The sequence below is a fragment of the Cetorhinus maximus genome, chromosome 12, assembly GCF_964194155.1.
Source record: "Cetorhinus maximus chromosome 12, sCetMax3.hap1.1, whole genome shotgun sequence".
Lineage (NCBI taxonomy): Eukaryota > Metazoa > Chordata > Chondrichthyes > Lamniformes > Cetorhinidae > Cetorhinus > Cetorhinus maximus.
Genome location: NC_135890.1, coordinates 74,531,711 through 74,675,889, shown reverse-complemented (window position 1 = coordinate 74,675,889; position 144,179 = coordinate 74,531,711). Strand labels below are relative to the sequence as shown.

Genomic DNA, 144,179 nt, shown 5'->3' with positions numbered 1-144,179 from the left:
TTGCTAGTGCTGTTGGTGGGGGTTTAAACTAATTTGGCATGGGGATACGCAATGGAGGTATAGTAGGGGATGATGTACAGACAAGTATAGAAGAAAAACCAAGCCAGTCTGGAAGGCAGAGCATATATAGTCAAGTTCAGGCACAAGGCAGCATGGCAAGGCTGGATGGCATTTATTTTAATGCAAGGAATTTTGCGAGTAAGACAGACGAGTTGAGGGTGTTGATTAATACATGGGGATATGATATCATTGCTATCACCGAGACATGGTTGAGGGAGGACTGGGACCTCAATATTCTGGGGTATAGAATCTTCAGGTGAGACATAGGGGTGGTGTAAAAAAGATGGTGGTGGAGGTATATTAGGAGCAAGAGGATAACCAGGGAAAGAATAGGGTCCATTAGGGACCAAAGTGGCAATCTGTGTGAGGAGCCGGAAGATGTAGGTGAGGTTTTAAATGAGCACTTTGCATCTGTATTCACTATAGAGAAGGACAATGTAGGCATAGAAATCAGGAAGGGGAACTGTGATATACTTGAACAAATTAGCATTGAGAGGGAGGAGGTATTAGCAGTTTTAGTGGGCTTAAAAATGGATAAATCCCCAGGCCAAGATGAGATGTATCCCAGGCTGCTGTGGGAGGCAAGGGAGGAGATTACAGGGGCCCTGACATTAATTTTCAAATCCTCTCTGGCTGCAGGAGAGGTGCTAGAGGACTGGAGGACAGCTAATGTGGTACCGTTATTAAAGAAGGGTGGTAGGGATAAACCAGGGAACTATAGGCCAGTGAGTCTAACATCAGTGGTAGGGAAACTATTGGAAAAAATTCTGAGGGACAAAATTAAGCTCCACTTGGAGAGGCAAGGATTAATCAAGGATAGTCAGCATGACTTTGTCAGGGAGAGATCATGTCTAACAAATTTGAGTGAATTATTCGAGGAGGTGACTAGGAGTGTAGATGAGGGTAGTGCAGCTGATGTTGTCTACATGGACTTCAGTAAGGCTTTTGATAAGGTCTTGCATGGGAGAATGGTCAAGAAGGTAAGAATCCATGGGATCCAGGGCAATTTGTCAAATTGGCTTAGTGGCAGAAGGCAGACGGTGACAGTCAAATGTTGTTTTTGTGACTGGAAGCCTATGTCCAGTGGCGTGCCGCAGGGTTCTGGGTCCCTTGTTATTTGCCATGTACATTAATGATCTAGACATGAATGTAGGAGGTATGATCAGTAAGTTCACAGATGACATGAAAATTGGTGGTGTGGTAAATAGTGAGGAGGAAACCATAGACTACAGGACAATATAGATGGGCTGGTCAGATGGGCAGAACAGTGGCAAATGGAATTTAATCCTGAGAAGTGTGAGGTGATGCATTTTGGGAGGACTAACAAGGCAAGGGAGTATACAATGAATGGTAGGACTCTAGGAAGTATAGAGGGTCAGATTGGTGTGCATGTTTATAGATCCTTGATGGCCACAGGACAGGTAGATAAGGTGGTTAAGAAGGCATATGGGATACTTGCCTTTATTAGTTGAGGCATTGAATACAAGAGCAGGGAGGTTATGATGGAGCTGTATAAAGCATAAGTTAGGCCACATCTGGAGTACTGCGTGCAGTTCTGTTCGCCACACTGTAGGAAGGATGTGATTGTACTGGAGAGGGTACAGAGGAGATTCACCAGGATGTTGCCTGGGCTGGAGCGCTTCAGCAATGAAGAGAGACTAGATAGGCTGGGGTCGTTTTCCTTAGAGCAGAGAAGGCTGAGGGGAACCTGATATAGGTATACAAAATTATGAGGGGCATAGATCGGGTAGATAGGAAGAAATTTTTCCCCTTAGTGGAGAGGTCAATAACCAGGGAACATAGATTTAAGGTAATGGGCAGGAGGTTTAGAGGGTATTTGAGGAAAAATTTCATCCAGAAGGTGGGAGATATCTGGAACTCACTGCCTGAAAGGTTGGTAGAGGCGGAATCCCTCACAACATTTAAGAAGTATTTAGATGAACACTTGAAATGTCATAGCATACAAAGCTACAGGCCAAGTGCTGGAAAATGGGATTAGAGTTGATAGGATGGGCCTAAGGGCCTCTTTCTCTACTGTAAAACTCTATGACTATATCTGCACTGCCCCTCCCCAATTCTGCTAGCTCTTCCCGATTTTACTTTCCTCTCTGGTGCACTGTCACAAAAAATTCCCTTTTCAATTTACATTTCTGCCCCAGTTCTGACCCCTTCTCCATCTATGCTGCCTCCCCAATCCTGTTTCCCTCAATCCGAACTCCCACTTCCTGATTCTGTAGAGTACAATTCCACTCCAGGCTACAGATGGGAGTTGCATTACAAGCTGCAGAGGGACAGCCTGCAATAACTTTCTCTAAGTATTCTGTAGATTCCTGAGATCTAATTGTTGAATTCCAATCTGGAATCATTCATTTGAAAGAATCAACGCTGCCTGAATAAAATATTGTGAAGTGGGTCTGGGTTCTGATTAAATCTATCGACTGGATACTTGAACATTTGGCATTTTGCATTGTGACAAAATAACAGCAAAATTCCCTACATTACAACAGTGACTACAAAAGTACATAATTGGCTTTGAAGTGCTTTGGGACATCCTGAGGTCATGAAATCCAACATAAAAGATCTGAATCATCTGTAGTTTTAATGTTGACATTGCACGGGGAATAATAAACTGTAATCAATTTTTCCCTCCTCATTAAGTCAAGCTGCGAATCCACACCTACCAGTCCTTGGCAAGCGGTTCTCAGGGAATTCAAATTATGGACAGCACAGTAAGGTAACAGCAGTGATTTCGGGGGCCTCACAACCGGGCCAGATCCTGTCATCAGCCTACGTCCGTGCACATGCCTCTTGCAACAGGAGCCTGTGGACAGCAATTAAAAGCAGGAGTACCAGCACCTCCAGCAGGAGTACCAGCACCTCCAGCAATGCTCCAACCAACTCCAGCTAACTCAGCACAGTTCATACCTGAGGAGACCTGATTTGTATATCCGGATTATCCACTATCCGGGTAGCCTGTGATCTTGTCCCTGTGATCCTTCATCAATCTTTCTGTAATACCAGAGAACAATAGATATTTACAGAAGTAGGCCCTCGACATTCCATGATCCAACAACTCTTATTGTTCATTATAAATTAATGGTTTCCCCTCCCCGCATCACTGAATTCCCAACTAGTCTTTGCCTTTTCACTTTAGCACAACTCTTCCTAACCTCCATTAAACCTCCTTTTAGCCTTCAATGCTCCAGTGGAAATTATTCCACCATGGCATGTACTTGAGTGTAGCATTAAGAGAGTACTGCACTTCAGAGGTGCCGTTTAATAGATGGCACATTAAAATGAGGCCCGTCTACCCCTTCAAGTTGATGCAAAAGATCCCACCATACTATTCAAAGAAGAGCAGGGGCGTTCTCCCGGTGCCCTTGCCAAAGTTAGTCCTCAAATTAACATCACTGAAAGCATTGCGGTTCGTGGGCCTTTGATAGATACAAATTAGCTGCCGCGTTGCCTACCTCACAACTACGCTTCAAAAGCTCGGAAGGGTCATACAGCCTCGAAACGCTAACTGTTTCTCCTTGCACAGATGTTGTCAGGCCTGCTGAGGTTTTCTGTTTTTACTTCAAAAGTACTTATCGGCAGTGAAAGGCGTCCTGAGGTTGTGCGAGGTGCTATATTAATGAAAGTCTTTCTAGTTTCTTTTAACTTACTTATAATTTTCCATCCTTTAAATTGGCCTGATGACCCTGAGTTCTACATGCTACATGACCCCAATGTTTTGTAAGACGCAACAGACTTCATGTTGAACAAAAAGAATAGCTTACAGAGTACAGATCGATACTGACAGTGCTTTCTGCGTTTTTCTGTAGTCACTATGGTACTGATTAGAGGGAACACGGTGAAATAATAACAAGGTCCTTCGTGGAACTGACTTTTTCTCTTGCACCCTTTAAGGAAATGCCTTTCTTTGCATCTCACCACCGCCCCCACCCCCTCCGAACTGTCTGATGAGACAAGGAACATCTTTGAAACATTAACAACATTGTAGCGAGGGGAGCCAGCCCTTTCAAAATCGTCAGGCAGTGACTTAGTGAGGGGATCGTCAGACCTGAGTTTTGTCAGCTTGGGTTTGTTATTGATTTGGAAGGCTGTCTCCGGAACAGATGAACTATTCCAGAATGACCCTGGAAACATTTTGTTTGTTTTCCTTTCAGTTTGAAAGATTGTGACAGTTGTAAATGAGCGACTTTTCTGGAGATAATGATGCATTGTTTACATTAACTCCTGACAGTTGTTTGATAAAACGGAAACCCCGCAAGTGCTGGGAATACAAATACGCTGCAGGTGCGTTAACATTTGAAGAGAAATGTGACAGATAGATTCGGGCTTCGCTCTTTGTTAGTTCAGGTGAAAATCTCTACCCAAAACATCAAGTTATCTTTTCCCATGACAAGCTTTGACAAACTCCTTGCAATTTTTTAATATTGTACTAACAATTTTAACATTTTCTTCAGCATGTATTTATTTAGTTTATTTTCTTCTGTTGCAAATATTGGACGACATTCTCCGATGCAGATATGGAGCCTCACACTGGAAATTACAAACAAAAACAGAAAATGCTGGAAAAACTCAGCAGGTCTAACAGCACCTGTGGAGAGAGAAACAGTTAACGTTTCGAGTCGGTATGACTTCTTCAGAGCTGAAGAAGAGCTCTGAAGAAGGGTCATGCGGGCTTGAAACGTTAACTCTGTTTCTCTCTCCACAGATGCTGTTCGACCTGCTGAGTTTTTCCAGCATTCTCTGCTTTTGTTTCAGATTTCCAGCATCTGCAGTATTTTGCTTTTATCTTACTGGGAATTACAAGTTCATCTTTCTAAAGCACACAATCACGGGTACTGTGTTGAAACAATTTTCTTTACCCAGTTTCCTCCCGTCCTACAGACATTGGTGCACCCAGGGATCCGTGTTTGCAAGCAACAGGTATCCACTTCCTCGATGTATCTGTTCTGCATTGATGAGTGTAAGCAAAAGACTTAACTACAGTGGAAAGGAATATGTTGTGTAAACTGTCTCTTTACGTCGTGTCACCACCACAATCAAGAGCAAGAGGCCTGGATGTCTTCCCTGTTGAGCCTCATAACATTCAAGACACGTGTAGCACACAAAGGAATGCCAGTTCTCTTTTGAAGAGAAGCAAGGGAGTGCTACCTGGTGTCCGAGTCAATGTTTATTCCTCAAAACCTTATCTAGTCATTATCATATTGCTATTCGTGTGTTCTTGCTGCTGTATCTCCAATATTAGAACATTAATTCCACTTCAAAAATATTCTATTGGCTGTAAAGCGCTTTGGGATACCCTTGAAAGGTGCTACATAAATGCAGGTCTTCCTTTACTGCTGCTCCAGCTGATCAATTAAATCAGCACTGACTGGATATCAAATCCAACACATTCCCAGCAGTCGTAGTTCAGTGATACAAGTGTATATTCTCAATCGGCTGCTTCATTTGTGTTTATGTGTTCCTGCTTTTCAGGCCTGCAGCATAGTGTGGTTGTTGCCAGGCTGGCCCTGGTAAGTATGGAGCAGGCTGGAGTTTGGGAACACTCTTGGGATTCACAGTCTTCATTAGCATAATTTGGCAACCTTCCACTGATAAAAGCTGGGATGGATGAAATGTTGTGTCAAGATGCTTCACTTACACTTGATGTCAACTCATTTCCTATTCAAAAAAGAAGAGATAGGCCAGAAAATTCTAGGTCAACTAGTGTCACTTTTGTTGTGGGTAAATTTCCAGAGTCCATTATACGGGATGAAATTAGTGAACAATTAGAAAGGCATAGGCTAATCAGAGAGAGTCAGCATGGATTTGTAAAGAGCAAACCAAGCTTGATTAATTTAATTGAACCTTTTGAGGAAATTATAGAGTGTGTAGATAAAGGGAATGTGGTGGAATGTGAAGTAATACACACTAGGGAAAAGGAACAATGATAGGGGCATGCTATCAGAAAGATCTAGGGGTGCAGAGACAGATTTTTTAAAGCTGCGAGTTCAGATAGAAAAGACCATCAACATCTAAATGGAATTCTGTTTGTTATTAAAGCAAGGCAGTCACATTGAACTTGTACAAGACATTTTTATAGTCACATCGAGAGCATTGCATACAGTTCTGGGCATGTCATTATAAGAAGTTATATTTGAGTTATAAATAGCATTGAGCAGAAATTCATTGGTAAAATGCCAGGAATAAGAGGTTCTAACTATGAAGAAAGGCTAAAGAATTTGGGGTTCTAAATACTAAACAGAGAAAGTTAATGGAGATTCACTGAAAGTTTTATAAAAGATTTTGAGAGGTTAAGTAATGATGATGGATTGTACCTACAGGTTGATGAATCAATAAGAAGGAAATCTCAGGAGTAATACTGGAAGAATAATGGGGAAATCCAGAGGATTTTTTTCCCCAAGTTATTTATTAGACCATGGGATGCTTTATCACAAATGGCTGTTGAGGCAGCGTCCACAATATTAACAAAAATATTTGGGCCAATATTTGAAAAGGATGACATTCGCTTGGCTAATTTTATCACTACCAGTGCACCATGGCTGTAGTAAGTACTATCTACAGGGTGCATTGCAGCAACTTGCTGAGACTTCTTTGACAGTGCCTCCCAAACCTACATACTCCACCAGCTTTAGGGACAAGGGCAGCACCACCTGGTATGTTCACATACAAATCACACATCATCCTGATTTGAATATGTCACCCTTTATCGTCAGCAAGTTAAAAATCCTGGAAAAATGCCTACAGCACTCCAGGAGCACTTTCACCATATGAAGAGCAGCGATTCAAGATGAAGGCCCTCTCTTGAAGACCACCCCTTCAAGGGCAGTTAGGGTCTTATGCATGATGCCCACATTGTGAAAGTGATTTTTTTTTTAAATGTGAGAAAGGCAAGGGAATGGATTAGAGTCCCTAGTACAAACAGAAATACAAGATGTTTGACCAAGAATTTGCAGGTGGCTGATTGGCTGGTGAGTATTTCCTATTTTTCCTATTTATCTTAATTAGAGAATTTCAATTGGGGTAAGTAGAATATTTATTAAATTAATAAGAATATAATCATAGGCAGGACTAGAGACATTAATTAAAATTTAATTAGTAAAATAATTATTTAATTAAACATTATAAAGATGGCAGGGCAGGTGATGTATCGGGGCTGCAGAATGTGCAAGGTCATGGACACTAGTGTGATTCAAGGCAAACACGTCTGCAGTAAGTCTGCAACTTGAGGAGGTTCGGCTCAAATTCATTGAGCTGGAGGCCAAGCTGCAGACACTGTGACACACCAGGGAGGGGGAAAGTAATCTGGACATTTTATTCCAGGAGGTGGTCACATCCCTTAGGCTAGATAGAACTTTAGAGTTGATCAATGGCCAGGGACAGGAGGGTGTGACTGCAACTCAGCCAGGTATGGGGAACCAGCATGTAGTGTCGAAGGAGCCTCAGCCCCTGACTTTGTCCAATAGGTACGGGGTTTTTGCCACCTGTGTGGATGAGGAGAAGAACTGTAAGCTGGATGAGCACACTGACCATGGCACCATGGTGAAGGGTGCTATTCAATTAGGGGGAGCAAAGAGGAATGTGGTAGTGATAGAAGAAAGTATAGTCAGGAGGATAGATGCTGTTCTCTGCAGTTGTGACCAGGAACTCCGAAGGTTGTTTTGCCAGCCTTATGCCAGGGTTAAGGACATTTCCTCATGGCTGGAGAGGAACCTGGTATGGGGAGGATCTAGTTGCCACGGTCCATGTGAGAACCAACTCTATAAGTAGAACCAGAAATGATGTTCTGCAGAGAGAATTTGAGGAGTTAGGGGCCAAATTAAACTCAGAACATCAATGGTAGTCATCTCTGGATTATTAGCTGAGCTACGTGCCAATTGACATAGGGTCAAGCAGATTAGAGAAGTAAACACATGACCCAGAGTGGTGTGGGAAGAAGGGGTTTCAATTCATGGGGCAATGGCATCAGTACTCAGGGAAGATTGAGCTATTCCATTGGGATGGGCTTCATTTAAACTGGACTGGCTTCAGTGCCCTGGCCAATCGTATAACTAGGACCAGGATTTTATGTCCCCTTCTACTTGGCGGGTATTACGGTCCCGCCAAACTGAATAGAGATTTAAATGGCTCGCCGTGTCTGTTGGGGGAAGACATGCCACAGGGAGGCCATAAAATCCTGGCCTTGGGCTGTGGACAGAGTTTTAAACAAACAAAGGGAGGTGGGGGAGGGTTCAGGTGAAGAGTGATTTAGAAATCCAAAGAGAAAGGTGGGTAAAGGCAAGCAGAATGGGACAGGAAAGGACAGAGAGGTTAACAAAAATTGTACATCAGCAAATAAGGTCATTGCAGGAAATAGAAGTAAAAAAATGAAATTAAATGTTCTTTATCTGAATGCACAAAACATCTACAATAAGATGGATGAACCAATAGCACAAATAGAGGCAAATGATTTAGATCGAATCGCCATTACAGAAATATGGCTACAAGGTAATCAAGGTTGGGAAATAAATATTCCAGGGTACACAATATTTTGGAAAGACAGACAGAATGGCAAAGGAGGAGCAGTAGCCCTGGTAGTAAAGGATGACATCAGGTCATTAGTGAGAAAGGATCTGGCCTCAGAAGACCATGAATTAGAATAGTATGGGTGGAAATTAGGAATAGCAAGAATCAGAAAACACTAGTGGGAGTAGTTTATAGGCCCTTTAACAGTAGTTATACTGTTGGACAGAGCATTAAACAAGAAATTATTGGAGTTTGTAATAAAGGAAATGTAATAATTTTGGGGGACTTCAATCTTCTTATAGACTGGACCAATCAAATTCACAGGAGTGGCCTAGAAGATGAGTTTACAGAATGTTTTCATGACAGTTTTTGGAGCAATACGTTGTGGAACTGACTAGGGATGAAGTATTTTAGATCTAGTATTGTGTAATGAAGCAGGGTTAATTAGTAATGTCATAGTGAATGATCCACTGGGAAATATTGATCATAATACCATTGAATTCCATGGGCAGAAATTTTACCTCGGTGGGCAGGCGCATGCCCGACCTGCTCAAGCGTAAAATAATGCACATTGACGTCGGGTGAGCGTCCCGATGTCAACGTGCATTGGTGCACGTTTTTACCTCGGTGGGTGTGCGCGGGAATCCACAGCGCGCCTGACGGCAATTAAAAGGCCTGTTAAGGCCATTAACAAGGTAATTGAAACAAATTTTTCACTGTCCATCCAACCTTATGGTTGGCCGGCAGGCGAAAAGGCCAAGCAGACTTTGCACTTTTTTGGAAACCTCATCCACGGGTGAGATGAGGTTTCCAACATCAAATAAAATGTTTAAAATTTCATTTATAACATGCCCCTACTCATGTGACAGAGTCATGTTTTATAACATTTTTAAAATCTTTTTTTTTTTTGAAAACTCTTCACCTCCCTGAGGCAGCTCTGTGCCCCAGGGAGATTTTCAAGCACACACTTGTGCGCAAGCGCGAAGTTCGCGCTCATCCTCCTCCTCTCCCCCACCCCCCCACACAGGCAGCACTGAACGCTGCCACTCACGTTTCACGCTGGGCGAACCTTAATTGGCCCGCCAGCATGAAATCGCGGTCCGGCCCCGATCGCAGGTGACGGTTGACTTCCCAACTGGCCCCGCCTGTCCTCACCAAGCCTGCCCAACAAAGGCAAAATTCTGCCCCATGTTAAGTTTGAAAGTTACATACTCAAATCACAAACAAGATTAATAAACTTAAACAAAACCAATTACATAGGTATGAGGAGGGAACTGGCTAAGATTAATTAGGTAAATAGACTAAAAAGTATGGTCATAAATGAGCAATGGGAGACATTTAAAGAAAGAATTCCAAATGTTGAACAAAAATAAATTCCATTGAAAAGCAAAAACTCTGCAAGAAAGACCCATCCATGGTTCACTCGGGAAGTTAAATAATGGTATTAGATTGAAAGAAGCGACTTACAATCTCGCAAAAATAGTAGCAAGTCGGAGGATTGGGAGTGTTTAGAAACCAGCAAAAGGCCACCAAGAAGTGGATGAAAAGGGAAAAAATAGAATATGACAGTAAGCTAGCCAGAAATATAAAAACAGATTGTAATAGCTTTTATAAATATATAAGAAGGAAAAGGGTAACTAAAGTAAAGTTTGGCCTCTTAGAAGCAGAGGGTGGAGAAATTTTTATGGCGAATAAGGAAATAGTGGAGGCATTGAACAAATGTCTGGCTTCACTGGAGACACAAGTTTCATACCAAAATTGACAGTAACCTAGGGGCTAAAAAGAGTGAGGAAATTAAGGAAATTAATATCAGTAGAGAAAAAGTATTGGAGAAACTTCAGGGACTAAAATCCAACAAATTCCCGGGACTTGATAGCCTACACCCTAGGGTTCTAAAAAAGATAGCTACAGAGATAGTGGATGTGCTGACTATGATTTTTGAAAATTCCTTATATTTGGAAATGACCCCATCAGATTGGAAGTTGGCAAATGTTACACTGCTTTTCAAGAAAGGCGGTGGGAGGTGGGGGTGGGGTGGGGAGTAGACAATGAATTACAGGCCAGTTAGCCTAACATGAGTTGTTGGAAAAGTGCTGGAATCTATTATTAAGGAAGTTTTATCTAAGTGCATTATTATGCTTAGGACAAGTCAACTTGGTTTTACGAAAGGGAAATCCTGTTTGACAAATTTATTAGAATTTTTTGAGCATGTAACTAGTAGGGTAAATAAAGGGGAACTAGTAGATGTGGTAAACCTGGATTTCCAAAAGACATTTGATAAGATGCAATGCAAAAGGTTAATAGCCAAGGTAAGGGCTCGTGGAGTTGGGGATAATGTTTTAGCATGGAAAACGGATTGCTTAACAGACAAGAAGCAGAGGGTAGACATAAACTGGGCTTTTCAAGTTGGCAAGCAGTGAATAGTGGAGAGCCACATGGCTCAGTGCTAGGGCTTTAGCTACTTTAAATCTATATTAATGACTTAGATGAACAAGAACATAAGAACTAGGAGCAGGAGTAGGCAATTCAGCCCCTCGAGCCTGCCCTGTCATTCAATACAATCATGGCTGATCTCATTTCGGCCTCAACTCCAATTTCCCACCCTCTCCCCATAACCTTTCAACCCATTACTAATTAAAAATCTGTTTATCTCCTCCTTAAATTTATTCAGCGTCCCGGCATCCATTGCACTCTGAGGTAGTGAATTCCACAGATTCACAACCCTTTGAGAAAAGTAATTCCTCTCAACTCTGATTTAAATCTAACACTCCTTACCCTAAAACTATGGCCTCTCATTCTAGAATGCCCCACAAGGGGAAACATCCGCTCCATGTCTACTTTGTCTATCCCCTTTAGCACCTTATATACCTCAATTAGATCTCCTCTCATCCTTCTAAACTCTAGCGAATATAGGCCTAAACTGCTCAATCTCTCCTCATAACACAAGCCCCGCATCTCTGGAATCAATCTAGTGAACCTCCTCTGAACCGCCTCCAATGCAACTACATCCTTCCTCAAGTAATGGGAACAAAACTGTGCACAGTACTCCAGGTGCAGTCTCGTCAATGCCTTGTACAGTTGCAACAACACTTCCCTATTTTTATACTCTATTCCTTTATCAATAAATGCCAAAATTCCATTTGCCTTCCTTAGTGCCTGCTGTACCTACATACTAGCTTTCAGCGATTCACCTAAATCCCTCTGCACTGAAGCATTCTGAAGTTTCTCTCCATTTAAATAATAAGTCACCTTTTTATTCTTCCAACCAAAGTGGATAACCTCACACTTATTCACGATAAACGCCAAATTTTGGACCATTCACCTAACCTGTCCATATCCATTTGTAAATTTCTTATTTCTTCATTGCAACTTACTTTCCCACCTATTTTGATGTCACCTGCAAATTTAGCTATATAACCTTCTATCCCTGAATCCAAGTCTTTAAAATAGATTGTAAATAGTTGGGGCCCAAGGACCGAACCCTGTGGCATCCCACTAGTTACAGCTTGCCATCCAGAAAAAGGCCCATTTATCCCGACTCTCTGCTTTCTTCTGGTTAGCCAATCCTCTATCCAAGCTAATATATTACCCCTAACTCCGTGTGATCTTATCTCGTGTATTAACCTTTTGTGCGGCACCTTATCGAAGGCCTTCTGGAAGTCCAGATATACAACATCTACAGGATCCCCATTATCGGCTTTGCTTGTCACATAGAATCACAGAATCACATAGTGCAGAAGAGGCCCTTCGGCTCATCGAGTCTGCACCGACACTTGAGAAACATCTGACCTACCTACCTAATCCCATTTACCAGCACTTGGTCCATAGCCTTGAATGTTATTACATGCCAAGTGCTCATCCAGGTACTTTTTAAAGGATGTGAGGCAACCCGCCTCCACCACCCTCCCAGGCAGCGCATTCCAAACCGTCACCACCCTCTGGGTAAAAAGGTTTTTCCTCGCATCCCCCTTAAACCTCCTACCCCTCACCTTGAACTTGTGTCCCCTTGTGACTGACCCTTCAACTAAGGGGAACAACTGCTCCCTATCCACCCTGTCCATGCCTCTCATAATTTTGTACACCTCGATCAGGTCGCCCCTCAATCTTCCCTGCTCCAATGAAAACAACCAAAGTCTATCCAACCTCTCTTCATAACTTAAATATTTCATCCCAGGCAACATCCTGGTGAATCTCCTCTGCGCCACCTCCAGTGCAATCACATCCTTTCTATAATGTGGCAACCAGAACTGCACACAGTACTCTAGCTGTGGCCTCACCAAGGTTCTATACAACTCCAATATGACCTCCCTACTTTTGTAATCTATGCCTCGACTGATAAAGGCAAATGTCCCATATACCTTTTTCACCACCCCATTAACGTGCCCCTCCGCCTTCAAAGACCTATGGACACACGCCAAGGTCCCTTTATTCCTCAGAACATCCTTGTGTCATGCCATTCATTGACTACTTCCTTGTCAAATTACTCCTTTCAAAGTGTATCACCTCACACTTTTCAGAGTTAAATTCCATCTGCCATTTATCTGCCCATTTGACCATCCCGTCTATACCTTCCTGTAGCCCAAGACACTCAACCTCACTGTTAACCACCTGGCCAATCTTTGTGTCATTCGCAAACTTACTAATCCTAACCCCCACATAGTCATCTATGTCATAATATAAATGACGAATAATAGGGGACCCAGCACAGATCCCTGTGGTACGCCACTGGACTCTGGCTTCCAGTCACTAAAACAGCCTTCTGTCATCACCCTTTGTCTCCTACAACTAAGCCAATTTTGAATCCACCTATTCAAATTACCCTGTATCCCATGTGCATTTGCCTTCTTTATAAGTCTTCCATGTGGGACCTTGTCAAAGGCTTTGCTGAAATCCATATAAACTACATCAACTGCATTACCCTCATCTACACACCTGGTCACCTCCTCAAAAAATTCAATCAAATTTGTTAGGCATGACCTCCCTCTGACAAAGCCATGCTGACTATCCCTGATCAAACCTTGCCTCTCCAAGTGGAGATAGATTCTCTCCTTCAGAATTTTCTCCAATAGTTTCCCGACCACTGATGTGAGACTCACTGGTCTGTGGTTCCCTGGCTTCTCTTTACAACCCTTCTTAAACTTCTTCAAAGAACTCTAGCAAATTAGTCAAACACGATTTACTCTTCATAAAACCATACTGACGCTGATAGATTGCATTTTGACTTTCCAAGTGCCTCATTACTACTTCCTTAATAATGGATTCCAACAATTTCCCAAGGACAGACGTTAAACTAACTGGTCTATAGTTTCCTACTTTCTGCCTCCCCCGTTTTTTGAATAAGGGCGTTATATATCAGCATTTTTCCAACCCACTGGAACCTTTCCAGAATCCAGGGGATTTTGGAATATTATAGCCAAAGCATCCACTATCTCCACTGCCACTTCTTTTAAGACCCTGGGATGTAGGCATTTAGGTCTGGGGGACTTGTCACCCTATAATCCCAATAGTTTGTTCAGTACTTTTTCTCTAGTGATGGTGATTGTTCTAAGTTCCTCCTTCTCTATACCCTCTGCACTACCTGTTACTATTGGGGTGGTACTAGTGTCCTCCACCGTGAAAACTGAGGCAAAATATTGATTAAGCGTCTCTGCCATTTCTGCGTTCCCTACTATTAACTCCCCAGTCTCATCCTCCAAGGGACCAACATTCACTTTAGCTATTCTCTTTCCTTTTAGATACTTGTAGAAGCTTTTGCTATCAGTTTTTACATTTTGCGCTAGTTTTCTTTCACAATTTACCTTTGCTCTTTTTATTATTTTTTTCGCAATCCTTTGTTGATCTTTAAAAGTTTCCCAATCTTCCAGCCTGCCACTGACCTTTGCAATTTGGTATGCCTTAGTTTTTGCCTTTATGTAACCTTTAACTTCCTTGCTTAGCCATGGATGCTTTTTCCCCCTCTTACCATCTTTCTTCCTCTTTGGAATATATTATACTTGGGAGGAATTGAATACCTCCTTAAATATCTGCCACCATTCATCAGCTGTCCTACCTTGTAGTCTTCCTGCCCAGTCCACTAGGGCCAAATCTGCCCTCATGCCTATGTAGTTACCTTTGTTTAACTCCAGAACACTAGTGTGGGACTCAATTTGATTAGTCCAGTCTATATGCATATTAAAATCACCCATGATTATTGCCGTGCCTTTCTTACATGCTCCCAGTATTTCTTGGTTTATACTGTGCCCTACTGCTGAACTACTGTTTGGGGGCCTATAGATTACTCCCACCAGGGACTTCTTTCCCTTGCTGTTTCCTAATTCTACCCAGACTGACTCTACATCTTGCTCTCCAGTGCCGATATCATTCCTCACTGTAGCACTGATCTCTTCCTTTACTAACAAAGCTACACCGCCTCCTTTTCCTTCCTGCCTATCCTTCCGAAACACTGAGTACCCTTGGATATTCAACTCCCAAACCTGTTCTCCCTGTAACCACCTCTCAGTAATTGTCATCAAATCATACCTATTTATCCCTATTTGAAGAAACAGAAAGTAATGTATCTAAGTTTGCTGATGATACAAAGCTAGGTGGAAAGGTAAGCTGTGGGGAGGACACGGAAAGGCTGCAAAGAAATATAGACAGGTTAAGTGATTGGGCAACAAGATGGCAGATGGAGTACAATGTAGGGCAGTGTGAAGTTATTAATTTTGGTCATAAGAATAGAAAAGCACGGGAATAAAGAAGTCCTGCTACTATGATGCTGGGTTTTAGAGAAAGCACATCTGGAGTACTGTGTGCAGTTTTAAGGAAGGACTTTTAAAAATTCACTTATGGGTTGTGGGCTTTGTTGGGTATGCTAGTATTTATGGCCCATCCCTTGTGGCCCTTGAAAAGGAGGTGGTGAGCTGCCTTCTTGAACTGCTGCAGTCCCTGTGGTGTAGGCACACCAACAGTGCCATTAGGGAGGGAGTTCCAGGATTTTGAAGGAACAGCGATATATTTCCAAGTCAGGATGGTAAGTGACTTGGGGGGGAACTTCCAGGTGTTCCCATCTATCTGCTGCCCTTGCCCTTCTAGATGGTAGTGGTCATGGGTTTGGAAAGCGCTGCCTAAGGAATGTTGATGAGTTTCTGCAGTGCATCTTGTAGATGGTACACACTGCTGCCACTGTTCATCAGTGGTGGAGGGAGTGAATGTTTATGGATGGGGTGCCAATCAAGCAGGTTGCTTTGTCCCGGATGGTGTCAAGCTTCTTGAGTGTTGCTGGAGCAGTACTCATAAAGGCAAGTGGAGAGTATTCCATCACACTCCTGACTTGTGCCTTGTAGATGGTGGACAGACTTTGGGGAGTCAGGAGGTGAGTTACTTGTCGCAGAATTCCTAGCCTCTGACCTGTTTTGTAGCCATGTATTAGTATTTATATGGCTATTCCAGTTCAGTTTTTGGTCAATGGTAACCCCCAAAATGTTGTACTTGGGAGATCCAGCAATGGTAATGGCATTGAATGTCAAAGGGCGATGGTTAGATTCTTTCTTGCTGGAGATAGTCATAACATGGCATTTGTGTGGCACGAATGTTACTTGCTACTTGTCAGCGCAAGCCTGGATATTGTCCAGGACCTGCTGCATTTGGACATTGGCTGCTTCAGCATCTGAGGATTCATGAATGGTGCTGAACATTGTGCAATCATCAGCGAACATCCCCACTTCTGACTTTATGATGGAAGGGAAGTCATTGATGAAGCAGCTGAAGATGGTTGGGCCTAGGACACAACCCTGATGAACTCCTGCAGTGATATCCTGGAACTAAGATGATTGACCTCCAACAATGACAATCATCTTCCTTTATGTTAGGTATGATTCCAACAAGCGGAGTGTTTTCTCCCTGATTCCCATTTACTCCAGGGGTCTTTGCAAGGGATCTTTGATCGGTCAAATGCTGCTTTGATGTCGAGGGCAGTGACTCTCATCTCACCTCTAGAGTTCAGCTCTTTTGTCCATGTTTGAACCAAGGCTGTAATGAGGTCAGGAGCTGAGTGATCCTGGCAAACTGAACATCAGTGAGTAGGTTATTGCTCTGCACGTGCTGCTTGATAGCACTGTTGATGACCCCTTTCATCACTTCACTGATGATGGAAAGTAGACTGATAGAGCAGTAATTAGCCGGGTTGGATTTGTCCTGCTTTTTGTGTACAGGACATACCTGGGCAATTTTCCACATTGCCAGGTAGATGCCAGTATTGTAGCCATATTGGAACAGATTGGCTGGGGCGTGGCATGTTCTGGAGCACAAGTCTTCAGTACTATTGCTGGAATATTGTCAGGCCCCATACCTTTGCAGTATCCAGTGCCTTCAGTCATTTCTTGATATCACGTGGAGTGAATTGAATTGGCTGAAGACTGGCAAGACTGGGGAAGTCTGGAGGAGGCCAAGACGGATCATGCACTTGGCGCTTTTGGCTGAAGATTGTTGCAAATGCTTTATCTTTTGTACTCATGTGCTAGGCTCCTCCATCATTGAGGATGGGGATATTTGTGGAGCCTCCTCTTCCAGTGAGTTGTTTAATTATCTACCACTATTCATGACTGGATGTGGCAGGACTGCAGAGCTTAGATCTGATCCGTTGGTTGTGGAATTGCTTAGCTCTATCGTTTGCTGTTTATGCTGTTTGGCACACAAGTAGCCCTGTGTTGTAGCTTACCATGTTGACACGGTGGGACGTGGTAATCAGCAGGAGGTTTCCTTGCCCATGTTTGACCTGATACCATGAGACTTCATGGAGGCCAGAGTCATTGTTGAGGACTCCCAGAGCAACTCCCTCCCCACTGTATCGCCATCTCTGCTGGATGGGACAGCACATACCCAGAGATGGTGGTGGTGGTCTGGGATATGATTCAGTAAGTATGACTAGTCTGTAAGACAGCTCTCCCAATTTTGACACAAGCTGTTGTCATTTCTGTTGCCTAGGTCAATGCCAGGCAGTCCATCCGGTTTCATTCCTTTTTCATGCTAGGCCATTTCAGGGGGCATTTAAGAGTCAACCACATTGCAATGGGTCTGGAGTCACATGTAGGCCAGATTTCCTTAAGGGCATGAGTGATGGGTGATGGGTTTTTAATGGCAATGAACTTCATGATCATAATTAGACTTTTAATTCCAGCATTTTATTGAATTCACAATCTGGCATGGTGGGAGTCAAACTCCGGTCCCACAGCATTACCCTGGGTCTCTGGATTACCAGTCCAGTGACAATACCACTACGCCACCACCTCACCTTGCATTGGAGGCTCTATAGCGAAGGTTCATTAAAATGGTCCCTAGGTTGAGCAGTTGTCTTATGATTAGAGGCTGAGTAAATTGGGCCAAATTTTCTGGAGTTTAGAAGAATGGGTGATGATCTCATTGAAATATACAGTATTCTGAAGGGGCTTAATAGGCTTGACACTGAGAGATTCCACTGGTCAGGGAATCTAAAACACGAAGGCACGGTTTCAGGATAAGAGGTCAATCACTTAGGACTGAGATGAGGAGAAATTACTTCCTTCAAAGGGTTGTGAATCTTTGGAATTCTCTACCCCAGAGGGCTGTGGATTCTCCATCACTGAATACATTTAAGGCTGAGATAGAGAGATGTTTGGTCTCTCAGGGAATCAAGGGAGGTGGGGAGCGGGCAGGAAAATGGAGTTGAAGCCCAAGATCAGCCATGGTGGTATTGAACGGCTGAGCAGGCTCGAGGGGCCACATGGTGTACTCCTGCTTCTATTACTTGTGTCCGTGTGCATAGGCACTGTTGTTTTTTTCCCTCTCTCATTGATTCGCTGCTCCCATTTTTCCTGTTCTCCTCATCAGCAGCTGGGGCACAAGTTGCGCAAATGTGGTTCCACATATACCTGTGTTATAAATTAAGGTAACCCGCAAAAATCTATCTGGACTCATTGGTGTAAGTTACTCCCTTAAGAGGACTGGTTACCTGCTTCTTCTGGACATTGACTGGCATTGTTCTATACCTACTATTACAGTGAAGAAAACCCGGGAGCTGAACAATGAAACTCCTTTGTCCTCAGGACCAATTCACCTGTCTTTCGTGCACGTACTCCTTCACTCTTTCTGAAAGATAATACCAGGCACCATGATATTTGGTTCAATTCATAAGCTGTTTTCTTCCATGGCAAGTGAAATGAGTATGATGAGAAACACTTGGTATACTAGGTGCAAGATCCGTTCACTTAGTATTACAAAATTTCAAATGACGCAGTAGTTGCTGAGTTAGCTAATTCAAAGTAATGGACAGTCCTTCACTCTGTTCCTCAGCCCAAGCCAGAGATACTCTTCCCCCTTAGAGCATTTCTGCTGCTTGACTGATCTTCATGTGTCCCAATTTTGAAACACCATTCTCTCCTACCCACAAAGCTCAAAAGGCTTTGTCAGCACCAGGAGTGGAGGTGTCTTCTTGGATGATCAGGCAATACCAACGACTTCTTTATTATTCAAAATCTGACAAAATAATTCTCTTGCCACATTTAACTCACTTCTCAGTTCCCTCTGCATCCACAACTCAGCATGGAAATGTCCAAGAGAGGCCAAGAGAGGATCTGCCTCAGGGAGATTGAAGCGCTTTTTTAAAAAATGAATAAAGACAGTAAAAATTTAATAAAACATGTCCCCTCATGTGACTGTGTCACATGAGATGGGACATGTTTTTAATTTCAAAATAAAGTTTTTATTTAATGTGTATTAGCTTTAGGTAACCTCATCCCGCTCATGGGTGAGGTTTCCTAAAAAATGTAAAGGCCACTTGGCCTTTTTGCCTGCCCGCCAACCGTTAGGTTGGACGGGCAGTATAAATTTCAAGATAATCAGGTTGTTAATGGCTTTAATAGGCCTTTCAATTATTGGCAGGCATGTAGCTGACTCCGGCATACACCCGCGTATTTGAAACATTGCAAGATTGCGTGATGACGTTGGGATGCACGCCCAACGTCATCACGTGCCTTTTCACGCTTGGGCATGTCGGGCGCGCACCTGCATGTCCAGCATAATATTCTGGCCCTAGATTTTGGAAGGGTTTGGGCAGTAGGTTTATCTGTTCATCACAGATGTCTTTCTAAAATCCTGTGAATACCGCTGCCATGCGATGTCTTTCACTGGAAAGTGTTGGTTCAGTGACTAGAAGTTAAAATCAGACTCAATTAAAGCTATCTAATAATGTTTTCATGGTTTTTCTCTCCATTTTTTGTTTCCATAAGTCTCGAAAGGTGCCTCAGTCATTATTTTCCGGTATCATGTCTTACTTCGTGAGGTTTTTGTGACTCTGGGTCTGACGGTGAGTTTTCCTGACTGTCCGGATGATTGTTCCTCAGAAATTATGTCTCACTCAGTGGCTGTTCTCAATTACATTTGAAACAAAAACACTTATTCCAATAATATTGCACTTATTTGTATCTTTATTCAACCAATGAGGAGCTCTCTTTGTAATACTTTCATGGTCTCATCTGAATCCACTTTAATGAAATCAGAATTTCCTATTCCATTAAATTGTACAATCATTCTATTATATCTCTTTTCCTGAAAAATTTCAGACAAGACAATGTACCGTGAACTTAAAAGGAACTAGAGGCTATCAATATAAGATAGTCACCAAGAAATGCAGTAGGGAATTCAGAAGAAACTTCTTCACCCAAATAATGTAAGAGTTACACTACCACAGAAAGAGTCATTGAAATGAATAGTGCAGGTGCATTTGAAGAAAAACTAGACAAGCATAGGAGGGAGAACCAGATAGATATTTATGATAGAAGACTTAAATGAGAGAAGATGGGAAGGGACTCAACTGGGGTATTAACACTAGCATGGACTGGTTCGGCTGAAAGGCCTGTTTCTGTGTCATGTATCCAATCTAGTCCTTTGATCCTGGGTTGAATTCTGCCATGGAGGCTTGAAAAATTATGACCAGAATTTTATGTTCATGTGCAGGCGTGCACCCGACACGCCTGAGTGTAATAGGACACACGATGACGTCGGGCGTGCGCCCCGACTTCACCGCCCACCCTCGCAATATTTCACTAGGTGGGCGTGTGATGAAGACAGAGGCGCGCCCGCTATTAATTAATGGGCCAGTTAAGGCCCTTAAGACACCAATTGTCTCGGAGTTTATGTAATCCTTGCGATTTTCAGGGCGTCGCATGGGCGCAACGTGTCGGGGGGTGGGTAGGCCATATTTTCAAAAACCTCATCCACGGGTGAGATAAGAGGGGCGAATGGGCTTGTTAATGCGAGTTGTTTGTACTTCAGCTTATAACTTGCTGCTCCTTGCTTGTGTGAACAGGACATCTTCATTTCGCTTCAGAGCTGCTTTGACAGAAATAAGAGGCTTCAGTTCAGGACTCCGGAGGAGTCATACCACTTGGGTCCTTCCAGGTATCATACAGCCTTTCCTCACCCTGGGAATGGGGATTGTGGTCTCCGCTGGAGGCACCTCCGCTGAAGAGGAAGAGAGGGCCAGAAGGGGGTGGAAGCCAGGTGTCCCTTTTCAGCCTTCAGGGGAATGGCCTGTAGGAGGAGAGGCACAGGCACAAGGGGCGCAGGGCCAACAGGAAGTCCAAGGCGGTAGGGGCTGCAGAAGATCCCACTATCCTGCTGCCAGGGTTTACAGGTGGTGATACAGCTCCGTGAATACGTCTGAGGTGCAATGCTGAAGGAGGCTCCGCATCTCAAAGGAGACAGTGACCTCCATCTGTCAGATGATCAGCCTTGAGATCAGTGGCGCTGAAGGTCACAGTGTCCCTGAGCTTCTATGCCTCCGGCTCTTTCCAGGGGTCGGTGGGTGATCTTTGTGGAGTCTCCCAGTCAGCTGCCCAAAGTTGTGTCAAGCTGGTGACAGACACTCTGTTCAGGTGTTGACTTTCATTTACTACTGCACGGACGAGGCCAGTCAGGCTGAGCGAGCAAGAGGCTTTGCAGCAATTGCTGGGTTCCCCCGCATCCAGGGTGCAATCGTCTGCACACATGTGGCCATCATGGCGTAGCAGGTCAACAGGAAGGGATTCCACTCCATGAACGTGCAGATAGGATGCAGATTCTGCAAGTTTGTGCAAGGTACCCAGGCAGCTCCCATGACGCTTACATCCTGAGACACTCCCAGGTGCCGAGGCTCTTCAGTGCTCCAGCCCGCCTGGATGGATGGCTGCTGGGTGACAAGGGCTATCCCCTGAAAAGGTGGCACATGATGCCTCTCCGCCGTCCAAGAACAGAAGCTAAGCAGCGGTACAATAGGAGCCATGCTTCCACAAGGGCGGTGGTAGAGAGAGCCATCGGTCTTCTCAAGATGTACATCTGATGCTTGGACCGTTTAGGGGGCGCACTCCTATACCCCCCAGATCGTGTATCACTGATAGTGGTTGCATGCTGCACTCTCAACAATCTGGCACTGGAAAGGGGGGATGCAGTGAAGGAAGAAGATGTTGACACAGCTGCTCTGGCAGCAGACGATGAGTCCAGCAGTGAGTCCGAGGACGAGCATGGTCAGGAGAACGCTGAGGGGATAGACACTGACCTGGGCAACCTCCAGGGAGGCAGGGACACCCGGGAGGCTTTGATCCAACGGTCCTACAGCTAGCCTACCAAATAAGAACCACCACTACATGCCAGGGCTGCAGGCTCCATACTCGATACCTGACAGGAACATTTGCTTGGCGAACAGCATGCACTATGTACCATTTCAATAAAGCTCAATGACAAACAAGTCACTCATAACATCATGGGTTACCCTTCACCTGCAGAAGTAATGAAGCACCCAGAGGCTTGTTGAACAGAAACACATTTACTGGTGTGGTGCCTGGTGGTATGGCATACATAATACAAATGAAATTGATAGGTGTTATCCATCATACCAATTAACATTTAATGTAAAAGTGGGGGGGAAAAATATCACCAGTGATAAGTCCATGTTACACTTAAGGTGCTTTAAGTTTTCACTTGCAGGCGCTACGTCTAGGTGTCCCCCCACCCCCCACCACCCCCTTGCTGGCACTAGCATTGGAGACAGCCTGTTCACTCTGCTGTCCTGTTGGCCTTGATGACCTTGGCAGGTGTCCTCTGGCCCGTGGAGCTTGTGTTGGCCCTGCCTGGGAGGGAGTGGCCAATGGCATGGCTGGCTTCTCCCCAGTCGCCGCAGCCTCATCAGATGCCACGGTCACTGGCAGAGCAGAGCTGCTGTCATCATCTGGAACGCCCTGAGAGGAGCCCCTAGAGACCACAGGTAGCTCGTGTGCCAACATGAGGCCGTTTTGGACCTCCCTGCTCACCATTGATGGATGGGCACCTAGCTGGGATACTGGGTGTCCAATCCATCTCCCGCACTAACAGTGACCACCTGAGGTCATTGCCGGTGTGAGGTCTTGCAGGTCTGAGCGTATCCCCAGGAACTCCTGATTCAGCTCCTGGAGGAGCCTCTTCATGGGAGTCACCACTCTTGAGGCCATGAGGGTCAACACATTGCTCACGTTCCTCAAGGACTCCTGCACAATGGAGACCATGGCACACATTCCCTCATGTATCACCTGATCCTCCCGCACACCCTGCTGGACTTCCAGCATCTGCTGCCTCAGGGACAACTCCAGAGGCCCATCATCAGCCACTGACTGAGCATGTTACTGGTCCCCAGCAGTCCTCCAACTGCCAGTGCCCTGGGCACTCTGTGCCTCCGCCTGTACCTCAAGCGAGTGTGAAGTGCCCTCACCGATGTGCACCGAGATACTAGTCACCAATGCAATGCCCACCTAGGTGCTGGTATCTGCTCTGGTGCCTGCTTGGCTGAGAGGGTGTGACTCAGGTGCGTTGTGATGGTTGCTGTCCTCTGGGGTCAGTGATGGGCCTTCAGGCTCCTCATCTCAATGAGCTGCTGGTAAGCCTGAAAGGAAGAACAAGGACATGTCATTAGTTGAAGTAATTACACTGTTACTGTACATGCCTGGCACCTGGTTCAGGGTGACCTTGTCTTTCCATTATCAATGGGGATTCCATGTTCTTGGCTCACATCAATATAGAGACTACACTGGAATGGTTGCAATTACAGACATTTTGACCTCAGTGCACTGCACTCTTACCTCCCTGAGGCACCCCAGCCTCACCGTGGCCGATTGACCTAGGCGCATGGTGCCTCTCCAGCTCCAGGGCCTCCTGCTCATATTGAGTTAGGATGAATAGTTGGGGCAGTCCGTCACAAGTCTGCAACCTCTCTGCATTGTTGTGGGATGTCTTCTCCTGAAATGACAGAGGAGCATTGATTAGTCCACCCTGTACCTGCATTGCCATTGCAGCCTGGCCAACCCCACCTGAGGAACACCTTGCAGGTCTCAGCCGATTTGTGACCCTGGAGCTGCAAGACACTCATTCCAAGCAGCCAGGGTTCACCCCCTTGCCCAGATGCTGCCTCATTGACATTTGCCACGCACACTCTAAGAATTCTGAGGTCCAAGGCAGGGTGGGTGGGCAGCTCCTAACCGCTGTGCTAAGTGACCCATGCCAACAATATACTGACCCTTCCCAATTGCAGGAGATCATTGAAGCGCTTGTGGCACTGCACCCATGTGCGTCTCACAATCATGGGAGCTCACCCTGGATGCCACCTCCTCCCAGGCATTTTTGGTGAGGTGGGGGGTCCTCCTCCTCCTGTCCCTGGGGACAAGGATCTCTCTCCATGCTGCCGCCTCTTCCAGGAGGGCAGTGAGACACTCATCAGAAAAACGCGGGGCTGACTGCCCCACCTACCTGCCCTCCTGCCTTCCGTGTTCATTCGTTACGATCTCCATCACGAGCTGCATGTGCTTCACTGGCAGCCTTCGAATGGCTGCCGTGGCTGCTTTTGAATCGGCCGCTGGGTCGCCATTGGACCCGGCGGACATCGAGCTCCCACCCCGGTCCACCCCTTCTTGCTGTTGCCGCTGTCATGTCTGACATTGGGCGGACCTTAATTGGCTCGCCCATGTAAAATTGCACTGCGGAGCCAATCACGGGCAACGGTCGGCTTCCCAACCACCCCCCACCCGCTTCCGCTGAGCCCACACGCCGAAAATAAAATTCTGGCCTATATAATAGGTGGATTTTCCCTTATTTCATTAGTTCATAGTTTTCATTACGAATTTGATCCTAACTTGCAAATAGTCAAAGACTGTTAAATAATTCTGGAAAAGACTCTAAATAGTTAGCATGTAATTTTTTGAACTACTTAAGGTAGCATTTAAGTAAGAGATTACTGGTCATTCTGCTGTATTCATTTTGTTTTTGCGCGATCAAAACACTTACCAATAAATTTAAACAATAATTTTAGCTGGAATGTTATACTCTGACGTTTTGCTATTTTCCATGCCATGCATTTCCAGTGCAAATTAAATTGATGCATTGGTAATTGTTAATCTTAAAGAATATTAGTTTTGTTCATGATATGCAATTTTTGATGATAGTGGATGCATAACCACATAAAGAAAGTAGAATATGTCATAAATAATGAGTTTGGGGAGAAAGCCCAAACAAAATAATCCATCTAACTTGCTAGTTTGATATCAACTTTGAATTCAAAATGTCTGAAGCAATTGCATGTCATTTTGTATACCAGTTATAAGGTTGTGATACAGATTCCTGAAACACTCCACTCTCCCCTCTTTGGGACTTCACCCCTCTTCTTTAACCTTTAACTTTAACCAGTCTCCCTCAGTATTCATGGGCAGAATTTTCTGCTTGATGTGCGGTCAGCACGTAAAATCATGCACGGTGATGTCAGGCGAGCGTCCCAACGTCACCACGCGCCATTGTGATATTTCGCTGGCCGCGCGCGCGTGATGAAGTTCAACGCACGCCGGGCATTAATTAACGGGCTAGTTAAGGCCCTTAAATCGGCAATCGACGCCAATTTTCAGGCACCCGTGCGATCTTCGGGTCGGCGCATGGGCGCAACGGGCAGGCGGGTAAGAGACTTTTTAATAAAACTCATCCACGGGTGGGATAAGAGGGCTCAGTGGGGTTGTCAATCTGCTTTGTGGAGTGTTTATTGCAGAAAGTTTTTTAAACTTTCCTGTATGATCTGTAGCAGTTCAGAACGAATTCCAGCAGCTTTCCACGTGCTTTTAACCTTCAGGTCAGCACTCTGCAGTCAGTAATCTTTATCAGGCCTGCAGCTTTCCGGAGGCCTCCGGTTAGGCTGGGTATGTGTTCTGACATGTCCACTGGAGGCAGTTCCTCTGAGGAGGAAGGGAGGGCTAGAATAAGGAGGTGGCCAGGGGTGCACAATCAGCCTTCAGGGGAGCCACCTTTAGGAGTACAGGTGCAGGCACAAGAGGTGCAGGCACAAGGGGCACAGGGCCAACAGGAAGTCCAAGGTGGAAGGGGCCGCAGAAGATGCCACTATCCTGCTGCCAGCGTATACAGGGGGCGAAGTAGCTACCTCAATATGTCTGAGGTGCAGTGCCGAAGGAGATAGTGTCAATGGAGATAGTCAACTACATCTGTCAGATGATTGGCCCTGAGATCTCTCCTAACTGTGTGGGTGGACACCCCTTGCCAGCGGCTCTGAAGCTCACAATTGCCCTCCACTTCTATGCCTCTGGCTCCTTCCAGGGCTCGGTGAGTGATCTTTGTGGTGTCTCCCAATCAGCTGTGCACACTTGTGTCAAGCAGGTTACAGACGCTCTGCTCAGGCATGCATTGACCTTCATCCACTTCCGCTGCGACCAGGCAAGTCAGGCACAGCGAGCCAGAGGCTTTGCAGCCGTTGCTGGCTTCCCCCACGTCCAGGGTGCAATAGACTGCACACATGTGTTGACATCAAGGCACCAGCAGGTGAGCCCGGTGCCTTCGTCAACAGGAAGGGATTCCACTCCATGAACGTGCAGATAGTGTATGATCACAGGATGCTGATTCTACAAGTCTGCAAGGTACCCAGGCAGCTCCCACAACGCCTACACCCTCAGACACTCCCAGGTGCCGGGGCTGTACAGTGCTCTGGCTCAGCTTGATGGATGGCTGGTGGGTGACAAGGGCTATCCCCTCAGAAGGTGGCTCATGACGCCTCTCCGCTATCCAAGAACAGAAGCTGAGCAGCAGATATAATAGGAGCCAGGCCTCCACAAGGGCTGTGGTGGAGAGAGCCATCACTCTTCTCAAGATGCGCTTCTGATGCCTGGACCACTCAGGGGGTGCACTCCAGTATCCCCCAGATCATGTCTCGGTGATAGTGGTTGCATGCTGCATTCTCCACAATCTTGCGCTGGAAAGGGGGGGACGCAGTGGACGATGAAGACATTGACGCAGTGGATGTGGCTGCACACGATGAGTCCAGCACTGGTTCTGAGGATGAGGAAGCACAGGGGAATGATGAGGGGCTGGATACTGACCCGGGACTACACCAAGGAGGCAGGGACACCCGGGACACTTTAATCCAACGAACCTTCAGCTAGCTCCACGCAAATGGATCACGAGGACCAGCCTTGCCTGGCATTTCCATACTTGGCACTTAAGTGCTAAATCTGCCACTTCATTAGCTGCAACTAAGGGCTTTGGACATAAACCTCAATGTCAACTCAAACACTTATGACATGTATGTAAAACATACAAATGCAGAACCATGCAGAGCCACCCTCAGCCATGGTAACACATCTGGTTTTAATTTTCACCATCATAAGGTCACACAAAATCAAACCAAAACGTTTTTCTGCCAGGTACACAGCTGGCATCTCCCCAGTCATCACAGCCTCACCCGATGAAGTGGTTCCTGGGAGAGGGGTGGGGCAGCTTTTGCCCTCACCCAGAGCGCTGTGAGAGGAGCCCGCAGATACGACAGGCAGCTGCTCCGCCGACGTGAGGTTGCCCCGGACCTCCCTGCTCACCATCGATGAAATGAGCTGGGAAGCTTGAAGTCTACCCCATCTCCCACATTGGCACTGACCAGCTGTGGCCACTGGCGCTGTGAGAGTGCAGGTCTGAACGTAACCCCATGAGAAGCTACTTGTTCTCCTGGAAGCCCCTCTCCACGAGAGTCACCACTCTCGCCATGGAGGAAGCATGACGCCCTGCCATGAGGCTCATTGCACCACTGATGCTCCGTGTGGACTCCTCCATCACGGAGGCCAAGTAAAGCATAGTCTCATGCAACACTCCCAGATGCTCCCGCACACCTGGCCGCATTTCCTGTAGCTGCTGTGACGCCGATGACTCCAGAGGCATATCATCACACCCCTAACTCAGCATATGCCTGGTCCCCTGCAGTCCTCTGACCGCTGGCACCATCTGCACTCTCTGTCTCTGCCAGCTCCTCCAGCAATTTTGAAGTGCCCTCTCCACTGTGCCCTGGGACACCAGCCGATGTTGCAATGCCCATCGATGTGCTAGTATCTGTGCTGGTGCCTGCCTCACAGAAATGGTGTGATGCAGGTGACAGTTGAGGGCCTTCAGGTGAGAGAGGGAATTGCTCCTGGTGGACAGGCTCTGATGATGCTGAAATTAACAACAAGGACAGTGGATCAGTTAGCGTGCACACAGCGACACACTTCATCCCTTTCCCCCAGCTCATTATGCACTCAGCCTTCCAGAGCCTATGGAAACGAATATTGGTGGGGTGGCAAATAGTCAGGAGGAGACCCTAACATTACAGGCAGATACAGACGGGCTGGTCAGATGGCCTAAGGAATGCCAAATGGAGTGTTATGTGGATAAATGTGAGGTGATACACTTGGACATGATAAACAAGGTATGGGAATACATGAGGAATGGTAGGAGCGTGGAAAGTGAGGAGGATCAGAGGGACCTTGCTGAGCATGTCGACAGGCCCGCTAAGGTAGTGGGACAGGTACATAAGGCGTTTAAGAAGGTAAATGCCATACTTGCCTTTATTAGACGAGGAATAGACTATAGGAACAGGGAGGTCATGTTGCAAGTGCAGGAAATGCTGCCGAGGCCACAGCTATAGTTCTGCATGCAGTTGTGATATGTGCTTCACGGGAGGGATGTGATTGGAGTGGAGAGAGTGCTGAGGTCATTGACCAACATTTTATGTGTTGGCGAGTGGGGCCCGCCCCTGCACACAGACCCGAAGATTCTGGCCAAGGAAAATATTAAGAATGGAATTTTCCATCCGAGTCGCAGGGCTGGAAAATGCCGTGAGCCATTCAAGGGCAGAATCTTTCACTGAACGGCGGGTGCACACCCAACCTGCTTGAGCATAAAATGGTGCGCGATGACATCAGGCAAGCATCCCGACATCATCGTGCCTCGTGCAATATTTCAGTGGATGGGCATGCGGGGGAATTGGCAGTGCACCCGCCAACAATCAAAAGGCCTATTAAGGCCATTAACAATGTAATTGATTTAAAATTTTCACTGACGCAAAGCTGAAAAGGCCAAGCAGCCTTTGCGTTTTTTGCGAAACCTCAACCACAGGCAGGATAAGATTTCGATCTGTCATTTAAAAAAAATGTTAAAGTTTCATCCTAATTTCTAACATGTCCCCAAGTCACATGAGGCAGCATTTTCCTGTCGCCGATGCGTAAAATGACGCAGGATGACATTGGGTGTGCGTCCCAACGTCACCGCGCATCATTTAGATTTTCAGTTCTGCAGGCACACAGCTGAGTCGGCTGTGTGCGTGCCGAACTGCCAAAAGCCTATTAAGGCCTATTAAAAACTAATTAAAACAATTAAATGAGCTGCCCGTCTAACCTTAAGGTTGGTGGGCAGGTGAAGAGCCCAGGTGACCTTCGCATTTTTCATGGAACCTCGCTCACGGACGGGATGAGGTTTCATGAAGTGTTTAAAAAAAATCAGTGACATTTTTTTCCAAAATTTCATTGACATGTCCCAGCTCATGTGACACTTTTGCATGAAAGAGCGCAGGGAACCACTCAGGGAATCCCCCTGCCCACCCACACAGGGAGGCTTAGCGCTTTTGGGTGAGTGTCACGCTGGGTGGGCCTTAATTGGCCTGCCCATGTAAATGGCGGCACTGACCCAATCGGGGGCACCAATCGGGTTCACACCTGCCCCCACCTGCCCCTGCTCAACCCCCACCCCCCTGACGGAGCTGGGGGGGAATTTCTGGCCATGAGCGGGGATATGTTTTATAACATTTTTAAAAAATTTTATTTTTAATGTTTTAAACTCTTCACCTCCCTGAGGCAACTCTGTGCCTCAGACCTATTCCAGCGCCAGCGAACTTGCGCACCCGCTCTCTCCGCCCGCTCCAACAACTGGCAGCGCTGCCACGCTAGTTTCAGGCTGGACTCGCCCTAATTGCCCTGCCAGCGTGAAATCGCGGTCCAGTCCGATCGCGGGCTGCGGGCGGCTTTCCGACCACTCCTGCCGAGCCCGCCCGACAAGGGAAAAATTCCTGGCCCAAATCTCCATTGCATTCGGCGGAACCGGAAGATCCCGCCGGCTGGAGGGGCGTAAAATTCAGCCTTTAGTTACAGTTGGCAACTCTATTCCACAGAAATTGAAGGTTCCGCCCATTGTTTTCCTCACATTGTGGGGGTCATTTCCCTCTTACTGCTTCAGCCTAAAGCTGGCATTGCAGATTGCACATCTGTTATAGAAATCGATGATTTTCCGTTTGATTAAAATGGAAAGAGCAACTCGCCAGTTTCGATAATAATAGCAACTTGCAATTACATAGCGCCTTTAAATAGTAAAACCCTCCATGTACTTCGCAGGAATGTAATCAGATTAAAATGACACCAATCCGAAAGAAGACACTTGGACATGTGGCCAAAGGCTTCGTCAAATAGATCGATAGAAAACAAGCTCTTGAATGAAGAGAGTTGGAAAATGATAAGGATGCAATTCCAGATTTTAGATCCAGAAGGTGTGACACAAAAGACCAAAGCTGGGGGAAGGTAGATATCTCCGCGGGTTGTAAAGCTGGGAGGTTGGGGGTTGGTTATAAGAGAAATGAGGGGCTAGGCTACGGAGGAATTTAAACGGAGCGAGAATTTTAGAATGCAGGTGTTGGTGAACCTGGCGCCATTGGAGGTCAGTGGGCACAAGGGCTAGTGTGAGTTAAGGGGCCGCAGGGCCAGTTTTAAACAGTAGCCTATGTTAAAATTTGCCATCACTCCACCATCAATACACTGCACTCAGTAGCCTCGTCAGCAAAGCACAAATCCCTCAGGACCTCTGCAGGATGTCATTACTCTCCAGTTCACTGAGGTGACTACAAATTTAATTAATAATGAACAAAACACTACACTCAAAAGGGGTTTCTGTCGGCAGAGCTTAAATGCGTCTCCCGTTCTGCTCGGCCTCATCCCGGGTTAGTACACTCGCTGCAGAAACGCAGCGAAGGGACTAAACCCGAGAGGCGAACTGAGGGTATTTTTTCTTCACTCCTAATACGCATCTCCAGTATGTTTCTGTTCTCATTATTCCGCTGGATTTGGATTTCCTTCACATGAATCACAAGCGGCCACTCTGAAGTTCCGGAATTTATTTGCGTTTCCAGCTTCTGTTCTTGGGCCTCGATCTCCGAGAACGGGGATTGTTCGTTTCCTTATTATTTTTTCCCCTCTTAAATGCACTTGGTCCCTTTCAAAGTGGGAACTGAGGGAGACGGAAAAAAAATGCGCCGATTCTCGGAAATCGGTCTTTGGGAAGGCACCCAACTCCCAATTTTAACCATTAGTAGCCGATGCCTCAAACATAAGCGCAAATAGCGCTGCTCATCTTCCATGTAAATTCATTCCCGTGATTTACTTTTTCCTGAGCGCTGAGCGCATTCTAATTGCGTTAAAATAGCCTAGACAGCAATTTATCCAATCCTCTTGGATGCGGTGCTGAAGACAGCTCACAGAGGTATTTGCACCTCAAATCTTGGGCTTCTGGTCAATGCTCATACAATTTTATAGTGAACGTTTCTAAATGTTCTCCTCGCAGTTCTCCTATAACAATACACCCACATCACGGCCACATTCGCCAGATCTATATTCTGAATTTGGTCAGTCTCAGCTCGAGATCAGTAAACATTCTCGCTGTTCACCCCTCTCTGTAAATGTGAATTCTCCCCATTGATCCCTCTGTATGTTGTACAATCTCACCATTAATCCGTTTCTGTAAATACAGCTTCTCATCAGTTGTAACTGTATTCTGTGTCCTGAAATATTCTCATCATCGATCCCCATCTGTGTTTAAACATTCCCATCATTTCATCCTCTCTATCATTGGGCACCTGTAATAAGTAAAAACAAAACAAAAAGCCGATGGGTTCTAAAAGTTTCAAATTGGACTAAATGTGTAAACTCTCAGCAGGTCAGGCATCAAGCATTCGCACCCTGTTTCCTCTAAGACGTTGCTTGCAACCCAACCCTTTGACCGCCCCCTCCGAATATCATCTTCTGTGCACTTGGGTCCCGTTGCACCCATGCGAAACGTCACGGGACGTTTCTCTGAACTTAAGTATGCCACTTAAATGCAACGGCTATGTCTTCTGCCCACAGATGCTGTGAACCCTGCTGCTCATTGTGTGTTGTTGCCTCGCTCTATTGTGTAATTCTTTCGCAGCCAAATTAAACAATTTCGCAAAAATAGAAAAGAACCGAGAGTGGGGTTTAACCCGGTACCCATTCAATCCTCCTCTGGATTTCTAATGCCACCAGATGTCCGCTATGAGTGTTTTAAATGGTTCTGGAACATTTTCCAGAATTTTTTAAGACTTCTCGCTGTGTCCTTGAAGTACTTTCATTCTTAGCATGTTTGCTAGAGCTGAGACTCGGAGATTGGTGGTGCTGAGGGCGGAATTCGGACCTATGCTGTTTTCCTGTTGCTTTAGAGCGGATGGAAGCAGCGCGCTGCTGCATTGATGCATCCTTTCTGCAGCCCTGAGCGGTTGCTCAAGTCGCAACTGTGCAGCCCCCATCCCCTTCACCGGTTGCGCATTCCCCTCCATGCAGCCTCTTTGTTAAATGTGGACTTTTTGTTTCTGTTCTTTTCCCATTGGATGGGACGCGTGCAATCGGCTTCGGCCCGGGTTGGCTCCGATTGGTCAGCTGGCCCGCCTCTGGTTTTTATTGTCCACTTGCCTCTTGCCTCCGTTTCTCAGTTTGAAGCCGAGGCGCTGAGAGATCGGAGCCATGCACATCATCATTCCCAAGCTGAGCAGAGGAGCTGCGGGCGGACGCTTTTACTGACCAGCCTCGCCTCTAACATAACCTTTTAATTCTGCGGGATGCCATCGGCAGGTTTGGAGATTGTGGGCCTGGGACTGTGTGTCCTGGGCTGGCTGGGGGTCATGCTGGCTTGCGGGCTGCCCATGTGGAAAGTGACGGCTTTCATCGAGAGCAACATCGTGGTGGCGCAGACGGTCTGGGAAGGGCTCTGGATGAACTGCGTGGTGCAGAGCACGGGTCAGATGCAGTGCAAAGTCTACAATTCGCTGTTGTCCCTGGGGCAGGATCAACAAGCTGCCCGAGCGCTGACTGTCATCGCCTCCATCCTGGGACTCATTGGGCTCCTGGTGACCATCCTGGGCGCCCAATGCACCAACTGCACGGAGGGAATGACCACCAAAGCCCGGATCGTCATCACCGGAGGAGCCATCTTCATCATAGCGGGCTTACTGGCCCTCATCCCGGTGTGCTGGATGGCCAACACCATCGTGCGCGACTTCTACGACCCGATCGTGCCTGTCTCCAAGAAGAGAGAGATGGGAGCGGCTCTCTATGTTGGCTGGACGGCCAGTGCCCTCCTCTTCATCGGGGGCTCCCTGCTCTGCTGCTCCTGCCCCCCGAAGCAAGACCAATCATCCTTCGCCGTCAAGTACACGGCCCCAAGGAGAGCATCGGCTAACGGGGATTACGACAAGCGGAATTACGTGTGAAAAAGGTCTCCACAGTCAATCTGGGGAGACCAGAATTGGACATAGGGACAGGGGAGCGAGTAAATCGCAGAACCTGAGCCCCCGCCAGTTTTCTTACTCCTGCTTATTTAAAGCAGTCTTTTTTTATTTAATGGATTTGTATTGTAAACGAAAACAGGAGTGTTCATTGTGTATCTACAGCAGTTCTCCATGTTTTGGGTTAACCTTTTGAGAATTGGAAGCGCGCCCCCAGAGTGACTTTACAGAGTTGGACGGTGAAGACCGATTGCTAAGAGACGTCTGAACAATCACTCGGACACTGTTCAGTTTGATTTGCAATGGACATTTCTGTGAGCATCTCTATTTCAGTGAACGGTGCGAGGGACCCTCCACCTCCCCTCGGTCCCAGATGCTTCCTCTGTAGCGGAATGAGGTGCTGGGTTTAGGCTGAACGTTTGATTTGAATTAATTAGAAAGTTTGATTGGGCAGATAGCGCGGCTCCACGATCAGCTTTTGTTGTCTGCGATAAGTAACCCAGCTCTTACTTACAGCTTTAGCCCAAATCTACTATCAGATTATTCAATTGATTTCACGTTATAGATTATTGCAGAATTTAATGCTGCGCAACTAGACCTTCGAGCCTGCCCTTCACAGTTTAACGAGACTAAGTTTAATTTGCTTAGTACAGTTAGATTTATGATTAAGTGTCGCATCTCGGCGGAGAGTGAGTTCACCATCTGCTTTATGTGGCTGTCTGTTGTCAGATTTGTCCTTTTGCTTTGTGACTTCAGTCCGTACTCCAATATTCAGTCTGGCACGGCAGCCCAACTGTTTCAAAAAGCATTGGTCTCTTTGACCTATTGTTTCTCCTTCATGTATCACAGCGAGCAGAAGAGTTGACTTTCTTTTCACATGGGGGAGTTCCCAGCTCGCTTTTCTCCCTCCTAGTTTGAACGACAATTCATTTAATCACATACCGACCTGTCCCTTGGAAAATACAGCGCCCGCAGTGAGCAGCTCTCTCCGGAGATCGAGAGGTCAATATTAACGTTATTAATGACAGAGACAGCATGGGAGATGGAGGCAGTATTTGAGATGTAGCGAGTATTAGTGCCTGAACAGTATTAATGTAGTATTATTCATTGAGCGCCGAGAGTTTTCAGAAAGCAGTGTTGCGTATGCAGAATATATTCTGGGTGCGAACAATTACAGAGATAGTGAGAATCACTGAGACGGACAGATCAAATCAGGGACCGTGTCTTGATGGTTGCGAGTCTATGTGGTGGAGACAGTATTATCGACAGCGTACATAGTGGGACTGTAATAACCATAGAGTGAGAACTGACGGAAGTAAATGTCGATTGAATGAGTATGAATGATATCGCGACTGTTAATGATCGAGGCAGTTATACTTTATATAATAATTTGCCAAAGGTTTCAGACAGGAATGAAGAGCTGCCGACTGGTTCCAATCATGATTGTGCCGCTCTTTGAACTGTGATATAAAGTGGCGAGAAAACATTTCAACTGTTTCTGTGAGTTGGCGGGTGAGAATTCTCCAATTAGACTGCACCTCGCCGGCATTTTGTCTCTTATCTCTGCCTGAATGTGAATGCAATAAATGTACAAATTAAACGGTCATGTGATTTTCTAAACTGTGGGTTGCGCGGGATTGCTGGTGGGAAGGCGAACGGTCGCCATGGTTACGGGAGATGCTGCTGGTAACCAGGAAACCTGCGACTATTCGCTGGGCCCCATATCTGGTGGCGCCACTGAGTGCTTCATAGCGCAGAGGCTTCACATCAAACAGCCCCGCCTAGGTCTTACCCTCAGAACTCAGGCTCCTCGCAGCACAAACCCGCGGCTCACAAAGCACTCAGTGAGCTGACTCGGAAATTTCTGTCTCATGCACTGTGCACTCTACCAAGTGTTGGGCAAAGAAACAATTCCAATTAATTTTAGCTTTGGGCATGGTGTATATTGGGACATAACGGAAATCGCCGCCAAATGTACGCAACGCTTAATTTTCGTCTTCATTGAAGTAAACATATCGAAAAAAATACAATAGGAGCTCAATTCCTTTTTGCACATTCTACACCACCACCCAAAATTAATTAGACTTTAAGTATTTAACATTAACAATGTAAGCTCCATATGACACAAGGGATCCCAACTTGACAGAAAATGTGCTATAGACCCGCCTGGGGAAGTGCAGCTACAATCCCGCAATGCCCTGTGCCTCGTAGGCAAACCCAGCCTCACACATTACACCATCCCCATAATGTACTAGAACATCAACCTAAAACTAACGCGAACAACTACCTCCAACAGGGCTTTATCATATCCTTATTTTGTATTCCACCCCACACCACCACCACTACTCACTTATCCCTGTTGTATTAGCAGGATGGCCAATTAATGGGACATTTGGAGCACTAAGTGGAACAAGAACGCATGGACCCAGACAGACCACTGTGTTCATTAAGTTATTCCTCTCTATCGACCGTGTTACGCCCTCTACCCGGTTAACTTAATCTCCTCATGGATACTGGAGGCCGGAAAGTCAAACATGAAAGAAGTAATTTGGGAAGTCGCTGACTGACCAGGAAAAATCATTGAGCAAAACTCCAGAATATTAATCCATAACTAATCCTGGCCAATGGGGTTGGATTATGCTGTGGCGCGTGTTTCTGGATTTTACCCCCAGGTTTGTTTTAATTTCCAGCCTTCATCAAGAAATGGAGTTGATGGAGGAAGCTTCAATCCTGGTGGAGTATTCACCAGACTGGAGAGAGCCAAACCTACTGTAGTGAATCTCCAGAGTAGTACCTTCGATTTATTTTATATGAAGTATTTGTGATTCTACATTTTTCGATATCTATATGGGATAAGGGGCTTTAAACAGACATTTGTCATTCGGGCTTTCCTTTCTAATTAAGTAACATAATTGCCTTTGATCCTGGTCTAATGAATTAATGTCATTTAGAAGGTAGGGTTCCAATTATTGAGCAGAACGTTGTGATTGTGGCTTTACAATTGAATTGTATCCGTTTAAATGAACCTGTTTGCACCTGTAAGCTGCCCGATGAGTTGCATCTCGGTGCTTAACTAAACCCATTGATAACAGCTTTACACTGCCTGGATACTTTTAGCAACCCTCTGCCTTCACCGTTTGCACTTTTGCTAATGGATGCTGATTGACTCTGTACAGGTTCGATGTGTTCTGTGCTACTGTGTATCATCTCACAATTATCTACATTAAAAAAAATCATTGCAATTGCTGAGCCTGCCTGCTGAATTTGTTGCGAAGCAGCCGAGCGCCATTAATTTCTCCGTCAACTGTTACCTGCCGAATGGCTTTGTGATGTGGACTGGGTGAGGCTTAACGCAATGTAGAGCAGATTGTCACATCTTCTGTTTAGTATGATTTGAAACCAACACCAGTCGTGAAAGGACTTCAGATATGGTTAGCCTATGATCTGCTTGTGGATTACTATTCTGGAGGAGGCTTTGTTATGCGTTTTGTTAATTATTTTGGCCTAGATTTCTGATTACTTTATATATTTGTTCAAGTTGCAAATTACTTCTACCCTTAGTTCACATTGCGGCATTAAAAAGCTGGAGAAATCCTGCTCCCTATGCTACATTAAATTGATCAAGTTTCTCGTTCTCATCTTCAAAGCCAACCAAAGCTGCATTTTAACTAACTAGCCTTCTCCAGCCCACATCCACACACCCATCATCTATTTAATATTACTGCTTGCTCCTTATTCCCTGAATTGTCAGTTTGGCTCAGTGATCGCAGAAGCGTGTCCTCAAAATACACCCCTTTATCTTGAACAGATAATTTCGTTCAATACTTCAATGCATTGATGACTTGGTGAGTGCAGTATGTCAGAGGTGATGAGAGATTAAACTAAAAACCCCTCTGCCTGCCCTGGATTTAAAAATCCCTGCACACCATTGGAAGAAAGGAACAGTTCTACCACTTTCCTGGACAGCATTTATCCCTCAACCAACCATCACCAAAAATAGATCAAGTGGTAATTCATTTCATTGCTGTTTGTAGGACCTCGCTGTGGAAAAATTGGCTGAAGCGTTTATTAATATAACAACAATGACAACACTTCAAAGTAATTGGTTACTCATGAGCAGTAGGTATGTGCCCAGTATGCTACTGCTAAGTGGTAAAATCCCCTCTAGCCATATCCCTGCATCCATGACCCATGGAAAAGTTGCAAATTGATTAAATTGGTCTATTTCAAAGGACTCATAAGGGTAACCAGTATGTCTTGATTATAATGAACTGTTTCCCCAAATGTGGCCAAGTAGCAATTATCAGAAATTGTAAATTAGCATTGAGAGAAAAGGCACTAAATAGAATGGAATGCAGAGATGGGGAAGATTCATTTCCTTTTCAGCTGTCAGAAGCTGCAGAAGTTTGTTTTCAGTGAGCTTCCACTTTTAAAAAGTATACATTTTTTAAAAATTGCATGAAAATACAAGATTTAGTTTGTGAAGACTGTCTTTTCTTTTGATTGTGGCCAATATTTTTACTGTGAATTATCTGAAGAAAGAAACAAAGAACAAAAAGAATGGTGTCATACTTTATTGATTTCTTGTTTACAAGCACATTGCTGTGATAGTTGGATTGTGGCTTGTTAATAAAATTCGATTTGAATTAAATTGGAAGTATTGAGGTTAACTATCCCACTAAATTGTGAAAATCCAAATTCCATTGTGGCCACAGTGAAGTTCCAGTTCTTGTAAATATTTAATTGAGTGTTGCTGGAAAAAGAGATATGCTGTCAAAGCTTTTCATCTGGACAGACAAGAATGCCACGTTTCAAAGGAAGCAACAATTTATACTGCATGAGAAAAAGGACACTGATTGGTTGGCAAATTGACTCTAATTGGTTGAGGGGTAGCCATAGAGAATGTACCGGGGTAGTATTATCCCCCAAGCTTTTGTTTAATTCAACAGAGGCACAATACCTGTACATGTTCCTTCTGTCTGCAGAGGACAGGTCCCTGTGAATGAATATATGTAGCTTATACCAAGCATAAGTGAGCCATATTGGTAATCTTCAATTGATTGCCAATGTAATTCTCGGCACACTGGGGATTGTTCAGCAAGTACTGTCCAATCATGGTATCACATCATGCAAAACTCAGAAAATAATGTCTAATGTTAGGTGCAAAAGACATCAGAATATGTTACATTTCTTAATTGAGTGGATATTTCCCCAGAGTGCACAGGGAAATCATGAATTGAGAATTTAACCCTTTCGGCTCAGGCAAAGTTTCCATGCCTTCTTTTTTAAAAAAAGAGTAGACCATGGTTTTCAGGATGCATTGAATGTTAATGGTGCAGGATTAGCAAACATAGCTTGAGTGGCTTTCTGTGCTAGCACATTTGAATCACCTGATGTCTGCAGGGAAAACATCCCCCTCAAAGAACATCACCAACAGCTAACAAAGCACTCCCAGTAACACAGGACCTCAAAAACCACACACATTCATCTGAAATCCAAAAGTTCCAAAAGGAACACATTCCACGCCCTACAAACTGATGACAACCCACCTCTTGATGGTGCACCTCCTGGTTGACTGCAAACATCACCAGCCACAACCTGGTAACTGACATGAATGGTGAAGTCCCAGGTTTCAACCTTCCATGGGAAATCTTAACAACCCTGGATGGGCCAGGGAAGATGTGGCCACTTGCTCCACAAATGAAACCTGAGGAACAAGCTCAAATTGTGACCATAGCCATCCAAGTCAGACCATCGCCTGTATACTCAACTTCTGCCCTAAGAGATCCATTCCTGGTGGCATCACAACCAGTCACACTGATTCAGCTGATGCCTTTGAATGGATTGTTAAACTCAACATCAAACTATAACTGCTTCCCCCTAGCCATACGAATAAAAAAACCCAAAATAATTCTTTGATATAAAAATAGCTTCACAGAATTCCGAAATGACCTTTGGAAAATTGTTAGTGCAGCAAGAACCCAGTAGTTGAACAAATGATCGGAAAACATTGGCAGACATCAAATGCCACAGCACGGTGATGATCTGGATTTAAGTCTTTGCCCTTAACCCATTCAGGAACATTTGTTATCTTTCAAGACAGAGTGCACAAGTGGGGAGACATATGAGAATTACCTCTAGCACAGGCAGCCACTAAAGCTATGTTTGCTAAGCCTGAGCATCAGTTGTTTCTAAAATTAGAATTGATAAGACAAATTGATATGAGTCGCTGTCTCAAACACGCACGATGGGAAAGCTTACAGTAAGGGTTCAGGAATATAAGCATTAAAAAAACGCCAGTCCATGTGGTTCCTACCGAATGCTGTGTATCAAAGAAAGTACTTTTTAGGAATTAAAATTAAACATTGACAAGTCCTGTTAGTCCAACAACACTGCTTTCTGGAATTGGGATGATTTTGAAAATATGATATGAGCTCAGGCACAATATAACTTATTTTGGAACAAAATGCAAAGTCCAAGAGGTTCCGTTATGTAAAACAAAGCGTGTTGATAACTTGGACTAAATAGGGGACCGTCAAAATATATTTAAAGTGTTAATCTTAACATTGTATAGGCAGTAAAGTTCTCCCATCGATCTGAAACGTCAACTTTGCTTCTCTCACCAAAGATGCTGCCAGATCTGTCAAGTATTTCCAGCATTTTCTGTTTTTAACTCCAGATTTCCGGCATTCGCCGGAAAGCTTTTCAGTCTCCAGTAAGATAAAGAACCACTTCATTCCAAACGTCATTGAAAGAGAGAACTGCCATGACAACCGTAGAGACTTGTCCCGTCTTGTGTTGAAGCAATCAAGTAAATGATTATCTTAGATAACTTGGAAACCCTAATATTGGGAAAAAAAGACACGGATAACGTAATGCTGACCTTAAAAATAACACATTTAAACTTGGAAAACACACATGGTGGGAGAAGGAATTTAATACCGGATACGACCAATGGTTCGCTTCCTACTGGAGCCTCTGATCATCAGTCAGGCTGTGGTTGTCCTGGCCTGTTGGTTTAAGTATATGAGATGCCTGACTATGCGAACCAACGTGTTTGAGGTGACAGCATTGATCAAGAATTGAGAGATAAGGAGGTATTCTTTACCCTCAAGGCGGGACTGTTAGACTATAATTCCCTTCATTATTATGACTTGCTAAATTGTAGTTTAAATTTTGTTTGCTTATAGTTTTATTTTCCTCTACAAGTAATGAAAAGATTATGTTGAAACTAGGCCTCTTAAAGTTAGAACCGATGTTATTTTCAACGCCAAACTGGTGAGTCCTTATCTTCAGGAACAGAATAGCAATCTGTCTGGAGATATAAGAGAGATAAGGGAGTCACAAGTACGTGTCTTGCATATGATTTGGTAGAATAAGTGAAAAACTGTGGAAATATCTGTTGAGATGTATTTTGACGGAGTTCTGTTTTCAGGGTATGATGTAGAGAAATTGAGCTTTCCTTGGTGTAAAGGTAATGATCAGGCGAAGAAGACGGTCGGATGACAACAAGGGACAAGCATTCAGAGCTACAATCCCTACCCAAATCAGACCAGGAATTTAACTTCCAGATCAGAACCAATGCTCATTTTTTTCGGACTTCACCTATTCCAGATTGTACTAATCCCATTCACCTCACCCAGGCCCATCTTTTGTTTCCTTCTTGTTCTGTTACCATCTCTTTTTGCCCTGCACCATCCTGTGTTTTCTCAATCTCTCCTGCTTTCCACCCTATCCTTTTAGTTCTTCCCCCTCCCCTGCCTTTCTCTCCCTTTGAATTTTGTTTAAAATCTGTTGTATAACTTTTTCCAGTTCTGATGAAAGGTCAAGGACCTGAAAGGTTAATCCTCTCCGCAGATACTGCCAAACCTGCTAAAGGATTTTCTGTCTTATTTCAGATGCGGCAGATGCGGGGTGGGTGGGGGGTGGTTGGTGTGGGGTAGTTGCTTCGAAAAGAGATGATTATCCCGGGGATGGAACATTGGCTCTGGTGAACTTGCTCCATCAGGTTCAGTCCAGATTTGCTGCGACAGAAATCTGCAATTTCTAAAAGCTTTTCAGTCTCCAGTAAGATAAAGAAACACTTCATTCCAAACGTCATTGAAAGAGAGAACTGCCATGACAACCGTAGAGACTTGTCCCGTCGCTTAGATACCGTTCGCGCTTTATAGTTTTGTCACAGATGCATTTCTTCAAGTGTCAGTTCCTACATTACCGGACCGGATTCTGGCCTTAAGTAAAGGGAAACCGTTTCTTGAGCCAGGATCGGGTTATTGATTTCCAATCATCTTGGTGAAGTATTCAAATGTTTTAAAAATCAAAAATAGCTAAAAAGAAGAGGGGAAGAAAACGGGGATCAATTAAAACAGCGAGAGAATGCCAGCAGCAGATCACAACCTTGTGGCTTTGGGGAGGCCCAGTGAAAGGTTAAAAGTGGCTTCATTAGAACAAAAACATCTCGGATTAGTTTGTGAGCTCCGCTTGCCAACTATTTAAAAGAGGGAGAGGGGGGACGGGATGGAGTTGGAGACACCGAGAGAAGGAAGAAAATAGGCAGAAAGAAGAGGTGGAGGACAATAGATTCCAAGAAAGAGACAAAAGCGTAAACAAGAGCAGAAAGGGACAAAGGCATAGAGGCAATGAGAAAGTGTGGGAGACAGAACAGAAGAAAGAGAGAGAGCGACAGAGACAGCGATGGCACACAAAGGAATTAGGAGAGAAAATACAGAAAGCACTATTCACTCAGATATGTCCTCCTAACATCCTCCCACATGGTCCCCGTTAACACATGGTCTTTAGTGCTGTTTCACAAGCCTATTCAAACAATATCTTGGAAGTCTTCGAGTGTTTCCTGTGTTTATCCAGTGAATGATAAATAGCCATTTCTACTCCCACCGTGTTAGTCATCTACAACAGAGACCTTTGTGAGAGGAAATAGGAGGATTGTTCAGGATGTTGGGGTAGCTTTATTGGAAGAGATCAACTAGTTAAACGCGTAAAGGCAGGATCGGCATTACAAACTCACTGAAGAAGAGCGGCGCTGCAGTATAAGTGACATTGTTAAATTACAAAATGGTACACAGAGTGATGTATGGATATCACATATTTTTCAGTGCTGGTCATTAACTTGATTACTTCATGTTCTCCTTCCATTATGTGTCTATCTTGTTGTATGCAACCTTACAGCAACCGCAGCCAAGGCTCAGTGGGGGAGGGGGATTATATTTTAACAATTCCCAATTAAAAATGGAATCCAGGGGCTTTTCGAGTCTGAAAGCCAGTGCTCCTTGTAAGGTGTGTTGTGTGTGTTTTAAATTGGGCACTCGGGATCCACATGCCCTCTGTAGCAAACTTAAGCGAAAATAGCATCAGAACCGCAAGAACAAAGCGATGAGATGGATTTAAGATCACACCTCCATTTGAATAAACCAGTAACGGAACCAGGAGACTGGTGTACAATTCCATCACTCCCCAAGTACATTTTCTTGTGGCGAATACATAAGCCAGCTCCCATAGGTTATCCCATACTTCCCATAAACTGGTGAGGATTGTGTGCAAAGTGATGTGGGATAATGTGCCCTAGACAAACAACAGGGTCATTTCTTAGTTCTGGAATTTACTTTATATGCTGATGAATATAACTTGAGTTTCGAACGGTCTAAAATACCAAACAGGATTTATTCACGCACAAAACCATTTACAGAAGAAAGCAGTGACAGTGAGTTATTGAAATTATTCCAAAAGGTAATAAGATATCAGCCTTGGCTCTTTAGTAGCACTTTCACCTCCGAGGCAGAAGATCCTGGGTTCATTGTGGAGATTTGAGCACACAATGCAGCTTGACACTTCAGTGCAGTACTGAGGGTGTGCTGCACGATCAGAGGTGCGGTCTCCGCTGAGAAACAAAGGTTCTGTTTGCCCTCTCAGCTGTACTTAACAGACCCAGTAGCGGAGCTCCCCGGTGTCCTAATCAATATTTACCCCTCAACTAAAACCACCTAAGATAGATGACATACTCATTTATCTCATTGCTGTCTACGGGACTTTGCTGTGCGCAAGTTAGTAGCAGCTTCCCTACATTACAACGATAATTGCTCTTCAGAACCACTTTGGTGGTTATGCAAATTCTTTCCTTAATATAGCAGCTTTAAACCAGTTCGTTGCAGAACAATGTTGAGGCTAATATATTTAAGCGAAGAAATGCAACACACAGGAGAATGTATCAACTACGGAGAACACACAACTTTCTGTTCTTTACCCGTATACCAAAGGAGCTTGAGGAATCACCATCGGGTGAAACTTTCAGGTTACACATTCCATTAGTTTCTGGAATCAAGGAATCTTAGAATGATCACAGCACAGAAGGAGGGAGATGATGGCATATTGGTAATATCACTGGACTAATAATCCCGAGGCCCAGGATAATGCTGTGGGGGAATGTGGGTTCAAATCCACCACAGCAACTGAGAATTTGAATTCTGTTAATAAATCTGGAATGTAAAGTCCCAGTAATGGTCCCTGTGAAACTATCATTGATTGAGGAAAAAAACACCTGGTTCACTAATATTGTTTAGGTCAAGAAATCTTACCTGGTCTGGCCTACATGTGATGCCAGAACCATTCTTAACTGCCCCCTGCAATGACCTAGTAAGCCACTCAGTTCAAGGGCAATTAGAGATGGGCAACAATTGCTGGCCTTGCCATTGATGCCCACACCCCATGAAAAAATAAAAGAAGAAGCCCTCTGGCTGATTATGCCCATGCCTGTTCACTTCATCTCACTCCTCTGCCTTTACCCCATAACTGCAATATTTTTCTCTTGAGATAATGATCCAATTCTCTTTTGAAGGCTTTGATTGCATCACCCTCTTTCACAATCTCAGACAGTGCATTCCAGATCCTAACCACTCATTGAATGAAGAAGGTTTTCCCCATGTGGCTGTTGTTTCTTTTGCCAATCACCTTAAATTGGTGTCCTCTGTTTCTGTATCCGTCCACCAATGGGAACAGTTTCTTCTTATCTACTCTGTTCAGGCCTCTTCATGATTTTGAAAATTTTGATTTAATCAGTTGACACACAGCCTCTTTGTCATATAAATCTACCTCAGGACACCCAGAGTTCTGTTGAAATCAATAAGACCATATACTTCTATATTTTGTAGAACACAAAATATCTGGTGAGAAGAGACATCATTTCCATTATCTAGGATAACATCATCCGGTTCATGGAAACTTAGGCCTCAGCAAAATCCTTCTGCCTCTGGTGACAATAGCAATTAGACTTTCTCCACTGAAGGTGACCAAGGCTAACTGTGCCCATTTCGAATGTTTTTCTAACATCCTGTGTAATGAGTGTTCAAAAGGGAATTTTTGTAGGGAGCGGTTTCGTTACATATATTTAAGATTAATGTGTTTTAAATACATTTAAACAAAATCAAAAGGCGGGATTCTGTCCAGCCTCAGCCTCCTACTGCACAACACTATTGTTGTTCTAATGAAATGAAAATCAGTGAGATGTATGCTAGATAGCTGATCTGCTAGCACCAGTTTTACAGCATAATTCAAATTCAGAATTGCCCCCATTATCTCCCATGCAACCAAAAAAATATGGATGGACTGTTGCATCCAGTCAGACCTGGAGCATAGACTAAGAGAAATTGAAGTCAACTACAGGTGGTAATGATGAACTTGCTCCTCATCCTGGTCAGAAACAACTGAAGATCATGTCAGGTCCAGGAGGGAGAAGTAATGTGAACAGCAGAACAGTTCTCCCACTTAGTGGTCCTATTGAATTTAGACAATTTTCAAAACTCCTTTTTCTCTGTCTGCATCTCAGATCACCCAACCAGTAATTAAGTGATACATAACTACTGCCTTCCTGGCACTCCAGCCTTTGAAAAATCAGGGTGTCTACCAACCAATCAGTTTTCAGTACCCACATAATTTATGCTTGAAGCTAGCGTGCGTTTTACACAAATCTTGATATAAATCTGGGATGAGGACCTTAAGTGCAAGAGGTGAGGGAACTTGGGACTGTTCTCCTTAGAGGAGATAAAGTTAAAGGGGGCATTTAATAGAAGTGTTTGAAATTCTAAAGGGTTTTGTTAGAGTCGAAAGGGAGAAACCGTTTTCACTGGTAGGAGAATCAGTAACCAAAGGACACAGATTTATATTAATTGCAGAAAAGAAAACTGGGGCCTGGGGGCTGGGGGCTGGGGCCTGGGTGCTGGGACCTGGGGGATGGGGGCTGGGGCATGGGTCTGGGGGCTGGGGCATGGGGCCTGGGGGCTGGGGCCTGGGGCCTGGGGCCTGGGGGCTGGAGGCTGGGGTCTGGGGGCTGGGGACTGGGGCATGGGGGCTGGGGCCTGGGGGCTGGGGGCTGGGAGCATGGGGGCTGGGGGCTGGGGACTGGGGCATGGGGCCTGGGGGCTGGGGCCTGGGGCCTGGGGGCTGGGGGCCTGGGGCCTGGGGGCTGGGGGCCGGGGGCCAGGGACTGGGGCATGGGGCCTGGGGACTGGGGGCTGGGGACTGGGGCATGGGTCCTGGGGGCTGGGGGCTGAAGCCTAAGGGCTGGGGGCTGGGGCCTGGGGGCTGGGGGCTGGGGCATGGGGCATAGGGTCTGGGGGCTGAAGGCTAGGTGGCGAATGAGAGTCTTTTTTTTAAAACAGCAAGGTGGTATGATCTGAAATGTACTTCCTGAAATGGAGTTGAAATAGACCGAATAACAATTTTCAAAAAGGATTGGGTAGGAACGTGAAAAAAATAGATTTACTAATGCGGAAAGAGAAGAGGCGTGGGGCTAACAAAACTGCTCTTTCAGAGGGCCAACACAAGAAGATTTAAGAGAATTGAGGTGTTGCTGGACTGGGAGCAGGCCCCACTGAGGACAATTTTTAAAAATGCTCAGAAAGGCCTTCCTAATTTTGAGACAGTCTGAACTAATGCAATTGGAAGGCACTCGCACATGACAGGCAGGAGTTTGGCCAAGTTTGTGGGTGAAGTTTCATTCAGATGGAAAGTTTGATTGAAGGATGAAAAAGACCAAGGCTTGTAGTTAGGTGCATAAGTCAAAATTCTACAAAATCTAAGCCATGTAATTTGTTTCAGCCAGGACCACTTGGCTCCAGACCACAATACAGCCCTGGTCCAAACATTGACAAAGAGCTGAATTCCAGAGATGAGGTTGGAGGGACTGCCCTTGACATCAGGGCAGCATTTGGCCCAGTGTGATATCAAAGAACCCTAATAAAATTGAAGTGAATGTGAATCAGGGGAAAACTTTCCAGTGGCTAGAGTCATAGGTAGCACAAAGGAAGGTTGTTGGAGGTCAATCATCTCAATTCCAGGACATTGCTGCAGGAGTTCCTCAGGGCTCACGACCATCTTCTCAAGGGCATTTAGAGATGGGCAATAAATGCTGGCCTTGTCAGCGTTTCTCACATCCCATGAACAAATTAAAAAATATGGACTCCAAGGGTTCAAGAAGGCAGCTTACTACCACCTTCTCAAGGGCAATTAGAGTGGGCAATAAATTCTGTCCTTTCCAGTGATGCTTATATCCCATAATTGAAGGGAAAAGTATAGGTGTGTCTGGGTGTAAATGTGGAGGAAACTCCATGCCATATGTCGCAAAGGGTCTCCTCAAAGAAGTCAGTCTTTAGGACCCTGTAATAACTTTTCTGATAGGAGGAATCTTTATTTTCCATGCCAGAGTAGTTCAATCCTCCCCTGGTGTGTTGAATTCAAGCCCATTGGAGAATTTCTTTGATTTCTTTCTTTTCTGCTGACCTGCTGCAAATATTTTAATAAACAAGAGGGGAATTCCAAGGATTCAGAGAGTAGAAAGTAAAGCTTAACAGGGGCCTGAAAGGAAACATGGGTTACTGGGCAGATAATAAATACAAGCAGAGAATCTGGTAAAAAGAACAAAATGGAACCAATGGGACAGAGGCAGAAAAATAGTAATCTCCCTCGGTCCAGCCTACAGCCACACAATAACTGTTACAAAGGCTCGAAGAACTGGCAACAGATATAATTATTGCCTCAGTAGTTCACCATTTCTTGATCTATGTGACAATGAAGGTACATGTTTTGCAAGTTTTCTGCTGTTTGAGATATCTTACCTCGAAAAATACATTTAAACTGATCGAAGTAGCATGTTTGCCAAGACTTCAGCTGCCTAAGAAGCTGGTCATACTGATAGTTTTCATGGGAATTTAAAATGACTTGTGTTCTTCAGACACTAGTATCCCAGCTGCTTTACCTCCCCCAGCTCTCCTGCCTCCCCACCCTGCCAAATGTGCTGAAGGCCACTGCTCACGAGGGAGCACTGTTCCTGGTACACTCTCAAGAAGACATTAGACAGTGAATAGAATGGTTTTTGGGGGCCAATCATCCCAGCCCAGGATATCACTGCTGGCAGTGTCCTAGGCCCAAACATTTCCAGCTACTTCATCAATGAACATCCCTTCTACATACAGTCAGAAGTGGGGATCTGTAAGATTACCATGAATTGATTCACTTAACTAGTATTTGTCTTATTGCCTACATTGACATGATAACCTATGCTATTTTAGAAATGCATTTGCTTGAGGGGCATGTAAACCACATGCCTAGGTAGTAGGTAATTTTTCAAGAGCTACTTATAATTGATGGTTGGTCTAGTTCTTCAAGCTGCAAAGTCAAGTTGCAGACTAGAAAACTGCAAGCTCAAAAGATTCATAAAATAGGATCCCCTTGTCAAGGTGTGTCACACAGATAAGGATGGTGTGAAAAGTGTATGCACAACAGACCAAGAGGAAAGAATGACTGGATCTTTCAGACCAAGTGGTAAAGACACAGGAGTGTATTATATTATATTATATTATAACACATAAGGGGAGTGGATTTCTAACATAAGGTGTGGGATATAAAGTAATGGAACAAGTATCATAGCCTGAGCAAATAAATCCAAATGCTGGCTGAACCCTAATGCTTGTCTTGCTTTTAAAACCAGGTCAGAAGGCAGGAGAGAAGTGAAGGAGAAGGGGCAACACATGCTACTCCGCCCAGTATCCTAATGGGTAACGATTTGCTTGGCATTGTAAATTGCTGCCTAATCACTGTAATATGTTGATCTCTGCTGTGTGACACTAAAAGAGAATTATTACAACTTTTTGTTGTCAGGCCTGAACACCTTGCACAAAATTAATCCAAAAAGTATTGGCAACCAAGATGGGATCTCACGTATAGTGATCTCTTTTTACTTCATACGGTGGAGTAGTAGGATTTGTGAGTTTGATCAATATGTGGATTAAGGAGTAGATCCTCATGGAATCACCCACCAGTGATAGAAGGCGTGTTGAGATGAAGCTGAAGGACATCAAAGAAGTGTTAGAGAGAAATTTGAGTACAGAGAATTTACAAGAGTTGTTGTCAGGTTGCCTAACAAAAGAGGATGGGAAATCCTATAAAGAAATGATGAAGTTCATTCAGGATCTAGAGGATGATGAGAAGCAGTGGGCAATTTAGAAAAGGAAATAGTACAATTGAAGAAATGTTAACTAAAGATCTATGAATTACAAGGAAAGAAGGAAAACAAGCAGGTTTAAATCAGCCATCACCATCAGAGATTCCCCACCCCACCACAGGAATAGTTGGTTACGAAGGTGAAGATGATATAAATTGGGCCAATCTAGACTGCAAGTCTATATTCTATAATGACCCTGACCCTAATCATCTGAGCACCCCACCAGTTTGTGTTCTTGTTTTTCTTTAAACAGTTGACTATGGTTTTCAGGTCCATAAGAATGCTTATGGTGCTGCAAGAGATCCAGCAGTTTTAGGAAAGTAAGAACTTATGGCAGACATCAAATATCTAGCTTTGTGACAATTTGAACTAAATGCTTTGCCTTTCAAAGACTTGCAATTCATTTGCTATCTTCCGAGAAAAAAATGCTCGAGGAAGGCGAAATATGGAAGTTACATCCAAACCAGCTGTGAGCTCTTTTGTCTCCAATGAAAAAAAAACTTATTTAAAACCACCAAGCCTGGATATTATTTGTTTCTGAGATTGGAATTGGTATATAAATTGATATAAGTTGCTGCTTCAAGCACTGTTTTTGCGATTAGAAGCCTGTGACGAGTGGTGTGCCACAGGGATTAGTGCTGGGACCCTTGCTGTTTGTAGTGAACATTAATGATTTAGATGTGAATATAGGAGGTATGATCAGCAAGTTTGCAGATGACACAAACATTGGTGGTGTTGTAAATAGCGAGGAGGAAAGCCTTAGATTACAGGATGATATAGATGGGCTGGCAAGATGGGCAAAGCAGTGGCAAATGGAATTTAATCCTGAGAAGTGTGAGGTGATGCATTTTGGGAGCACTAACATGGCAAGGAATGGTAGGACCCTAGGAAGTACAGAGGATCAGAGGGACCTTGGTGTACATATCCATAGATCCCTGAAGACAGTACACAGATAGATAAGATGATTAAGAAGGCATATGGGATATTTGCCTTTATTAGCCAAGGCTAGAATATAAGAGCATGGAGGTTATGTTGGAGCTGTATTACATGCTAGTTAGGCCACAGCTGGAGTACTGTGTGCAGTTCTGGTCACCACACTATAGGAAGGATGTGATTACACTGAGACAGTGCAGAGGAGATTCACCAGGATGTTGCCTGGACTGGAGTGTTTCAGCTATGAAGAGAGACAGGATAGGCTAGGGTTGTTTTCCTTAGAGCAGAGACGGCTGAGGGGGGACCTGATAGGGATATGCAAAATTATGAGGGGCATAGATAGGGTAGATAGGAAGAAACATTTCCTCATGTCAATAACAATGAGGCATAGATTTAAGGTAATGGGCAGGAGGTTTAGAGGGGATTTGAGGAAAGGTTTTTTCACCCAGATGGTGGTTGGAATCTGGAACACACTGCCTGAGGTGGTGGTAGGGGCAGGAACCCTCACAACATTTAAGAAGTATTTAGATCAGCACTTGAAATGCCATAGTATGCAGGGCTACGGACCAAGTGCTGGAAAAGAGTATTTTAAAAATTTTTTATTCATTCATGGGATGTAGGCTTTGCTGGCTAGGCCAGTATTTATTTCCCATCCCTAAGTGCCCTTGAGAAGGTAGTAGTGAGCTGCTTTCTTGAACCGCTGCAGTCCATGTGGTGTAGGTGCACCCACAGTGCTGTTAGGAAGGGAGTTCCAGGATTTTGACCCAGTGACAGTGAAGGAACTACGATATATTTCCAAGTCAGGATGGTGAGTGACTTGGAGGGGAACTTCTAGGTTGCGGTGTTCCCATCTATCTGCTCCCCTTGTCCCTCTAGATGGCAGTGGTTGTGGGTTTGGAAGGTGTTGTCGAAGGAACCTTGGTGAATTCCTGCAGTGCGTCTTGTAGATGGTACACACTGCTGCTACTGTGCGTCGGTAGTGAAGGGAGTGGATGTTTGTGGATGTGGTGCCAATCAAGCAGGCTGCTTTGTCCTGGATGGTGTCAAGCTTCTTGAGTGTTGTGGGAGCTGCATTCAGCCAGGCAAGTGGGGAGTATTCCATCACACTCCTGACTTGTGCATTGTAGATGGTGGACAGGCTTTGGGGAGTCAGGAGGTGAGTTACTTGTCGCACGATTCCTAGCCTCTGACCTGCTCTTGTAGCCACAGTATTTATATGGCTAGTCCAGTTCAGTTTCTGGTTAATGGTAACCCCCAGGATGTTGATAGTGGGGGATTCAGTGATGGTAATGCCATTGAACATCAAGGGGTGATGGTTGGATTCTCTCTTGTTGGGAATGATCATTGCCTGACACTTGTGTGGCGCGAATGTTACTTACCACTTGTCAGCCCAAGCCTGGATATTAGGTTAGATAGCCTTGATGGCCGGCACAGACATGATGGGCCAAAGGGCCTATTTCTGTGCTGTATAACTCTATGACACCTGAGAAGGGAACATTTACATTAAGATTAAAAGAATAATCAAATTTAATTGAAGGAAACTAATGAAAAGCACTCTTGGTGGTTCCTGGACAAAGTTCTGCAGGAGATAAAATTGAGCATTGATGAAACCTGTCAGTAAAACAATACTGTTATTTGGGATCATATTTAAATGATAAAATAAAGAATAAAAAAATAGCATGTGTTAAAATCTGCAACATGTGAGTTGTTGATCTATGTTTTAAAGATATAATGAGAATACTGTATTTGACAGTAAAGTTCCTCCTATTATGAATGTGATGGAATGGTAATTAATGAAATGTGTAAAATTGAATGAGAGGGAGTCACTGAGAATAGAAGATAGAGACAGCAGATATTGAATTCTTTCCATCTTTTAATCATCATCGTTTATATAGCATCTTTAATGTAAAGATCCCAAGGCACTTTAAAGAACAGAATGGATACTGAGCAGAAGGAGAAGAACTGGAGACGATTAATATATGGTTAATGAAATGGATTTTGAGGATTCAACAAGTTTCAAAAGAACAAGTAAGAAGAAAACAACAGCAATTTGCACATACATAGTATTTTCAATGGAGAAAACATGGCACTTTACAGATCACAGAGAGAAAACAGGTGAGTTAGAAAAGGTGACAAAAAGTTGGTTGAAAAGATGGTGTTTTAAGGGGTATTTAAAAGGTGGAGAAGCAGTGGGGTTAAGGACAACATTCCAGAGTGTAAGGCCAAGGTAGCTGAAGGGTTTGCTGCTAATGGTAGGGTAGAGGGAAGGTAGGCCATATAAAAGGGCAGAATCAGCAGACTGAAGAATGCAGGAGGGGACACAAAGCTCGAAGAGGCTGTAGAAATGCAGAAACGGTTATGAAAGCGTCTGAACTAGAGAAAAAACACAGACGGCCTGGCATCAACTTAGGCACCAGCTGTGACAAAGGTACATCCAGCCTACTAGATCCTACAAGTTCCTCCTCATTCACAGCCGGGGCTTGTGCTAAACTTAGAAGAGCTGCCTCACAGAGTCATCAAACCACAAATGATATAGTCATACTCACAGAATTATAACTTTCAACCAACAACTCAGACTCCTCCATCACCATCCCTGAGTGTATCCCATCTCACTGGCAGATCAGGCCTATCAGAGGTGGAGCTACAGTGGTATACGGTTGTGGGGGAGTGTTCCTTGAAGTCCTCAGCATTGACTCCAGACCCCATGCAGTCTCATAGCATCAGGTCAAACATGGGAAAGGAAACCCCTTGCTGATTACTGCCTATCACCCTCACTCAACTGATCATTCATATTGAAGAGGCACTTGCATTTATATAGTACCTTTGATGAGCACTGGATGTCCCAAAGTGCTTTACAGCCAATGAAGCACTTTTAAAGGGTAGCTACTGTTGTAATGTAGGAAACAAAGCAGCCAACTTGCACACAGCAAACTCCCACAAAGAGCAATGTGCTAATGACCAGATAATCCGTATTTGTGATGTTGGTTGAATGGTAAATATTGGCCAGGACACTAGGGATAACTCCATGCTCTTCTCTGAAATAGTGTCATATGATTGTTTACATCCACCTGAGAGAACAAATACGGCCTCGGTTTTATGTTTCATTAAAAAGATAGCACCACTGACAGTGCAGCACTCTCTCAGTACTGCACTGGAGTGCCAGCCTGGATTGTTGTATTGAAGCCCTGGAGTGGAATGTGAACCCACAACCTGCTGACTCAGGGACTAAAGCGCTTCCAACTGAGCTACAGGTGACACACAAACAGCACCTGGAAAAAGCATTGAGGGTAGCAAAGGCACAGAACATAACCTTGTCTCAGTGGAGGACTTCAATGTCCATCACCAAAAGTTGCTTAGTTAACTGGGTATGAGAACCAATGCGATGGGAGAAACCTACTTGATTTCACCCTCACCAATCTACCTGGTATGAGAGTCCTTGTAGAGATGAAGTCCCACTTTCACACTGAGAAATCCTATGTTGTGCAGTGTGGCACAATGCTAAATGGGATAGAATCAGAACAGACCTCACAGCTCAAAAAAACTGGGCATCCATGAGATGCTCATGATCATGAAAGTATTCCATCAACATCTAAAACCTCATGGCCTGGCATATCCCTCATCCTACTATTATTATCAAACCTGAGAAACAACCCTGGTTCAATGAAGAGTGAAGAACACAGCAATAGCTAGACAACATTCAGGTTTGGGCTGATAAGTAGCAAGTAACATTTCTGCCATGCAAGTGCCAAGCAATTATTACCTCCAACTAACCAGTTCCCCATGACATTCAGTGGCATTACCATTGCTGAATGGCTCCATAACTACCTCCATCCTCAATGATGGAGGAGCCCAGCACATTAGTGCAAAAGATAAGGCTGAAGCATTTGCAACAATCTTCAGCCAGAAGTACCAAGTGGATGATCCATTTCGGCCTCCTCCTGAGGTCCCCAGCTTCACAGATGCCAGTTTTCAGCCAATTTCATTCACTCCACATGATATCAAGAAACTGCTGAAGGCACTGAATACTGCAAAGGCTATGAGCCCTGACAACATTCCAGCAATAGTACTGAAGTCTTGTGCTCCAGAGCTAGCTGCACCCTTCGCCAAGCTGTTCCAGTGCAACTACAACACTAGCATCTACCCTGCAATGTGGAAAACTGCCCAAGTATGTCCTGCCCTTAAAAAGCAGGACAAATCCAACCCAGCCAGTAACCACCCCAATCAGTCTACTCTTGATCATCAGCAAAGTGATGGAAGGGGTCATCCACAGTGTTATCAAGCAGTGCTTACTCAGCAATAACCTGATCACTGACACTCAGTTTGGGTTCCACCCAGGGCCACTCAGCTCCTGGCCTCATTACAGCCTTAGTCCAAACATGCACAAAAGAGCTGAACTCAAGAGGTTAGTGAGATGAGAGTGACTGCTCTTGAATCAAGGCAACATTTGACCGAGTGTGACATCAAGGAGGTCTAACAAAACTGGAGTCAATAGGAATCAGGGGGGAAACCCTGCACTGATTGGAATCATACCTAGCACAAAGGAAAATGGTTGTGGTTGTTGGAAGCCAATGATCTCAGTTCGAGGAAATCACTGCAGGAGTTCCTCAGGGTAGTGTCCAAGGCCAAACCATCTTCAGCTGTTTCATCAATGATCTTCCCTCCATCATAAGGTCAGAAGTGGGGATGTTTGCTGATGATTGCACAATGTTCAACACCATAGGCGATCCCTCAGATCTGAAGTAGTCCATGCCCATATGCAGCAAGACCTGAACAACATTCAGGTTTGGGCTGATAAGTGGCAAGTAACATTCACACCACAGAAATGCTAGGTAATGACCATCTCCAACAACAGAAAATCCAACCATCTCGCCTTGACATTTAATGGCATTATCATCACTGAATCCCCCACTAACAACATCCTAGGACTTACCATTGACCACAAACTGAACTGAACCAGCCATATAAATACTGTGGCTACAAGGGAGGTCAGAGGCTGGGAATTCTGTGGAGAGTAACTCACCTCCTGAACCCCAAAGCCAGCCGGCCATCCACAAAGCACAAGTCAGGAGTGTGATGGAATAGTCTCCAATTGCCTGGATGAGTGCACCTCCAGCAACACTCAAGAAGTTTGATACTGTCCAGGACAAAGCAGTCAGCTTGATTGGCACCTCATCCACCATCTTCAACATCCACTCCCTTCAACCAACGCACAGAAGCAGCAGTGTGTACCATCTACAAGATGTACACTTAAGCAACTCACCAAGGCTCCTTCGACAGCACCTTCTAAGCCCACGAAAGATACCATCTTAAAGGATAAGGGTGGCAGACACATAGGAAAATTACCACCTGTAAGTTCCCCACCAAGGCACTCACCATCTTGACTTGGAAATATATTGCCGTTCCTTCATTGTCGCTGGGTCAAAAACCTGGAACTCCCTCTCTAACAGCACTGTGGGTGTACCTATACCACATGGACTGCAGTGGTTCAAGAAGGCAGCTCACCACCGCCTTCTCAAGGGCAATTAAGGATGGGCAATAAAAATGCTGGCCTAGCCAGTAATGTCCACACCCTGTGAAAGAGTGAAAAAAAGAATATCCCACTATCAACATCCTGGGTGTCACCATTGACCAGAAAGTTAACTGGACCAGCTACATGAATATAGTGGCTACAGGAGCAGAGTCTAGATATTCTGTGGTGATTAGCACACCTCATGACTCTCCAAAGCTTTTCCACCTTCTACAAGGCAGAAGTCAGGAGTGCAATGGGATACTCTCGACTTGCCTGGGTGAATAAACTTCCAACAACACTCAACACCATCCAGGACAAAGCAGCCTGCTTGAATGACACCTCATTCACCAACCTAAACATTCACTCTACCCACCATTAGTGCACAGAGTCAACAGGGTGTACCATCTACAAAATGCAGTACAGCAACTCCCCAAGATTTTGACAGCAGCTTCCAAATCCAGGACCTCTACCATCTAATGGGACAAAGTGGCAGCAGGTGCATGGGAACACGACCTATTGCAAGTTTCTCTCCAAGTCACACACCACCCTGACTTCATTGTCACTGGATGAAAATCCTGGAACCACATGACAAACAGCACTGTGGATGTATCTACACCACACGACTGTAGTGGTTCAAGAAGGTGGCTCACTATTAAGGTCTTAAGAGTAATTAGAGATGGACAATAAATTATGGCCTTGTTAGTGAAACTCACCTCCCTTGAACAAATAAAAAAAAATTGAAGGAGTGGAGGGAAAATCATTGAGCTTTGAAGATGAGGACAAGGGTTTTAAATTTAACACATGGGAAGTCGCTGTAATTCAGGAAGAATGGAGCTGTATTAAGTGGTGCATTTTTGCAGAAGAGATAGGGAGAGGTAACAAATACTAATGGCACCATTCTAAGGAGCATACAGGGACAGAGGATCTGGTGCTTTGAAGCTGATCTTTGAAAATGGCAGGACATTTTGAGAGTAGTTAGCAAAACTTGTGGTGTCTTAGGTTTCATAGGGGTATTGATTACAAAAGCAGGGAAGCTATGCTGAACCATTATAAAGCTTTGGTTGGGTTACAACTAGCGTATTGCATCCATTTCTGGTCACCACATTGTAGGCAAGATGTGAAGGCTCTTGAGACGGTGCAGCAGAAATTTAGCAGAATGATTCTGGGGGTGAGGGAATTTAGCTACAAGGTTAGGTTGATGAAGCTGGGTTGTTCTCCTTGGAGCAAAGGAGGTTCAGGGGAGATCTGATAAGAGGTGTACAAGGTTATGACATGTTTAAATAACGTAAACAAAGGTAAACCATTCTTGTTAGTTGATACAAACTAGGGGACATAGATTTAAAGTTTTGAGCAAGAGAAGGAGAGAAGTGAGGAAGAATTTTTTTACGCAGTGAGTGGTAATGATCTGGAACTTACTGCCTACAAGGCTAGTGGAAGTACTGGCTATCAATGATTTCAAAAGGCAAAAGGATAGGCACTTGAGGAAACTTGCAGGGCTATGGGGGTAGAGTGGGGAAATGGGATTGACAGGGTTGCTCAATAGAGCCAGCATAGACTGGGTTGAATGGCCTTCTTCTGCACCATTATGACTCTGATGGTTGAGCAGGACTTAGTGTGGGACAGGATATGGGTGGCTGAGTTTTGGGTAATCTGGAATTTATGGAGAGTTGTGGATGGGGGATCAAAGGAGAAATTCAACCAGAACGGATAGAAGTATGGATAAGGATTTCAGCAGTGATGGAGCTGTGGTAGAGGCAGCAGTGAAAGTAAGTGATCTTAGCAATTGATTGTTGAGATCAAGCTTGAGTTTTGAAAGATTGCTTGAGTGAGGCAAGACAGAAGCCAGTAAGAAGCTCCACAATTTGAGATCCTGAATAAGAATGTGTTTGAAAAAGAAGCTACTCAATGAGTTTAGATTTCAATATTAAGCAAACAGGAAAGAAAAAGGGCCAGAGCCAGCTGAACCCCATTGGTGGCTTTGAACCATGAAGAATTTTCAAGGACATAACATGTTTTGCTGAAATCTGTGGCTTCGGAGCTCCCAGTGAGAACTCATGTGCCCCAGTGTCTCTTAAACAAGTGATGGGAGACATGTCACATAACACTTAAGTGGGTAAGGAGACTGGAATTCAGGCAGAATTCTGCTTGTAGTAATTCTGCTTCAGCTTGTATCCTGTACATGTCGGTATCTGCTGAAATAAATTTTCAAACGATTCTAACTATTAACTTCACACATACACCCATATTTTTATTAATCCCGTTAACTTCAGAGGTAACATTATTCTAACATCAGGAAAGACCATAAGACCATAAGACATAGGAGCAGAAATTAGGCCATTCGGCCCATCGAGTCTGCTCCGCCATTCAATCATGGCTGATAAGTTTCTCAACCCCATTCTCCCGCCTTCTCCCCGTAACCTTTGATCCCCTTAGCAATCAAGAACCTATCTATCTCCGTCTTAAATACACTCAATGACCTGGCTTTCACAGCCTTTTGTGGCAATGAATTCCATAGATTCACCACTCTCTGGCTAAAGAAGTTTCTCCTCATCTCTGTTCTAAAAGGTCTTCCCTTTACTCTGAGGCTGTGTCCTCGGGTCCTAGTCTCTCCTACTAATGGAAACATCTTCCCCACATCCACTCTATCCAGGCCTTTCAGTATTCTGTAAGTTTCAATCAGATCCCCCCTCATCCTTCTAAACTCCATCGAGTATAGACCCAGAGTCCTCAAACGTTCCTCAATTGTTAAGCCATTCATTCCTGAGATCATTCTCGTGAACCTCCTCTGGACCCTCTCCAGGGCCAGAACATCCTTCCTGAGATACGGGGCCCAAAATTGCTCACAATATTCTAAATGTGGTCTGACCAGAGCCTTATAAAGCTTCAGCAGCACATCCCTGCTTTTATATTCTAGTCCTCTTGAAATAAATGCCAACATTGCATTTGCCTTCCTAACTACTGCGTCAACCTGCAAGTTAACCTTAAGAGAATCCTGGACTAGGACTCCCAAGTCCCTTTGCACTCCAGATTTCTGAATTCTCTCCCCATTTAGAAAATAGTCTTTGCCTCTATTCTTCCTACCAAAGTGCATGACCTCACACTTCCCCACGTTGTATTCCATCTGCCACTTCTTTGCCCATTCTCCTAACCTGTCCAAATCTTTCTGCAGCCTCCCCGCCTCCTCAATACTACCTGTCCTTCCACCTATCTTTGTATCATCTGCAAACTTAGCCAGGATGCCCTCAGTTCCTTCATCTAGATCATTAATGTATAAAGTGAAAAGTTGTGGTCCCAACACTGACCCCTGCGTAACTCCACTAGTCACCGGCCGCCATCCTGAGAAGGACCCCCTTATCCCCACTCTCTGCCTCCTGCCAGACAGCCAATCTTCTATCCATGCTAGTACCTTGCCTCTAACACCATGGGCTCTTATCTTACTGAGCAGCCTCCTGTGCGGCACCTTGTCAAAGGCCTTCTGGAAGTCCAAGTAGATAACATCCATTGGCTTTCCTTTGTCTAACCTATTCGTTACCTCCTCAAAGAATTCTAACAGATTTGTCAGGCATGGCCTCCCCTTGATGAAACCGTGCTGACTTTGCCCGATTTTACCGTGCACTTCCAAGTATTCTGAAATCTCATCCTTAATAATGGACTCTAAAATCTTACCAACGACCGAGGTCAGGCTAATCGGCCTGTAATTTCCCGCCTTTTGCCTCAGTCCCTTCTTAAACAGGGGGGTTACATTAGCGATTTTCCAGTCCTCTGGGACCCTCCCTGACTCCAGTGATTCCTGAAAGATCACCACCAACGCCTCCACTATCTCTTCAGCTATCTCCTTCAGAACTCTGGGGTTTAATCCATCTGGTCCAGGTGATTTATCCACCTTCAGACCATTCAGTTTTCCTAGCACCTTCTCCTTGGTAATGGCCACCATACTCACCTCTGCCCCCCGACTCTTTTGAACTTTGGGGATGTCTCTCGTGTTTTCCACTGTGAAGACTGACGCAAAGTACCTATTCAGTTCCTCCGCCATTTCTTTGTTCCCCACTACTACTTCTCCAGCGTCATTTTCCAGCGGCCCAATGTCCACTTTTGCCTCTCTCTTACCCTTTATATATCTAAAAAAACTCATGCAATCTTCTTTTATATTACTGGCTAGTTTACCCTCATGTTTAATCTTCTCCCTCCTTATTTCTTTTTTAGTTGTCCTCTGTTGGTCTTTGTAGGCTTCCCAATCCCCTGGTTTCCCACTGCTCTTCGCCGCATTGTATGCTTTCTCTTTAGCTTTTATGCTGTCCCTGACTTCCCTTGTCAGCCATGGTTGCCTCGTCCTCCCTTTAGTATGCTTCTTCTTCCTAGGGATGAATTTTTGCTGTGTCTCCCAAATTACTCCCAGAAACTCCTGCCATTGTTGTTTCACTGTCTTTCCTGCTAGGCTCATCTCCCAGTCAATTCTGGCCAGCTCCTCCCTCATGCCTCTGTAGTTGCCTTTATTCAACTGTAATACCACTACATCTGATTCCAGCTTTTTCCTCTCAAATTGCAGGGTAAATTCTATCATATTATGGTCACTTCCTCCTAAGGGTTCCTTCACCTTAAGCTCTCTTATCAAATCTGCCTCATTGCACATCACTAAATCTAGAATTGCCTGTTCCCTAGTGGGCTCCACCAGAAGCTGCTCCAAAAAGCCATCTCGTAGACATTCCACAAATTCCTTTTCTTGGGATCCACTACCAACCTGATTTTCCCAGTCTACCTGCATATTGAAATCCCCCATGATCACTGTAACCTTGCCTTTCTTACACACCTTTTCTATCTCCTGGTGTATCTTGTGCCCCACATCCTGACTACTGTTCGGAGGCCTGTACATAACTCCCATTATGGTTTTTTTTACCTTTGCGGTTCCTCAACTCTACCCATACACATTCTACATCATCTGATCCTACATAATTTCTTGATATCGATTTAATTTCATTTTTTACTAACAAGGCAACCCCACCCCCTCTGCCAACCTGCCTATCTTTTCGATAGGATGTATATCCTTGGATATTTAGCTCCAAGTCCTGATCCCCTTGCAGCCATGTCTCCGTGATGCCCACCACATCATACCTGCCAATTTCAATTTGCGCCACAAGCTCATTGACCTTATTTCGTATACTGCATGCATTCAGATACAACACCTTCAGTCCTGTATTTCCCGTCCCCTTTCTCATTGTTGTCCCTTTATCTGATGTGCTTGAAGTTAGATTCCTAGCCCTTTCCAAACGCTCTGTCCTATTTTGTGTTCTGGAGACTTTAATAGCCTCTCCTGGGCTCTCCTTTCTTTTCAGAAAGAGGAAGTATCTTCTCAATTCTCTTCCTGGCTCCTTTGTTAGCTAACATCATTGTTGACTCCTTCCCCTCAGGTTGTGTCACCCACCTTCAAATCTGCTGTTGACACCCCTCTCCACAAAATACCACCCCTTTATCCCGCTGTCACTGCAAACTACTGCCCGATTTTCAACCTCCCTTTCCATTCCAGTGTCCTTGAACATGTTGTCACTTCCCAAATCTCTGTCCATGTTTTTTTTGGAACTTCTTGCTTGATTCCCATCAGTCAGATTTCTGCCCTTGTCATAGTACCAAAACTGCTCTTACTGAAATCACAAATGGCATCCTAGTTGATTGTGACACAGGTAAACTATCGTCCTCAACCTATCTGCTGCCTTGAGATAGTTGACCACTTCAACATCTTTCCACCGTTGCCTAGCTTGGTGGGACCGCAATAGTCTGGTTTCACTTGTAAGAAAATCTATCCGTCATAGCCAGCAAATCACCTGCAATGGCATCTCTTCTCACTCCTGCAGCATTATCACTGGGGCAACATTATCCCCCCCCGTTGAGGGGGAAGTGAGGGAGCGGGCGCCGTCCGCCATTTTATGTGGGCAGGCCAATTAAGGCCCACCCAGCATGGCGTGTGCCAGGAAGTGCTATGCGCCATTTTACGTGGCCAGGTGGGTGGGGATTCCCTCAGCTGGGAGTGCGCTCTTTCGCGTATGCATACGAAAGAGCGCACAGATCTCCCTGAGGCAAAGTGCTGCCTCAGGGAGATCAGCACCGATTTAAAACTTTCAATAAAGATTAGAAAAAAATTTCACCGCCGTGTCCCCTCATGTGACACTGTCACATGAGCTGGGGCATGTCCATAACTTTTATTGTAAAATATTCTGCATTTTTAAAATCATTCATGAAACCTCATCTCACCCATGGATGAGGTTTCATGTTTTTTCACAAGCCCACCTGGGCTCCCGATCTGCCCGCCAACCTTAAAGTTGGACGGCCAGGTCCATTAATGAGTTCAATTGGTTTTTTAATGGCCTTAATAGGCCATTGACAGGTTGGTGGGCACGCATCCAAGTTGGATGTGCGCCCGCCGAACTGACAATCTAAATGACGTGGGGTGACGTCGGGACACAAGGCTGATATCACCCCGCATCACTTTATGTGTCGGCGAGCGGGCCTCGCCCCTGCTTACCAACGGGAAGATGCTGGCCCAGGTGTTTCCCCAAGGATGTGTCCTTTACTGACTCCTATTTCTCATCTACATGCTGTCTGTTAGGGTCATCATCCAAAACCACAGCCTCAGTTTCCACATGTATGCTGATACCTTACCGTTGCCTTTTCTCACCCCTCAGCTTTCTTAAATTTTCTGTCTGATTGACCGACATCCTTTTAAAATTAATTGTTCATGGATGTGAGCATTGCTGGCAAGGCCAGCATTTGCTGCCCATCCCTAATTGACTGTGAGAAGTTGGTAGTGAGCCGCTTTCTTGAACAGCTGCAGTCCATGTGGCATAGGTACAAGGGCAATGCCGTTAAGGAAGGAGGTCTATGGATTTTGACCCAGCAACAGTGAATATAATTCAATGTCAAACAATGCCTCAATTCTAAGTTTCTTTCATGACCTCTCTCCTCCCTATCTCTGTAATCTCCTAAAGAACATAAGAAAATAACAAATAGGAATAGGAGTAGGCTATTTGGCTCCTCGAGCCATTCAATACAATCATAACTGATCTTTGTGGTCTTAACTCCACTTTCCTGCCCGCCCCTCCAACCCTTGACTCCCTCATCAATCAAAAATCTGTCTAACTCAGCCTTGAATATATTCAATGACCCAGCCTCAAACACTCTCTGGGGAAGACATCCAAATATTCAGAGAAAAATTCCTCCTCATCTCCATCTTAAATCAGAGGCCCCTTGTTTTTAAACTGTGCCCCTTAGTTCTAGTGTAGTGCTGAATGTCCTTTTTTGTCGCATGTTCCTGGATCAATAGTAGCAAAACTATCCCAAAAAATGGCTTCGCCCCCTTCTTTGCTGAAGGTGTTGACTTTGGCTGGTCTATAATTCCATGAGTGTTGATTACTCTCCAGATGGTCATTCATGCAAAAGATCTGTTAGTGAGTCTTAGCAGGCTATTTAGTACAGGGACATCACAGCTAAACCTGATGCTGTCCTTGGTTGACACCCCAGTCGTCCAAGATGGCCACTGGATCACGGGCAGGAAATCTGCTTTTCCTTAACTGCAGGGTGCTGAGGCTAATTGTAGTGTCTCTAGTGCCACCCTAGCTAAGATCAGCTAACTCAACACAGATCAAAAATCTATCCAGTAAAGTTCAAACCTTGTTTATCTCCTACATGAAATAAGTTTACAAAACCATATTTTTATTAGCACATGAAAATGCCAAGGCCTGTAATTTGATATGGATTCAAATTGCATCAAGAGGTCAGACTGATCTCTCCAGGGTTGTCTGTGGAAAGAGTTAAATTTCTTCTATTGAACAGTACAGACCTTTTTTGGGCTGCAAGTCCACTGTGCACTGTCCAAATGCAACTCAAACATCTTTTCTCAACATTCATTTAACACTGAATGTAAATTGTAAAGCAGACTTCCATTAGCTTGTTATACTGCCAGTTATCAGGAAGTCAGGAAACAGCTGCACAACTTGATGTAGTTTGAAGTCATTAAATGTCCTCCCGCCTCTTTGAAGTTCTTAAGAAAATGTTGGCACATTTAAATTGCATCAAACAGGGAAGGCTTGATAATAAATAGGTGAAAAATTGGATGCTTTGGGATAAAAAGCTAAATATTTCATTACTTAAAACATAAAACCTGTAGTTTGCAGATAAGATTGTTTTTCTTTAGTTCATGGGATGGTAGCACCACTAGCAAGATCAGCATTTATTGCCCACCCCTAATCAAGCTTGAGAAGGTGGTGGTGAACCCCCTTCTTGAACTGCTACAACCCAGCACTGTAGGTACAGCCACAGTGCTGTTAGGGAGTTCCAGGATTTTGATCCAGTGACATTGAAGGAACTGCAATATAGTTCCAAGTCAGTGACCTGACCACGAGCTTTTTTGCTAATTATCTAAAATCTGTACTTTGAGATTAGTGACCCTCTTGTCTATGTATATGTGGTGATAAGACTTTCAGTATGGGGTAGGTTTACCCCTTTAATACTGTTATTATAAAGAGTGTATATAACTAAGTAAGTGTAACTAAAATAAGTTAATGTGGACTATGCAAGAGCCTTGGTGCTCTCAAATCAGCCTAAATTGGATATTACAATTTCAGTACTAGATGCTAGAAAACGACAACACAGTGCCTAAGCAAATAAGTGCGAAACAGTCCCACTGGCTTAAAACAGACCTATTGCTTAAAAAAAAATATGAAAGGCCAAGATCCATTGTACATTGCAAAGGCCACTTTGGAAAGAGTAGGACAGAGAATTAGATATCTGGGATTTTCTGCTTCTGCGCTCAGTAACCAACGCGCAATTACTTCATGTGCCAGAAATACGTAGGACTGCAAAAGCACAGAAGCGGAAAACCTGGGCGCAGAAATTAAGTAGTGATCAGGCAGTGCCAAAAATTTCTTTCAAAGGAAAAGCTTTTCCTCAATAAAGACAATTCAGCCAAGTCTTCTGGACAGGTGCGGTGTAGGGGGGTGTTGGTGCACAGGGAGAAATAATTGATGATGCCCTTTTTTTGTGCAGCCTCTTTTCTGTGGGAAGAAATTGTGTGGTTTGCTGTGATGGAGGAACAGGACAGGCCTTTCAGCTAGTCACCAGGTTCCTTAACGGTGCTTCAAAATTCTTGGTGATATTCACTACTGGTGATGCGAGATGAATTACAGCTTTGTCTTAATTTTTTAAATGAAAAATTGAGAGCTTTTATCAAATTGATGCAAGGCTGTACTGGTGTATTCAGGGAAATTGTTCCTACAGATCCAGCGCATGCTTGACAGGCCAAATGGTCTCCTTCTGCACTGTAACCATTCTATGATGCTAAATAATAATCTGTTGAACGTGTACGGATGGGTTGAGAGATAAGAGAAAACTTAAAAAAAAGCCACAAGTTGTTACAAGCTGCCACATTTGTTTGCAATTTTCACTTTTTAATGACTGTTGGTTTTGGCTAGTTTTAAAAAAGAAAAGTGCAGGAGCCTCAGTGACAGCCCCAACAGGTGATTCTGAGGGCTTCAGGATCTGAACATTTGAACCACACGGGAGTCCCAAGCCCTCACTTGCTGGTTGGAGACATGTCTCAGCAATTTTACTGGAAGCAGCCTCCTAATCCATTGTTTCATAACGGCTGTGTGCAGTGAGTGAGTTCAACTGCAATTTATTTTTTTATTTTGAGTGTTACATTTATTGAAATGAACCCTGTTGGGTTGCTGCAGGGCCGCACTGCCAAAATGCCTGTCGTCTTGCTTAATCTAATTGGGGCCTTAATTAAGCAAATCGGCTGCCCGCCTCTGTGGAGCGGGCCACAAGTGGAGTTGATCCACAAGCTGGCCTGCCTCCTGGAAATTTCCCTAACGGTGGGACAGCATCGCGGAGCTGTCTTGACAAGGCTCGCCCTATTTTGCTGCTCTCCTGCCACCTGTAGGCCAGTAAAATTCAGCACTCTACGTCTGTCAGGAGTAGGCACTTCCACAAAAGGAGAAACATACAAGGCAAAATCATGTGACAATTCAGCCATGTAAAATTGGTACTGATTTTATTTAACATTTATGGCAGTAAAATCAGGCAAATTGCAACCCTACAATATTATATAATTTACAATCCAATACTTGATATAGAAAAGTCAGTAAAACACATGACAGGGAGATAATTTATACATTTTACACAATACAAAACTAAATACAACAAAAGAACAATCTTGTTTCTTCTTCCAGAGTCAAAAATCACCAGGCATGCTCCTGAAGAATGAGAAGCAGCAAGTATTAGTTGAACCTGACCAAGTTTAGGGAGTTAAAATACAGCAAAAATTTACAATATGCTTGCTTGGGCAGGCAAGTAAGTATCAAGCCTTTCAAGTACGTAGTTTTAGAGTTAAAAAAGTGTGCTTCTTCAGAAGGAAGTACAATAAAATCAGCTTTAGGCACAACTCTGTGTGATCTTCCATTCTGACTCCAGGGCATTAATCAAACCCAGTGATAGGAATGGTTCCCAAAATAAATCCTACAAATGCTCATGGATAATCACGTAGCTGCAAATGATAAACAGGACTATAAAACCAATCAAACCAGTATGCGTTTAGGATAAAGAGCAAACACTGTAAGAAGATCTATGAAAGACTGTAATAAAAATGTCAAAAGTCATTTTAGAGTTATATTGTTTGCATGTACAGTTTAACTAGCTACTTATTCAGCATCTAATGTAGAAAGCATCTATGTTATAAGCATCTGTTCGTACTTTAAACATTTCCTTTTGAACCTACTTACAGTAACATTTTACTATATTGGCATAACCCTTTACTGTCTGCTTTTCCATTCCGCCAACCCCTCCACTGTTCCTGGGTAGTGAAGCTCACACGTGCATATGTTTTATTCTTTCATCACAGTTAACTGGTCTGTTAAAAATTACAGTTGATTTCAGCTGCCATTCATTTGGTGTCTTCATTGTATGGAGATGGCATAGTTAGCAGATTGATGTCAATGGGTCCGTAGCCAAGGGTCTGCCCCCAGCTTCACAAATCATTCCATTTCAAAAAGGTATTTCTAATGTCCTTGAACATAATGTGAACACTTCATTTATAAAATCAGCAGATTTGTAATCATACGAACATACGAATTAGGAGCAGGAGGAGGCCATTTGGCCCCTTTGAGCCTGCTCTGCCATTCAATAAAATCATGGCTGATCTGATTGTGGCCTCAACTCCACATTCCGCCTACCCCCGATAACCTTCGACTCCCTTGTTAGTCAAGAATCTATCTACCTCTGCCTTAAAAATATTGATTGACCCTGCCTCCACCACTCTCTGGGGAAGAGAGTTCCAAAGATTCACAGACCTCTGAGAGAAAAAAATTCTTCTCATCTCTGTCTTAAACGGGAGACCCCTTATTTTCAACCTGTGTCTTCTAGTTCTAGTCTCTCCCAGAGAGGGGAAATATTCTTTCAGGGGTCTTGACAGGGTCGATGTGGAGAGGATGTTTCCTCTTGTGGGAGAATCTAGTACTGGGGTCACTGTTTAAAAATAAGGGGTCGTCGATTTAGGACAGCGATGAGGAGGAGATGGGGAGAATTTTTTTCTCTCAGAGGGTCATGAGTCTTTGGAACACTCTTCCTCAAAAGGCGGCGGAAGCAGAGTCTTGGAATATTTTTAAGGCAGAGGTAGATAGGTCCTTGATAAGCAAGTGGGTGAAAAGTTATCGGGGGTAGACTGGAATGTGGAGTTGAGGTTACAAACAGATCAGCCATGATTTTATGAATGGCTGAGCAGACTCAAAGGATGGAGCGGCCTACTCCTGCTCATGATTCGTATGCATGTTCTTATGTGTCCTGTCAAGTCCCCTCAGGATCTTATATGTTTCAATAAGATCACTTCTCATTCTCCTAAGCTCCATTGGATACAGGCCCATCCTCTTCACCTTTCCTTGTAAGATAACACCCCATCCCAGGTATCAATCGAGTGAACTTTCTCTGAACTTCTTCTAAAGCATTTATAACATTTCTTAAAGGAGACCAAAACTGTACGCAGTACTCTAGATGCGATTTCACCAAATGTGCTGTAGCACAATATCCCTACTTTTATATTCCAGCCCCTTGCAATAAATAACAGCATTCTATTTGCCTTCCTAATCACTTGTTGTACCTGCAAACTAACTTTTGCTGATTCATGTACCAGGGCATCCAGATCCCTTTGTACCTCACAGTTCTGCAATCTCTCTCCATTTAAATAATATCCTGTTCTTCTATTCTTCCTGCCAAAGTGCTCAAGTTCACATTTTCCCACAATATAACCCACCTAGCAAATTTTTGCCCACTCACTTAACCTATCAATGTCCCTTTGCAGACTCCTGATGTCCTCTTCACAACTTACTTTCCTACCCATCTTTGTGTCATCAGCAAAGATTCATAAAACGGAATTAAACTTTCCAAGTATGTTTCTGAAGCGTCATTGCCATGTTAGACCAGAAACACTGGGTACTCCTGCTTCAGTAAGTGAAGCTGCACTCACCTTTATGATAGCAAAGAGATCAGTGCATCCAGAAATTTGCTACGATCCTCAGTTTTCAGTTCAATTACTGTAATGAAAAGACTATTGATTAATTGGAATGCTGTCAATGGGCATGCATACAGGGCTGGCAACATCTTAAACTATCTTAACACCTGCACCAATGTGACTGGCAATTAGTCTGAGTCAAACCACTACCAAACATGACTAATGGAGGTGATGGCAGAGATTGTGGGAAGGCTTGACCCTGGTTGCCTGGCTTAAATTTCAAACAGTCAGTCACCATCACTGGCGCATTCTCCATCATATTGCCTCTGCTAAAGTCCACTTGCCAACCAATCAGCACTCTCTTCACATACAGTATTGTTATGACTCAGCAGCTGGTAAAGCTGAGTTATTTAAAAATCCCAGAGGAAAGCTTTAAACACTGCACTAACCTATATTTTAAATGGTACGTTTGAGATGCAGCTCTAAATTCAGGAATCAGACCACCTGTTCTCGAGAGCTTTTTATATTAAACTAAATGAAACATTTTATTGAGTTACAACACATTAAACACTTACACATGGCTGCACATCACTACTATCATAACTTTTAACAAATTCCCAAACTAATCTCCATTAAGGCAACAGCAACCCATAGGGCAGAAATTTCCCCCCGTCGGGGTGGTTGTGTGGGGGGGGTGGATGCGAACCTGATTGGCAACCCCGATCGGGGCCGTGTTGCCATTTTATGTGGGCGGGCCAATTAAGGCTCGGAAACGCTGAGCACTCCCTGTGCAGGCGGGGGATTCCCTGAGTCAGGGCCTACGCTCTTTTGCGCATGCATGCGAAAGGACGCAGAAATCTCCCCAAGGCACAGAGCTGCCTCAGGGAGATTAGTTTAAGTTATGAAACACTGAAGAAACGTAAAAAAAGAATTTAAGGGCATGTCCCCTCATGTGAAACTGTCACATGAGCTGGGACATGTTCATTAATTTTTTTCAAAAAATTTTATTTAATTAATAAACCCTTCATGAAACTTCATCCTGCCCGTGGTTGAGGTTTCATGAAAAATGTGAAGGCCGCCTGGGCTCTTCGCCTGCCCGCAAACCTTAAGGTTGGACGGGCAGCATTCTTAACAACTTTAATTACTTTCTTAATGGCCTTATTAGGCCTTTGACAGTTCGGTGGGCACACAGCAGAGTCCGCTGCGCGTCCGCCGAACTGACAACCTAAATGATGCGCGGTGACGTTGGGACACACGCCTGACATCACCGCGTGTCATTTTACACGTCGGCGAGCGGGCCCCGCCCCCGCTCGCTGACCCGAAAATTCTTCCCATAGACTTTCAGCAGACACCAGGCAAAGCATTTTCACCTTACGAATTCACTTTGGTTCCTGTGGAGACAGTTGTAGGCTTACAGCTGCTTTGCCTCTGCCCTGCACACACAAAACTGCTGTCTGCTCTAGCCAACACAGCTCATTTAAAGTAAATTCTCATTGTATCACCAGCCCCTTTGAACTCCACCACTTCTTCAAAAAAATGCAAATGCACTCTACCTCTCTTACATCTCAAAACTAGTACACATCAAAGCACCCAGACTAGCTGGCTTTAATCCAATTAAGACACACCTACAGATTAAACCTCTATTTTAAAAGAAAAATATTTTTAATATATTATATACAATAATAGTATATACATTAATAGCTTCATGACAAATATAAATTGTTGTTTTCCCCTTATATTGGTATTCTTGCGAAGTGTCCTGATGAGTGCAAGATGAAAAGCTTAGACATGTCTCTTTTTTCAGCAACACTCAAGTTCTGTACTACCAAAGGTACTTCATGTGAGTTATCAAGATGCAAGTGCGTAAATGTGTACCGCTAGTGAAATGTTTATTCAGCAAGCACTGTCCTTAAGTTCACAAATATGATGTCCCACTGGATGGTAATGTTTATTACCTTTAAAGTACAAAATATCAGTCTTCATGTCAAACACTAAGATCATCAAAAATTCATCATGATATATTCTTTACTTACAACACACCATCAACTACCCAGAGTATTATTTATATATTGAATCTGACCTTTCTAAAATTACTTCAACTTTTTCCCCCCAGTTAGCAGACAAACTCCATCCTGTAGTACTCGTGTATGGAATGATTTCCCGCTACTGTATTATAAGGAAGTCCTAAAACAATTGTCTGAAGCGATGCACAAAATCTTTGACACGTATTACTCACACACACACACTTCAAAGGGTTACCTCCCTGCAATCAATCACAATTACACAGGGAAATGAGGAAAGATTCTTCCTCAAACTGGCCTTAAGGGAGGAGTCACTAACAGCACTACTGCTGAACTTAAATCTCACAACACCAGTGATCTAAAAGGTTACTTACTGGAAGTATCAAAGTGATCATGCAGAGTCCGAGAGCTGGTACTTTCTGCTGCCTTCTCAAATGCCTTGCCAAAGAAACTGGAAAAGAGTGATGATTGTTTACTGAATTTCTAGCACCATTGTCTCAGCAATTTTACACCCCACTTCTGAATGTGAAATAACAACACTCCACTTGGAATTGCAGAAGTGATCCAAACAACAAGGGGAATAATAGTGATAATGTAAATGAACTAGTAATCCAGAGACCCAGGTTAACGCTCTGGGGAAATGGGTTCAAATCCCACCTCAGCAGCTGATGGAATTTGAATTCAGTTAACAAATCTAGTCTCAGTGACAGAAACACGTAAAACTATTTTCAATTGTCATAAAAGCCCATCTGGTTCACTAATGCCCTTTGGGGAAGGAAATCTGCCATCCTTACCTGGTCTGCCCTACATGTGACCCCAGACCTACAGCATTGTTTCTTAATTGACTCTTAACTGCCCTCTGAAATTGCCTAAGAAGCCACTCAGTTCAAGGGTAATTAGGGATGGGCAATAAGTGCCAGCAATGCACATCCCATGAAAGAATGTTGATCTCAGTATCAGCGTTGAGAATTCAAAAGGTCAGGTATTGCAATTAAAAATTGAGTAAAGCTTATTCAACTTTACACTAAATTCAGGATTTCACAACCATTTGCACCAGACATTGTTTCATCTCACCTACTGACCTTCCTACAGCTTGTCTGTGTGAGATTGAATATTGATGCTGGTTATTTGTGTCATAACCCATGCTCTCAGTATTTAGACCTTTTTTCACATGCCAAGTCGTGTGTTTCTTTTGTTATAGGGCCCTTCATTGAATCCTAAAATGATTCAGCACAGAAGGCAGCTATTCCACCCAAGTTCTCATGCTGGTTCTTTGAAATATTTACTTTCTTAGCCCATGTCCCTAGAAATGTTTTCTTTCAAGTATTTATCCAGTTCCTTTTTGAAAGTTACTACTGAATCTGCTTCCTTCGTATTTCACATTTGTAGAGCATTATAGATCATAACTGCTTGCTGTGTTAAAAAAATTCACTTCATTTTTTTGCTCATTACTTTAAATCTGTGTCCTCTGGTTACTGACACTTCTGTCACTGGAATAGTTTCCCCTTATTTACTCTATAAAAACTATTCATGATTTTGAACATCTTTATTAGATCTCCCCTTAATCCTCTCTGCTCTAAGGAGAATAACTTCAGCTTCTCCAGTCTCTATATGGAATTGAAGTCCTGCATCCCTGGTACCATTCTAGCAAATCTCGCCTGCACCCTCTTCTAGCTAAACGATAGTGATGTATTAAAAAAGATAATAAATATGAAGATAGAGACAATAATTCAATTTTCTATTTGATCTTTTTTTAAACTGCATCCAAGGAAAGGATTGCTTCCATTGAGATCAGCAAACTCAGTAAAACTGAAGATCGAACCTGGAGCCTACTTGCTCTGCCTGGCTCAGTATGACAGCAGTTGCTGCATTCATCATTGGGGGGAGTACTGGAGCTTCCATTTATATACCATAAACACGGTGCTTTGTTACATACTCACTTCTTTTTGTCTGAGCTTTCGCTTTCTGGTGGAATTCCAATCACTATCACGGTTCCTTTCTCCAGGTCCATTGGTGCCGCCATGACCAGCGGGAGCACCTTACACCGTTTGTTCTTGGTCTGCAGGGAAGAACAAACGCAATATGAAGTCACTGAGGACTGTGCTCATTAAGCACTCTACAACAGCAAGTACAGGCCTTAATGAAGCTTCTACTGATCCATTTGAAGCGAAGAGACAGAGAGACACACACACATGTAGATCCACAGACTAGACAATCACTTGTGGCATTATATGCAGGGAGCCAATGCCAAATTTGTTTTTAGGTCAAACTGGTTTAGTCTCCTATGGGAGGGATCAGAAGAATGGAGGAGAGAGTGAGCAAGGGAGAGAGAGAGAGAGAGAGAGAGAAAAAAAGAGTGAGAGCAAGGAAAGAGAGAGAGGGAGTGAGCAAGGAGAGAGAGGGAGTGAGCAAGGAGAGAGAGGGAGTGAGCAAGGAGAGAGAGGGAGTGAGCACGGAGAGAGAGGGAGTGAGCACGGAGAGAGAGGGAGTGAGCACGGAGAGAGAGGGAGTGAGCACGGAGAGAGAGGGAGTGAGCACGGAGAGAGAGGGAGTGAGCACGGAGAGAGAGGGAGTGAGCACGGAGAGAGAGGGAGTGAGCACGGAGAGAGAGGGAGTGAGCACGGAGAGAGAGGGAGTGAGCACGGAGAGAGAGGGAGTGAGCAAGGAGAGGGAGGGAGTGAGCATGGAGAGGGAGGGAGTGAGCAAGGAGAGAGAGGGAGTGAGCAAGGAGAGAGAGGGAGTGAGCAAGGAGAGAGAGGGAGTGAGCAAGGAGAGGGAGGGAGTGAGCATGGAGAGGGAGGGAGTGAGCAAGGAGAGAGAGGGAGTGAGCAAGGAGAGAGAGGGAGTGAGCAAGGAGAGGGAGGGAGTGAGCAAGGAGAGAGAGGGAGTGAGCAAGGAGAGAGAGGGAGTGAGCAAGGAGAGGGAGGGAGTGAGCAAGGAGAGGGAGGGAGTGAGCAAGTAGAGAGGGAGGGAGTGAGCAAGGAGAGGGAGGGAGTGAGCAAGGAGAGAGAGGGAGTGAGCAAGGAGAGAGAGGGAGTGAGCAAGGAGAGAGAGGGAGTGAGCAAGGAGAGGGAGGGAGTGAGCATGGAGAGGGAGGGAGTGAGCAAGGAGAGAGAGGGAGTGAGCAAGGAGAGAGAGGGAGTGAGCAAGGAGAGGGAGGGAGTGAGCAAGGAGAGAGAGGGAGTGAGCAAGGAGAGAGAGGGAGTGAGCAAGGAGAGGGAGGGAGTGAGCAAGGAGAGGGAGGGAGTGAGCAAGTAGAGAGGGAGGGAGTGAGCAAGGAGAGGGAGGGAGTGAGCAAGGAGAGAGAGGGAGTGAGCAAGGAGAGAGAGGGAGTGAGCAAGGAGAGAGAGGGAGTGAGCAAGGAGAGAGAGGGAGTGAGCAAGGAGAGAGAGGGAGTGAGCAAGGAGAGAGAGGGAGTGAGCAAGGAGAGAGAGGGAGTGAGCAAGGAGAGAGAGGGAGTGAGCAAGGAGAGAGAGGGAGTGAGCAAGGAGAGAGAGGGAGTGAGCAAGGAGAGAGAGGGAGTGAGCAAGGAGAGAGAGGGAGTGAGCAAGGAGAGAGAGGGAGTGAGCAAGGAAAGAGAGGGAGTGAGCAAGGAGAGGGAGTGAGCAAGGAGAGAGAGGGAGTGAGCAAGGAGAGAGAGGGAGTGAGCAAGGAGAGAGAGGGAGTGAGCAAGGAGAGAGAGGGAGTGAGCAAGGAGAGAGAGGGAGTGAGCAAGGAGAGAGGGAGAGTGAGCACGGAGAGAGAGAGAGAAAGTGAGCACGGAGAGAGAGAGCAAGGAGAGAGAATGAGCAAGGAGAGAGAGTGAGCGTGAGCAAGGGGAGAGAGGGACAGAGCAAGAGGAGAGAGAGACAGAGCAAGGGGAGAGAGAGGGAGTGAACGCGGGAGAGAATGAGCAAGGGAGAGAGTGAGCAAGGGAGAGAGAGTGAGCAACGGAGAGAGAGTGAGCAAGGGAGAGAGAGTGAGCAAGGGAGAGAGAGTGAGCAAGGGAGAGAGAGTGAGCAAGGGAGAGAGAGTGAGCAAGGGAGAGAGAGTGAGCAAGGGAGAGAGAGTGAGCAAGGGAGAGAGAGTGAGCAACGGAGAGAGAGTGAGCAACGGAGAGAGAGTGAGCAAGGGAGAGAGAGTGAGCACGGAGAGAGAGAGAGAAAGTGAGCAAGGAGAGCAAGGAGAGAGAATGAGCAAGGAGAGAGAGTGAGCGTGAGCAAGGGGAGAGAGGGACAGAGCAAGGAGAGAGAGAGAGCAAGGAGGGAGAGAGGGAGTGAACGAGGTAGAGAATGAGCAAGGGAGAGAGTGAGCAAGGGAGAGAGAGTGAGCAAGGGAGAGAGAGTGAGCAAGGGAGAGAGAGTGAGCAAGGGAGAGAGAGTGAGCAAGGGAGAGAGAGTGAGCAAGGGAGAGAGAGTGAGCAAGGGAGAGAGAGTGAGCAAGGGAGAGAGAGTGAGCAAGGGAGAGAGAGTGAGCAAGGGAGAGAGAGTGAAGCAAGGGAGAGAGAGTGAGCAAGGGAGAGAGAGTGAGCAAGGGAGAGAGAGTGAGCAAGGGAGAGAGAGTCAGCAAGGGAGAGAGAGTGAGCAACAAGAGCGAGCGCAAGGAGAGAGAGAGAGGGAGCGAGCAAGGAGAGAGAGAGTGAGCATGGAGAGAGAGGGAGTGAGCAAGGAGAGAGAGGGAGTGAGCAAGGAGAGGGAGTGAGCAAGGAGAGGGAGTGAGCAAGGAGAGAGAAGGAGTGAGCAAGGAGAGAGAGGGAGTGAGCAAGGAGAGGGAGTGAGCAAGGAGAGAGGGACAGAGCAAGGGGAGAGAGAGAGAGCAAGGAGGGAGAGAGAGGGAGTGAACGAGGGAGAGAGTGAGCAAGGGAGAGAGTGAGCAAGGGAGAGAGAGTGAGCAAGGGAGAGAGAGTGAGCAAGGGAGAGAGAGTGAGCAAGGGAGAGAGAGTGAGCAAGGGAGAGAGAGTGAGCAACAAGAGCAAGAGCGCAAGGAGAGAGAGAGAGGGAGTGAGCAAGGAGAGAGAGAGTGAGCAAGGAGAGAGAGGGAGTGAGCAAGGAGAGAGAGAGAGTGAGCACGGAGAGAGAGAGAGAGCACGGAGAGAGAGAGAGTGAGCACGGAGAGAGAGAGAGAAAGTGAGCAAGGAGAGAGAGCAAGGAGAGAGAATGAGCAAGGAGAGAGAGTGAGCAACAAGAGCAAGAGCGCAAGGAGAGAGAGAGAGGGAGTGAGCAAGGAGAGAGAGAAAGTGAGCAAGGAGAGAGAATGAGCAAGGAGAATGAGAAAGAGAAAGGAGAGAGAAAGCGAGTGAGAGACCCCTCTCTGGGGCCTGCCATCGGTACTCCGGACTTGCCATCAGTCTGGCCTCCATTAGATCCTCGTCTTCAGGGATTGCCTGCAATCCCAGCAGTGGCCACCACTTGAACCTGGCACTGCTGGAAATACAGAACTGGATTGGGTGGCAGCTCTCTAAAGTGAGACTTCCTCCCCAGGTTGGGGAAGTGGCGGGGTGGGGGGAGAGAAAGAGTCTCGCCCATAGCCAATTAACACCCTGTAAAATGTTATATGGCTGTAGGGCAGCCGGTTTCGGGGGGGAATGAGTTCCCTGCCAACTCTTCAGGTGACGGGGCGGAAAACCCGGTAATCACAAAAATCCTGCCCATCTTGCTAATTTATACATTATGTGCTGGGGCAAAGCCCTCAATCCCAGTCAAGCTCCTTTTTGAACTTGGATACATACATACCGAGCGGACAAAGCACTTCAGCAGGTGTTTGCACAAAAGTTTCATACAAATGGGTTTTGAATAGATCTTCACATCTGGGGTTCCCTGCAGATGAAGGAAAGGAATTACTCAAAAGAACACAATTACTAGATTGCATAGGTTAGCTAAATCACAATTTTGGTTAAGGATGCTAGAAAGTTCAGGAAATTTAAACAGCTGACAATTATGATATGCCAAATCTATATGTTCTGAAAAAGGAATCATGCTTGAAAAGCTGAATTTTTGTTTTCTCCGCAGATGCTGCTTGATCTGTTGAATATTTTTTCTTGTCTGGGTTAGATCAGAGTATATTGTTGAGACCCGATGTCTGTTTTATTCCTTACTTTAAAAATGTTATTCCTTGGAGTGACAGTGGCAACGCTGAACTTATTGCTCATCTCTAGTTGCCGCAAAGTTGTAGTAGGTTTTCCCCTTGAATTGCTGAGGTTCTTGTAGCAATAGTGTTTCAATTACCATGATAGATTGTGAATTCCAGTTGGGCAACTCTACCTAAGTCAGGTACTTGAAGGTGATGGTGCTCTCAATAACATTGCTGGTCTTGACCTTTTTAGTGGTAGATGCACAAGAGATGGAGGTCTGTTGAGGTGACCTTGGTAAGTTCGTGTAGGTCACACATTGTAATGCAAAAGTGCACTGATGGTGGAGGGGGCAGAAATTGAGTCCAGTGGCTGGGATGCTGATGGCATAGAGCGTGGCTGTTGTTGCAATTGCATTCACTCAGCTAGTGTGAGAATGACAGTACTCTCCTGAATTGTGGATGCAGCAAAGGCTTTGAGTGATTGAGAGGCAAGAATGCTTTATAAGAAACGTCTCTAATGATGTACTGAGCTATAACGACTGGCTTCAGTCAATCAAAACCATCTTCCTTTGTATCAATTGTGACTCCTGCCACTACAGGGATTTTCCTTTGACCCCCAACTTTGTGGAGCTCCATAATGTCATACTCAGACAAATGCTGCCTTGATTCAAGGGCAACTACTCTTGCCTCTGGCATTCAGCTCCTGCATCTGTGTCTTTATCAAGTCTATAGAGAGGTATGGAGGTGAATGGTTCTGGTAGAATCAGGACAAGAGTGCTGGTTAGCAGGTTATTGGTGAGTAGTTATTGCTTGATGGAACTACTGATGACTCCTATCACTTTAGTAATAATTGCCAGGGTAGCTTTAGTCTGTTTTTTTTGTGGGTAGGACATGCTTGGGTAATCTGCCACGCTATCAGGCAAATGTTGTGTCATAGCTGCACAGGAAGGGGCTAGGCCTGGTGCTGCTCCTGGCAAGGCATTAGTCTTCCAGAGGAACCGTAGCCTTTTCCCCATCTACTGTTCATAGCATAAATTGGCAGACACACATCTATGACTGTGGGGTTTTCAGGAGGAGATGCAATAAGATCTAAGATTGTGCACTTTTGGCTGAAGACATTTGCAAACACTTCAGCATTACCTCTTACATTCACATGCTGAGTACCACCATGGTTGAAGATGGGAATGTTCGTATAGATGGCAACTCCTCTTACTTTCCCACTACCAATCCCAAATGGATGTTATTTGCTTGGATTCACTTGTTGTGGGACTTCTTAGCTCTGTCTGTTGCTTTAAGTGTTTAGTATAGCAGTTGGCCTGTGTAGTAGCTTCACTACATTTGTACTTCATTCTAAGATATCCCTGGTGCTGCTCCTGGCAAGGACTTCTACACTTCATTTTGAAGCAGCTTTGATGCTGATCAAGGAGTGAGGGATGCATTGGGTCATGTAAAATGATGCCAATCCTTTGGTTTTAAAATGGTGGCAGCAGGTTTGCTGAGTAATCCTTTTTATAGCCTGTGTTCTGCAATTTGAGGGTAACAGGTCAGCAGGTGTAATTTTCCCTGGCATGTAGTCAATATCAGGGTTCCACACATCTTCTTCATATAGTACCGCGTATTAAGCTTAGGAGATGGTTCTGTGCTATGGAAGAGAGGCTGTGTTATTGCCACAGGGTAAAATAGCACCATTTCCATGTTCCATTTGTTTGTTTAACTGACTGTTTCAGTTTGAAGTGGAAGCAGGCAAAACAAAGCCCCAAGATAAACCAGATACAATTCTTTAGAATGATCTTTTCAAGGGTAGTGTATACAAAAGGATATCTGGGGGAAATTAATGTGAAAACTCAAATGCTGTTGTTTACAGCAATATTTGAAAAAGGTAAAGTTAACACTTCTACTAGGGAAAAGTAACTTTTAAGAGTTGATTTTGTTGCATAAATTTTAATAAATATACCATCTTGTACTTTTAGTAGTATTCTGCCCAGTTACTGAGATTTTGTGTTCATTCTTTAATGTCCGAGAAAGAAATGATTTAGAATTGTATAGGTCTGGCATGAAAGATTTTCATTTTTGAAGTGATGGAAGACACAGTGAGACCTGACACTAATTGTATATAATGGTTTACTCCTAAATATTTTTATACGCATTAAATTATGGATCTGTTTCTGTGTTCTGGAATGGGAGCCAAAAGATGTTTGGGGTCATATGGCAGTTACTGTGGCATGTGGGACACAAGAAAGTGTAGCAAAGCAAGATAATAATTAAGTGAGAAAGGAGTAGAGATGTAAAGAATGAGGCTAAATACAAGGAAATATATCACATGAAGTAACATGAGGGAAAGGAATGTACTGAGGCAGACAGGCAGTCAGGGGAACTTAGGATGGGCAATAAATACAGTCTTGCCAATGTCGTCTATATTCCTGAATAAATTTTTTAAAAATGCAAATTTAATAGCCTTTTAATTTATTGTCCGGTCTGTTTATGGATGTCCATTTCACAGGAAGTATCTTTGATATACTATGTTATGCTCTGTGGGAAACTCTGGCTTCTCATGATGCCTTTCTTGTAAAAGTGGCAGAACGCTGCTCCAGAGGGTTGCACCTATTGTAAAAACATGTTTATCTAAGTCTAATTTGACTTCCCTGCTTATTTAGTTCATATTCCAGTTAGTCTGCAACCTTAGAAAAGTGTTCAAATTCCCTAAAAGTGTATTGAGCTCGTCCCAAGTTGATCCTTACCTCCTGTAAATAACAGTATAGAAAGGGTCCTTGTGAAATGATGAGGTTGGTGCAAATGCAGCTAGCAACTGTTTGGTGAATGGCTCGGAGCTGCTGCTTGGCTAGTTCCAGACCTTGTTGTAGTTTATCCAGGTTACTTCTAGAGAAGCGAAGAGTTAACAAGAAGTAGTTAATATTTTCATTATAAATTATGATTTTCAACACATAGACACTCACTTTGTGCACCCGATTAACAAGAACCACTTGCGAGCAGGCAGGGTAGAGGTGGGTTTAATTTCTATGGGTTCTCCAGTTCACCCTCGATGTCGTACCTACCAAGGCTCTTCACAGGAGTAATAACAGACAAACGGAACTATTACAACAGATGCCCAAAGGTTTGGTCAAAGAGGTAAGTTTTAAGGAGCGTCTTAAAGAAGGAGAGAGAGGTAAAGAGGTGGAGAGATTTAAGGGGGGAATTTCAGAGTTTAGGGATCAGGCAGCAGAAGGCATGATGCACAACTGTGGAGCAATGAAAAACTGGGGATGTACAAGAGCGCAGTGTTGTGGGAGTGCAGAGATCTCAAAGGTGGTAAGGCTGGAGGTTACAGAGATAGGGAGGAGGAAGGTCGTGAAGGTATATGAAAACAAGGTTGAGGGTTTTAAAATTGAGATGTATTTGGAAACCCCATTGTTCCAGGGTTTCCATGGCTCTTGCAGTAAAGATACAGTAGATGAATGGGAGAACGATGTCATAATTTTTATCACCTCTTTAGTCTATATAAATGCTGCCTGAAACATTCATTTAAATAAGAGCATGACCGTTAATTTCTTGCAACACCCGAACCCAGATAAGTTTACGTAAAGCTATTAGCAGGGAAATTCTGCAGGAGTTTTGGCCCAATCTTGTACTATAATCTCTGGTGGAGGCCAGCAGAACATCTGGACAAACTGTGTAAGTGATTGTTTTCCACCAGCTTCCCAATGAGGTTTCGATGGGAGACTGAGGAGAATCCCATAGAATATCCAGGCCAATGACTGAGCAGATGAGATAGAGGTTTGGATTCAGCCCTTAACATTTTAACATTACATTCTTATTTGTAGCTTCTATTTATTTTTGTGCAATAATGCGTTGTTTCAAAGTACATGTACACTCAATTTTTTTTAATTACAATTCTTTTCCATCATATATAAGGAGAACTTAGCAGCTGGACTGCGCTTAAATATAATAACACAAAGTATTGCAATGTGTAACTTCTTAGCTGTCTGCAGGAATATGCAGGGATATGCAGGGTTCACATTACCCATCAATGTTTAGGGTAGTTTGTGGAATTGGCACACGATGAGTTAAAACAGCTTTCAGCTCTACTAAACAGGATGACTTTATGAAGCAGGCCTAAGCCAAGGATGAGGAGTTGAAAGAATGTGTGACAGTCATTAATCCACGTTTTCAGGGTCTTGCGATTATAGAGTGAAATGATTGAAAAGATAAAATAGACCATATAGCTGTGGTAACATGGCGATTGAGATGGGCTAAGTGTATCTTCCTGGCTCCATGTTGATATATCTGATATTATATTGTGTGTCTTTTGATGTATTCTGATTTAGCAATGGTATGCATGGAATGTAAGGATCAAAGGTAGAACTGGTATAAGAGTTTTGAGTAAACTCAAAATCGTGAAGTATGATGTACCCGATTTCTTATAGTGAAATCGTGAACTCAATAAAGAATTGTGTAATCAAACATATGAATTAGGAGCAGGAGTAGACCCCTCAAGCCTGCTCCACATTCAATAAGATATGGCTGATCTGATTTTAACCTCAACTTCACCTGCCTATTCCTTATAACCTTTCACCACCTTGCTTATCAAGAATCCATCTACTTCTGTCTTAAAGATATTCAAAGACTCTGCCTCAACCACCTTTTGAGGAAGAGAATTACAAAGACTCAAGGCCCTCTGCAAGAAATTTTTTTTGCTCACCTGTCTTAAATGGGCAATTCTTTATTTTTAAACAGTGGCCCCTAGTTCTAGAGTCTCCCACAAGATGAAACATTCTTTCCATATCCACCCATTCAAGTCCCCTCGGGATCTTATATGTTTCAATCAAGTAGCCTCTTAATTGTTCTAAATTCCAGTGGATACAAGTCTAGCCTGTCCAGCCTTTCCACAGAAGACAACCCACCCATTCCAGGTATGAATCTAGTAAGCCTTCTCTGAAATGATTCCAACGCATTTACATCGTCCCTTAAATAAGGAGACCAATACTGTACACACTACTCTAGATGTGGTCTCACCAATTCCCTGTATAACTGAAGCATAACCTCTCTGCTCTTGTATTCAATTCCCCTTGCAACAAATGATAACATTCTATTAGCTTTCCTAATTACTTGTTGCCCCTGCAATTTGTAATTCATGCACTAGGACACCCAGATCCCTCTGCATCTCCGAGCTTAACAATCTCTCACCATTCAGATAATATGCTTCTTTTTTATTTGTCCAGCAAAATGGACAATCTCACATTTTCCTACGCTATACTCCATTTGCCAAATCTCTGCCCGCTCACTTAACCTATCTATATCCTTTTGTAGCCTCCTTATGTCCTCTTCATAACTTACTTTCCTACCTATCTTTGTATCATCAGCAAATTTAGCAATCATACCACTGGTCCCTTCATCAAAATCAGAGTTGAACCCCCAGCACTGATCCATGGCACTCCACTCATCACACAACCAGAAAATGATTCATTTATGCCTTCTCTGTTTCCTGTTTGCTAGCCAATCTTCTATCCATGCCAATATGTTACCCCCTACATCATGAGCTTTTATTTTCTGAAATAGCCTTTGATGAGGCACCTTATCAAACGCCTTCTGAAAATCTAAGTACTGTACATCCACCTGATCCCCTTTATTCACAGCACCTGTTACTTCTTCAAAGGACTCCAATAAATCTGTTAAACATGATTGTCCTTTCACAAAACCATGTTGACTGCCTGAATATCTTTAATTTATCTAAGTGCCCTGTTATAACATCTTTAATAACAGATGTTAAGCTAAATAGCCTTTAGTTTTCTGCTTTCTGTCTCCCTCCCTTTTTGAATAAAGGAGTTATATTAGCTATTTTTCAAACTAATGGAACCTTCCCCAAATCTAGTGAATTACAGAAAATTAAAACTAATTCATTAACTATCTCACTAGTCACTTTCTTTAAGATCCTAGGAAGAAATTCATCAGGACCCAGGGACTTGTCAACCTGCAGTTCCAACAATTTGCTAAGTACTACTTCCCTGGCGATTGTAATTTTCTTGAGTTCCTCCCTCCCTTCCAATTTCTGACTTACAGCCATTTCTGGGATGTTACTTGTACCCTCTACAGTGAAGACCAATGCAAAATATCTGTTCAGTTCATCTGCCTTCTCCTTTTTTCCCCATTATTAACTCCCCAGACTCATTTTCTATAGGACCAACGCTCACTGTGTTAACATTTAAAAAAAATAACAGAAACTCTTACTATCTGTTTTTATATTGCTAACTAGCTTTCTCTCATACTCTAAATTTTCCTTCCTTATTAATCGTTTAGTCATTTTTTTGCTGTTCTTTATATTCTGTCCAATCTTCTGACCTGCCATCCATCTTTGCGCAATTATATGCTGTTTCTTTAAGTTTGATACTAACTTTAACTTTTTAAATTAACAACGGATGGTGGGTCCTCCCCTTGGAACTTTTCTTTCTTGTTGGAAAATATTTATTCTGTGTATTCTGAAATATTGCCTTAAATGTCTGCCACTTCATCTCTATTGGCCTATCCCTTAACTTAAATTACCAATTTACTTTCACTAGCTCTGCATTCATGCCCTCATAATTGCCCCTATTTCAATTTAAAATACTACTCTTCGACCCACTCTTCTTTCCCTCAAACTGAATATAAAATTCAATCATATTATGATCACTGCTACCAAGATCACTGCACCTTCACTATGAGGTCATTAATTAATCCTATCTCATTGCATAATACCAGGTCTAGTATAGCCTGCTTCCTGATTGGCTGCAGAATGTACTAATTTAAGAAATTATCCCGAAAACATTCTATAAATTCGTCATCTACGCTACCTTTGCCCATCTGATTTTTCCAGTCTATATGCAGATTAAAATCCCCATGATAATTGCCGCACCTTTCTGACAAGCTCCCACTATTTCTTCTTTGATACCCCGTCCTACCGTGTGATTACTGCTAGGGGACCTGCACACCACTCCTACAAGTGACTTCTTGCATTTATCATTCCTCATCTCTATCCAAACCGCTTCTATATCCTGGTTTCCTGAACTCAGGTCATCCCTCTCTTGTGCTAATGTCATCTTTAATAAACAGAACCTGCCCTCCATCTTTTCCTAACTTCCTATCCTACCTAAAAGTCACATACGCTTCAATATTCAGGTACCAATCTATGTCCCAATCATACTGGAAATGTGTGGTATGATTTGCCTGAGTATTCATGTTGGGTCATGTAACATGAGCTCATTGAAGGTCCCATCTGTGGTTGTTGCAACTGATGTCTGTATATACTGGTGCTTAAAGTAACAAAACAAAATAGGGCAGGAAAGGAATCCGAACACTGCCAATTCCTTCAATTTCTGCATTTCCATTTGTAATTAAATAGGCTGAATTTGTGCAGAATTTACTTCCTGTTTTCAAGAAGTTTTTTTTCACAAACTAGCTGCACATGTCATGGCACACAACAGCAGCAACAGACCCTAAACCCAATCATGATCTGAACTGTAGAAATAGGAAGCTTTATTTGAAAGCACAAGAGATTAGTATGTAGCATTATACTACAGCCTGGTTAGAGGTTGAAAACCACTGTAGATTGCTGTACTCAGCCACCACCATCTTTTAGGGAAGGTTACAAGTATATGGACAGCATCTGGTGGTTGAAACAAGGCACTACAACACTGAAAGGCTTTCCCACTACTACATTTTCCAATGCACTGGACCCTCCTGAGTCGAAGCAAATTGTGTGACCATTAAACATGTAACAGAGGTTTAACTCTCTTGTTCATCTATGATGGAGCTACACTAGGCTCAATAAAAGGCCTGCAAGAACAAGAGCTGTCAGAACTGTGAAATTATGTTGCCATCTCAAAGAACAGATTTGCCACTGAAATGGTGAAACTGTTGCTAAAACAAATTCCAAAGGCCTGATAGTGATTGCTGTTTGTGGCTAGAGAATAAATTATTTTCTCTTGCTTACTGATATGAATGTGTAACACATGTGTATGTAGTTCCCAGGAGTTTCCACAGTTGTGGGATTGAGGAGGGTTGGGGAGAGTGTAGAAGTGTGGGGTAAGCTTGATGGACAAGCTGGTCTTTTCCTGCCCTTCATTTTCATGTTTCAGCTTTTCTGTGGAAAATTAGGAATGTGAGCTTTGGAACATATTCAGGTCATTTATATTTAGGGGCAGATATTACATAGTGGCAATGTCACTGGACTAGTAATCCAGAGGCCCAGGCTAATGCTCTGGGCACATGGGTTCAAATTCCACCACAGCAGCTGGTGGAATTTGAATTCAATTAATAGATCTGGAATATAAAGCTGATCACAGTAATGGTGACTATGACAACCATCATCAATTGTTGTAAAAACCCATCTGGTTTAATGAATGGCCTTTAGGGAAGGAATTCTGCCATCCTTATCCAGTCTGGCCAATATATGACTCCAGGCCTAATGCAATATGGTTGACTCTGAAATGGTCCAGTAAGCCACTCAGTTCAATGGCAATTAGGGATGGGCAACAAATGCTGGCCTTGCCAGTGGCACCCACATCCCATGAAAGAATAAAGTGTAATTCTTAACTGCTGTCAGTGCCCACAATAAATACCTCAAAGCCTATTTCAAAGCAACCATCTCACTACTCACTCTGGAGATTACAGCATGATACTATTGATATCAAACAAAACACATCTAAATCACTACTAAGCAACCTCTTCTATTCTTGAGACAGTCATATAAAACTTAAATATGGGGAGAATTGGTATTAGAAAATTAGATTTCAAAAAATCTGCGAGTTATAGACCTACATTAAATTTCAGGTTTCCCTGGAGAACTTATATCCCCAAAGGCCTCCAATTTAAAACGCTTAGTGCTTAAATTGCTTCATGGCCTTTCCCCTCTTTAATTTCCTTCAGCCCTTGAACACTTAGAACTTTACATTTCTTCCACAATGGTTTCTTGTTCATCATCCCCTCCTTTCACCACCATTGGTAGCCATGTTTTCAGCTGTATTGACTTCACACTCTGGAACTCTTCCCCCAAACATCCTCCACTTTTCCTCATTTAAGAGGCTCCTTAATACCCTATTCTTTGACTAAGCATGTCCCTTAACACCCCCTTCATCAGCTAAAAAAACATTGTTGCCTGATTATGTCTCAAGTGTCTTGGGCAGTTTTCCAAATGAAATCTGTGTTGCTTCGCTATGTTTTAGAGTGAATCCAAATGAGAGTAAACTCATACCCTAAATATTTTTCCTGATTTTGAACATTCTCTGTTCGTCTTAGCCATACTCCTGGGGATACGCCTGTGCCACTTTACATAACTATCAAGCTTGTTGCTGGATTGTGAAATTCATATATTACACTCACCACAAATCAGATGAGCATAATGTTTAATCACCAAGACCATACTTTCACCCTTTGGTGGAAGCATTAGCTATGTGCATGTCCATTCGTTACAGATATAAGCAGCATAGCGGACATCCAATGAATTCAATATCAACATTGTAACAAGACTTGCGTAGGGGCAGATTTTCCTGTTTCTGTGCCTGGATCTATTTGATCTTCTGGGCACAGCAAAGCCAGGAAACAATCAGACTGGGGGAAGTGCACAACCTTAACAGGGCTTATTTGATTTTTGGTCCATCAATTTAAATGCACGGAGATTCGGTGGGTTCCCTTACGGTTGTGTCCTCCGTCTCAGCAAAAGCTTTTTGTCTTCTCAGTGCCCAGACGTTACAATAATCCTGGGAACAGAACAGGAGAATCTGCCATAAAACTAGAAATACTGGAAATACTCAGCAGGTCTGTCAGTATCTGTGGAGAGAGAAACAAGAGTTAACATTTCGTGTTGAATATGACTCTTCTTCAGAACAGGAGAACCTGCTCTATACATTCTAGACAAGCAATTACGTTAAACACAAAACTTTGAAAGCAATTTAATATTCTTGTTTCTAACAAAATTCAATTTACTCCAGGAATACCTCCCCATCCTATCACAGTAATACCTGCAGTGTAGCTCAGATCCTGCCCAGTGCATAAAGAGAAGCAATACCTGGAAAGACTGTCTAAGGCTTCAATGAAGTTTTCATTCCCATCATCTTTTTCTATGTTCTCAAGCAGGGAAGCTGCTGAATAAACGACGTCACTGGCAAGGAACTTGTTCTTAAACCCAAAATGTACACTGAAAGTCTGCACTCGGATATCCTTCATTCTGAAAATAAAAACAATGCATCCATCACCAGCGTGACAGTCACAAATCTTTCTAATCAACTACTACAATAGAGAACAGTTACTCAAAGGTATTGAATGCTGTTTTGCTATCTGCTATCAATTCTTACATGCCCTCTACTGGATAAATAAAAGGATGATCAGTTTACTACCACAGCACAGGTTTCTCTAAAAGGGAAGCACTCCATACATGAGGAGTGAGTTATTGTTTTTTCCAGTATAAATTAATTATAAATGCTCAGAAGTTTTGCTAGGCTGCTCTTACCTTTTGGTACAATAACCTGTGCTGGAATAACAGTTCTAGAGAAAGAGCTTAAATTTGTGTAGCACCACCCTCAGGACAGCACTTCTAACAATGCAGCATTCCCTCAGTGGTGCACTTATCAGCTTGGACAATGTGCTGAAGTCTGTTGTTGGGCTTTAATCCACAATCTTTCAACTCAGAGGCAAGTGCTACAAACCAAGCCAAGCTGACAATATTGCGATGGGTCCTCCAAAGGCACTTCAGACAAGAAAGTTCCAAACACACAACCTCTACCATTTAGAATGGCAAGGGCAGCAGGTGCATGGGAACACCAAGAATTCCAAATTATCCACCATCCCCACTTGGCAATATATCATCACTCCTTTATTGTAACAGGATCAAAATCCTGGAACTCCGTATCTAACAGCCCTGTTGAAGCACCTTTAGCATATGGACTGCAGTGATACAAAATGGTGGCCCACCACTGCCTTCTCAGTAATAACCAAGGATGGACAATAAATGCTGGCCTTGCTAGTGACACCTATGTCCCTAGAAATAATTAAACAAAGATACAAGCAGTAATGTACTGCATAAAGAATAATTTGTGAATAAGAACTTTGTAAAAGTAATTCTACAACCATCAATTCTTAAAGCTACTTTTAATATCATTACTAATGACTTCAGGATGGGAGTAGAATGATGGAGCTCTGTTTCTGATCCTGTGTGCAGTTCAGCAATGCTGAAACAATCAGAACTCAAAATTTCTAACTGTTTCTAGATGCAGGAGAACCAATTCTTTCCACCCTTCCCAGAAAAGTACTCCCCAATACAGTCACTAAAATCTTAATCATATTTATCTTTTATTCTAAGTGTAATACATATATACCCTTGATGTTTCAGAGGTTGCGTTTTCTAAAATTATCTGCCCATAGTGCTACATGAAATAAATTCCCGCTTGCTATTCAGCAATTTGCAGCCACTTTGGCTTCGATAAAATCAGGCCTCACTAATTCTGTGACTAAGTTTAAGATTCTTTTATTTATACCCAAATTTATTAGCCGATTCCTCAATCATTTCCCGTAAATTCTCCTTCAGTGAGATGTCCATGGAGTGAAACTTCTGCCTGACCTGTTTCAGAGGGAGCCTGCAACATAAATGAGATAATTAATAGTTACATTTAACTAAACAGCTCTAAGGCCAGCAATTACGTGGACATTACAGCACAAACAGGGATGTCTAAAGGTAACATCATATGAACATAAGAAATAGGAACAGGAGTTGACCATTCGGCCCCTCAGTAAAGTCATGGCTGATCTTCTTGTGTTTCGATTTCCACATTCCCATCTAACCCTTGATTCCCTTGCCTAACAAGAATCTATCTACCTCTGCCTTAAAAATATTCAGTGACCCTGCTTCCACTGCCTCCTGAGGCAGAGAGTTCCAAAGTCGCACAACCTTCTGAGAGAAAAAATTTCTCCTCACACCCACAAGAGGAAACATCCTTTCGACGTCCTCCTTGTCAAGGCCATTCAGAATCTTGTATACTTCAATCAAATCACCCCTCACTCTTCTAAACTCCAGTGGAAACAAGCCCAGTCTGTCCAACCTTTCCTCATAAGACAACCCACTCATTCCAGGTATCAATCTAGTAAACCTCCTCTGAATGGCCTCCAATGCATTTACATCCTTCCTTAAATAAAGAGACCAAAATTGCAAAACACAATATTCGAGGTGTGGTCTCACCAATGCCCTGTATAAGTGAAGCATAACATCCTTACTTTTATGTTCAATCCCTCTCATAATAAAAGATAGCATTCCATTAGCTTTCTTAATTACATGCTGTACCTGCATACTAAAGTTTTGTGACTCATGTACTAGAACACCTAGATCCCGCTGCACCTCAGAATTATGCAACCGTTCTCCATTTAAGTAACACTCTGCTTTTTTGTTCTTCCTGCCAAAGTGAACAACTTCACATTTGCCCACATTAAACTCCATTTGCCAGATCTTTGTCCACTCATTCAACCTATCTATATCTATCTGCAATCTTATGTCCTCTTCACAATATGCTTTCCTACCTATCTTTGTGTCACCTACAAATTTAGCTACCATGTCTTCATTCCCCTCATCTAAGTCATTGATGTAATTCGTAAAAAGTTGAGGCCCCAGCACAGACCCCTGTGGGACTCCACTCATCGCATCCTGCCAATCCAAAAAAGACCTATTTATGCATACTCTGCTTTCTGCTAGCTAGCCAATCTTCTATCCATGCTAATATGTTACCCCCTACACCATTCACTTTTATTTTCTGTAATAACCTTTGGTGTGGCACCTTACCAAATGCCTTCTGGAAATCCAAGTACAGTACATCTACAGGCTCCCTATTATCCACCATGCATGTTACTCCTTCAAAAAACTCCAATAAATTGGTTAAACATGATTTCCCTTTCACAAAACCATGTTGGTTCTTCCTGATTGCCTTGAGCTCTTCTAAGGGCCCAGCTATAACCTCCTTAATGATCGATTTTAACAACTTCCCCACGACAGACTTCAAGCTAACTGGCCTATAATTTCCTGTTTTCTGCCTCCCTCCCTTCTTGAATAGAGGGGTTATATTTGCTACCTTCCAGTCGGATGTAAACTTTCCAGAATCTAGCGAACTTTGGAAATTTAACACCAGTGCATCGACTACCTCAATAGCTACCTTTTTAAGACCTTAGAATGTAGTCCATCGGGACCCAGAGACTTGCCAGTCCGCAGCTCCATCAATTTGCTCAGTACCGTTTTCCCTAGTAATTTTAATTTAACCAAGTTCCTCTCTCCCTTTCACCTCCTGATTTGCAGCTATTACTGGAATGTTTTTTGTATCCTCCATAGTGAACACAGAAGCAAAATATTTGTTCATTTCTTCCGCCATTTCTTTATTATCTACTATTAGCTCCCCACTGTCAGTCTCTAGAGGACCAACACTCACTTTACTTACTCTTTTCCATCGCTGACCCCCTTTGTAAAGGCAGGTCATAAGTGAGCCATACAGACCAAAGGCTCCTAGATTTGAATCTTCCCCTGCACTGTTAACATCGATCAGGGCAGCGGTATGTTCGCTCAAATTGGGCGTTATATCCCTTGGGCCAGGGAGGAGAAAAAGCCAGGAGTCCAGCTCCTGATCTCTGGCTCATGACTCCTGGCAAGAGCAACATGTGAATATTGAGTGAGAATGAAATCAGATTCAGCTGTAAAGTCCTGTGCCGTCAAAATAGCTTACCAACATTGACTGTCTAAGCTCACAAATAAAACTGTCTGCTTGGGGCGAGTGTGCAGTATATTCCCCAAATTACACTTCATCTGCCAACTACAGGGCAACCAGCAACGATGAAAGAGGACCCTAATGGTACAATGCAATAAGTACATTCTACTTAATGCTGTTAGGAGGAGAGAAATTAAAACAAAAATGGGATAGTTAGAAAATATCCCACGGGAAGAATTTTATAACGATTAGGCGCACGCGCACCTGACCCTATCCGGTGTGAAATCGCATGAGATGAAGTCGGGCGAGTGTCCATCATCCCATGCTCATGTGATATTTCGATCGGCGGGACTTGCACAAAAGTTGGAAGCTCGTCTGCCGACAATTAAGAGGGCAATTAAGTCCATTAATGGTGCAACTGTCTGCAATTTTTCGTTGCCCGTCCAACCTTACAGTTGGCGGATGGGTGAATTGGCCAGGTGGCCTTTACATTTTTCATCAAATCTCATCCATGGGTGGGATGAGGTTTCCGTGATTAAATAAAATATAAATACATTTCTGTGAGCAGCATTTTCAGTAGCCAAATTTTCAGGTGATTTATTATGATGCATGGACACTTTCTTTCAGTTTCTGAAACCTTTATTTTTGATTTTTCAGGTCTTCAGCTCCCTGAGGCAGTTCTCTGCCTTCCGGGAGCTTTCTCTCAGCTCTGACCTGCGCCCATGTTGAGGTCAGCACCCACCTTTCTCTTGCCCCGCCCCCCAGCAGCGCTGAGCTTCTCAGCCGTTAATTGGTCAGCCAGCGTGAAATCGCGGTCAGGGGCCGATCACACCCGCCAGCTGACTTAAACATTCAGGCCCATTATTCCAAGCACTTGGAAACAAACAAACAATCTCCTTGAAATTGGCCATTATGGGCACAAACCAGTAATTATTCATAGTTTTAAATACAAGTTATACAACAACTTTTATATCACCTACAACATTAGGAACATTGATTCTAATTATGAAGTGAGATCTCTCTCTAAGTATTCTATTGCAATAACATTGCAAACAAGAAGTTGGTACTTAGCAAGAACTCATTTGCAAATTGCAATGTTTTAGATCAGTTAAAATCATAAAAAATAGGAGCAGGAGTAGACCATTCGGCCCAGAGTGTGCTTTGCCATTCAATAAGATCATGGCTGATCTGATTGTGACCTTAACTCCACTTTCCTGCTGGTCCTCCACAAACCCTGGACTCCCTTGTTGATCAAAAAATCTGTCTAACTTAGTCTTGAATGTATTCAATAGTCCTGCCCTCTGGGGAACGGAATTACAAAGTCTAATAACCCTTTGGGAAGAGAAATTCCTCCTGATCTTCATCTTAAATGGGAGAGCCCTCATTTTTAAATTGTGCCCCCTAGTTCATGACTCCTCCACAAGGGGAAACATCCTCCAAGAATGCACCCGGTCAAGTTTCCTCAGAATCTTATAAGTTTCAACAAGATCACCTCTCATTCTCCTTAACTCCAATGAGTACAGGCCTAATCTGCTCAAACTTTCCTCATAAGGCAACTCCTTCATCCCAGGAATCAGCCAAGTGAACCTTCTCTGTACTGCTTCTAATGCAATTATATCCCTAAGTAGGGTGACCAAAACTGTATACAGTACTCCAGATACGGTCTCACTAAGGCACTGTACAGCTGTAGCAACAATTCCCCACTTTTATACTTTTATATTTCCCCTGCAAATAAGGCCAACATTCCAGTTGCTTTCCCAGTCACTTGCTGTACCTGTATCCTAGCTTATTGCGATTCACGCAAAAGGACACCCAGGTCTATCTGTACCACGGATTTCTGTAGTCTCCATTTAAATAATATTCCATTTTTCAATTCTTCCTGCCAAAGTGGACAAGCTCACATTTTCCCACATTATACATCATCTGCCAAATTTCTGCCTACTCACTTAGCCTATCTATATCTCTTTGCAGACTCTTTGGGAGGAATTTTACAGAGGCAATGGGATCTCAGCCAGCAGCTGAAAAGAAAGCGAGCGACTATTGCCTCCTTTGGGGAAGGCCTGGCAAAACCTGGACTATTCATGCAATTAACAGGCCATCAGCAGGCCTTCTAGAGAATCAGGACTCCCTGGGGGCAGAAGTCCCCCCCACCCTCACCTACCGAGAGCTGCCAGCCAATTAGAGGCCTACAGCTCTTTTGCTCAGCAGTGCCGATGGGGAGGTGGTAGCTGTGGCCGGAAATACATCCATTGGAGCTGCAGGATTGTGGAGCAAGCAAGGCCAGAGGTAAGTGATGGCAGGAAGGGTTTTGTGGGGTAGGGGTTGTGGGGGAAGGGATATAAAGGTGGGAGGGGTGGTCAGCAGCAAGAGCAAGGGCATGGCTCTCAGCAGCTCCCCATCACCCCTGAGGGACCACAAGCAACCCACACAAGTTTGCCTGTCGTCCTTCCCGTGTGGTGACAGGCCCACCTATCACTAGTTTAATACCAGTGGCAGCTGAATAAGGCCCTTAAGTGGGCATTAATTGCCCATTTAAGGTGCTCAATTGGCGGCAAAGCTGTTCATGGGATGGACATGGACTTAATTGGGGTGGAGGCGGGGTTCCCCACCTGCCACCTTCCTGCCCAATTAATTGCCCTCCCCACTTTCAGACTTGCCACGGTGGGGTGGTGGGGGGGAAGTAAACCACCCTTTGTGTCCTCTTCACAACTTGCTATCCTACCTATCTTTGCATCATCAGCAAATTTAATTAACCATACACTTAGTCCCTTCATCCAAGTCATTAATATAGATGTAAGTAGTTGAGACTCCAGCACGGATTCCATGGCACTCCACTAGTTAGTTTGCCAACCTGAAAACAACTAATTTATCCCATTAGCTAACCAATCCTCTTTCTGGTTCCTCTTTATCTACCCTTCCTCGAAACAGCTCTAATAAATTAGTCAAAAATGATTTCACTTTCACAAAACCATGTTGACTCTGTCCAGTTGTATTATGATTTTCTACATGTCCTGCTATTACCCGCTTAATAATGGATTCAAGCATTTTCCCTATGACCGATGTTAGGCTAACAGGCCTATAGTTTCTTGCTTTCTGTCTCCTTCCTTTCTTAAATGGAGGTATTATAATTGCAGTTTTCCAATCTGTTGGGGCCTTTCCAGAATTCAGGGAATTTTGGGAGATTACAACCAATGCACCCAGTATCTCTGCAGCCACTTCTTTTCAGTCCCTAGGAAGCAGGCCATCAGATCCAGGGGACCTGTCAGCCTTTTGTCACAATAGTTTTCCCAGTACCTTTTCCCTATTGGTAGTGATTGTTTTAAGTTCTTCCCTCCGTTTTCCTTCTTGATTTTCAACTATTCTTGGGATGCTTTTTGTGCAGTGAAGGCTGATACAAAATACCTGTTCAAAGCTTCTGCCATTTCGTTGTTTCTCATTAATAATTATCCAAGCTCATTCTCTAAGTAACCAATGCTCACTTTAGTGACTCTTTTCCTTTTTATATACTTGTAGAAACTCTTACTGTCTGTTTTTATATTTCAAGTTAGCTTTCTCTCCCTCATTTTTTTTTTAGTCATTCTTTGCTGGTTTCTAAAATTTGTTCAATCTTCTGACCTACCACTAATCTTCACAGTATAGTATGCGTTTTCTTTCAATTTGACACTATCCTTAACATCCTTAGTTAGCCATGGATGGTGCATCCTTCTCATAGAGTCTCCCTTTCTCAATGAGAAACACCTTTGTTGAGAGTTATGAAATATCTCCAGAATGTCTGCCACTGCTTCTCTATCTTTTAATATATTTTCCCATTGCACTTTAGTCAACTCTGTCTTCATACACTCACAATTGCCTTTATTTAAGTTTAAGACACTCGTCTTAGACCCTCGTTTCTCACCCTCAAACTGAATGTGAAATTCTATCATGTTACAATCACTGTTGCCTAGAGGTTCCTTTACTATGAGGTCATAAATTAATCCTGTCTCATTACACATTACCAGGTCTAAAATAGTCTGCTCCCTGGTTGACTCTAGAACTTATTTCTTTAAGAAATTATCCTGAATAAGCTCTACGAACTCATCTTCCAGGCTACCTTTTCCAGTTTGATTCATTCAACATATATGAAGATTAAAATCACCCAAAAATATTGTAGTGCCTTTCTTACAAGCCCCCATTCGTATATGCTCTGTCCCTACAGTGTAGTTACTATTAAGGGGGCTTTAAACTACTCCCGTGACTTCTTTCCTTTGCTATTTCTTATCTCCTCCCAAGCTAATTCTACATCTTGTTCTTCTGAACAAAGGTCATTTCTTGCTACTGTACTAATTTCATTCATTAATAACAGAGCTACTCCACCTACCCCACCACCTTTTCCTTTCTTTCCATCCTTCTGAAATGTCAAATACCCTTGAAATATTCAAGTCCCAGACTTGGTCACCTTGCAACATGTCTCTGTAATGGCTAGTAAATCAGACTTATTTCTATTTGCACTATCAATTCATTGGTTTCGTTATGAATGCTGCGTGTATTCAGATATGCAGCCATTAATTCCGTCTTTTTACCATTCTTCCACATTCTGACCTCCTGATGCACTCTTAGGTTTGTATGCTCTGTCTCTTCCCATCACTCTGGTTGCCATTACCCGTATTGTTTACCCTGCTCTATTGCCTTATCCTTTCTCTTCAACTCATCAATTCTCCCCTCACTGAATCCTTCCCCATTATTTAGTTAAAATCCCTTTCTAGAGTCCTAGTTTTATAATTCGCCTGGACACTGGTCCCAGCGCAATTCGGGTGAAGACCATCCTAATAGTACAACTCCCTCATTCCCCAGTACTGGTGATAGTTTCCCATGAATCAAAACCCATTTCTCCCACAACAACCTTTGAGCCACACATTCAACTCTCTGATTTTATTTTATTTACCTTTTGCCAATTCGCTCATGGGTCAGGCAGTAATCCAGAAATTCTTAACTTTGTGGTTCTGCTTTTTAATTTAGCCCATAGCTGCTCTTAATCCCTAGGATGAACCTCTTTCTTAGTCCTATATATGTCATTGGTACCCTGGTGGACCACAACAATTGGATCCTTCCCCGTGCATTGCAAGTTCCTCTTCAGCCCTGAGCAGATGTACCGAATCCTGGCACCGGGCAAGCTACACAACTTTCGGGACTCACGCTGCAGAGAAGAATGCCTATCCCCCCTAACTTTACTGTCCTGCAATACAACCATATTTCTTTTTAATCCCCCACTTGAATGGCTCCCTGCTTCATGGTGCCATGATTAGTTTCCTCATCCACTCTACAGTCCCTGTTCTTATCCACACAAGCTCCAAGAGCCTCAAACCTGTTGGACAATTGCAAGAGTTGAGGCTTCTCCACTTTTACTTTCTCAATCCCCATACCTGCCTCACTCGCAGTCATACTATCCTGTCCCTGACCACAGACCAAATTTGAAAAACCTAGCCTAAAGGGTGTGCGTGTCTTCTGGTACAAAGTCTCCAGGTCACTTTCCTCCTCCCTGATGCATTGCAGTGTCCTAACTCAGACTACAGCTCATCAACTCTGATCCAAAGTTCCTAGAACTACAGACACTTACTGCAGATGTAGTTGCCATGAATCACAATGGTGATCACCAGTTCCCACATGCTACAGCTGCAACACATCACCTGCCCAGCCATCCTTATTATGTTTTATTCAGCTTTTTGGGTTTCAAAAGTTTTTAATTTCCCAGCTCCTAATTTGAATGAACACTGTAGTTTAGAGAGATACTCATCAACCAGTTCCTTAACTTTTTTCCTGTTATGTCACACTTCGATTTTCTTTGGAATGCAGCTGGTCCGCTCTGAATTTACAGGCTCCCCCCGCCCCAGCTATTTAAACTCTGGCTGCTGTTTCACTGCTCCGCCTCAGGCCCATTCTTTAAACTCTCACTGCTATCTTACTGCTCCCTCTCAGGCTCGCTCTTTAAACTTTTGCCAAAGGTGGATTGGAAGGATTCACATACCCCATGTCTGCAAGAAATTCCTGCAGCCTCTTCAGACCTTGCATGGACCACAATTTGAGATTTGCACAGGTGTAGCTGGAGTTGCACATACTTTCATACAGTGACCAATGCTGATACAGGGCCAGGCGTAGGCTGCAGCAGGCTTACAGTTAAAGAGAAAAAACACAGCCAAATGTTTAGAAAAATCAGCTCATAATGAAAGAATTACAAAATTCAGTCTCTAAACCTCCTACTAAGGAGCTGGAGTGAGAGTGGACTAACCACAGAGACCAAGCATCTGAGAGTGACGAAGGCTGCATTCATGTTACAATTGTAGTATCAGCACAAAGCAGTTTTGACCAAAATTTTGTAATCCAAATCCAGAATTGGCACATCATTTGATGAGCGTCACTAGATCACTTTCTCTCTGAGCCTGCAAATCCACAGTGGAGCCATTGATCATCACAGGGTCTATCAAGTAGTGCTACCTAGGATCATGTGTCATCCACTGGGACCATCTCTCCCTCTGAGCATTACATTGTGGCAAAAAACAGAAGGGAGCCTCTTGCTCCATTTCACTGAACAATGGCTTAATTACAGTTTTTGTTTCTTTTCTCAGTCAGCTAATTATCTATTTTCTCTTGTTTTGCTGTACTCCACATTCGAATATACCTTCTATGTTAGTTGTATATTAATTGTTTAATTGTATGCAGTTGGTGGGCATTAACAGGGGATTGAGCCCCATTAAGTGATACAAACTAAAACTATGGTGTTGGTTTAGGATAAGTATGCTTGTCATGTGTAACTTTGTAAATAAATATAAAAAGTGTGTAAAGAGTGGCTCCAGTTAAATCCTTTATCAACTGACTTTCTGGGATGGACCATTCTGCACTAAAGCAGGCAGGCAACTTATCCCATGGGCCCCTATTAAATCTTTGCAGTTAAGAAAATCTATAATAAAATGGCCAATTCTGATTGCTACTTTCCTTTGCATCAGTTGAGATCCTGAGGATAACTTACACCAAGGAAGTAAACATTGCTTACGTTTGCTTGAAAATACTGAATAGTTAAAGAAATATGAAACTCCACATCCATGACTAATAACATGAGCACCAGGTCACGATATGGCGTGAAGTCATTAGATAAATCCCCAGCAAAGTTGCATAATATGCTTATTCAATATGTTGAAAACAATAGAAATAATTTGATTTCAGACCTACTGAAATAATAAAGCTCAACTTAGTAACAGAGCAAATATATTTTAAGAACACATTTTTAATGTTCATTGCACAGTAGCTTATGGTATTAACTTTGTTATCTTTGTCTAATTGCTTTATTCTATTGTGTGATTAAAGGATACTCATAGTCAAAGGAGATCCTCATGCAGTCAATAGAAAGTGTGTTCTCCTCGTCCTCATTGCGATGGTTGTGGCGCGAGACATGACGCTGCACAGTGCCAACATCGGTCACGTACTTTATGCTGCAGAACAAGGCGGTATGCTGTAATTAAGCTTCATTTTATGACCAACAGAAACAGATGTCAAATTCAGAGGTTTCACACAAGCTGCATCTAATGCCTTTAACATAGTAAAGCATCCCAAAGCACTTTATGGAAGTATAATCAGATGAAAGAGAGAATTGGAGAGTTAAGATATACTGGCATTGGAAGCAGTCCAGAGAAGGTTCACTAGGTTGATTCCGGGTATGGAGGGATTTTCTTATGAGAAGAGGTTGAGTAGGTTGGGCCTGTACTCACTAGAATTTAGAAGAATGAGAGGCGACCTTATTGAAACATATAAGATTCTTAGAGGGCTTGACAAGTAGATGCTGAGAGGTTGTTTCCCCTTGTGGGAGGGTCTAGGACCAGAGGGCAAAATCTCAGAGTAAGGGGGCGCCCATTTAAAACAGAGATGAGGAGGAATTTCTTCTCTGAGGGTAGTCAATCTGTGAATTCTTTGCTGCAAAGGGCTGTAGAGGCTGGGTTAAGTATACTCAAGGCAGAAATACAGATTTTTAATCAGTATAGGAATCAAAGGTTATGGGGAAAAGGCAGGAAAGTGGAGTTGAGGATTATCAAATCAGCCATGATCTCATCGAATGGCGGAGCAGACTCGATGGGCTGAATGGCCTACTTCTGCTCCTACGTATTTTGGTCTTAACAGAGGGAATTCCAGAGATCAGAACCTAGACAAATGCAGGCATAGTGGCTAATGGTGGGGCAAAGGGAGTTGGGAATACACAAGAGGTCAAAGTTGGAGGAATGGAGAATCTTTAGAAGTCTATAAAGCTCTTGCAGATTACAGGGAAAAGGAGGGGTGATGCTATTAAAGTAAAGATGCCATTTGGAGTGCAAAGGGACTTGGGAGTCCTAGTCCAGGATTTTCTTAAGGTTAACTTGCAGGTTGAGTCGGTAGTTAGGAAGGCAAATGCAATGTTGGCATTTATTTCGAGAGGACTAGAATATAAAAGCAGGGATGTGCTGCTGAAGCTTTATAAGGCTCTGGTCAGACCACATTTAGAATATTGTGAGCAATTTTGGGCCCCGTATCTCAGGAAGGATGTTCTGGCCCTGGAGAGGGTCCAGTGGAGGTTCACGAGAATGATCCCAGGAACGAAAGGCTTAACATATGAGGAACGTTTGAGGACTCTGGGTCTATACTCGATGGAGTTTAGAAGGATGAGGGGGGGGAATCTGATTGAAACTTACAGAATACTGAAAGGCCTGGATAGAGTGGACGTGGGGAAGATGTTTCCATTAGTAGGAGAGACTAGGACCGGAGGGCACAGCCTCAGAGTAAAGGGAAGACCTTTTAGAACAGAGATGAGGAGAAACTTCTTTAGCCAGAGAGTGGTGAATCTATGGAATTCATTGCCACAGAAGGCTGTGGAGGCCAGGTCATTGAGTGTATTTAAGACGGAGATAGATAGGTTCTTGATTGGTAAGGGGATCAAAGGTTACGGGGAGAAGGCAGGAGAATGGGGTTGAGAAACTTATCAGCCATGATTGAATGGCGGAGCAGGCTCGATGGGCCGATTGGCCTAATTTCTGCTCCTATGTCTTATGGTCTAAATAAGAATATTAATATTCTCCGGGTTATATGCTTACTGCAGTCCATTATTTAACCTATCAATTACTGGAATAAATATGCACGTGTTGGAAAATTTTGTTCAATAAATGTATAATTAAAATAATGTGTGAGCATTACATCACAATCCTGAGCAATTGTGGGGGTAGAAAGAGAAGAGGAATACATTGTCCTTGTATTCTTCCTGTTGTCTCCTCCTCCACCCATAATATTTTCAGAATTAGGGACTTTTCTTGACCATACATTTTGATTTTGGGTGAAATGATCAGAATTGCAAGATGCGTTTCTTAAAAAGTTCCAGAGAAATGCTGGTGACCTAGTTCCAGAACATCATTTTCATAAAGTGTCTGCAAGTATAATGGCACTCTTGGCAGTCAATGTTAATTAACCAGTTACCAATCTCAACTGAATTCCAACAATTCTCACAACTAATTCCTACAGAACTAACTTACAAATGTTGTGTAATGTTAGGTATATTAGAACACTAATTCATTTTAAAAAGCTTTTCTGTTGCAAAGGTCAAAAAGAAGACATTAAGAGGGTTCACATTAAAGGGGTCTAAATTTATCAAATAAATTTGATCAAAAAATATTTACTGTAGAGGTTACGGTGAGCCCATTGTTTCATTATTGACATCTGGGTTCCAATTCCACCCAAACTGATGGAATCAAAGGGTCTTGCATAAGGCATGGCAATCCCAACCCAAGTCTGAGTATGTGTAATTTCGTAATCTGGCTCAAATGTGGCCAAATATAGTTTAAATGAATGAAATGGAAATTTCACTGATGCAGTTGGAAATTCTTTTTTTGGCTTTGAGTTCAACAACAATATTTGTATTTAATTAATACTATGCTTAGCTTGGGAGTGCTCCCTATTGACATTGGCTTTAAAAAGTATGGAAGCATTCCAGAACACTTACTGGGTGATTTTGTCATGAACCCACTGATCCGTCAAGCCAATAATAGCCCACCTGAAAAATGAGGGAGACATATGTAACACAGAATTACTGCAGAGAGTAGGGTAAATTGCTTATTTTCTAGTGCATAGCACTAGAATTCTCAGCAAGAAAGCTGGGAATTGAATAATAATCGTTTTCTATTAAATAAACTTATGTGCAGGAATCTCTTACCACAACATATCATTTGAATCCTTAGACATGATCCAGGCCAGCTCAAATATCACCATGGCAGACTGAAGGCAAGAGAGAGGAAATATTAATTAATCAACTCTGGTTATTCAGATTCAGTAAGGACTTAAGAAAGTTCAGCATTGTAGCTTCTCAATTATAACATACACAATGCACCATAAAGTTGTTTAACCAACTCCCATATAGTGATGTTCCAAAACCTCCTTGCACACATAACTTAAGACACCCCAGAACACCATAAGCTAACAATAAAAACCTGAAAGCACTCCCAAACACAATTCAGAACAATTTCAATGTTGCAATAAAACAGCATTTGTTATGCAGAAGCATCACAAAACACAAAAGTGTTTTACAGAAAGAATTATGTGAAGTAATGACAATTACGTAGGCAAACATGCACAATTAGAGTTTCTGTGATCTGCGCAATTTTAAAAAGCATCGTACTAGAAATCAGCCCCATCCACAAAACTGACCATTCCTCTGTATGCATTACTCATCATTGCGTGTTTCTACTTATTGTGACTATTTGTAGCCCTTCAATCAGGCTCTTAAAGATACTATTTTTATTTTGGTGTAAGAGCACAAATAGTCATACCTCCTATTTGTTATCTCCATGCTGCCCTGTATCCCCTGTAGTCTAGTTAATATTTATCCCTCAATGAGAAACAGATTATTTGAGCATTATCACATTTCTGTTTGTAGGAGCTTGCTGTATGCAAATTCACTGTTACATTTCCCACATTACAACAGTGACTACGTTTCAAAAGTATTTCATTGGCTGCAAAGTGCTTTCAGATGTCCTGAGCTATGTAAATGCAATTATTTTCCTTTGTTTTCTTTACAACAGTCACTAGAAGAACACAGGATGATGTTACAAAAGTTTTCCTCATACAGAGGATTATTAAATCATGCCATGCTTTATACTATAACATAACTTAAATAAGTTTGAAAAGGCAAAATATGAAAGAATGTGAGCAACTGGGATTAGAATGGATACTTACAGTTGAGGAACAAACATGATAGACTGAATGGCAACTGCTGCAATGCAATTTCTTTCATTCTATTTAGGGATGTTTTAATTTAGAGACTGAATTTGCAATTGTGTTCTTAAAAGAAATGCTGGTCTGACATAGAACATATTTAAAATTGAAGGTGACAAGATGGCGAGAATCTGTATACATCAATGGATAGCAGCTGAACACAGACTCACAAGCATCAAACACAGTTGGTCTGACAGGAGTCAAATGCTGCAGCTTACACTGATGCCCATATTTAAAATGATAATGAAAAGGCAGCTTCGTGCTTTGTAAAACTAGGCATAGCAAAGAATGTCTTTGAAAAGTATGACAACTTATAAACCACATTTTTTTAACCATGGTACTGTGAGCCAACCTTAATTTTTTAATTTACAAAGCAAACAGAAGAGCCCAAAAGCAGTGGCTAAATAAGGTAAATTGCAGCACAGAACCCCTTACAGAGAAGGTGTGGTGGTACGTGGCTCAATATTCAGTTTGTTCCACCGTCAAAAAGTGGGACAAGTACAATGCACAGCTCAACGCCTGGGTCAAATGATCATTTCCAAATGAATTATTAATCGAAGAGATGATTATTCAATGTTATTCACAGCCCAAATTTCCCTGGACCAAAGTGAACAACGAGCACTTTTTGGATTTGTAGGGTTCTAGCATTCCACCCTACAGTGCACATAGGTTAGGAATGTTCAATGAGGGATATCGAACCAAGTCTCATTTTTAAGTGTGTGAAGCATTTATTTTTCAATATACCCATATTACATTTTACTCTATGATAATAACTGTAAGGAGTACAATTGTCTTTGGCCATTATGCTTGACGAAGGCATTTATTCGTGAGCCTGAGATACAACTGAGAGACTGGGGGTTGGGGGATGCACAGTGGCTAGGGAAAAGAATGTAAAGATTGTACATTCTTGGTGGTTTTTACAGAGCCTTGGTGTTTTTGGGCTGTAATTTAAAAAGCATAAGCAAACGGTGGCTTACATCATTTTCTAGTTTGTGTGCAGTAGCAACACTGCAGTTTTCCAATGGGACAAATCATACAGAGGACTGAGAATTCACAAACCATTGATGGAGGCAATGGACAGACTCAGGTGACAGGGCTCTCAGCCATTGCCAAACCATTTTATTCAACACTGATTTGACAGTAAATCAGTTCCAATATAAGGTGTTGGAAAACATCTTTGCAGACACCAACAAAGCACAGAGGTTCAAAGTGCTATGGAACTTATTAGGTGTGAAAGAGCCACCGAGTTTTTTAGAAAAATTCTGTAATGAAATTCATGAGCTACCCAAATGATTTAAGTTCTGAGATACAGTGCCCACTCCAGATATGTCCCAGGACAGAGAAAGTGTTCTATGGAATCTTCAGCTGATACAATGCTACTTCTAGCTCCTCTTTCCTTCATCTTCAGCAGAGTAAGCTATGCTCACTAGCTCACAGGTTAACTTGCTGACATTTGAAAATTAACTGTTATGCCAACATTTTGAAAAAAAATTGATTTTGGCCACAACTCCTAAAGGACAGCAGCCAAGGTTACACCACACAATTACCCAAATAACATATAAACAACATCAATAACTGCATCAATAAAACAATTTTTCCAGAAAAATAGTACAATAAAGCTAACTTAATAATTTCTGCTAGCACAGCTGCTTTCTAGAGGCATTGAGTAACTTTTGACAATCAGTCCTGCAACCTTGAAAAAGCAATATAAAGATGATTTTCCATGCCCATAAAGCATACAAAAAATAATTAATTCTCCAGAAATAGTTCTGCTATTAAGCATTTACTTCCCTCTAAGAACATTTACTCATTGAACTATGCTTTAGGACAGTAATGAAGCATAAAGCACAATGTATTCCAGTACTTAAGTTATCTGACAACGGTCACAATAGGCTTCCATGCAGTAACTGAATGGACTATCCAAGCACTGAGGCAGGAAGGCAAAAAGGAGGTCTGAGATTAAATATGCCCTATCTTTGCTGACTTTGGCAAGTGTAATGTGTCATCAAGCACAACTCAAGGAAGTATCCAAGCCTTTTTTACCTTTCTCCAAAAGGGATCAACTTCACTAAATATTGTGTCACGGCTCACTGGGGATATGTGCTGTAATATCAAGCCCCACTGTTCCCCGAACTGCAACAAATGTGAAAAGGTCGGCCAAACCACCAGATTGCCCCCAATTCTACCTGTTTCATTTAGGCTAACAGAATATATGAGCACCAGGTTTGTAAACTTAATAACAAATAGTTTGTTCAAGAAAAAGTTGTAGTTAACCACCAGTGGCAAAAGAAAGAAATATGAACTGCTAATTTCTAACTCTATACCTTAAACTCTACCCCTTCTTAAATCCCTAATAGTACCAATTTCGGAGTACACGATTCAATGGGTTGATTTTGATTGATGTCTTCCAAATTCCTTTCAGTTCTTGGTGATGATGCAAGGTGGTCTTCCAGCACTTATTTCACTGGTTGAGCACTTGCCTTTCAATGTCTCTAACAGTGATTTTCCCCTTTGCCTCTTGGCAGGGGTTTTCTGACAGAGAGCAGGTTATAGAGATATGAGGAGAAAAAGCCAGCTAGCTATTATTGTGGAATTGCTGGAATCTTCCACACACAGGAGAAAGAGGTTTCAGGCCTTGTTCCTTTCAGGCTAGGAGGTATTCAGCTGCACTGCTTCTCACACAAAACCTGGTCACTTGGTCAGGAGCCAATTAAAATGCTGTTGTTAGGTAACTCCCTTGGTTCAGGACTCCTTTCCGGCACCATCCTGTCTTTCATGGCACACACTGTTTTAGGACTGCAACATTGTATATATCTCTCATCCTGTTCCAGTGGGCATGTCATTAAACCTGCAGCCATTGTAATTTTAACCCACCGTCCAACAGAAAATCAAAAGATATGTTCTTTACAACAGTCCAACAGAAATAAAAAGATATGTTCTTTACATGCCTGCGCCCTTAAAAGAGATGAAATGCCATTTCAAAAATGCGTTTCAACACAAGGTATGTGGCACATGGACAACAAAACACGAGACTTACTTTCATTCATCCTTACTCCCCTTTCTACAATCTTATACAATGTTCAGCATTTCTTACCCCTTTAACTTATTTTAGTATTTTACACCCAGGACAATGCATTCGTGATCACATTATCATTGCTGGCAATATGAACAATCTTTACATTGAATGGTTGACAATAGACTCCATCTAAACAGTCTTGCATTTCGAGTTTTAAATTTTTCAATGAACACCAGCGGATTATGGTCAGTGTAGATTAGTGTTTCTTTGTAATCGTGTCAGACATAAACTTCAAAGCGTTGAAGAGACAACAACGATACTAGAGTTTCTTTTTCTACTGTAGAGTACTTCCTATGTAACCTGATTAGATCTTTCCTTGTTCCTTCCTCTACGTATGACAAAACAGTGTCTAGCTGTCCCAGTATTGTCGTATTGGCTAGTCGAATTGTAGGAGGTTCACTTTGGGCACTGTCTACTTCTCCTTCTACCTTGCCCTTACTGTCTTCATCATCCTCCACTACTACTATCACACTTGGTCTGTCGTATCCTGTTCTTTGGGATGATATTGCTTCAACATGTTTATGACATAACCATTTCTTCTTTCTATGCTCAGGAGTATCTATCAGATAAGTCACTTCACTGACTCTCCTAACTATCTTGTAGAGGCCGCTGAATTTCGCTTTCAGGGGTTCACCCTGCAAAGGCAACAATACTAATATTTCGTCTCCTGCTCGGAACATTCTAGTTGTTGCATGTTTGTCTACCCATTCTTTCATTTTGGCTTTGGAAATCTTTAAGTGCTCTCGTGCTACTTTACATGCACCTGTGAGCCTTTCTAGAAACATGGACACGTAATCCAACATGGGGAATTTGTCTCTTTGCTTTAGGAACTTTACCTTAATCACTTTTAATGGACCTCTTATTTCATGACCATAGATCAATTCGAATGGACTAAATCCAGTAGATTCATTCGGAGAATCTCTGGTAGCAATTAGTAAGAAAACTAATCCTTTGGGTATTCATGGCAATAGGTCTTAAGCATGGTTTTGAGAGTCTGATGGTATCTCTCTAAAGCTCCCTGTGTCTGTGGGTGATAGGCGGTAGACTTCAGTTGTTTGATACCAAATTGCTGATTATGTCTGGAAAACTTTAGACATGGGCCAGCAGGATTTTTCCCTCGGCAGGGGCAGGCGGCAAGCTGCCCGCCATGCGCAATCGGGGCCAGACCGCAATTTCACTGGCCAATTAATGCCCACTCAGCATGAAACATGAGTGGCAGTGCTCAGCGCTGCCTGTGGGGGCGGGGGGTGGTAGAGGAGGGCAAGAGCACAAGTTTGCATGCGCGCAGAGCTGCCTCATGGAGCTTTTCCTGCGCGCATGCGCGAACTTGTGCTCTCGCCCTCCTCCACCCCCAGAGCTGCCTCAGGGAGATGAAGAGTTTTGAAAACTAATAATAAAGATTTTTGAAATGATAAGAAAAACATGTCCCCTCATGTGACTCTGTCACATGAGCAGGGACATGTTAAATATAAGTGTTAAAAGTTTTAAATTTTTAAAAAAATCACTGGTCGAAACCTCATCACGCCCCTGGATGAGGTTTCGCCAAAAATGCACCCCGCCAACCATAAGGGTAGATGGGCAGTGAAAAATTTAAGTCAATTATACTGTTAATGGCCTTAATAGGCCTTTTAATTGTCGGCAGGCGCGCTGCTGATTCCCACGTGTGCCCGCTGACCGAAATATCGCGCATTATAGCCCATGAAGTCAGAACCTTGGTCAGATTGTCTTTCAATTGGTAGGCCATAATGAGTGAAAAACTGCGTTAACTTTTCCACTACCACCTTAGCTGTAATTGTCCTTAAAGGAATAGCTTCTGGAAATCGGATGGTCATATCCATGGTTGTAAGGATATACTGATGTCCTGCTTTCGTTTTGGGTAATGGTCCTACACAATCTACTAATACCCGACCTAATAGTTCTTCAAAAACTGGTATGGGTATTAAAGGTGCTGGTTTGATTACATATTGAGGTTTACCTACTACCTGACATGTATGACACGTTTTATGACACATTTTACAAAATTGCACTATGTTCTTATGAAGTCTTGGCCAGGTAAAATGCCTGTTTATCGATGCTTAGGTCTTCTGTATTCCTACATGTCCTGCCATAGGGATTTCATGTGCTACTCGCAATATCTCCTTACGATATTTGGGCGGTGCCACTACCTGATGAACAACCGTCCATTCCTCATCCGCAGGTCTGTGAGGGTGTCATCACTTCCTCATCAGAACTCAGTTTTTAATGTAATAGCACTCCGGAACTCCTTCTGCCTCAGCTTCAGTGTAAGCTGACTGTGCTAGCTTGTTTAAATCTGGATCTGCTTTCTGAGCCTCAATTTAAAAAGACATGCCAAACACTTCCTTTGAATTATCCTCATCCTTAAAATAAGTTTCAGCTACTGTAACAACTGATTGTGGTATTACTTTAACCTCTGGTGATGTACTTCGTTTAGCCATTGCTCTGGTCACCACACACAATGGAAAAGTACCAGGAACTTGTTCTTGTAACTGCTCTGTCTCTTTAGCCTCTCTCAGACTTTCTGTAATTATGGGCGAAGCTATAACCTTCACTCCTGCCAAATCATTCCCCAGGAGCAAATCAACTCCATCCATGGGTAATTTCTTAACCACTCCTACAACCACCGATCCAGACAAAGAAAATCACACTCCAGTTGCGCTTTGTACAATAGAACCGGGATAATATCTCCACTTATACCAATTTACCAATACTTTAGCTTTCATTGAAGTCTCTAGAGGGAAAACTAGGTCCTTCTTCAGCAAAAGAGTTTGAGTAGCTCCTGTGTCCCTTAATATAGTTATGGGTTTAGCTGTGTCATTTGATGAAAACGGGGTTATCTTTCCTTTAGGCAAAAGCCCTTTATATCTCTCATCTACCCTATTCACTCCATCTGCATTCACAGCAGTGTTTACCTCCAGACCTTTATTTGTAGTTAAAGCTACAATTTGATCCATGGCATTTTCTTTTCGAGTTCCCTTTTCAGACTAATTCTTACGAACTCCAATAAGTCCCATGGGCTTCCTTCACAACTTCCAGCATCCTGAATGAATGTGTCCCACTTTATAACAATGGAAACACTTAGGCCTTCAAGTTTCACCTCCACCCTCAGTACCTTCCTTCCTGACCTAGGGAGGAGATCTCAAAGTATTCCCATCTATCCATTCTTTACCCTGGCTACATGCCTTCCTTTCACTCTTCCACTTTCTATCCTTTTCAAATTTATGGGGGTGATGGAAAGAAGGTTTAGTTTTATGGATCAGCTAATAATCATCAGCCATTACCGCTGCCTGTCTAGCAGTTACAACCCTTTGGTCTTCAACACGGGTTCTTATTACAGAAGGTAGGGAGTTTTTAAATTCTTCCAAGAGAATGGCCTCTCTGGAGAACTTCATAGGTAGTTTCAACTCCTAATGCTCCTATCCACTTGTCAAAACCACTTTCAAATTCAATGTAAATTTGCCCAGGCTGTTTCCTTAAATTTTGAAACTTTTTGTCTGTATCCTTCAGAGACCAACTCAAAATGCCTTTTACACCACATCACAATCCCCAGAAACCTCCTCTGATGATGAAGCATAAATTTCCTGTGCTCTACTTCTCAATTTGCTCTGCATGGGCAATGTCCAGTTTTCCATTGGCCAGTCCATCCGTTTAGCTATCTTCTCAAATGAAATAAATAATGCTTCAACAACCCTTTCCTCAAATTTTGGAAGAGCTTGTACAAATTTAAACTTCTCCCCACAGGACTCTAATCTGGAAATAAGTCCTGCCTCACCTACTGGTGTCTCTTTTTTAACTGTCAGCATTTTAAGCTGGAATTCTCTCTCTTTTTCTCTTTCCTCTTTTTCTAACTTCGGCATTTCTAACTCCCTTTGAAATGTCCTTTCGCTTTCCTCTTCTGCTGCCTCCAGTTCCAATTTTTTTATTTGCAACTGAATTTGTGCCCATTCCAATGAACCACCCCTTGGAGAACTCGGCCTCTCAGGTATTCTTTCCAATTTCAAATGCTGTGCCATCTCGTCGATTATCTTTGCCTTCCTAGCTTTGGCAGGCAATCCTACTCTTAAGTTACTTGCCAATTCGATTAACCTGGTTTTTGGGATCCCTTGTAAAATCGTCAGGGACATCTCTTCCAGTTGCAGGAAAGCTTTAGCAGTTTCCAGTATCATCTTATTCTTGACAGTACAAACCTGGTGTTTCCTTTTAGCTTTTATTACTTACTAAATCTACACCCAAATTGTCATTGTCTTTTGTTCCAAAATATCCTGGACCCAAGCCCCCAAACTTTGTCAAGACTCACTGGGGATAGTGCGCTGTAATATCAAGCCCCAATGTTCCCTGAGTCGCGACAAATTGAAAAAATTTGATCAAACCACCAGATTGCCCCAATTCTACCTAACTGTTTCATTTAAGTTAACAGAATATGAGCACCAGGTTTGTAAACTTAATAAGTAAATAACTGTTTATTGAACAAACTGTCATTAACCAGTGGCAAAAGAAAGAAATATGAACTGCTAATTTCTAATTCTATAACTTAAACTCTACCCCTTCTTAAATCCCAGACACACACATACAAGACACAGAAGACACACAAAAACATGGATTTTAAGGGCGGGATAAAACAGTTCAATAGCACCAATTCCAAAGTACAGGATTTGATAGGTTGATTTTGATTGATGTCTTCAAAATTCCTTTCAGTTCTTGTTGATGACGCGAGGTGGTCTTCCAGCACTTACTTCACTGGTTGAGCACTTGCCTTTCAACGTCTCTAACAGCGATTTTCCCCTTTGCCTCATGACAGTGGTTTTCAGAGAGAGAGAGAGAGAGCAGGTTATAGAGATATGAGGAGAAAAAGCCAGCTAGCTATTATTGTGAAATTACTGGAATCTTCCACAGAGGTTTTAGGTCTTGTTCTTTTCAGGCTAGGAGCTATTCAGCTGCACTGCTTCTCACACAAAACCTGGTCACCTGGTCAGGAGCCAATTAAAATGCTGTTGTCAGGCAGCTCCTTTGGTCCAGGATTCCTTTCCAGCACCATCCTGTCTTTCATGGCACACTCTGTTCCAGGGCTGCAACATTGTATATATCTCTCCTCCTGTTCCAGGTCTTTCAACCTGCAGCCATTGTAATTTTTACCCACCGTCCAACAGAAAATCAAAAGATATGTTCTTTACAACAGTACAACAGTAATAAAAAGATATGTTCTTTACAATTGCCACAGCATAACATGATTTGTCCTGCAGATGGTAACTCAAGGAGGTACCCTTGCCTCCAACTTCAGATCTTATTGATTCCGACATTCAAAGAAACCAAAAGCACCTGTTTTAAGGCAATAAATGAAGTCCTTCATATATATCACCTTCAGGTGGAAAAGGTTGGATTATGACATAACAGTGTGACAATCCTCCCCCTTATGAAAGAAGAGTCCTGTTCCACAAGAATTTCTGTTCCAATAAACATTTACATTTTTAAACAGTATATATATTCCCACTGTGGCTATACATACGTACTGAAGTTCCATGGTATTCATATTGTTCATATTCAAACAAAATCTCCCTCCTGTAAAAGAAAGAACAAATAGAATGGTTGGTAATCTGCTACAGCCTTACACCCATTCCTTTCTCAATAACACACACACCTTAACTTTGCCACTCCAAATATCACAACCTCACCCCAACATCATATCCTGCTCTCACAATCATAGCCCCCAGTCTCCACTAATTTTGATTTCAATGTGACAAGTTAAAAGCTATTATTCATTTGAAATTTCAATGAGAAGCATTCAGCCAAGACACAATTTCCTCTTACATTGATGCACGAATGTAACTTATGCTAGTCCACATAACTGGATGTGTGTGTGATTTCTGAGTAAATGCCCAGATAAGCTGGTTAGAAAGCTCCGCCACATATTTAAAGGTATATTGTATATCCTGCCTACCCACCATCTCAAATGGATAGTGAACTCAGCTGTGCACTCTACACATGAAAGCAAGTTCCTCCAAATTGCGACTTGAGTGCATCCATTTGGTAAATCATTCATATTAAGTTCATCATTTCCACTGCATGCTTCTGAATTGCTCTTTCATCGGTAATGCTCACAGTCAATCCATTTGTCTTTCTTCAGGACAAGAATTCCCACAACAAAATGGAGAGATAGATGACCAGAGGGGGTACCCTGGAGTTGAGTATACTCTCCCCATAGGAGGAACAGGTAGCAGAGCTGGCTGGAGAGGTAAGGGATCGTTCCTGTGTGGAAGGTGAGATTGGCCTCCCCTGACAAGCCAGTGAGGGTCCATCCAGTATACATCAGCCACACTTGGACAATGACTTTAGAGTGACCTATGGTGTAGGAGCCTGCTTAATCAATCACTAATTATCTCTTTTCTCTACTCCAGCCACCAGCAAGAAAAGGTGGAAGGAGAGTTCCAAGAAGAGCTTTAGTCCAACCTCCAGACCACCTCAGATAAGGATGCTGAGGAACCATTCGATGAAGACCTGTCACTGCACTCACCTGCACCCTCCACCAGTGCAGATACACACACCTCGGTGGGCTCTAATTCTAGAGTAGGTTTGGGTTCACAATCTGGTGACCACCTCATGTACACGTGTCCACAACTGGCGAAGGCAGGGACAGCTGAGGTCTTTGACACTCAGAGGACTGCTGGAGACCAGGCCCCTGCAGAGTTTGAGTCCAATGATGAGTCTCTGCAATCAGCTCTGAGAGAAACGTTGCAGGTACAAAGACAGGCAGGGGAACATTAGATAAGGTGGTCAGAAGCCATCACCAGACTGCAACGAAGGAGGGAGGAGTCGGTCCATGTTCTGTCTGATGTCATGGCTCCGGCATGCGAGTGTATCGAAATCTTCATGCGAGTGTGGCAGCCACCTTGGAGGTCCAGGTCCAATAGAACACAAAGTTTCTGCTGGGTTTGGGCTCGGACCTGTGCACCATCACTCTAGCCAGGGATGCATTCCAGTAATGGCTAGGCGAGAGGGGGATGGGGCAACTTGACCTCCCTCCAGGTGCTCCTTCTCCTCAAGGAGCCAGGGTGGGACCCTCTGGCACCCAAATGGAGGAGCAGCATCAGTCAGACACTCTGGGGCATCCAGCCAGGAGTCTCCAAGCGTATCCTGTCACTTCAAATCCCCTCTGCCTGTGAACCCATCAACTCCAGCAGGTCAGACCGAGGAGGGTGCACCTACCCCAGAACAGGAAAACCTTAGCAGGCAGTGGTCCTCCAGGCCTTGGGTCTCTAGAGGACGCACGCCAAATTCATCTCAGACAACAGGGCATAGCAGTCATCAGGCTGCCTCCACCTCTGCTGCAGATGTTGGGGCTGCACCTACTCATAGTGATAGAGTAAGGAAAATTAAGAAGTTGTGAATGCACAATGATGGCACAGGTATTTAATCATTGTATATACTTTACACATTTGTAAATCTATTTCGCTTTTATCCCTCTCCAAGAATGGTTCATGGATGTGATGCAATATCCCACATTCATTCAAGGGTACCAAAAGCCGCAAACCCTACACCCAAAATTATCTCCCTCAGTTCCATGAGGTCTCACTCAATCTCATCACAGTCAATCACCTTTAGTTCCACATAAGCGACATGAGCTTATGTGAAAATGATGGCTGGACAATGCACATGTAACCCTTGCATCTGAGGCACACATTATGTGACCTCATGAGAGTTATTCATGGAAGGTTAGTTATTATCCTGATGCTGCTACACTGAAGTGTGCCCTTTGTATATGAGTGTTTAATGTGACCCACGTTGGAGTCTTTTCACCCAAGTGCACTTTATAATGGCCTTTATTTTATGACTATGAGGTTTAGGTAAAAGTATTAATCATCACCGAGCACCATAGCCTGTCATGCCTCCCTGCAGCGTTATTTTGTCGCCGCTTTTAAGGCTCAACATTATTCCTTTATTAGTTCCCACTCTCCCCATGCATGATGTTGAGTGATGTAAGTTGGTTCTACTCGGTGACATTTTAAACATCTGCTAGACAGGCAGTGTGTGATGTCAGAGGTGTGTGCTCATCCTGATGAAGCTGCCCAATAACCTGTGAGGATATTACTTTGCTCCTGAATGGCTGCCTAACATTGCTTGACGAAATCACTCCGAGATAATGGAATGCCAAACAACGTGGGATTTCATTACATGACTGTGCAATGTCTTAAGGTTCATAGCAACAATTGACCTTTGTGAGATGGACAGTGTCGAGGACCGGAACAGTACGAAGGTGATGCTCCGGCACATCTCCTGAGTGCTCATCAGTATCTATGAAGGGACTAAGCTATCATTAACTGTGGTGTCAAAACTAAATGGACCCCATCTCTCCCGGATGCCAAGGCAATGCAGGACGTAAGCTTGGCAAACTTTCGACGAATGCAGGTTCATGAGTGATTGAGGAGAATCACACGAAGATCCTGCTGAACCATTCTGCGAGCACAACGTTAATATAATTCCCAGATTTGCACCCATATTGTCGTGTTACAGATTACTGCATCCTGATGTCTGATGGCATCTTGGGGCTCAGCATCAAGATGCGGCCACTACATTAATCATGCATGAGAGCTGGAGTTTGGAGAGGTGGTGTTGTCCGGATGTAGCTGTTTTCAGCCGGTCAAGCGATAACCATTGACGATGTTTCTCCTCTTAGAGCTGTCTTGCTAAGCTTCCATCACACTGGCATGAGGGTATTGATGTGTGCAATAGCACTTCTGCCTCTTGAAGGCTGCCATAGCCACTAGCTTTTGTGCACCATGGTTGAAAGGGCTGTACTATGTGTAGCTGCTTAAGGTTGTGCGGTAGTGGAGTACTTATCCCATTAAAAAGTGGCCACGTGCTCCCTAGGCTACTGTACCTTCCAAGGATGCCCCCATCATTAGGATTCAAGGTAACTTATGCTTCCTCCATTATCATTTTCAGATTGATGACCTCTCAAGAGATGTTGAAGATGACAGTGAAGGTCTTATTGTCTCCCCTATATCGCAGCATGAGGAGAACTGCGCTCATATCAACTTGTCTTCACCTCATTCCTCCTGGAATCTTATAGCTGTGAGGTTGTCATGGGCATGTTATCCGCATTGTGTACGTGCAATGGCATTGTCATGTGGCTCGTCTGAATCCTCACCCTCCACAAAATCATCACCTTCAACGTCCTCCTCATCCAAGGAAATGTGTAGCTCCTCCTTGTCTCCCTCTGACAACACATCCCATGTTTGCAGTGCTCGTTTGTGCAGGGCGCAGCAAACAATGATGACGCAGGACACTCTCTGTGGTGAGTATTGGAGAGCCCGCCTCATCAGTCCAAACATGAGGCCAATAATCTGCACTATTAAGGACCTAGTGGCTTAATGTGCAGCATTGTTTCCCTCCTCTGATGCACTCTGTGGGAAACAAATGGGCGTTATCAGCCACTTTAGGGGGTACCCCTTAATCACTAAGGAGCCAACTCTCTATACGCCTAGGACTCTCGAAGATCTGTGGTACCTGTGAGTGACTCAAGATGCAAGAATCGTGAGATCTCCCTGGGTACCTAGCACAAACATGCATGATCTGCTTTCTGTGATCTCAGATGAGCTGGACGTTGAAAGGTGAAATCCTTTGCTATTAATGAATCTCAGAGGCTGCTGCCAGGGAGCTGTCAAGACCACATGTGTGCGATGGCTTCCTGTACTTATGGAAAGCCTGAGATTGCTGCAAAACCCACAGTTCTGGCAGCCTGGCTTGCTTTATCCATGCAGAACTGCACGTAATGATGAGCTTTATTGAAAGGGCATCAGTCACCTCCCTTATACATTTACCTGTCATCGATTGTGAAATTCTGCAGAGGTCTCCAGTAGAGCCATGAAAGGATCTGCTGGCAAAAATGTTGAGTGTGGCAGTAACCTTAAGTGAAACCAGCATTGGCTGCCCTCCCAGTCCATGCAGCGCCAGTTCCTCATGGAGAATGTGGCAAATATGAACTGCTACATCCCTAGACAAGCGAAGGCATTTGCGGCACTGCCTTTTGTTCATCTCCATGTATGAGCAGTGTCTTCTGTAGACCGTTGGTCGTACCAAACATCTTTGTGGATCTGATCCCTCCACATCAACATCTGGGTCTTCCTGGGGCCCCGCTGGCTCTTGTTCCTCAGGGCGATGGTCTTCCCTGAGCTGTGCCAAACAGCGCAGGGCCCTTCTTCTCCTCGTTCAGATCAAAGCTATCAAGAAGGCTGCATTGTCTGCTGCCTGCATCCTCAACTGCTCCTTGTTTTTGTGAACTGTGAGATGATGGAATTTTTTATTTTTTTGGGATTTTGGTAGTATTCTGTAAAGGAAAGTGTGTGTGTGTCCATGATTGATTAAACAAGTTAATAGAGGCAGCTTGTTTGAGAACTAAGAGATAAAAGGCCAAAAGTGCTAGATTCATGTATTTTTTATGAGGGATTATGGTGCTTGAGTTACAAGTAAATAGGTTGGATTTAAAATTTGCATCATTAGCAGGGACTTGGCTTTTCAGCTGTTGAATTTCCAAGGGAAGTTTAGATACGACAAGGAACTCTTACAGCTTACGAAGGTTTCATAGGTAAAGAGGGGAAGATATATTAAATTTTATTGACTCAATAGTAGAGGCAATAGAACATAGATTTTTACATTTGGAGGGGTTTAAAGAGGAGTTAGGACATTTAAATTTGAGCTGAAAGGGGAAAAAGGTATTTGAGGAAAGATGTTTAGCTGAGTTGGGTGACTGTGTGGAGAAATAGCCTGAGGACCAGATCTGTGTGCTGAGAAGGTGTGAAAAGTTTTGAATTTGGAGCAATCACCCAGTTTCAAGCCAGAAAAGTCTTTGTTTTCAGAAAGCAGTTTGTTTCTGACCTTTTTGGATTTCCACATCTGAGCAGAAGAATTTGAGGAGTCATGTGGCATACCTTTATCAAAGTGACAACAATTCTTTTGTTTGGGTAATATTACTGGATTGTTATGGTTAAAAGTCTATAAGGGAGTTGTTGCCCAGAAGGTAGCTTACTTGAGTGTTTTGGCCAAGTGGGTATTTTGGGGGTTATTCTGTACGACTGTATTAACTGTTTAATTTTAATCTTACATGCTTAAGTTTTTTTTTTCTTCTCAATAAATCTTTTAATTTTTAAAATCCTAAAGGTGTTACTGGAGTTCTATGCTTTTGGGGTCAGTAGCTCTTCCTCCCCATTTCAAAATACAAAAAAGGTTTATGATCAGTAAGACAGGCTTACCTCTGGAATCTGGCTTGCTCAGCAATAACATCGGCTGTGGTATTAACACATTATACAATTGAGCAGTGAACGTTAGTTCCCATTGATCTGTGTCTCTCCATATACAAGGCTGCCATGCATTCTCCAGCCCTTGGCTTTCCTTTCGTTTGCACATTGTATATTGAAGCCACCTCTTGCAGGATGATATTATTATGATCCCAGCTGAGGTTACCCCTGGACAAGTCTGATCCCAGAGGGAACACAGCTTGATAGATCCTAACTTTTAATTTGTTTGTTTAGATATGTGGAGAGGGGCTACTGAACAGAGACATCGGAGTCAGCTAATGAACCTTTAACAAAAGCATAAAACATTTATTAAACAAGAAAAGATGAGCTACAATGATACCTTTACAGGTATATACAGATTTGTAAGGATAATGCAAATTACAAAATCTATCTTATATTCTAATGTCCACACTAAGCACACAGTCCATGTAACTCAATTGGCTACCTGTGGTCAGACACACCACGCTCTAAAATCCAATGACAGATGCCACCCCTACCAGATGCTATGGATCTCTCATCAATTCCCCCCCAAGCACTTGTCATACCGTGAGCCAACCAGTTTCACTGAGCTCTGTCTTTCACACCAGGGTTTCCAATCTCCACTTTCCAAGAACTTGCCTTGGAACCTTCTCCCAAACCAACGCTTTCTCTCAGACACCTTCCGCAAGGGTTCACCTCCAGGGTTTTGAATTCTCTTTCTGATGTTCCTCTCCCCTGGGTCACCATATCCAAGCTGTCTTCCACGCTCTCTCTCTCACCGACTCAACTGTCAACAGTACACCACTGCTTCACATGCCCATAGCAAAGAGTTACAGACCGTCAGCCTCTTTTTGGACCTTCTTGCCTCTTGCAAGCTGTTCTCGCTTTAAATCTGCCTTCTGCAGCTTTTGTCTCTTTAAATCTGAAGCTTGGAGCCTTTCTCTCCGCCCCTCACTTTTAACTTCACTTAACGGGGCCTTTTCCAGGTTCCTGTCCTTCCTTTGATTAGAAGGTCTGCTTGGGACTTTCTCGTGTTCCACTCCCCTGGATTATTGGAGACTTTCTTCATTAGCTTGGGACTGGCTATTTGTCCCTTTTGCTCCAGTCTCTCTCTGGCAGCTACTTTCAATCAACTTTAGCTTAGAACTGGCTATTTGTCCCTTCTAAGTGGCTTCTCTTTGGCAGCCGTCTTCAAAACTGAACTCAAAATTGCTGTTTCTTTAGTTTTTCTGTGTGTGTCAGTGGGAGGGACCTGCCTCTCTGGGCCCCTGTTGCTGGGCAACAGCACTGTTTTTTCTAGTCGTTTGTTTAACTTAACTGCAACAGTCGTAAGACACTCATCAGAAACGCAGGCACCTTTTAAAGTGAAACTAAAACTCAACTTGACCTTTTTCTTAACACACTACAGAAATACAAATCAAACAAACTTTAAAGCTAAAGCTCATTCCTAACACCAACAAATACAAATGTAACTCACATAAACTATCTATTTCTTAACAATATCATCCTGGAGGATGACAGATGACTGATTTTTCCCTTCAGACATGAATGCACATTCACAAGAAGGGTGTTTATTAAGGTCCAAAGACCCAAGTCCTAGGACCCACAGTCAGCCTTGTGTTGGTTGTCCTCCAGTGGTCTTTACAGCAACTATTGATACCCAATCCTTGTATTTCTGTCATGACTGCACGCATGGTACCTTGAATGCAATGATCAATGCACTGGGAAGATGGAGGCTTGTAGGACCCATGCTGCCTCTGCGCAGCGGATATGGCCATTGATTCTTGGAGCCAGCATCTATCCTGACTTGCCTCTATGAGGATCGGATGCCAATTAAGACCATATGTCTTAATTAAATCAATTGTTGCCCAAATGCGCACCATTAGAAAAGGAGCCAAGCTCATTCATTGTGCTCAAGACCCTTGAGTCCAGCACTCAGCTGAGCCATGCTCTCCATGGCTTGAGCAAGACAGTTATAGGGTACCCCTTCAGTCAGCCAAGATTTGCTGTGCTGAACTCCTCCCACATGCCTCAAGACCCCTCCCCAACCGATATTTTTCGACTTGATTTTTGAACTGCGCCACTGGAAGGTAAAGTGGGAAAAGTGCTGCTGACACTTGTGTGCAAGGCCAGCTTCCAAACTCCCCCTATCATCCACCAAGATGCTCCGTCCCCGCCACCTCCCAATTCCCCTTCCTCCTGCACTATCCAGCCTCCCCGTTACCCTTGAACTCATCATTACTCATGTTGATATTCCTGTTCTAAACCCTGAACCCTTTAATATTGATGTTCCCATGCTTTGTCGGCCTGACCCCTCCCCTTCTTAAGGTCACATGCACCCCAGCACCCCAGGACCCCCTCCCCATTAGACCATCCAATAACAACCCCCACCCAATCATTTTTCAGCTCCTGACTTACTGGATACAGATACCTCCCCTGACTGTGACTGTGTCATCTGACTCACTGTACCATGCCTCTAACCCCCAGGACCAAATTCCTTAGATGACTGACCACACCCTGCACACCTGCTGTGCATAACCATCACTACCCAGCGAGGCCTTCCCACACCCAAGACTCGGACCAGGACAATCTTTCACTACTGAACCCTGTCCTTGCCACATGCCCCCTCCCCCATCCACCCAATCCTGCCTCCATCTTCCCCCTTCCCTCCCATGTTTCACCCCTCCTGCCCAATCCTGCCTCCAATTTCCCCCTCCCCACTGGTCTTGCCTCCTGTGCCCAGCCTTGGCACAGCTTGTGATACAAGCACCTAAAATCTTGCAGCAACAATGTTAAAGGTAGGCGAAAGAAGCGTCTACATTCCTCAAAGTCTTTGATGAAGTGAAGCTCACCAGGTGCATACCACTTATATACGGTCAGGAAGCAGAGCGTTCTAATTGGCAGGGCACTTGATTTTTGGAGGGAGAACATAATTCCAACAAGTTGGCCTTTAAATGAGCATTCATGAGATGGAAATAAAAGCAAATGTGGTTCCCAACATAAATCAGCGGGAAAGTCGAACCACCTTAAGCCCGCCATCAAACTTGGAAGAACAAAATTCCAAACTAACTTCCTGTTGGCGGAAAACTGACTTTGCCATCAAGCCAAATTTTGTGCCCCTGCCTGCCACAATTGCCACAGCTGGCGGGGGTGGAAAATTCCACCCCAAGTCTCTACAGAAGGAACTACATCAACTAAACAAAATATTTGATAAGAAGTCCTGTGCAAAATGGGACCTTATTTCAGATGAACCAATAGAACACTGCCAATTATTAAACAATGAGAACTGTAAAATCACTGCACAAGTTGATTGTGGAAGATATTGCATCTATGCGCAACATCGGGCAATATTGTTTGTGTAACGCCAGGTACCAGTATGGAGTGGATGGAGCAGACCCAAATATGGAAAAGAAAGACTAAAAAGGAGAATTGCAATTCCCAACACAGCAATGTCTGTATCATGTTCCCAGAAATTTGTCACTGTTCATTGTGGATGGGAGTTTCACAGAATCAATCGTCCTCTAACTTTTCCTTGGGGGTTGGGGGTGGGTGGTGACTGACAGGGGGTGCCTCATCCCCAGTTAACACATCCTCATATACTCCAGTTGACATTGAAAATCTTCTCAATAGAAGAAAACACATCTAATTGATGGCAATCCTTCTCATTTTTCTTGATGTTTGTCGGGATGTGTATGATGACGGGAAGAGAGAAATAAGAAAGCTTTCACAGTTCAGTGGGGGCACAGCAAAGAATGAGCTGCCCTCTGGTTAACTCATGTACTTCAATACAGAACATGCCATTTTGATATTAAAATGTACAATTTGTTTTTAGAACAGTTCAAACAAAGAGATATATGAAATTGGCACAGTAACCAGTACCTGCGATCCTCCCATTCCCGCCGTTGACGTCTTCGATCTATTCTCCTCTCCATGGCTACCTAGAAGACAGTATATTTTTCTGATTTGCAATAACATACTCATCAATACAAACTAAGCAGGAGACATCTTGAAAGGTTCAACTCCCTCTGACTCAGAAGGATTTCATAAATATAATTCAAATAATGGATTACAGAAGTAGAATGAATTCAAAGTTCTCCATGCTACAGTGTGCAGGACATGATCAAACTGTGCAAAAAAGAGTTTTCTCATGAGTAATATCATCCTACATGAATGCATGTGAAACAAAGTTTTCATTTCAGTTGCTAATTTTTCAACGTGCTTCTCTCCTTGTACTAAATCTTGCTGGGTGCAATATTGTTACACAGGCATCAGAATGTTCTGAAACTCACTCAAATGATGAGTGGGGTACAGGCGATACCCAAATAAAAAAACATAAACTCCATCTCAACTTTAATGGCCTGAATTTTTCAGTCAGCAGAGAAGTGATGGTAGTTACTGCTGACCTCAAAAATAGTTGGCCCTCAAAGACCCAGTAAGCACTGTTGTGTGAACTTCACCTTTCCCAATATTAATTTCATTCTGGTACCAGCTACATTGATTCCTGGCATCCAGCAATAATAATAGTTAAGCATGCTAAGCAGCCAATCACATTCAAGAATTCTCATGGACGGCAAACCACAAAGTAATAAGCAGGCTTTGTCATTCACTTTTTTAAGCTTTACAGAAAGCAAACTAAAGATTGGAACATGCACATGGGATTAAAGTAGAAGCTGAAGTATTAAGCAAATTTTTAAATAAAACGATCTTTCATTATTTTAAAAATAGATGGAACTTATCAGTGAATGGAAATATTTGATATTCCATAATGATAAAATTAGCTTTTCAAGGTCAGAGAGATTATTCAGCAATGATGATATCTCTGTACACTGTTAAAAACCTAGTTACACCTCATTCAACAAAGCGTAAATTTTTCAAGAGTTTTTACAGTGAGAATAACATTGTGAAAATCATGTCAAATCAGTGTTTTCTAATTGATTCCCATCTGCAGAGAATCAACACCGCACCAAGTAGAGGAGCAGGGAGTCACAGAGCAACTCCATAAACATAGCTCCAAATCAAAAGAAGGATGGCAAAAAAAGTTACGTCTGCAATCTCTAGTGGCTGAACAGAAGTGGGTTGCTGGTATACAGAAGTTAGAAAATTTCAAAACTGAGATTGATAGATTTCTTTTATTTGATCATTGAACTAGGGAATCACTGTTAAGACCAGCATTATTACCCATTCCTAACTGCCCTCGAGAAAGCGGTTGTGAGCCACCTTCTTGAACCGCTGTAGCCTGTGTGGTGAAGGTACTCTCACAGTGTTGTTAGGTTAGGAAGTTCCAAGATTTTGACCCATACAGTATGAATAAATGGTGATATATTTCCAAGTCAGGATAGCACAGGACTTCAAGGGGAACTTGTAGGTGAATATGCACATGCTGCTCATGCCCTAGGTGATAAGGTCGTGGATTTGGGAGGTACTGTTGAAGAAACCCTGATGAATTGTTGCAGTGCAGCTTGTGGATGGTACAGACCGCAACCACGTTGCACCAAGGGTAAAGGGAGTGAAGGCTTAAAATGGTGTATGAAAAGTCAATCGATAAGACAGCTTTGTCCTGGATAATGTTGAGTTCTTGAGCATTATTAGAGCTGCATTCATCCAGGTAAATGGAGAGTATTCTATCACACTCATGCCTTGTGGAAAGGTTTAGAGGAGTTAGGAGGTAAGTCACCTGCTGTAGAATACCCAACCTCTGACCTGCTCTTGTAGATACAGTATTCATGTGGCTTGTTCCGTTACATTCTGGTCAATGGCGGTTGTTGTTAGGCAAAGAGTATTGAGGGTTGAAGATCCAAGGTGGATACATGGAGTTAAGATACAGAACTGCCATGATCTAATTGAATGATAGCATTGGTTCAGGGGGCCTACTCTTGTTCCTTTGAATTCCTGACTTGTTTTCTCTTCCTCTAATCTCAGTGGAGACAAACTGCTGACTCAATGGATCTAACCTTAAAAAAAATATTTGCAATTTAAATTAAGTTCTTTCAGACTCCCTACTGCTCTGATTCAGAAGAAACAGTTGTGGCCATGAGTCAATGTTGGCATTCTATGTGCATGCCGGTATGTCACAACTGTGATCAGCAAACTGTGCTGACAAGCACAAACACCACAATGTACTGATAAGCCCAAGATTCAGGCAGGGTGAAGGCTCTTTGAGAAATGTATTGCAGTGCACAATCTCATCTGTCTGATTTCTTTAGAGGCTGTAGTAATTATGGTTTTATTTAGTGTACCTTTAAGAATAATACTTATTAGGCAAGATCACATGATCTGTAGTAACCAATAGGAGAGTAGCACGGGCTACCTCAACAGTCAGTGTAGAGTTAGAGTTGGAGTTGAAAGCACGCGTGTAGTTGCTGCTGAGTATATTGTAAATAAAAATTTAAAGTTTCCACCCAAGAACTATCAGCATTTCAACTCTAACATTGATAGTACAACTTGGCCACCCTACAACAAACTGGCAACAAGGATAAAACAGGGTTGAACAAAAGAAATCAAGTTAGAAAGAAGTCGGCACTGTACCTCGCCCAGTGATTGTAAGTAGCAAGCGCCGTTAGAATTGAAGAAGTTATTCCCTCTCAAAATGCCACAGTTTGGGATCCTCTTGAGCCAGCCACAGACGATTGGTCTCAATACATAGAACGCCTCACATTCTTTTATTAAGCAAATGAGATTACAAAGGAAGAGAAGAGGTGAACGATCCTCTTGAGTACTTGTGGGAGCAAAACCTACAGCTTGATTTGAAGTTTGACAGCACCCAGTGCCCCAGATTTGAAGAATTTCGATGAATTGGTGGATCTTGTGAAGGGTCACTTTCAACCAAAGCCCTCAGTCACGATGCAGAGGTTCAGATTTAATATGCAAAATAGAGCCCTGGGTGAGACAATTGCATGCTATGTGGCAAATTTGAAGCAGCTAATGGGACATCGTGAGTTCAGTATGACTCTGAACAACATGCTCAGAGATTGTTTAGTGTGTGGTGTGAAAGAGACTCTATTCAGAAAAGATTATTGTCCGAAGTGAATCTGGATTTCAAGAAGGCGTAAAAGATAGCGCTGGCCATGGAAAGCACAGTAAGAGATTCAAAAGCAATACAGGGTGCACAAAATGGCACCGTCCTCCACATCGGGTGGGAAACCTCAGCCAAAAGAGACGTGAAATAGCAAGACAAAAACAAAAATAAAAATACCTGGAAAAACTCAGCAGGTCTGACAGCATCTGCGGAGAGGAATACAGTTAACATTTCAAGTCCGTATGACTCGAGGGGGGGTGGGACAAGTAGAGCTGGATAGAGGGCCAGTGATAGGTGGAGATTGCCAAAAGATGTCATAGACAAAAGGACAAAGAGGTGTTGACGGTGGTGATATTAGCTAAGAAATGTGCTAATAGGTGACATTAAGGTTAGAAAGCAGGACGAGCAAGGTACAGATTATGGGAAATTGAAGCAGCATTTCACTTGCACTTCCCTCAATTTAGTCTACTGCATTCCCTGCTCCCAATGTAGATTTCCTCTACATTGGAGAGACCAAATGCAGACTGGGTGACTGCTTTGCGGAACAGTTTTGATCTGTCCGCAAGCATGACCCAGACCTTCCTGTCGCTTGCCATTTTAACACTCCACCCTGCTCTCATGCCCACATGTCCGTCCTTGGCCTGCTGCAATGTTCCAGTGAAGCTCAACGCAAACTGGAGGAACAGCACCTCATCTTCCGACTAGGCACTTTACAGCCTTCCGGAATGAATATTGAGTTCAACGATTTTAGATCATGAACTCTCTCCTCCATCCCCACCCCCTTTCCAATCCCCCTTTTCTCCAATAATTTATATAGATTTTTCTTTTCCCACCTATTTCCATTATTTTTAAATGTATTTCCATCCATTGTTTTATCTCTACCTTTTAGCCTATTTCGATCTCTTCCCCCCACCCCACCCCACCCCCACTAGGGCTATCTGTAGCTTGCTCGTCCTGCCACCTGCCCTTAATGTCACCTATTAGCACATTTCTTAGCTAATATCAACACTGTCAACGCCTCTTTGTCCTTTTGTCTATAACATCTTTTGGCAATCTCCACCTATCACTGGCCCTCTATCCAGCTCTACTTGTCCCACCCCCCCTCTTAAACCAGCTTATATTTCACCTCTCTTCTATTTTTCCTTAGTTCTGTTGAAGAGTCATATGGACTCCAAAACATTAACTGTATTCATCTCTGCAGATGCTGTCAGGCCTGCTGAATTTTTCCAGGTATTTTTGTTTTTGTTTTGGATTTCCAGCATCAGCAGTTTTTTGCTTTTATCTTAGTGAAATAGTAAGACTCCGCCGAGAAGCCGGAAACAGCCCCAGCTAGTCAAAGAATAAAGAAAAATAACTTAACAGCGAAATCGAAGAATAATTTTAATAAAGGGGGAAACAATCAAGTCTTTTAGCAATTGGCAGCTTAAAAAAATCTAATGCTACTATTGTCATGGAAGTGGACACATGATGAGGCAATGCAAGGAAAGATTCAAGCAGGCTTGTAAACAAAAGAAGCCCAATGAAATCTACAATGTAGAAGAGCCTGAAACAACAAATTCAGACATTTACTCATTGTTTAATGTGGAGGTTGGAAAGACAGAATCAATCTTTGTGACAGTGAAAGTAAATGGCAAACCTTTTAGAATGGAAGTGGACACGGGAGTTTCCACTACAGTAATTGGGGAACATACCTTCAGATATTTGAATAATGGCGAACATCAATTAAGTTGAGAAGAAACAGCTACCTAGCTAAAAACATATACGGGTGAAGACATTCAAGTAAATGGCATAAGCAGAGTAATTGTTCATTATGGAAGCCAACTGGCAAAGCTACCCTTGATGGTGGTAGCAGGTGAAGGGCCAAGCCTTCTGGGGCAAAATTGGTTAAAGGAGGTTAAGTTAAAATGGTCTGAAATTTTCCAGTCGAGAGCAAGTGGGCTCCCAGAGCTACTTAGAAAGTACACCATCGTCTTTAAGGACGAATTGGGGAAAATCCAGGGCCTGCAGACCAAGATTCATGTGGATCCGGAAGCAACCGCTCGCTTCATGAAGGCGAGATCGGTGCCATATACCCTGCAAGAAAAAGTCAACACTGAATTGAACGGATTAGAGAAACTGGGCGTTTTACAACCTGTTCAGTTCTCAGAACAGGCAGCATCCATAGTCCCAGTCCTTAAGCCCAACCAAATTTGTGGAGACTTCAAACTGACGTTTAATAAAGTAGCTAAGCTAGACAGGCACCCCATTCCAAAAATCGAAGACCTGTATGCCAAGCTGGCAGGAGGGGCAACATACACAAAGCTTGATATGAGTCATGCTCATCAACAACTAGAGTTGGATAATGCCTCCTGGGAATTTGTCACAATTAATACCCACAAAGGGTTGTACCAATATACACAATTGCCTTTTGGTGTCTCCTCCACTTGTGCCATCTTTCAGAGAACAATGGAAAGCTTACTGCAGGGACTGCCCCAGGTTGTAGTCTATTTAGACGATGTATTGGTGACAGGATTCATTGAAAAAGAGCATTTGGCAAACTTAGAAGAAGTCTTAAAACTTTTTGCAATCTGGAATGTGTCTAAAAAAAAAAGTGCCCGTTCCTAGCGAGGGAGGTAATCTATTTGGGTCATTGGGTAGATTCACAGGGCCTCTACCGGGTTAAGGAGGAAGTGAGAGCCATAAGAGAGGCACCTGCGCCAAAGAACACCTCAGAGCTCAAATCATTCCTAGGAATGATCAACTATTATGGGCGGTTCTTACCCTATGTGTCTACACTGCTGGCCCCTCTGCATTCGCTACTCAAAAAGAACCAATGCTGGTCTACGGAGGCGCCCCAGAAAGAAGCGTTCATAAAGGTGAAACAATTGTTGCACTCATCCAATCTATTAGTGCATTATGACCATATGAAAGAATTGGTGCTGACATGTGACACATCTCCCTACAGAGTGGGAGCAGTGCTCTCTCATCAGATGGACGACGGCACAGGTCACGTAACAAGAACGCGGAAAAGGGATACTTGCAGATAGAAAAAGAAGACTTGTCCATCATCTTTGGTGTCAAGAAATTTTGCCAGTATGTACACGGCCGCCATTTTACAATCGTTTAAGACCACAAACCATTGCTAGGATTGTTTAGTGAGGACAAAGCTATACCACCCATTGCCTCAGCAAGAATACAATGATGGGCCTTAATTCTGGCAGCATACGAATACACTTTCATACATAGGCCTGGCAATCAAATCACAGGCGCTGATTCCCTTAGTCATTTGCCTTTACAAGAAAATGATGAGCACGTCCCAGTTCCACAGGAATTTGTTTTACTGTTAAATTTCTTAGATTCCTTGATGGTATGTGCTCAACAGATCACAGACTGGACAAGTTGGGACCCAGTCCTATCTCAGGTATGAGAACAAGTGCCACATGATTGGTCACAGGAGTCCATATTTGACGAAATGAAACCGTACTTCAACAGAAAACATGAAATAACCAGCCAGGATGGCATCTTATTGTGGGGAGCACGGGTGATAGTTCCTCCAAAGAGAAGGGAGCCACTTTAATTTTTTTTTCATTCATGGGATGTGGGCTTCGCTGGCTAGGCCAGCATTTATTGCCCATCCCTAGTTGCCCTTGAGAAGGTGGTGGTGAGCTTGAACCGCTGCAGTCCATGTGGTGTAGGTACACCCACAGTGCTGCTAGGAAGGGAGTTCCAGGATTTTGACCCAGCGACAGTGATTGAACAGCAATATATTTCCAAGTCAGGATGGTGAGTGGCTTGGAGGGAAACTTCCAGGTGGTGGTGTTCCCATCTATCTGTTGCCCTTGTCCTTCTAGATGGTAGTGGTCGTGGGTTTGGAAGGTGCTGTTGAAGGAGCCTTGGTGAATTCTTGCAGTGCATCTTGTAGATGGTGGCCACTGCTGATACTGAGCGTCGGTGGTGGAGGGAGTGGATGTTTGTGGATGTGGTGCCAATCAAGCGGGCTGCTTTGTACTGGATCGTGTCAAGCTTCTTGGGTGTTGTGGGAGCTGCACTCACCCAGGCAAGTGGAGAGTATTCCATCACAGTCCTGACTTGTGCCTTGTAGATAACTGAACTACACAGTGCCCATCCAGGAATTTCCCCGAATGAAGACCATAGCACGCAGCTATCTATGATGGCCTGCGATGGATGGCGAATTAAAGTTTATTAAAGCATTATGTGCAATGTCAGCAACTGCAAAAGTTGCCAGTGACAGCTCCATTTCACCTACAGGAGTGGCCAGGTAGACCCTGGGTGCAGTTACACATTGACTACTTTGGTCCTTTCCTGAGAACAATGTTTCTGCTCATTGTCGATGCCCATTCAATATGGTTGGACGTATATGATGTGAAGTCACCAACGTCAGCCACTACAATTGAGAAACTATGTCAGAGTTTTGCCATTCACGGACTACCAGGAGAAGTTGTTTCTGATAAAGGCAGGGCATTTACGAGTGTTGGGTTCCAACAGTTCATCAGCCTCAGCGGTATTACTCATGTGAAAACTGCAACATACCACCTCAACTGCACTATTCCTCAAATGGACTGGCTAAAAGGGCAGTTCAAATGTTCAAGAAAGGCATGAGAAAGCTAACTGGTGATTCCTTGGCAACCAAACCAGCACGCTTTCTTTTTCATTACAGGACTACCTGTCACACAACAAAAGGTGTCACGCCTGCGGAGTTATTGTTGAAATGGTGTCTCAGGACGAAATTGAGCTTAATAATGCTGAATTTGGAGGGGAAGGTGGAAAGGAGTCAGGGAAGCCAGAAAACTAGACCGGATCATCCGTAAACATGTGGACCATTTAAGGAAGAGAGAGACAAATCATCAAGATATGGTTCCGCCAGTGATCATGACCGGGTCTGCGTTTCCTGCTGAGGATACTCAACCCAGGACTGGCATGTCTGATGTTCCCGTAAGAGTTGAGGATACAGAACTGCAAGTGCCCACCCAAGCACCTGATGTTCAGGCAACTCCAGAAAAGGAGTCCTGATAAAGAATCTGAAGTTGTGGAGCTGCACTGATCAGCAAACTGTGCTGATAAGCACAAACACCACAATGTACTGATAAGCCCAGGCAGGCTGAAGGCTCTTTCAGAAATGTATCACAGTGCACAATCTCATCTGTCTGATTTCTTTAGAGGCTGTAGTAATTATGGTTTTATTTAGTGTACCTTTAAGAATAATTCTTGTTAGGCAAGATCACATGATCTGTAGTAACCAATAGGAGAGTAGCGCGGGCTACCTCAGCAGTCAGTGTAGCGTTAGAGTTGGAGTTGAAAGCACAGGTATAGTTGCTGCTCAGTATATTGTAAATAAACTTAAAGGGAAAGATTTTCCCCTTGTCGGGTGAGCGCACCCAGGAGCGGCCAAGAAACGGTCTGCCACCTGCGATTTCACACTGGCTGGCCAATTAACAGCCAGCCAGCGTGAAATGCACACCGAAAGCCTCAGCGCTGCCAGGATGAGGGCAGGAGGAATGCGAGCGCTGAAGTTTGTGCATGCACGGGGGTGCTCTCATTGAAAGCACCCTGAAGGCACAGAGCTACCTCAGGGAGCTGAAGGATTTAAAAGTTAAAAATGAAGATTTGAAAAATGTAACCATGTTCCCACATGTGACTCTGTCACATGAAAAGGGACATGTTAGAAATGAGTTTAAAAAATTTTAACTTTTTTTTTAATCCACTGTTGGAAACCTCATCCTGCCCGCGGATGAGTTTCTGCAAAAAATGCAAAGACCGCCTGGCCTAATCGCCCGTGTGCCAACCATAAGGTTGGATGGGCAGTGAAAAATTCAACTTAATTACCAGCTTAAGGGCCTTAATAGGCTGCCAAATCTCGCACACCCCCACCGACCGAAATATCGTGCAAGTGCGCGATGACGTCGGGACACTCGCCCGACATCATTGCATGCTATTTCACGTTTGGGCATGCGTCCGCATGTCAAGCTGAAAATCCTGCCCAAAGTTTCCACCCAAGAAATGTCTGCAGTTCAACTCTATCATTAATAGTACAACTCGGCCACCCTACAACAGAGGCTTACACTTCAGAGCAACCTTGCTTTTAGTTTAGTTATAAATGTTTTATCTGCCCCAATAACCACAGCACAATATAACCTCAAAACAACTTTTGCACACTTGCACTCAATACAGTTCCTGTTCACTCACCTCATCGAATCGCTTGCGCTTTCCAGAAGGCTCTGACCCATCACTTTCATTTCCAGAATCCACTGAATTCTCATCATCTTCATCCCTGAAGAGGTCATCATATGCAGGAACACCAAGGTCGTCGTCCTGTTTAATCAGCAGTTTAACCTAAGGGACACAGGACATATTAAACATGCTAACTGCTGTAAAGTTCCAAAGACAGGCAACATTGAATCCCAACACAAATTAGAACTTCCTAGGACATGTTCTAAACGTAGGTTCCTGGAAATCCATTGTTGATGTCCAGTATGTTTTCTAGAATTCTCCCTCTATTGGAAATTGGAATGCTCAGCTGGAGGATAATTCTATGACAGGAATTACTTTGTTTGCCTCTCTAAATCCAGTCACACTACACAAAGCAATAGAAATGCATTTTGGGCAATGGTGTAAAACTGGCGGTCCCATATCTGCTGATATTCGGTTCCATTGCAGTCAACGGGATTAAAAATCAAATATTAGGTATAACATTTGTGCAATATCAGAGGTGAATTTCTATCCCAAGGTGTTTAAGAACAAGCAGCCAGTAGAATATTGGGATAAGCCTAATTCAATACTAATGATGCAGTAGGTACTGGGCAGGTGGGGGATGGGGATCTGCTGGAGCTATAATATTGAGTTTCCTTTGGTTCTGCACAAAATTCTGAGTAAGAAGCCAAGATAATTTTGAACAAACAAACTGTGATTTGTTCTGTTCCATGTATGGCAGCCAGCAATTTTCAAATGTTATCAACAAGTTATTCAAAAGCCAGGAAGTACAGCAGCAACTGCTTTTGGAAATATTTACGAAACTGTAGCTGCTGCAAGTCTGTTCAATGCTCTCAAGACAATAGAGTAAGCTATTATCAGCAAGAAAAAAAACACATTGTACACAAATGTATTCTACACAGAGTGGGAGAGGCGCATGCAGAGAGCAAGAGAACAACAGAAAGACAGAGAAGCGGAGAGCGCGCGTGCCACAGAACGGGGGCAGTCAAAGGCCAGGGGGGCTTGGCGGGGGGCTGCCGGGGGTGAGGGGGGCTTGGTTGGGGGCCACTGGGGGGCCAGTGAGAGAGAGAACGAGGGCCAGCGAGAGGGAGAACGAGGGCCAGGGGGCCAGCGAGAGGGAGAACGAGGGCCAGGGGGCCAGCGAGAGGGAGAACGAGGGCCAGGGGGCCAGCGAGAGGGAGAACGAGGGCCAGGGGGCCAGCGAGAGGGAGAACGAGGGCCAGGGGGCCAGCGAGAGGGAGAACGAGGGCCAGGGGGCCAGCGAGAGGGAGAACGAGGGCCAGGGGGCCAGCGAGAGGGAGAACGAGGGCCAGGGGGCCAGCGAGAGGGAGAACGAGGGCCAGGGGGCCAGCGAGAGGGAGAACGAGGGCCAGGGGGCCAGCGAGAGGGAGAACGAGGGCCAGGGGGCCAGCGAGAGGGAGAACGAGGGCCAGGGGGCCAGCGAGAGGGAGAACGAGGGCCAGGGGGCCAGCGAGAGGGAGAACGAGGGCCAGGGGGCCAGCGAGAGGGAGAACGAGGGCCAGGGGGCCAGCGAGAGGGAGAACGAGGGCCAGGGGGCCAGCGAGAGGGAGAACAAGGGCCAGGGGGCTAGCAAGGGTTAGGGCAAGAGCGATGGGGCGCTGGCGAGGGACAGCAAGAGGGAGAATGACGGCCAGAACTGACAAGGGTGTCTGTCGCACGCGTGCCACTGAGCGGGGCCGGGTGAGGGGGTCTGTGAGAGCAAGGGGGGGCGGAGGGGTCAGCAGGGGCCGGTGAGAGCGAGTGGGGGGCAGTGGGGGCCTGGTAGGGGGGTCTGTTGGGCGCGGGGCCCGGCGAGAGAGAGAACGAGGGACAGCGCAGGCCAGCAAGAGGGAGAATGATGGCCAGGGGGCTGGCAAGAGAACGACGGCGAGGGTGCTGGTGAGAGAACGGTGGCGAGGGGGATAGAGAACGACTGAGAAATCAACAGAGACAGACGAGAATTTAAATTTAAAGCTGTCTTTTGAGTTGTGAATTTTTTTGTTGAATGGAAAAGGGCCCATGCAGCAATGTGGGTGTACTTCCACCACATGATTGCAGCAGTTCAAGTAGGCGGTTCACCACCACCTTCTCAAGGGTAGTTAGGGATGGGCTATAAATGCTGGCATAGCCAGCTATACCCATAGCCCATGAATGAATAAAAAGAAAAAAATCAATAGCTAAAAGCAATTAACAGAAAGGTTGGTCTGTCTGTAATCCTGGATGCGCTACTGAAAGCCTACCCAAACAGCAAGTTTCAAAGGCAAAGGGAGCTGGTGTTTAACTACCACATGCAACACAAGAAATTTGTCATACTATAATTATACTTCTCTGAACACATCAAGTTATATAAAAGTCCTACAGGTAGGTAGAAACAAAGTATAATTCGAAATAGCACTGCAAAAGGTTAAAAAATAAGCTTGGTGTTTAACATTTACAAAATATCAATGAAGTTGATGTGTTCTTCCAAGATTGGGTTAGAGCACACTTTTTCGGGCACAACAGAAGAAAGCTTCACACTGTATCGGGTCCAAGCTTTTCCTTACCTGCAATTTCTTAATGCACAAGATGGAAACAGCGGAAAATGCTCCATTTCCCAAAACAACATGCTTAACTTTGATAACACAATAACCAATCAAAAGAAAACATTATGCCTAGGTTGGGCAGGGAGCAAAATTCAATTCCAAGTCCAATAACTTACACGTAGAAATCAGTTTATAACAAGCTTAAGGAACTAATTTCATTGACAGGCATACCTGTGTGTCATTATAGACATTAACGATATCAATGGGTCTATGGGTATCACAGACGTAGAAGACAGTATCCTCATCAGGTTGCAGTGTCTCCAAGAGATCCAGATTAGCACCACAATTAATTAACACAAGGTGCTTGAACTGCAAAAACAGGAAAATTACAGATTCAGTGATTTGGTTTCTGCAGTCACAGGTGGATTTGGTGCCAGAAGCACAATAGTACATTTGAATACATCTGCATGCAGAAGTAAATCGCACTGCTTATTCCCTATGCCAGCTCTCACCTACCTGCAAAGATACAACAATATCTCACCTTGAAACATACCAAACAGCTTGATAAAATTGTGGGTGTTGCTGGCTAGGCAAGCATTTATTGCCCAACCCAAATTGCCCTTGTTCAGAGGGCATTTAAGAGTCAACCACATTGCTGTGGGTCTGAAGTCACATGTAGGCCAGACCGTGTAAGGGCAGCAATTTCCTTCCCTAAAGGACATTAGTGAACCAGATGGATTTTTACAACAATCGACAATAGTTTCAAGGTCTTTTAATTCCAAATTTTGAATTCAAATTTCACCATCTGCTGTGGCAGGATTCAAAGCTGAGTCCGCAGGTCATTACCGAGTCTCTGGATTACTAGTCCAACAATACCACTACGCCACTGCCTCCCCCTATAGCGTTCCAGCCCTCCAAGAACTTCAATTCCTTAAGAAATGTGCATCCCCTACATCCTTGGTCCCACCATTAGGAGTCATGCCTTCAGCTGCCTATCCCCAAGCTTGAATTCCCTCCCAAAACCTCTCCTCCTTGCTCTCATTTGTAAGATGCTGCCCAAAACTTACCTCCTCAAACAAGCTGTTAGTCAACTGTCCTAATATCTTGTTCTTTGGCTTGGTGTCAACCTTTGCCTGATTACAATCCTGTTAAGTGCCTTGGGATGGCTTTTCTGTTAAAGGTGCTATATACATACAGATTGGTGTTGTTGACTTTTGTTATGTGCTGCAATGACCAAAATCTATTCTGCGTCCCTTGTACAAAGAAACCATCCCAGAGTGCTTCATATGCAGGAAGAAAAGACTGATCAGGAGAATAGGGTAAACAAAAGGTAAATGATTATGTCAAAAGCAGGGATTTTAAGAGGCCTTTGAACCACTCCCAATTTTTCATCCATATATAAATGCTGATCTGTCACATACACATCACAAAGAGGATGAGCTTCAAGTATTTGTATATAGAACAGACACAGTTTCATTACAAGCTTTAACTCATTCTTGGAGACTGATGTTCACAAAATAGTATCCTCCTATCCGGCTTGTAGCTACTCCTACCAGGTCTGTTGTCATGGTATATCTTGCACCAGCCTCACACATCCACTGTAGCTCCCCTGCAACCGCTCTGTGACATCCATCATCTGGCTTCGCCTAGGTCTACCTCTCTTTCTGCTTCCTGCCACTTCTTCCTCTAGAAGAAGGGGGAGGTGGTGGCATAGTGGTATTGTCACTGGACTAGTATTCCAGAGATCCAAGGTAAAACTCTGGAGACCAGGGCTCGAATCCCACTATGGCAGATGGTGGAATTTGAATTTTTTAAAAATCTGGAATTAAGAAGCCTGACAATGACCATGAAACCATTGCCAATTGTTGTTGGTCTGGTTCACTAATTTCCTTTAGGGAAGGAAATCTGCTATCCTAACCTGGTCTGACCTACATGAGACTCCAGACCGCACTCGTACACACACTTCTTCCTTTTCATCTTTACCTCTATGTCACTCATAAATCCAGAGGGCTCTGGATGACTTGTTCTGCGTATGGATTGAATAATTTAGCAATAGTACACAAACTTGTCGTACTCCTCTATTCACTTGAAATATACCTGATTTCCCAACTTCTAGCCTGATGCTTGCTATTTGGTCCCAATACAGGCTCTGGATGAATCTCACATCTTTATTCTCAATGTCACATTTCAGCATGATAAGCACAATCGAACACTTCTTGAAAGTCTATGAAACATATGTAAATTTTCTTGTTTACAGACGGTAGAAAGGAAAAAGAAAAGAAACACATCTGATCATGCTCGAATGGAAAAGAAAATTAAGAATGCATGTAAGGCATCTAATGAGAAATAGTGTAAAGAGATGTGTGATGAAGTATTGGAGCTGGAAAGAAATCACAAAATGAGAGCTATGCACCAGAAGTGAAATCTTTGACAGATAGAAAGAATGGGATAATAACAGATGGTGGGTGCATAAAAGAGAATAATGGCAAAATATTGTTTGAAAGGAATGCAGCAGCAGAACAATCGACAGATTATGAGTGGATTGTATGATGATCCAAATTGTGGGATCTCTCAAGATATAGAGGCAATGATAGACCAAACATTATGATATCAGAGGTAAAGAATGCTTTGAAATTGACGGATACAGGAAAAGTTCCAGGCAAAGTAACAACAGAACATCTGAAAGCCCTTGTAGTAAAAGAAATCGAACTGATAACAGAAATTTATCAAATATATACCAAAGGGTACATTCCAAGTGACTTGAGACATTCATTATTTGTTAAGATACGTAAGAAACCTAAAGCAATGAAATGCAATTGTTTTAGAACCATAAATTTAATGACATGTCATTAGAGTGACCTTGAAAATCATAATAGAAAGAAATATCATCACATTTGAAGCACAAATTGGTGAAAAAGTCTGGGTTTAAACCTGGAATAGGAACAAGAGAAGGAATATTTAGCCTAAGAACAAAATAGTCTACAATTAGCTTTTTATGTTAATTTTCAGTTTGTTTTTAATTTATTCATGGGATATGGGCATCACTGGCAAGGCCAGCATTTCTTGCCCATCCCTAATTGCCCTTGAAAATGTGATGAGCTGCCTTCTTGAACTGCTACAGTCCTGTGGTGTAGGTACACACACAGTGCTGTTAGGCAGACAGCATCAGGATTTTGACCCAACAACAGTGAAAGAATGGAGATATATTTCCATATCAGAATGTTGTGTGACTTGGAGGGGGCATTGCAGGTGGTGATGTTCCCAGGTGCCTGCTGCTCTTGTTCTTCTAGGTGGTAGAGGTCACAGGTTTGGATGGTGTTGTCGAAAAAGTCTTGGCGAGTTGATGCAGTGCATCTTATAGATGATACACACTGCTGCCACTGTCCACTGGTGGTGGAGGGCATGAATGCTTAGGGTAGTGAATGGGATGCCTATCAAGCAAGCTGCTTGTCTTAGATGGTGCTGAGCTTCTTGAGTTGTTGGCGATGCACTCATCCAATAAGCAGACAGTACTCCATCACACTTCTGACTTGTGCCATGTCGGTGATAGTGATCAGGCTTTGGAGAGGCAGGAGGTAGGTCACTCACTGCAGAATTGCCAGCCTCTGACTTGTTCTTGTAGCCACAATATTTATGTGGTTGCTCCAGTTAATTTTCTGGTCAATGGAAACCCCCAGAATGTTAATGGTGGGGGACTCAACAAGGCCTTTGCATATCAAGGTTAGGTTTTCTCTTGTTGGAGATGGTCATTGCTTGCCATTTGTATGGCACAAATATGACTTGCCACTTATCCACCTTTGGCAGCAATGAGATAGCACAATGCAGAACATCCAATATTACTCTTCACTGCAATAAAAATCCAGGTGGTGATCATTTATGTGATGTCTTGTAGTATTGCATGATTTTTATTCCTGCTTAAATACTAATTCATGAAGCACACAAGAGTATATTAAAAGTAAGAGCAGGAAATGTTCTCCAGAAATTATTCAGCAAAACTCCATCTTCACACTATATGGAACCATTCCATTAAAATTCCTTCTATTCTTGTCATACTATCTTAGCCTAAGGGACCCTTTCAGAATTTAATCATTAATTGTTCCCTCCAGCTGGACACAGACCTAAATATTTATGGACTGGAAAAGTATTTAATGGCAGGTTTTCCTTACGTTACGTCCTTATATTACATACCTGGTCTTTGTGCTCAAGGAATGCTGTCTCCAGGTCTTGCCACCCTACCACTGGAACCAATGTGTACAGAACGTGGTCACACTGGAAAAGGGCCTGGAATGAATTAAACAAACACACAGTCTGACATCTTTGTTCCAACATCATATCTTTCCACAAACTGGTGGTCATGGACCTCAATTTAAGTTTGAGTTCCTCTCCTGGCTTTCCTCCAATATCTCAGGCAGCATATTCTGCAGGCTTTTTTTTGGGTTTGATTTGCAGACTGCCAGAAATTCTATGAATTTGGATGGGACCTGATAAAGTCCATCATGTTCCCCACCTCACCAGCCTGTGCAGAATTTCATGGACTCCAACAAACAAATTGCACTTGTAGAAAGTATATCAGTAATCAAATTTGTAGGCACTAAGGCAGGACAAGCCAACAGACAATAAGTCCTCACCAGTAAAAACCCACATGGAGAAGTGCTACTTCTGAGTAATACTTTTCTACATCTACATTACGATCACATTGCATTTCTTGCAAGGATGGAGAAGTGACATAGCTATTCCCTTTATAATGGTGCCCATTCAAAACCAAAACAGAAATCTCTTCAATCTCCTGTCCCCTTGAAAGGATGTGCAGGAGTATAAAACCTTCTACTATAAAAAATGATAATATTCTCTGGAAAGTTATTCAGCAAAACCCTATCTTCACACTATATGAAACTATTGTACTAAAATTCCTTCTATTTCTGACATGCTATCTTAGCCTAAAGGACCCTTTTCAGAATTTAATCATTAATTGTCCCCTCCAATATGTCATGGCCCTAATTAGTACCTACTACAACATGACAAGTCCCTTGATCACTTTCTACCATTACAATGTCACTTTGAGCCATCAAATTTCTTTGGAAGTAATAGGGAACCATCAAAATTGGGCCAATGAGTAGATTGCCATCTGTATGACTAGGTCAGTGGGCGTTTCAAACAGCCAATAGAGACAGATTCAAATAGAGTCCATCAGCCTTTTGTGCTCAGTTGCAAGAGATTTCAACAGTTCAAAATGTTTGGGGAGCAATTAATCCCACCTAACCCTTCTCCAACTTTATGTTCTATTCAGGAGTTCTGTTTAACAAGACACAGACAATGAAGAAATATGACATAACTCTTTCCACTTCTGCCTTCGGAATAACAAAACGAGTCCTATTGTTTGGTACCTCGTCAAATGACTTGCTGTTGAACATTTCTGGCATCAGGCTGCTATATAAAACTGATGCAGGAAACACACTAAAACCACTACAAAAAAAAATCTGAATAATCCAACATGGATTAGCGATGTAATATTCAGCACCACTCACCTGAAGGATTTTGCAGGCACACAGTGCATCAACATCTGAGGCAACAAGTAATAATACCCTCTGGAAAACAAAATACAAGTTCAGCATAAACCCTTTCACAAGATGTAGGATTTTGAGCTTTGTTGTGCACTTGCATATAGTGTCAGGGTTACCTAAACATGACCCAGGTGGAGTAAAAAGTGTTTGCAAACTCACTTATTGTTCCATATATCAGTTAATATTATTGTGCTGCTGAACATAAGTGAAAGATGCACAAACATACTCTTGTCCTACATCAAAAAAGTCTAATTTAAATCTGTTCCCTGCAGATTGGAATCGATGATTTGAAGGCTTCTACACAACGGCACTAAGCATTATCAACACAAGTTTGATTTTATTCAGCATACCTGTACTGTCTCCCAACCCCCAATATTAGCCCTCTTGTAAAGGTGTCCTACATGCAAAGTTCTGTATAAACTGTGTTTGTATTCAACAACAGCACATGGAATTTTGAAAGTTAAGGGGTAATTTGCTTGAGATTTTGAAAGGAATTAATAGGGTAGGTGGAGAGAAACTTTTCCACCAGATGGGAAATAAATGTTGGCTTTGTCAGTGATGTACACATCCTAAAAAGGATTAAAAAGGTGAGTCTTTGATCTCCTACTGCCATCCATTGCAGACAATAACTGATGGTAAGGGATTCAGCAATGTTAATATCATTGAATGCCAAGGAGAGGTGGTCAGACACTCTCTAGTTGGAGATGATCATCATCTAGCACTTGTGTGGCATGAATGTTACTTGTTACTTATCAGCCCAAGCCTGAATATTGCCCAGATCTTGCTGCATACTTTATTTTGAATAATTTGAACTCATTGGTTGGTGTACTAGGGAGTGAAAATGTGCCATTCAGCTCAAATTGTAGGTTGGCCAACCAAATAGGGGAGAAAAATGATACTGGTGACATTATTGGAATATACAAATCTTTAGTTATTAAATCGAGGAAAAATGTATACATACAACTCTGAAGATGAAAGGCAGCAAAACAATGCATTTGACTGTTGTGCAGCATGAGTGTTTATTACATTTTTTAATCCTATGTTAATACCGCTGTCACAATCAACTAGATCGAGTGTCTGAAAGTCCCAAACGGAAGGTAACCAGAGAAAATCAAACTCCGTGCAGCAATCCTTCCATTTATTAATTTTATAACAACAGGCATTAAAGCCCTTCAAACTGTCATTCAACAGTTCATGGTTGGTCCATGCCTCAGCCCCATTTTGGTCTCCTTATTTATTTTATTCCTTCCCAAGTTTCTATCAGTTCTCTCCAAATATTGACTAGCACTGAAGCAGCACATGTCACCTTGAGAAACACTGCATTATATAAATGCCAGGCCAAACAAGAGATAGTCCAGCTATTTATCACTAACCTTCATCGCCACCACCACACTGGAGTGGCCACAGAGGAGATCTACGAGAATATTGCCATGAATGGGGAATTTTAGCTATGAGGAAAGACTGCGGCTATTTTCTTTGGAACAGAGGGTTGAGGGGAAATTTAAGTGAGGTGTACAAAACTATGAGGGGTCTAAATAGAGTGGATAGGAAGAACCCATTTTTCATTGCAGAGAGGACAATAACCAGGGGCCATAGATTTAAAGTAATTGACAGAAGAATTTGAGGGGAATTGAGGGTTCTGGAACTCACTGCCTGAAAGGGTTGTGGATGAAGAAACCTTCATCACATTTTAAAAATACCTGAATATGCACTTGACGTGCTGTAACCTACATGGCCTCACACCAAGGTGGCATTAGGCTGGATAACTCTTTTACAGCTAACACAGACACGATAGACCGAGTAGCTGCCTCCTGCGCAGTAAATTTTCTACGTTTCTACCCTTATGCCAAATGCAACACCATCCCTATTGGATGTATCTCATTTTTTTTTGCATCACTAAGTCAACATCCTGCCTAACATAATATGGGAGCACCATCACTACAAGCACTGCAGTAGTTAAAAAAAAGGCTCACCACTTCCTTTGCAGGGCAATGAGGATAGACAATAAGTACACACTTGCCAGCGTTGTCCACAAATTTATAAAAAGATTTAATAAAATACACAAGATCAATTGGGACAACAGGCATGGTGGTCATCATTCTGCTTGTCGAACTAATCTAGCAGTTAGTTGAAGTTTGTCTATTTGACTTGGCTAAATAAAAGTGGGAGAAAAGTAGGCCAAAGATACTACAGGTGTATGGAGTTATGTCAAAGAAAAAATGCAATCGTAATTAGTTGTTTAATGGCATCAAATATTCTAATAGCAGTTGTTCTTGTTATTTCTACTGAATTGTCCGTAATGCTGAATATTTTAAAAGTCACAGATGATAGTTCAGTTCCAATCCAATGACTCTACTGCCTGCAATGCACTATCCCCAATCATTGTCACTATTATGTCGCTAAGCAGACATTGCAAAACATAAAATAAGGTAACAAGGGGTGATTGAGACTCACTGATGAGGGCTCTTTATTTATACGGGATTACATTTCCAGTCAGTCAAATTGTCCTTTTGGAGTGCAGTTCTCTTAGTGGCATTAATGCATATGTGTCATCTACAGCGTTAAGTTTGAGAAAATATCTGTTCCAGGTTATGGAGTACCCAAACGCATTTTTTAATGATCACTGAAGCAGGTGTCACACAACTGATCTCCAATTAGACCTGTATAGATTCAAGAATCCACAATGGAAAATCCACAACGCAGAGGTCATCAATCTCAAAATATTAACACTGGAGACTTCATGAAGCCAGTGTGACTATCCAGAGTTGAAACTCCATTTGGAAGCTTTTCTGCATTGTGGTTTAGAGGAAATCCCACAGAATTGACTTTTAAGAGAAAGGATAAATGGTGGCAGACAATTAAACAAATAACTGGAGGAGGTTGCTCCATAAACATCCCCATCCTCAGTGATGGCAGAGTCCAGTGCAAAGGACAAGGTTGAAGCATTGGCAAGCATCTTCAGCCAGATGTGTCCAGTGGATTATCCAACTCTGCCTCCTCGTGAGGTCCCCACTAACATAGATTCCAGTCTTCAGACAATTCGAATCACTCTACGTCATATCAAGAAATGGCTGAGAGCACTAAATACAGCAAAATTTATGGGCCCTGACAACATCCCAGCTATAGTGTTGAGAGCTTGTGCTTCAGAACTAGCCCCACCCCTAGCCAAGCTGCTCCAGTACAGCTACAACACTGCCATCTACCCAACATTGAGGAAAATTGTCCACCCATGTCCTGTCCATAAAAAGTAGGACAAATCCAATCTGTCTACCCTCAATCATCAGCAAAGTGATGGATGGAGTCCTTCACAGTGCTATCAAGCAGCACTTACTCAGAAAAACTTGCTCACCGATATAATTCTGTTCCCTTCAGGGACACCAGTCTCCATACCCCATTACAGCCTTGGTCCAAATGTGGACAAAAGACCTGAATTTGAGACGTAAGGTGAGAGTGACTGCTCTTAACATCAAGACAACCAAGTGTGGCACCAAGGAGCCCTAGCAAAATTGAAGTTAATGAGAATCAGGGAGAAACTTTTCCACTGGTTGGAACCATACCGAGCAAAAGGAAGATGGCTGCAGTTGGAGGACAATCTTCTCAGCCCCAGGGCATCACTTTAGGAGTACCTCAGGGTGGAGTCCTATGCCCAACCATCTTACTTGTTTCATCAGTTGACCTTCCCTCCAACATAAAGTAGGAAGTGGGGCTGTTTTCTGATAATTGCAGTGTTCAATATCATTCATAACTCCTCAAATACTGAAGCAGTCCATGTCTACATGCAGCAGGCTTGCACTAATAAATGGCATGTACCATTTGTGCCACAAGTGCCAGACAATGATCCTCTCCAACAAAAGTGAGGCTAACCATCTGCCCTTGACATTCAATAGCATTACCATTGCTGAATGATGCATTATCAATATCATGGAGGGTTTTCACTTACCAGAAACTTAACTGGGCCAGCCATTTAAATACTGTGTCTACAAAAGCAGGTCAGATGTTGGGAATCCTGTGGTGGATAACTCATCTCCTGCCTCCAAAACACGTCCACCATCCACAAGGCACAAGTGAGCTGTGTGATAGAATACTCACCACTTGCCTGGATATGTGCAGCTCCAACAACACTCAAGAAGCTCAACACCATCCAGGACAAAGCAGCCAACTTGATTGGCATTCTATCCACCACCTTAAATATTCACTCCTTTCACCACTGGCACACAATGTGTGCCATTTACAACATGCCAAAGCTCCTTTGACAGCACTTCCCAAACCCACAATCTCTGCCACCAAGATAAACAAGGGCAGCAGGTGATTGGGAACACCACTACCTGCAAATTCCTCTCCAAGCCAAACACCATTCTGAATTGGAAATACATTACTGCTCCTTCACTGTGTCTGGATCAAAATCCTGAAATTACTTGCCTAACATCACTCCGGGTGTGCTGGCACTACATGGACTGCAGCAGTTCAAGAAGGAAATTCACACCATCTTAGAGTCATAGAATTTTACAGCACAGAAAGAGGCCCTTCAGCCCATCATGTCCGCGCCTGCCATCAAGCCCCTATCTACTTTAATCCCATTTTCGAGTATTTGGCCCGTAGCCTTCTAGACTATGGCTTTTCAACCTTCTCAAGGGCAACTAGGGATGGACAATAAATGCTGGCCTTGTCAGTGGTGCTCAGATCTCATTATCAACAAAAAATAATTTGCATATAAACACAGATATGCCATTAATTATTAATGACAATCACTTATTCTTGTTGAACTATTGAGATCTCTGTCATTCTAAAGGTGAAGACAGTTTTTGCACAACATTTAAATGTCCTAACTCTATCCCTTCTACTAAATCACGTTTATCTAGGAGTGACAACACAACCTGATTCATGCATATTAAACCCCGGGTTACCACATCGCTTCAATCGGAAGGAAGCTGTCCAGAGAAAGAGCCGAATTCCCAGTGTCAACAGCTTCAGGCTGCGGGCGGATTAATGTCTCGGCTCCCACAGAGGCCGGGCCTCTGCCCCAACCGCTGCCATCAGCCTTCCCCCTTTTCAAGAACCTCCTCACCTGATTTACTATCACATCATAAAATTCCTTCCGGAAATCCGACACGAACATGGTGTGTGGCTGATAAACCCCGTACCCGGACTCTCCCTCACACCGCAGCCCCCGAGTCCCAACAACAACAACAACAACCCGCTTCCCTGAACCCTCAAGCTCGAAACATTGGCGCCAAACTGCTCATCAAATGCTGATTGGATGAAAACGCAGAATCTGCCGATTGATTGGACAAAGCCAGGCTGTTTGATTGGACGGACGTCTGCACACTGCATGCTGATTGGACAGAAATCAGGCAGTCGTCCTCCCTCCCTCCGACTGGACAGAAAGTTCAGATCCTGTTCCTTGATTAGACAGAAGGTACAAAAATACAATGCTCTGATTGGATATAAGTCGCGATCAGCAAATTAAGACAAGCAATAGAGGATGCTGGAAATTCTTAGCAGGTCTGGTAAATTCTGTGGGGTGAGAAAGAGTTAATGGTTCAGGTAGTCACCTTTCATCAGAGAGAGAATGTTTAAAGATGTAACAGTTTTTAAGTAAGGCAGGGAAGTAGGGGAGGGATGATAATAAACGGAATGGTCTGTGAGGTAGGAGCGATTAAATCACAAAAGGGATGGTAATGAGACAAGCAAAGCTATGCCTGTGTGTCCAACAGGTCACCGTGATGCATCTAGTCTAGTGTGTGGGTGAAGACAGTTTGCTTTCCACTTTTATGTGTTAGTTTGCTTCTCTTTCTCAGCCAACAGTGCTGGCTAGGCACAATGCAAAAAAGCACCATATCTCTTGCTTCCCCCCCCCAACCGGAAAAGTTAGTTCCATTGATATCATCATTGTGTACCTGCAACAGTAAGTCAGTACCCACTCAACCACTAGATAAATGCGTGGTGTTGCTAATATCATCGTGTGTCTGTTGAACACTCGCCACCCACTGATTTGTGCCACTCTGCTTGCCACTTTGCTCACTGCCCTATCGCTGCTTTGCTTCCCGCCCCGCTCGCTGCCCCAGTCGTCACTTTGCTCGCTGCCCCACTCCCAGCCCTTGGCCTCTTCGCTCACTGCCCTGCTCAGACAGCAAGGGTACAGGGCGGCGAGTGAGAGGGAGGCAGTGAGGGGTTAGGATTAGGGCGGTCAGTGAGGCAGCAAGCAGGTCTGACCAAATTGCAACTGCGCTCCCAGGATTTTTAACTGGTGTTTTGGGGTTCAATATTCTGTGAAAACTGCAATCCTTAACCATGGTGGGAAAAAACACAATTTAATGATGCTACACTTGTTTAAATATCTTCACAATGCTCAGTATTCTGGGCGGTCCTATTCTTTGATGCAGGCAGCTACCTGTGGCCGGCAGTGACGTCACAGGCATTGCGACTGCATGTCCAGTGAGTGTGCCCTCTGCAGCTGTGGTGGGAACAAACCAAATGTATCTCTCCGTGTCAGTACACAGCCTCTCCATCAAGTCCTCAGTTGTGCCTCCTTGTGGTGACACATGGAAACCGGGTCCCTCGCGGCCCCAAGGTAGAGCTTCTGAGGAACCTGGAGAAGGTTTGGCCCCCAGACATGCAACATGCAGGCCCACTGGCATGTGAACACATCCTGACACTCGTGAACCAAGCTCCCAGTTATGGCCAAATATCTCCACTGCCATGTGGATACCTCAGGTGAGTTGAAGGCTATGGGAGTAAACCCTAACAAAAAATATGGAGTGGAGCCCAAAGGTGGACTGATGTCCAAATATGTCATCTTTCCAGTAACTCCTGCAACCTCGATTGAATGGACGTACCCCGGCATTCACATACAGAGAGCAGATGCGAAATGGAACATACTTTGAGGCACCATCTACAATACTGTACCCTCAGCATATGGGAAGCAAGAATGGAAAAATGCTGACTGGTTTGAGGCTAACGTCATTGTAATGGAATCTATCATTGAAGCCAAGTTGTCCACTCTCATAGTTTAGAGAAAGACCTTCAGCATTTCACCTCTTTTCTATTTTTACTTAGTTCTGTTGAAGAGTCATGCGGACTCGAAACATTAACTGTTTTCCGCAGATGCTGCCAGACCTGCTGAGTTTTTCCAGGTATTTTTATTTTTGTTTTGGATTTCCAGCATCCGCAGTTTTTTGCTTTTACCTTCAGCAAGTGATGGTTTCAGGCCCGAATCTGAATGAGACCGGTATTGTGTCGGGTGGTTATGGAGGAACAGCAGAAGTGATAATTGCCACAGGTCCAATCAAAGGTAGGTGAGTGTGGCAGGGTCAGCAAGGGTAATTTTCAAAGGGGAAAGGAAGGGTGGGGGAAGGATTGAGGGGGTATTTCATCAAAAGGGTGGATTTGAGGAGTGAGTTTTCCCAGGAAGATGGGGAGAGGGATTTAGAGTGCAGTGGGCTGGATTTGTCTGGTCAATAGGTTGAGCACTCCTGGCAGAAACCAAACATTGTTAAATACTGACTGTCTCAGTGCCAGTGGTGCACAGAGTGCCTTGTGAAGGTATGGGGTAACCAGGCACAGTGACTATCAATATAGCGCAGACCCTCACCAATCACAATGTCCAAAGAAT

The 144,179-nt window shown here is 43.5% G+C and overlaps 2 protein-coding genes across 2 annotated transcripts; one reads left to right on the top strand and one right to left on the bottom strand.

Moving 5' to 3' along the window:
• Positions 1-32,590: 32,590 nt before the first annotated feature.
• cldn5a (claudin 5a) lies at positions 32,591-35,042 on the top strand. Its single transcript, XM_078553903.1, has 2 exons — positions 32,591-34,662; positions 34,712-35,042. The coding sequence occupies exon 1, from the start codon at positions 32,777-32,779 to the stop codon at positions 33,425-33,427; it is 651 nt and encodes a 216-aa protein (XP_078410029.1). The 5' UTR covers positions 32,591-32,776; the 3' UTR covers positions 33,428-34,662; positions 34,712-35,042.
• Positions 35,043-65,414: 30,372 nt separating this feature from the next.
• Positions 65,415-141,787, bottom strand: cdc45 (CDC45 cell division cycle 45 homolog (S. cerevisiae)). Its single transcript, XM_078553902.1, has 19 exons — positions 141,633-141,787; positions 136,532-136,591; positions 135,195-135,287; positions 131,238-131,375; positions 128,461-128,607; positions 119,142-119,200; positions 109,503-109,551; positions 99,844-99,905; positions 99,634-99,684; positions 96,989-97,108; positions 95,650-95,781; positions 87,447-87,545; positions 85,982-86,140; positions 78,687-78,825; positions 75,612-75,695; positions 71,841-71,959; positions 70,275-70,351; positions 67,895-67,961; positions 65,415-65,633 (listed from the first exon to the last, which is right to left on the bottom strand). The coding sequence occupies exons 1-18, from the start codon at positions 141,681-141,683 to the stop codon at positions 67,897-67,899; spliced, it is 1,704 nt and encodes a 567-aa protein (XP_078410028.1). The 5' UTR covers positions 141,684-141,787; the 3' UTR covers positions 65,415-65,633; positions 67,895-67,896.
• Positions 141,788-144,179: the final 2,392 nt, after the last annotated feature.

What these genes read in the sequence shown, in the direction of transcription:
- cdc45 (XM_078553902.1), bottom strand. Translation starts at nt 141,683, where the DNA reads ATGTTCGTGTCGGATTTCCGGAAGGAATTTTATGATGTGATAGTAAAT. An exon ending in ATGAATACCATGGAACTTCA is followed by an intron (nt 99,906 to 109,502) that starts GTACGTATGTAT and finishes TCTTGCCTTCAG; the next exon opens with TCTGCCATGGTGATATTTGA. An exon ending in TATACTGTTATTTACAGGAG is followed by an intron (nt 75,696 to 78,686) that starts GTAAGGATCAAC and finishes CTTCATCTGCAG; the next exon opens with GGAACCCCAGATGTGAAGAT.
- cldn5a (XM_078553903.1), top strand. Translation starts at nt 32,777, where the DNA reads ATGCCATCGGCAGGTTTGGAGATTGTGGGCCTGGGACTGTGTGTCCTG.